This window comes from Neofelis nebulosa, chromosome 9 (genome assembly GCF_028018385.1).
Source record: "Neofelis nebulosa isolate mNeoNeb1 chromosome 9, mNeoNeb1.pri, whole genome shotgun sequence".
Lineage (NCBI taxonomy): Eukaryota > Metazoa > Chordata > Mammalia > Carnivora > Felidae > Neofelis > Neofelis nebulosa.
The window spans coordinates 54888736-55032914 of NC_080790.1; the positions used below are offsets into that span (position 1 = coordinate 54888736).

Sequence of the window (144179 nt, forward strand, 5' to 3'; positions counted from 1 at the left end):
AGTGATATTCTTTTTCTTGTTCTGGTAAATGGATACATGGCTGTGTTCAGTTGGTAAAAATTCATCCAGCTGTACACTTATGAAATATACACTTTTCTGAATGTATAGCACATTTCAATGAAAAGTTAATTAGGACACAGTGCTGTAAAAGTATATTGATTGACATGGAGAGATAGTCATGATATATTACTGAATGGAAAAACATCAAGTTACAAAACCATATTGCAATATGATTCCATTTGGAGGGGAAATATATAGAAAATATCTGGAGGATCAAAGTAAATTGCTAACATTCAAGTCAAAGTAAAAAGAAAATATAAGTTTTTTCCCTTTATTTCAATTATTTTTATTTTCTGATTTTTTAGAATGAAACTATATTATTTACATGACACTTTAAATTTTATAAGTGAGAAAAGAGTGAATTAATCAATAATAATGAATAGATTCAACTCTTAGGGGAAATGATTAATTTAGATCTTTATCTCATACTACATTCTAAAATGCAATATGGAAGAATTAAAGAGTTGAATTAAAAAAATTTTAAACTAAAAAAAATTGATAAAAATGTATCTGATTTCAGAGTAGTAAAGGCTTTATTAAGCAAAAACAAAACAAAACAAAAAACACAATAGATGATATCCCAAAGGAAAAGATGAATAGATATTTATTTCTACATTAAAACTCAAAACATTTGAAAGTCAGAAAAATCATAAACAAAGCTAAAATATAAATGTCAAACCAGGGAAAATATTTATGGTAAATATTGCAAACAAAAGGTCAACATTCTTAATATATGAAGTACTATTATGGTGTAATAAGAAAAACACTAGTACTTCAGAGGAATAATGGACAGATACACAAATAGGTAATTCAAAAAAAGAAATGTTATCTTAAAACAATGAGGTACCATTTTGCCTATCAAATAAGCCAAGATCGCAAACTGTAAAAATTGAAATGGAATCAGTAGCTGAATTTAAAAATTGAAATAAACTCTCTAACTTTGGAAGAATCTTGAGCTTTCTGAGATTCTTCAGCCTCTACTGCATTGTGTCAAGTTGCTTTGTAATGAATATGGGTTATTCAGTTGATCTCACATAACCATTTTCTCCTCTTCTGATTTTAGTTCTGCCTGACATTTACTTGAGCTGCAGCCAGGAACAGACCCAGGCACAGGGCCAAGAAGATGATGTCATTCGAAGCAAGGTCAAGTGTCAGAGTTCTGTGCCCCCTATACCTATAGAGAAACCCACAGGAGAAGGTTGAACTCAAATTACACCTAAAAATGCGTGATCAATCTTTTGCATGGTTTATTGAAAGAGTTACAACACTGTCTTATATTCAGACCATATCCAAGTTGTGTGTGTGTGTGTGTGTGTGTGTGTGTGTGTGTGTGTGTGTTAGACAGTGGGAGACAAGTGATATGCATGGCAAAGCCCCAGAAGCACTTTATCCCCAGCCAAAGGCCAGACTGTGGTGACCCAATGGACCTAATGAAACCACTTTTAATGTTGATTAACCTAAAGCACACTGGGGGAGGGGGCAATGGGAGGAGGACAAATATGGAGACAAGGGACTAGGACTTTCTGTAGAGCAGCTGAAGTAGAATGGAAGCTACCACTTAGTAAAGCAGGGTTTTAGAAGAGTTGAAGGTGCTCAGACAGAAATGCCACCTTGTATGGCAGCACCTTCTCTTTGACTCCCTGGCCTCCACATCAGCCTTTCCCCATTGATGACATCACCTCACCTATGCTCAGGCATGTGTCTTGGGCTTGTGCTCACTTGTACCTGCTCTCTGTCTCAATCTCTCTCTCCCTCCCTCAAATCAAATACTATTCTCAATAACAAGAGGAGATATATATATATATATATATATATATATATATATATATATATATAAATATAAATATATTTATATAAATTCAGCTACTGATTATATATAATATATATATTATATATATACTACTATATATAATATATAATATATAATGTTTAATTATATATTAATTATATTATTATATATTATATATAATATAATATATAATAATTATATTAATATAATTAATATATTATATTATATATAATAAATTATATAATAAAAATATTATATTAATATAATTAATTATATTAATTTAATGTATAATATATATTATATATATAATATATAATGTTTAATTAGGAATAGTACATGAAGTATATATTTTTAACATCTTTAAGTTCTGTCTGATCACAAATGTAACATGTGTTGCCATTAAAAGTTTTTTAAACTGGGGCACCTGGGTGGCTCAGTAGGTTAACCGTTTGACTTCAGCTCTGGTCATGATCTCGTGGCTTGTGGGTTGGAACCCCACGCCGGGCTCTGTGCTGACAGCTCAGAGCCTGGAGCCTGCTTCAGATTCTGTGTTTCCCTCTCTCTCTGCCCCTCCTCCGCTCACTCTCTGTCTCTATCTCAAAAATAAATAAACATTAAAGAAAATTTTTTAAGCTTTTAAGCCATATTAAGTATAGATAGCAAAACCTCTCACATTTAACTTTATCCCTAATCCCATTATTTTTTTTCAACGTTTTTTTTTTTTTTTTTTTTTTTATTTTTATTTTTGGGACAGAGAGAGACAGAGCATGAACGGGGGAGGGGCAGAGAGAGAGGGAGACACAGAATCGGAAACAGGCTTCAGGCTCCGAGCCATCAGCCCAGAGCCTGACGCGGGGCTCGAACTCACGGACCGCGAGATCGTGACCTGGCTGAAGTCGGACGCTTAACCGACTGCGCCACCCAGGCGCCCCCCTAATCCCATTATTAACAATTTGATATAGATATTTTCCTAAATATAGAGTGTTTTAAAATAACCATATACAAAATCATTAATGTGATATTACTGTATGTTAATGTATATTTTAACAAATAGGATAGACTATAAAGTCACAAATGTTCAAAGTACCTGCCTCAGTGTCATAACATTATTTTTTTTCAAGGGTTTATTTATTTTGACAGAGAGAGAGAGAGAGAGTGCACACACAAGCAGGGGAGGAGCAGAGAGAGGGAGAGAGAGAATCCCAAGGCGGCTCCACACTGCCAATGTAGAGCTGACCCAGGGCTCAAACCCACAAACCATGAGATCATGACCTGAGCCGAAATCAAGAGTCAGACACTCAACCAACTGAGCCACCCAGGCACCCCGCCAGGACATTAATTTAACATTCTAATGGTATATGTGGTTTGTTAGAATACTCTCTATGTATACATATCAAAGAAACTAGATGGAAAACTGAACAATCCGTGCTTTGGTAGAATTTCCAACTCAGATTATTTCCCTCCAGGGAGACTGTCTCTCGGAACCCAAGAGAACAAGACAATAATTCAGTTATTCTGCAATTCAGTCATACCCAGGCAGGAAATGGATGGGCATTCGGCTTGCGGGAGGGAAGGACTTCTTGGAATGGGTGGTGGGGAGGCACAGAAAGGCTGTTTGGAAGATTCAGTAGTAGTAGTGAACTGCCCTGGTTTTATTTATTTAAAATTTTTTTGAGGCTTGTAAGAGCAAACTTTTTTTCCCTCCATTTAGTTGTTGTTGTTGTTGTTTAATACAATTTATTGTCAAATTGGCTAACATAAGGTGTGTGAAGTGTGCTCTTGGTTTTGGGAGTAGATTCCCGTGGTTCATTGCTTATATACAGCACCCAGTGCTCATTCCAACAAGTGTCCGCCTCAATCAATGTCCATCACCTATTTTCCCCTCTTCCCCACCCCACCCCCATCCACCCTCAGTTTGTTCTCTGTATTTAAGAGTCTTTTATGGTTTGCCTCCCTCCCTCTCTGTTTGTAACTATTTTTTTCACCCTTCCCTTCACCCATGGTCTTCTGTTAAGTTTCTCAAGATCCACATATGAGTGAAAACATATGATATCTGTCTTTCTCTGACCGACTTATTTCACTCAGCATAATACCTTCCAGTTCCATCCATGTTGCTGCAAATGGCATGGATTTCATTCTTTCTCATTGCCAAGTAGTATTCCATTATATATATAAGCCACATCTTCTTTATCCATTCTGCCCTGGTTTTAAAGAGGCAAGATGATCGTGTGGCTAGACTCTTCCTCCACTGTCCTAACGGATGATGGGAATGCCCATGAGAAAAGCCCTGACAGTGTGCTGGAAACCCCTTCAGTCTTGATCCCAAAATGAGAAGACAGAGCAGACCTGGATCTTTCCCACATGCTGGAGCCAAGTCCAACACATCTCAGCAGCATTTAACAGAGCCACAGCCACAGACCCATGAGTGAAACATAAATGTTTGTGGTTTAAGCTGCTGAGTTTTGGAGTTATTGCACCATTATTGCAGCAAAGGCTGATTGATATAGCCTGTAACGGTTCACAAAGACCAGACTCATGGAATGCTGGAGTATCCAGAGATACTCCTAGAGATACCATTGAGCTTGGTGCTTGTGTCAGTTTGCTAGGGCTGCTGTAACAAACACCACCTGAGTACTTCAAAAAACAGAAATTTTTGTCTTACGTATATTGTCTTCTATATCTTAGAGGCTAGAAATCCAAGATCAAGGTGTAGTTAGAGCTGGTTCCTGCTGAGAGCCGTGAGGAAGAACCGGTTCCTTGTCTCTCCCCACTTCTGGTGGTTTGCTGGAAATCTTTGACATTCTTTGGCTTGTAGAAGCATCACCCCAAACTCTGCATTCATCTTCACATGGTGGTCTCCTTGTGTGCTTGTCTGTGCCCCAATTTTTTAATAAGCATGAAATCTTTTTTTTTTTTCAACGTTTTTTATTTATTTTTGGGACAGAGAGAGACAGAGCATGAGCGGGGGAGGGTCAGAGAGAGAGGGAGACACAGAATCAGAAACAGGCTCCGAGCCATCAGCCCAGAGCCCGACGCGGGGCTCGAACTCACAGACCGCAAGATCGTGACCTGGCTGAAGTCGGACGCTTAACCGACTGCGCCACCCAGGCGCCCCATAAGCATGAAATCTTTTAATAAGGATATTAGTCTTATTGGATAGGGGCCCACTCTACTCCAGCATTACTTCATCTTAACTAATTACATTTGCAATGGCCCTGTTTCCAAACAAGGGCACATTCTGAGGGACTGGGAATTAGGATTTCAACATATGAATTTGGGGGGACACAGCTCAATCCTTAACAGTGCTTTTTATACTTGTGCTCCTTGAATCAGGGGAAGAAAAGAGACCAGATAACATTATGGCTTACCTTCCCCACCTGGTGCCACACTGGCCCCTATTGTAATGATTCTCATTTTGAGAACAGTGAACTATTCATGGCACGATATGTGTTTGAGGCTTAGAAGTTCTGGAACCAGGATGATCTTGGTATCTTGATATTAGAACATTTCCCCCATTCCAACCTGCCATTTTAGTGGCCAGTGATTCAGGGTGGTAGCCAAAGCAAACAGAATAAAGCAAATAGGGGCACCTGGGTGGTTCAGTCGGTTAAGCATCCCACTTCAGCTCAGGTCATGATCTCACAGTTCATGAGTTCAAGCCCTGCATACGGCTCTGCACTGTCAGCACAGAGCCTGCTTCAGATCCTCTGTTTCCTTCTGTCTCTGCCCCTCCCTATGGCCCCCTCTCTCTCAAAGATAAATAAACATTAAAAAGAAGAAGAAGAAGAAAGTAAGTAGCCAGGTACTGGCAGGAAAACAAAAACAACAATCATACTCGGATCACCACAAACTCCATCCACTATTACTACAGCAAAGTTTCAAAGGCATGAAACCTCTGAAGGAAATAAACAGATCAGTTGTAAAGAGTAGCTTTAGCAATCAAAAAAAGGATATCAATATGGTTGCATAGGAGATTTTTATGATATGAAAGTAAATTTTTCTAATTTGAAATGTCTGATTTTATGGAAATTGTAAACATTGACTCAAGAAGAGGTGTAAATCACAGTAATTATAGATAAATGAGAAAGTAGTTAAAGGTCTCCTCTTGTAAAGGTGCCAAACCCAGATTTATGCAAAAAGTCCATTGAACTGTTGAGGAACAGAGGAGGGAATTCTCCCCAAATATTTGCCCATCACCATTATGAACAAAGATCAAAAACTTTTCATAAATATTACCAAAATAGAATGCAGCAGGAGAATCATCAGCAGGGATTTATTCCAGGAATACAAGCATAGTGCAGTATTAGAAATATATTATGCAGTTCATTACATTAATACATGAATGGCAAAGAAATATATGTTGTAGATGCTAAAAAATTTGATATATTCAAGACCATTCTTTTTTAAAAAAAATTCTTTATAAGGTATGAATAAAAGTAAACTTATTTAACTAGAAACCTATTTGCAGAAGAAAGCAGACCCAGTAATCAATAAAATATCATGTTAGATATTCTAAATGTTAACATCTCAAAGGATTACTTAATATTTTACTCCTATGGACCAACTCTGGGATCTCTTTATAGATCTTCCACGTTTGACCCCCTTAGAAAAGATGTTGTGGTGCCTCTCAAATACTTCCCTGGATAAATATCATGTATGTTATCAATGACTTTTTTTTTTTTAATGTTTATTAATTTTTGAGAGAGAGACAGAGAGTGAGCTGGGGATGGGCAAAGGGAGAGGGAGACACAGAATCCCAAGCAGGCTCCAGGCTCTGAGCTGTCAGCACAGAGCCCCATGAGGGGCTCAAACTCACAAACGATGAGATTATGACCTGAGCCAAAGTCCCACGCTTAACCAACTGAGCCACCCAAGCACCCCACCTTTGAGTGTCATGTGTCATCTCTTTCCCACTTGATGTCATAAGACCCCTCTCCTCCTTGCTTACCTTGAGGCAATTCTTTTTTTTTTAATTAAAAATGTTTAAACGAAAATTTATTGCACTCTAGAGAGCTTCTATTTATGTCATTTTATCTTTTTTTAATGAAATTTATTGTTAAATTGGTTTCCATAGAACACCCAGTGCTCATCCCAAAAAATGCCTTCTTCAATACCCATTACCCACCCTCCCCTCCCTCCCACCCCCCATCAACCCTCAGTTTGTTCTCAGTTTTTATTTATTTTTCCAATATATGAAATTTATTGTTAAATTGGTTTCCATACAACACCCAGTGCTCATCCCAAAAGGTGCCCTCCTCAATACCCATCACCCACCCTCCCCTCTCTCCCACCCCCCCCATCAACCCTCAGTTTGTTCTCAGTTTTTAACAGTCTCTTATGCTTTGGCTCTCTCCCACTCTAACCTCTTTTTTTTTTTCCTTCCCCTCCCCCATGGGTTTCTGTTACGTTTCTCAGGATCCACATAAGAGTGAAACCATATGGTATCTGTCTTTCTCTGTATGGCTTGTTTCACTTAGCGTAACACTCTCCAGTTCCATCCATGTTGCTACAAAGGGCCATATCTCATTCTTTCTCATTGCCCTGTAGTACTCCATTGTGTATATAAACCACAATTTCTTTATCCATTCATCAGTTGATGGACATTTAGGCTCTTTCCATAAGTTGGCTATTGTTAAAAGTGCTGCTATAAACATTGGAGTACAAGTGCCCCTATGCATCAGTACTCCTGTATCCCTTGGGTAAATTCCTAGCAGTGCTACTGCTGGGTCATAGGATAGATCTATTTTTAATTTTTTGAGGAACCTCCACACTGTTTTCCAGAGCAGCTGCACCAGTGTGCATTCCCACCAACAGTGCAAGAGGGTTCCTGTTTCTCCACATCCTCTCCAGCATCTATAGTCTCCTGATTTGTTCATTTTGGCCACTCTGACTGGCGTGAGGTGATATCTGAGTGTGGTTTTGATTTGTATTTCCCTGATGAGGAGCGACGTTGAGCATCTTTTCATGTGCCTGTTGGCCATCCAGATGTCTTCTTTAGAGACGTGTCTATTCATGTTTTCTGCCCATTTCTTCACTGGATTATTTGTTTTTCAGGTGTGGAGTTTGGTGAGCTCTTTATAGATTTTGGATACTAGCCCTTTGTTCGATATGTCATTTGCAAATATCTTTTCCCATTCCGTTGGTTGCCTTTTAGTTTTGTTGATTGCTTCCTTTGCTGTGCAGAAGCTTTTTATCTTCATGAGGTCCCAATAGTTCATTTTTGCTTTTAATTCCCTTGCCTTTGGGGATGTGTCAAGTAAGAAATTGCTACAGCTGAGGTCAGAGGTCTTTTCCTGCTTTCTCCTCTAGGGTTTTGATGGTTTCCTGTCCCTTGAGGCAATTCTTGATGAGCTCTTAGATTATGCTTACATTATAAAAAAAGACCCTGTGGTTTTAATGCATAAAGGACCAAGCTATTGTTTTTATTTGCTTCATTTCTTCCTCTGTACAATTCTTTAGATAAGAGACAAAAGCTCCATTTGTAAAATTCTAATGCTGTGATTTTTTTTCTATAATGGCAGCAGGTTCCATACCTCATGGTGAAACATTAGAAGCACTCCCATTAAAATCAGGAACAAGAGGGGCGCCTGGGTGGCTCAGTCAGTTGAGCATCCAACTTTGGCTCAAGTCATGACCTCACAGCTCATGAGTTCGAGCCCCACGTCAGGCTCTGTGCTGACAGCTCAGAGCCTGGAGCCTGTTTCGGATTCTGTGTCTCCCTCTCTCTCTGCCCCTAACCCACTCTCATTCTGTCTCTGTCTCTCTCAAAAATAAATAGACATAAAAAAAAATCAGGAACAAGATAAGGATTCTGGCTGTCACTCCTACTACCAGTTCTATCCTGGAAGTTCTACCTAATTCAATACAGCAAGAAAAATTAATGAAGTACAAATATATATAGCTGGCAGATTACATCATTGTTTGACTAGAAAATTTCTAGAATATGTTGAAAGAAATATTAAAACTAATAAGACAGTCCATTAGATTGGTCTGATAAAAGAGCAGCACAGGAAATGGAGTTGTTTTCATATTTATGGCGATAGCAATAACCAATGAAGAAAAGGCAAAGAAAAAAAATATTCCACTCACAGAGGCAACAATAATTATGAAGTACTTAGAAATAGGGGCACCTGAGTGGCTCAGTCGGTTAAGTGTCCCACTTTGGCTCAGGTCATGAGTTTGAGCCCTGCGTTGGGCTCTGTGCCGACAGCTCAAAGCCTGGAGCCTGCTTCAGATTCTGTCTGTCTCCCTCTCTCTCTGCCCCTCCCATGCTCATGCTCTGTCTCTCTCAAAAATAAATAAACATAGAAAGAAAGAAAGAAAGAAAGAAAGAAAGAAAGAAAGAAAGAAAGAAAGAAAAGTGACAGGAAATATGCAAGGCCTATTAAGAAAAACACTAATACTAAAGGTCATAAAAGAAGAATAAAATAGGTAGAGGGCTGTTATGTTTCTTTTTTTTTTTTTTTTTTTTTTTAATTTTTTTTTAACGTTTATTTTATTTTTGAGACAGAGAGAGACAAAGCATGAACAGGGGAGGGTCAGAGAGAGGGAGATACAGAATCCGAAACAGGCTCCAGGCTCTGAGCTGTCAGCACAGAGCCCGACGCGGGGCTTGAACTCACGGACCGCGAGATCATGACCTGAGCCGAAGTCGGCTGCCCAACCGACTGAGCCACCCAGGCGCCCCGGGGCTGTTATGTTTCTGGATGAGACTGAATTTTATAAATATGTTAGCAGTCCCCAAGTTGAATTATAATGTGGTGTACTCCAATTAACAGTCTTTCAGATTTTTACAGAATCTTTTAGATTCTGTATTGAATTTGGAAATTTGATTCTAAAGTTTATCTGCGAGAATAGCTGTGGCAATTTCAAAAAAGAAGACGGAGGGCTGTGGTAAGCAGCTTCTATGATGACCCCCAACCACTCCTGGAACTGATGTCTCTGGCCAGTCGCCGGTGGGGACCTAAGGCCTGCAACCAGTCACACGAATAAGTTTGGAAATGGATCCTCCCCATCTTAGTATCGAGACAAACCCAGCCCTATATGACAGCTTTTCTTGTGAGAGATCCTAACCTAGAGGCTCCCAGCTAAGCCACGCCCAGATTTCTGAGCCACAGAAATGTAGAGAAATAAGTGTTTGTTGTTTTGTGTAACATTTGGGCAGTAATCAATAATAATATACCTATAAATATTTGATTCCTTTCTTTAACCACCACCACTTCTATCTCATTCAGCTTCTACTGAAACTTAAAACAGAGAACAGAGGAGTCATGGGCTCTGTGGATTCAAGGTTCCCCCCAACCCCATGAAAGTTTGGCTCCTCAAGACTCCTACTTACTCCCAGGTAGCCACACTGAAGAGTTTTATGTCAAAAAGCAGGCGCATTCACTGAAGGAATGTTCTGAAGGCTGTCCCACCCTCCCAGGGCAATCATTAACTTCCCATGTTCACAACCACTCAGGGTATGGCCAGCGGCCTCATGGGCTCACCAATCTGATTTCGCAGCCAAAACGAGGGCAGGTCCGTCTCTTAAAAGTGGACTCCTATCATTTCCAGCAGGTGAGACTGAAGAATAAAGTCAACACTTTCAGTGACAAACATAAAGAAAAGAAAAGAAAAGAAAAGAAAAGAAAAGAAAAGAAAAGAAAAGAAAAGAAAAGAAAGAAAAGAAAAGAAAAGAAAAGAAAAGAAAAGAAAAGAAAAGAAAAGAAAAGAAAAGAAAAGAAAAGAAAAGAAAAGAAAAGAAAAGAAAAGAAAAGAAAAGAATTCTAACTCCCATGGGATCTCGGACAAGCAGATCCCCAGGAATCATCTCTCTTTGGGTTAGTTTCTTGGATGGCAGTGGAAGCTAAATTAAGTTTGGTTAGTTGGTTAAAGGAATCGAATTAAACATTAATTACATTAATTATCGATCGCTACATAAAAATTACCCTGATTTAGCAGCTTAAAGCAACAACACTGAGACACTGAAGTGCTCCAGAACCTAAAATGCTTACCACAGACCCTGGCGGCTCTCAACAGCGACAATCGCACTCATCCATCATCTGTGTTCCCACCAGTGCGCAGGTGCAAGAGGGGCGGTGAGGAGTCTTGGACAGAGCACAAGCCTTGGAATCAGTTCCTGTGCTGCCATTTATTAGCTGTACTTTCAACTTGCACTGCAGGCATGGGAGGGGCACTTGGCTTCTGTCAGAGGTATTTGAGAAAGTAAGAGGATGCAGAACAGAGGTATTTGAAATCCTCTACATGCAATGAGTACCGAACAAGCCCTAGAAATACAATGCACCATCCAGTAAACATAGACAACAATACCATGTTATAATCATCGAACTTGCTAAGAGACCGGAACTTAATTATTCCAACTGCTGAAAAGAAAGGATAATTACGTGATGTGTTAGAGGTGCTAATTATTGCCACAATGACAATCATATTACAATACATAAATATATCAAATTAACATGCTGTACACCTTAAATTTACACAATGTTATATGTCAAATATATTTTAAATATATGCCAAATAAAAAAAAGTAGATAAAATTTAAAAGCTAGACAAATCTAGTTACGTAATCATCTAGAGAACCCCAAGGATTATAGACAAAAATACACCTTAACAAGGCTGGAGGGCAAAACCATTTTAGAACTAGGGAATGCAAAGTCAAATGTCTGCCTGGAATGCAGTGTAAATAAGTGAAGCCTCAAAGGGCAGATAAAACCAGACCTGAAGGTCATCTAACTTCTTCAGCTTTTCTGGTGGGAGCAGAAGTCTTCAGTGCTTCTGTTCATGCTGGCTACTTGGTGAAGCAGCCAGCCAGTGGTGCCATGGCCCCAATGCCATGGCCTGTGAGATGCTCCAAGCTTCCCAGACAGCAGCTGACAGGGTTCCTGGGAAACATGGGAAATGATAGGATAGGAGCTGGGAGCAGAGGCTGAGCTGCCCTGCCAGAGTATATAGAGGAGACTGAATGCTTGTGCTACAGTGCTTTGATCATTTCCTGTGTAAATCTAGATTTGCCCATTTATTTTTAATGTTTGTGCATTATACAGAATAATTATGTTATTTAAAATGGTGTTTTGGGATAATCAGTCTGTTATGGATATGGAATGACAGAAGGACATATGAAAGTCAGAGAGATTTATTATACTCACAGGTCCTAAAAGAGAAAGGCACAGTGCTCCATGAAGGGGGCCACCGACAGGAGTGTCTAGGGAATGGGCTCAACCAAGCAAGTGGGGAGCCAAGAGAGAGTGAGGACATGTAGACAAGTGACTTTATTAGGGTCAAGGTGAAGTACACAAGCAAAAGGCATGAGGGGATTTCATCAATGCAACTGAATGCCACCAGGTCACAGGGAGGGCAAGAAGGGGAACCTGTAGCAGGGACCAGTGCTCTCATGCTGGTGCAACTGGTCACCTGGGCAGGCTGCCCTCAGCCAGTTTGTGTAATGTTAAGGCATCAGAAAAATATGAAGTTTTAAAAATTTACAATAAAGGTTAAAAAAAAACATTGTGCAATCATCCTCTTGGTAGAAATGAACTTACAGAAAGGAAAGTACTAATTCTCATTTTTTTTAAGGGAAGTTGATGATACATGTCCACTCTGGGGTTCACGGTGATATCACTGACCACATGAAAACAAGAAGATACACATCTGCCAGAAAGCGTCAGCATCTACTATGAGAATTAGAAATTATTTTAAGAAGACTGTGGAATTTTCTGTCTGAATGCAGAAGGTGCATTTAGTTACATTCTGTGAAGTAGGACTTTCCATTTAGCTCAAATGACCATTCTTTTAAGTTAATTAACTCTGCTTTAGTTCAGTTCTTTTGGTCTGTGCAAACAAATGAAGCAATAGCCATTAGTGTTCTGGCTCCATTTATAAAAGAAAAATTCTATATAAACATTTCATATTGGTGTCTTCAAATGATTCTAATTAAAAGTCAGTTGAGCTGATTCCAATAATGGTTTGATCAGTTTTTTTCAATACTTACAAACTCATAGTAAAACTTGAGGAAGTTCATTCTGGTAGACATTTGACATTATAGTAAATGCTATTATAAATCCAAGTAGTAAGTTCAACATTGATGATAAAATTATTTGGGGTGTGTGTGTATGTGTGTGTGTATTGATAATCAGAACTTCAATGCAGCACAGTATTGTGATAAAAACTATGTTCTTATTAAATAAAGAAACTTATGGAGCAGAATTCTATCTCTAGAGTTAGTTTTGTTGCATGTATAATTCATAGTTCTCAAACTTCAATATTTTATAAAACCACATAGACACTATAGTTGTCAACATTTATAAACATTATATACACAGAATAACAAAATTTTAAAATTAATTTACTGTTAAATACAAAAATAATCCCTTTAGTTTGGTAGAATTTCTCTGTTTACTTCCTGTTATCAATCAGATTTTAGAAATGTCTGTGCCTTTGAAAAACAATTTTGTCAATTGAAGTGTCTTACAATTACATAAAACCTTTTTAATAGGTCCTCTAAACTTTGGCTGCATTTTGAGCATAAACATTTCAGAGCTTCAGTTAAAGTATTCAATACTGTAACACCAAAACAACTTAACTTTTAAAGCTTTTAGAAAATTGGATTTATCGAAAACAAAGCCTATAGGCAGAAATGTTGAAATTTATCCCTATAAAAGCTAGAGGATCTAAAAAACTTATATAGGAGCTTTAATTGATATTCTCTAATTGTGCTTTGGAACATCTCCACTTGTCAGAAGAATTTCTTTTCTTAAATTGTGATAAATTACATATAATATTTACCACCTTAGCCATTTTCAAGTGTACATTTCAGTAATGTCAAATACCTTCACGTTGTTTTGCAAACAATCTTCAGAACTTTTTCATCTCGCAAAACTGAAACTCTACACCCATAAAACAACAATTGTTTATTTCCCACCTCTTCCCAGCTCCTGGCAAGCACCATTCTGCTGTCTGTCTCTATGAATTGGACTAGTCTACTCCCTCATAGAAGTGGAATCTTACAGTATTTGTCTTTTTGTGACTAGCTTATTTCACTCAGCACAATGTCTTCAAGGCTCATCCATGTGGTAGCAGGTGTCAGAATTTCCTTCTGTTTTAAGTTGAATAATATTCCGTTGTCCATAATACAACATTTTGTTTATCCATTTATCTGTCAGTGGACATTTGGGTTGCTTCCACCTTTTGCCTATTGTGCATAATAATGCTGCCATGAAAATGTCTTTGAGACCCTGCTTTCAATCCTTGGGGCAGATACCCAGAAGCGAAACTGATGGATCATATGGTAATTCTATTTTTAATTTTTTGAGGAACCACCATGATGTTTTCAACCGCAGCTGTACCATTTTACATTCCCACCAAACAGTGCATTAGGTTCCAATTTCTCTGTGTCCTGACCAACACTTATTTTCTAGGTTTTGTTGTTGTTGGTTTTTGAAAGTAGCCACCCTAATTGGTGTGAGGCAATGTTTCCTGTGGTTTTGATTTGCATTTTACTAGTGATCACAGATATTGAGCATCTTTTCATATCCTTGTTGGCCATTTGTAAATCTTCTTTGGAGAAACGTCTATCCACGTCCTTTGCACATATTTTAATCATGTTATTTGCTTTTTCTGTTAGAATTGTAGAGGTTCTTTATATATTCTGGGTATTCACTTCTTATTAGATATAGGATTAACAATTATTTTCTCTCATTTTACAGGGTGACTTTTCACTGTGTTGGCTATGTCCTTTGACATGCAGAAGCTTTACATTTTTGTGTAGCCCAATTTCTCCAGTTTTTACTTTTGTTTTCTGTGCAGCTCCCCACCTGCTTGGTTGAGCGCACCCCTTTGGCACTCCTCCCCAGGCAGCCCCCTGCATGGAATGGAGCTGCTGCACCACCCAGTCTTCCCCAGTAGAGGGGGATAGAGAGCAACAAGGAAACAAAAGGGCCAGTGAAGAAAGGCAAGAAAATCAAGGCTACAACTTGACAGACTTATTTGTTCATGTGAACCAGCATCAACAAAGACCTTAACACAATATGAAAAATCGAGGGGGTTCAAAATAAATAGGTTTTGGAGGCTCTTGAGAACAGCGATCAGCTAGAGCCTTCATTCATTCCATCAGAAACAAACATGCCCCCTTTGGGGTGACACATGCACAGAGAGACAAAGCTGGGCACTAATTACAGTGGGGCTGTAACTACCAGGCATCCTGCAAAAGTCCGCTGTGAAGTGGAATGTAGAAATAACACAGGTAATCAGATCCACGGATTGCTAGGATGATGCAAACACATTATTCTCTTCAAATTAAAGCACTTTATTCATGTCCAGAGCTTGAAAATCCATTTCTCAGTAAAGGTCAAGGAACGCAAACACAGCTTGAATTTAATTAGTAAGCCAGCTGTCAGTCACTGGCAGTGACAGAGGCCGGAAGACATTTTGAAGCAGGAAATGAGCTAACATTAACATGACAAGGTCCTTGCATCTTTAATCATGAACTCCTCTTTCAGAAATACTTTATCACGGAAAGAATGACACCATTTGGCATGTATTTTCTCTCCTGATTTATTTCCTGAGTTCTCATTCTTCTAAATAGCAAATCTAGCAAATAAGAATTTAGTTCACTGGAAGGGGGGATTCAATACAGCTGGTCCTTGTATTAATATGCTGTCATTGATTATCCATTCTAAAGTTGTGCCCTGAAGCAAGATCGAAGCAGGAGATAAAAATCAGACCACTTGGCACTTTGTTTTGTTTATAAATTTAGGTGTGAGAGAGTTGGTCCAGGCATCAGGTGAACTGGTTCTATCCTTGAACCCACCACTACTAACTAGGGGCAGCTTCAGAAGGTAGAAGGGACTCAGTAGGTTGGAAGGGAGTTCTTGAACTATTGACGTAGAGTAAATGTGGAGAAGGCCTCAGTCACCTGCCATCCCCCTTAGAACCACTGCTGCTACTAATTTTTACTCTGCAACTTTGGAGAACTCACTTAAACTCTCTAATCTTTAATTTACCAATTGCAAAGCAGGAGTAGGATATTCAAAAAGGGAATTACTAGTGATGGTCTGAAGGTGGTGACTGCTATGGGTGACTTTTCTGTTGTTCTTTCTGCTTGTCTATTTTCTGTGATTTTTTTTTTAAGTTTTATTTATTTATTTTGAAAGAGAGTGAGCAGGGGGGATGGTGGGCAGAGAGAAAGAGAGGAAGAGAGAGAATCCCAAGCAGGCTAAACTCTGTCGGCATGGTTTGTCAACTCACAAACCATGAGATCATGACCTGAGCTGAAATCAAGACTCAGATGCTTAACTGGCTAGCCACCCAGGCACCCCTGATTTTTTGGAGAAAAAAACACTAAGGGCTGTAATTCATTATGAAATATTAAATAAATACAAATCTGAGTACCTAGAGATACTACTGCTACTATTACTAAATAGGTATTTTTAAAAAGCAAAAGAAAGAAAGGAAAAGCTCATTTCCACTAACTTCTTACTCTGGAAATTTAAAGAAACACTTATTCTGCCTTTGGAGAAGAACTATATTTCATCTCCAGTAAATGAGAAAAATTTCTTCTTTATACTAGGATACCAGCTAATACATGGGAAAGGAATGAGAGAATTAGGAAATAACCATTATCTAACCCTCCAGTGTAATAATTGATTCAGGTAAGGATCATCAATAGATCCTGAAAAGCCTCCTCCCACAGATAATTTACACATGAGAAAACATAACTTTATAAAGGAGATGCCAGATGCCACCCACCAATAGTGGGATAGCCTGACATGTGCTTCAATGTTCTTGCCAAAAATGTTTTACTGAATTTAATCAAGCTTTGAATTTAACTCCCAGGATACAAAAAATAGTGGATAGAGGAACATGGTAAATAACACCACAATAAGATAACCAGATAAATTCAAAATGTGGGGCATTCTACCTTGTCTCTTCTAAAAAGACAGTATTCTAAAAAGATAGGTGGGGACCACTCTGGAACTAGCATAAAGAATCTTAACTACCACATGCAATGCATGAATCTTGATTTGATCCTTGTGAAAAAAGAAAAGAAAAGAAAAGAAAAACAGCTATAAAAGATATATTTAGGACTATTGGAGAAATTTGAATATGAACTAAATTTGAATATTAGGTGATATTAGGAAATCATTGTTAATTTTCTCAGCTATGATAACAGTATTTGGACTGTGAGGGAGAATGTTCTCAGTTGTAGGAGATATACACTGAGGTATTTATAGTGGAAGTGGCATAATAAATTTAGCTTATTTTCTAATGGCTTTGTCTATACACACATACACACACACAGAATAATGCAAATATGGTAAAAATGGTAATTTTGAATTTAGTTGGTGAGTATCCAAATACTCATCATACTATTATTTCAACTTTCTGCATTTTTGAGATTTTCCTTTAAAAATATTAGAACAATTTAGGGGCGCCTGGGTGGCGCAGTCGGTTAAGCGTCCGATTTCAGCCAGGTCACGATCTCGCGGTCCGTGAGTTCGAGCCCCACGTCAGGCTCTGGGCTGATGGCTCGGAGCCTGGAGCCTGTTTCCGATTCTGTGTCTCCCTCTCTCTCTGCCCGTCCCCCGTTCATGCTCTGTCTCTGTCCCAAAAAATAAATTAAAAAAAACATTAAAAAAAAAATTAAAAAAAAAAAATAAATAAAAATAAAAATATTAGAACAATTTAAAGGAAAAGGAACATGGGGATAATTTCTTAAAAGATTTCTTTAAAAAAAAGATTTCTTAAAAGGAAGTGTTGAATAGCTCTATCTTAGTTAATCTGAAAAGAATCCTATGTTAGCAAATATTATTTCGAGTTGACCTCATCCTTTTAAATTTTTTATTTTGTGTTTTATAGTGTATATAATATATTAATATAGTGGCACATATAAATTTGTTATATAAGGATTTACATAAATACTTCACATTTACGTAAATCTTTGATATAAAGAAATATGCATGCTCAAAATTTCTTGCTCATGTACTGTGCATCAGTAATATTTGGACACTACTGCCATGCCTATAATTTCTCATGTTTCCAGGTTAACTTTTAAACTGCTACCAAGGTAGGTAAAATAATCCCATTGCCGATTTACCGAGCAGAGAGGATGTGAGCAAAGTGATTAGGATTTGCTAGGGAGGCTTCCATCAGGATTGAGTGCATTTTGGCGGGGGGGGGGGGGGGGGGGGCACTTAAACATCAGAAGTTATCATTGTGGCTGTGCCAAGATTAAGTAAAGATGGAGAGAGCTCTCTAGACTGCATTTCTCTGCCTTCCAAGACTTTCACTTTGTCTAGGAAAAATTTGGAATCTATGAAATGTAATCAAGATATCTCCCACAACACAGTTCCCCTGGCCTCAGCCTCTGGCTGCAGTGTTCCCTGGAATGAAGACTGCACAATGATCTTCGGGTTGGGGGGAGGGGGGAGTAACAAGTTGCAGTGGCAAGCAGATACATCCTCACTCCTAACAGTGTCCTCCAACCCTCACATCCTACAATGAGGAGGACAGCTTGGTGTTGGGAGGAAGCTGGAATGGGGCAAGATTGGATGATGCTGTGCTGGAGGTTTCTGTGATCTATGTGAGACAAATTTGGGTGTCACATTGCTGGTTACCATGTGGCTCTTGGGGTAAAAAACTCCCAACTGAGGATCACCTGGGTGTCTCAGTCGGTTAAGCATCTGACTCTTGGTTTCAGCTCAAGTCATGAACTCACAGTTTGTGGGTTCAAGCTCCACATCAGGCTCCAAGCTGACAGTACAGAACCTGCTTGGGAGTCGCTCTCTCTTCCTCTCTCTCCCCCTCCCCCTGCTCTGTCTCAAAATAGATAAACACACACACACACACACACACACACACACACACACACACACACACACTCCTGAATGGCCACCAGCAGACTTTTTTCTTTCATGGGAGTCCAGGTTGCAGATGCTCAGACTGTGGAGAGTGTTTTAGCAAATTGGAGGCAGGAGAAAGAAAGGGAGCAGGGGATTGCCTGGAGGTCAGATGTCATTCTCCTCCTAAAATATCCTCAAGAGATTTCCATAGCCAACAGCAGCCTTTCCCAAATGGAATTCTGATTTTATAGGATGTTTATTAGGTGAGACTCAAAAAGGAGTAGAGTGGTGATAGAAGTTTGTGAAATGCTGGATTAAATGTGCTTCTCACAGGGAGACATGGCATAGCCTTGTATAAGCAAATTTGCACCGTGAATCTTCAAAATTGGGTTTGTAGTATTTATGGCTTCTGAAGCTTATATAAACATGATTTTTTTTTCCCTAGAGCATCCTGGAAATTCTAGAAAATTCATTCACTCTTTCATTCAACAAATATGTGTTGAGTAGCTGTACCCATGGCAGACATTGTTCTTGGCACTGAAGATGCAGAGATAAACAAGACAATGTTCTTTCCCAAATGGAACTTATATTCTAGTGGGATGACAGCAAATAAACAAACAACTGGGACAATGAAGGCAGTATAATAGGTGCTATGAAAATAAAGCAGGAAAAAGAGACAGTGGGGTGGGGGCTTGAGGTAGTGGCTATTTTAGATCGGTAGTCAGAGAAGTCTCCCTGTGGAGTGATATTTGAGTAGAGGCCAAGAGTGAATGGCAGTGGCCATGTGAAGATGTAGAGGAAGAGTATTCCCAACAGAGGTACCTGGTACAAAGGCCACAGGGCAGGAGGGAGAGCTTGGGGAATTCCAGAAACATGAGTCTTAAGGTAGAATGAGCAAGATGGGGAGGAAGGACAGGAGACCAGGAAGGGTAAGAGAACTCTCCCTTTAGTAGAGGTACGCAGGAGCCCATCATGAAGGAGCATGTCATGAGAATGTTCAGGGAAGAGGTGATCATTTAGGAGACTTTACGTATCACAGACTGTGAGTTACAGAGGGCAAGTTCCTGACATCTCTCTTCTCTAATTCCTTCAATGAATCTTATCTTTCTACTCCTTAAATAGTGAACTCAAGCTCTTGTTCCCATATCTCTTTTCCCTAATATCACCCACTCCTTTAGTGACTGTGGTGGCCAGGACTAGTCTTCACTCTATCTGGTTCTCATCTTTTCTGGGCACCCCTTTCAGTGGGCAGGGCCATGTGACTACTTCTGACCAATGGTCTACGAGCAGGAGTAATGAGTTCACTTTCAGCCTGCAGCATTTGATTAGCAGGGCACAAGCCTCAATTTCCTCTATTCCCCTTGCAGTCGTGGTTAAGACAGTTTCAGGTTCCAGATGGCACAACAAGATGATGGAGGCTCTGAAAGCCTGGGCTACCAAGTTGCCACATGGAAGTCCATGCCCCAGAGAGTCACCCAACACAGGAAATCTGGGCATAAGAAAATGCACCTTTTGTTAAAGCACAGAGATTTTAGGATTATCCCACCGTAACTGAATGGTACACTGATATAATTGAGTGGCTCTCAAAATTTTGAGCCTTAGGACTTCTTTTACTCATAAAGATTAGTAAGGACCCCAAAGAGCTTTTGTTTATGAGGGTCATACCTATAGTTATATATCATTTTGGAAATTATAATTGAGAAATTTAAAACATTTACTAATTCATTTGAAAACAACAAACCGATTTATTTTGTATTTTATGAAATGTATTTTATGAAAATGTATTTTATGAAATGTATTTTATGTATTTTATGAAAAACAATTAGGTTTATTTTTAAATTTATTAAGATGAGTGGCAATGTTTTACACTTTTGTAAATCTCTCTAATGTCTTAAGAGCATTATATGATATTACATTACTAACAATACCATGATAACAGTTTTTAAAGCTTTGGGAAGCTACCAAGCTCATAGTGACAAATATAGATTTTCCAAATTTCTAATTTTTGCTTGAAAGCTCATATTTTACAATTATAACCAATGCTGTTGGTTGTTTTCCTTGAAAAACAGGCCCACTTAGTACATTTTTGAGGAAATGTCTGTCAAATACTCAAGTTTGAATAATTGTAGTATATCTGCCTATAATTCTTTCAAGTAAAAATTGTTTTCCATGAAAAAATCTACCAACTCAGCTTGCAACTCCATCATACAAAGGCTTTTCCTCAAGATTGAGACTATATTTCAATATGCAGCAAGACAGGATGCTTAAATTGTAATCCAGCATGCCCTTCTCTGACTAGTCACATTCTGTTGTTTTTTGGGTAATTGTCTCACTGCCTCTGTAAGCTCTGTGACTGCAGATCCCATGGTCTTTTTCTCCCTTGTAACCTCCATATTATTCAGTAGTCATTACTGAATGAGTATATTCTATCTTTCCAAATAGACCAATGGTAAGCACATTGAAATAGGGATTCTATGCTATTCTTCTTTGAATCACCAACACCTAAGACAGGGTGTTGGGCCCAACAGAGCACAACTGCAGTTCTTTATGATACTAAAGTTTATTATGTACATTATATTAGGAGAGCCAGTAATAATGCCAGCAGTAATGAATCTTTATTTTCTTTCAATATCTATTGTAGAGGAGCTGAGTATGGTTGCAGATTGGCAGAAGCACACACACACACGCACACATGCACACACATGTGCGCACCCACACACCCATTAGAGATTCCTACTCAAGAAAGAGAACTTTATAGGAACAACGTGGTCCCACAGAGCAGGGTTGGATGCAGGATGTCAGTATGCATTTCCTCCCACCATGGGGTATGTTGGTGACACTGAACTCTGCACACATCAACTGGAAGAAAGTCATCACCCATTTATTCTCAGCTTTATGTCATCATTCTGGAAAATTATGCTCACAATCTATTTGCTCTCACTACATGTAATGAATGCTTACAACCACTAGGATCTTCTAGTTCTAGAAACCAATAGTATCAACAAGGCCATCCTCTACCTGGGGCAAAAACAGAATCAGTGTCCAGGGGTCACTGAAAATCTTCATGTCTCAGCTTCCCAAGGTCCCAGAAATACCCCACCCTCACCAAGAAATCAACAGAAAACATTTGCTTTTAGAATTAAGCACGTTGGTGAGAAATGTATAATGTGAGACACAGATATAGTTTAAATTCTGTGAACCCACATGATAGAGAGGGTTAGCTCCTATACACTGTTTGGGACAGCAATTATTTATTTATTTATTTATTTATTTATTTATTTATTTAAAATTTTTTTAATGTTTATTTATTTTTGCAAAAGATAGAGACAGAGCACAAACAGGAGAGGGATGGTAAGAAAGGGAGACACAGAATCCAAAGCAGGCTCCAGGCTCCAAGCTGTCAGCACAGAGCCTAACATGGGGCTCGAACTCACGAACCGCGAATCATGACCTGAGCCAAAGTCCGACGCTTAACCGACTGAGCCACCCAGGAGCCCTGGGACAGCAATTACTTTTAAAGAACCAAGTTTTTGTTAACATTGCTCTTGCTCCTGAGCCCACTGACAAGCTAATGTCATCAGTTTTCCCTCTATTTTGTAAATCACAAATTTAAATATAATCCAATTGTGAGTGTCAAATTTACACTACACTCTAGTCAACTGAGTTATAGATAGAGAGAGAGACAGAGAGAGAGATATGTTATACTCAATAGTGTCTTCAGGATGAGTAGGTAAGCCACATCAAATTATCCTTAAAAAACAGCCATGAGCTACTACACTATTGCCAAGAACACATTCTGACATTAATGCTTTCTTCTTTCTGAAAGACTAGTGTCACCTCTTACATTCTCTTTTTATAGCAGCTTTATTGAAATACATAAACCCCATACCATAAAATCCACCTTTGAAAGTGTACAATTTGGTGGGTTTTAGTATATTTATAGAATCATGCAACCATCGACACTAACTTTAGAACATTTTTAACAACCATAAAGAGACCCTGTACCCATTAGCAGTCACCCTCTATCCCCACCTCCGCCAGCCCCTGGCAACCACTCATCTACTTTCCATGGATTTGCCTGTTTGGGGCATTTCATACAAACAAGTTCATATACTATGTGGCCTTTTTTGTCTGGCTTCTTTCAATTAGCACAACATTTTCAGGTATGTTATAGCATGTATCAATCCTTCAGTTCTTTTTCATAGCCAAAAAATATTCCACTATAGAGATATGCCACATTTTGTTCATCCATTCATTAGCTGATGAGCATTTACGTGTTTCCATTTTTTGACCATTATAAATAATGCCTCTGTGGACATTGCGTACAAATTTTTATGTGAACACGTTCTCAATTCCTTTGGGATTTATCTATGAGTGGATTAAAAAACACTTTAAGGATTGAGTCAATGCAGGGATGAGAATAAGTCAAAAGGTTTTTTTTCACAGATCTGTCAAGCTCCCGAAACTAAAAGGACATTAGAAGGGAAAAATGAGTTATTAAATAACAAAGGCAAAGTCAGAATAATAGGTAATTATAGCCTAAAGAAACATTTATCTTGTCCTGGTCAGTTTAAATTAATTTTAATATTACATAATTAACTTGGAAAGACATTCAAAAACACTAAGAACAATTATAAATCTGTCTTGCTTTTTTAAGATATAAATTTCTAGGTTCTTTTAGAATAGAAAATATTAGTATTTAACAAGGATACTTTTGGTTTAGTGATTTATGATTTCAATACTAAGCCTACTGCTGTGTTCGGATACCCACCTGCTATTAAAGATTCTAAACTGTATTTCAAAAATTCTAAGTCACCTAAAATGAAGAGTACTACAGGGCTTAAAGTCGTTTGAGAACAGAGATATACTTCATAAAACTGGAGAATAAGGGGGTTATTCTTGAAATAAAAGGCCAGAATCTTGAACACTAGCAGACAACTTGCTGCTTTCATCTGAGGAAAAAGAACTAACGTCATCTGAGAAAATTATGGTTAAAAATCATTTCTATATCTTTTAATGTAATGAAAGAACATTGAGAGTTAAAATAATCAGGCAAGACTTCAGGTTTGAAAAAAACCCCAAAACTGTCAAATCCTTTGGGTTTTTCTACTTTCAAGTTCAGACATACAGTAAATTACAGATATGGGGGACAAAATAACATTCCCTGCATGGTGAACATTTCGATAGTCTAGTTGAATCTATTTTCAGTATCCATTTGGTACTAATTTCCCCAAGTTTCAAAGCATAAAAGTAGTAAATGAAATTGTAAAGCTCATATGCAGGGTACCAGAAAAAATAACAGCCATTATATGATGGCTGTCACTTTTTAAAGCCTGGTTCTGCTTGAAGAATTACTGCAATAGCAATGAAAGAGGCATGCTTTCCCACCCATGATGTAATTTGCCTAGTTATGCTTGCCTAGTATTCTATAAAGATAGAATCTTTGGAAAAAAGAAACAAGGCCAAACTTTGTGCAACCTATGGCTTTTACTTTTTATTACCAACACACAAAGTAAATGAAAAAAATATCAATTGTTTCTCTTTAACTCTCAGCTTCCTATTTCCAGATGCTTTAAATAGGATAGAAAAAGCAAGGCAACAAAACAAATTCCATCCACTACATGAAGGTTGACCTATCAATGTTTCATTTGCAAAGAGTCAATAATAAAGTCGTAACTATAAAAAGAAGGAAAACAATTATCGCTTAAGTGCCTCCTTAGTTCCTGAATTTTTTCCAGAAAGAACAATATGAGCCATATATTAGCACAGCAAAAAAGTTACTTTTTCCTTTTCATAAATTTTTTTGCTTCTTTCAAAAGCTCTTCCATATCTTCCTTCTCTTGGTCTTCCTGCCCTGGTTCCCAGTCAGAATCTTCATCTGTTGGCTCATATTCTTCTTCCTCATCATCTAGAAAACGGTCATTGAGGTCATACTCATTGGATTGCCCAACATTATCACTATCTTCATCTGATATGCTCCTCACTGGAAAAAAAAAAAATTTTTTTTTCGGTACACAACAGATCAATCACCACTCAAACCTGAGAGTAGAGATATCTAACTATAAAATGTCTTTCTCTGACAAGAAGTATTGTTACTTAAGACATTGCTAACCACCACAAATTTCTAGAAAGAGGGCTAAAATTATTCTTTGTTAGAATTCTAACTTTTTAAAAAACATTTGTTTAATTCTAACTCTTCCTACCAAGAGGATCCTGAAACTAAAATGTCCTGTGAGGGCACCTGGGTGGCTCAGTCAGTTGAGCATCTGACTTTGGCTCAGGTCATGATCTCACAGTTCGTGGGTTCAAGCTCCACCTTGGGCTCTGTGATGACAGCTCAGAGCCTGGAGGCTGCTTCAGATTCTATGTCTCCCTCTTTCTCTGCCCCTTCCCCACTTGCACTCTCTCTCTCTCAATAAACATTAAAAAATTAAAAAAAATAAATTAAAAAAATTTTAAATGTCCTGTGAGATTCCTAATAATGGTTCCTTAATAATATAATCAAGCGTGCCTGGGTGACTCAGTCGGTTACGTGTCTGACTCTTGATTTCGGCTCAGGTCATGATCTTATGGTTCGTGAGTTCGAACCTTGCACTGGGCTCCATGCTGACAGCACAAGCCTACCTGGGATTCTCTCTCCTTCTCTCTGCCTTTCCCCTACTCTCTCTCTCTCTCAAAATAAATAAGTAAATAAAATAATAATATGATAATCATATTTATGCTCTCCTACCCTCCGGGGCGGTAGAATGTATTTTTGTCCCAGTTATTTACTATCCGTCCCTGTCATATGGTTATATTTAACCACCCCACTGACATCAGACTTGGCCAAAGAAAAGTAGGTGGAAATGGTGTGTGTCACTTCCAAGGAGAAGCTTTAAGAGCCTTTCTGTAGTTTCTGCTGCAGCCATTTTCCCTCTGTCACAGTCTCCCTCATCCTAGATACAGGCTGATCCTTTAGTTCGGCTTCCAGGATGAGAACACACATGGGACACACGAAGGAGAAATACACCTATTTATTGTTGTGAGGCGCTGAAATTTGGGGACTGTTATCACAGTAAAGCTGGCACAATCTGTGATCAAATAAGAAAATATGAGTCTACACATTTTGTAAAGTTTAGTTTTATAGATCTTCCAGTTCATGTTTCAGTGACTGGGATTACTGAAAATATCAGGATGACTATGGTAACACCATTAGAATTTATAGGTTTCTAAATAATACTAGAATTGTAATAGAATTTTTCCATCTCGAAATCCATTTCTTCCCTCATCCCACTTTTTTATTTTCATTGCAAGCCAACAGGCTTATTTTAAGATAAGCTCCCTAGGATGATGTGGAGCATTTAAGAAACAAGTAGGAAGATTCTCTCTGGAAATCTATGAATGGCAGAGGACAATCCCTGCGTGAACACCAAATGTAGGAGTTAAAAATATTATTGTTTGTACTTCTGTATATGCTTTACTTCACCTCTTCCTAAAATGTTCACATGCAATAGACAGTTAAAAAACACAAAAAAACACAAAAAAGTAAGGTAATTTATCTGTCCTCTTAATTGCCATAGTCCGGACATTTACATTTTTCTTAATATCGCTATTCATTTCCAGAGAGGATTTGAGCCAGCTTATATTAATGAGGTCATAAAAAATACAAAGGAAAGTAGAAACTAAGAACATAAAAACCAGAATGTAAACATGTCAACCTTCATTTTTAACATAATTATTATAAATTGAGCATCAGGTTTCTCCCCAAGTTTCTTGTTAGCCAAGGCTAAAAAGGCTACATAATGATTTGCACAGTGCTCATTAGCATAAGAAGCACACCAGTCCCTTAAGGGAAATGTAGCACTGTATTTATTTGTATACATTTCTCATCTCCTGTAAGTATCCTGAGGGCATGTTTTACATCTAGCTAATCTCAACTCCCCATATAACTTTTATGACAGAAAACATTTAAAAAACATTTAGAGGGCAGTTTGCAGATGGCAAAAGGAGGGAGGGAGGAGGGAAGAACATCAATATTCTTCTTGGCCATTCTGCTTTGGAAGTATTTCATATACATAACTAGTGACATCTCAGCAAAGCATTTCCTTTCAGATTCAGAAATTACCCTGAAGATTTATAAGAGAAACATACATAAAGCTGAAACAACTTCAAGTTCTCCTCCTGCTTTATTGGCTGTTCCTCTTCTCTAACATACTCCAGTCTTATATCCTAAATTCCCAAATGTATATCCTAAGCCCTGACCAACACCTGAATTCCAGACTCCTTTATCTCACTGCCTATATACTCTCTCTACTTGCATAACTAACAGGCATCTGAAACATATTCCCAGAACACAACTCTTGAGGTGCTTCACCCAAAACCTTTCTCTTATCAGTCTTAGTATATGACTTCTCCAACCTTGACCTTCTCCAAGAAATCTTGGAGTCATCCTTGAACATCCCCCACTGAAAACCCGATATCCAATATGTCAAGAGATCCTATTGACTCTGCCATCAAAATCTATCTGCCACTTCTCACTACATCTACTCCATACTCTGGTCCCCATACCATCATCTTCTTTTTTCAACCAGTTCCAATGTTCACCCAACTGGTTTCTGGCTTCCACTCTTGTCTATTCTCCACAGAGGAGCCAGAAAACCTTCCAATAGCTTTCTATCTCACTCTGAATTAAAACCGAAGTCCTTACTTATAGGTCCTGGCCTCTATTGCTTCTTGGCCTTTTGACTAAGATCAAGTGTATAGGTCCTGGCCTTAAGACCCTACACAACTGGCCCACAGCTAGCTTTTCTGATCTCATCTGCCACTCTTCACTTACTCGCTTTGTTTGAGTTCTACCCTTTCTCTACTGCTCCTTGAATAGTACAAGCAGGATCATCTCCAGGGCTTTTGGAGTCACTCTTCCCCTTGACTAGCATGCTCTTCCCCGAGATAATCACCTCTCTTACTCTCTCCTCCAAGTCTCTGCTCTAATATCAAATTTTCAGAGTCTGTTTACCATCCTACCCAAAATGGCACCTGCCTCCCACCACACATACCCTTGTCATTCTGTCTGTCCTCTTACATAACTTTTCTTCTTAGCAGTTACCACTACGTGACATCATATAGTTATTTACATGTACATTGCCCACCTTTGTAAAATTCTACAAGAGCAAGACTTTGCCTCTATTGTATCCTCAGCTCTTGTAACAGTGCCTAACATATAGAAGACACTTAATATGTATATTTGTTGAATATATGAATGAACAAATCAACTGCTGAACACCTTTAGTTTTACAGAAATCCTTCATATTATAACCTACACTTTTATCACTAACCTGTCTATACAATGAATTACAATAAAGACTTTTATTTAAATCCTGCTAATTGAAGGGGCTTTAAGCTTCAATGAACCCTGGAAATCTTTAGCAACTTATTGGGCAGGCTCATTTCTTGAGCAATAGGCCATATTATTTGTTTCCTCAAAAAATTGTTTACATCTATCAAATTGTCATTTACACAAACATTACACTCATATTCTTTTAATAGGAGGTTCAGAATCTAAAAAAAAAAAAAAAATCTATAACAGAACTCCAAGTAGCTGGTAGTCAAATTTCATCCATTTTACTTCACATGAACAGGTATTTTGTGCTTTAAGTAAAAGCACCTGAAGAGTCAAACTCAGCTCTAGAATCCAGCTCTATGTCCTTTGTTAGTAGTGTCATGTCCATACTTCTTAACAGGGTTTTAAATGCTGACATGTGATTATCTTTCTGGAATCAATTATAATGGACCCTCCTTAGCCAATTAATGCATGACTTTAAATATTCCATAGTGTAGGGGCACCTGGGTGGTTCAGTTGGTTAAGTGTCTGACTCTTGATTTCAGCTCAGGTCATGATCTCATGGTTTGTGAGACAGCCCTGCATCAGGCTCCATACTGACAGCTCAGAGGCCGCTTAGGGTTCTCTATCTCTCCCCTCTCTGCCTCACCACCCCCTCCACTTGCACACATGCTCTCTCTCCCTTTCTCTCAAAATAAATAGACATCTAAAAAACAAATAAAAATAAATATTCTACAGTGTAAATGCCATCTAGATGGGCACCTACTTTTTTTTTTTTTTAATTGCTGAAGGTGTTTTTAGAAAACGTACAGTTTCTGCCTTTTGATGTAACCATGCAGATAGTGAAACTTTACTTATTTGGAAAATGCTCTGAATCAGCACACCTATTGATGTGAATTATTATATGATTTCCTGAATCATGGAAACAATCTCAACAAGCCCGGTTCTTAACTAAACATGGCTACCACCTAACCTAGGAATAAAATGCCTATCTTTACCACACAATTAGTAAGTTTTTATACAAAAGGGATATGAAGAACACTGAAATCAAGGCGGGAAAAAAATCCCATGCATGTACTCTCTAACTGGGCAAGCTGAAACACAGTATAGTATCTGGATATCTGGATTTAAAGTGATGCAAGTCGTCAGGTTCACATAAACCTTGCTAGTAGCACTGTTTCCTATACAGAAATTTCAAAGAAAGCTTCTCATACAAGGAAGCTTGTTACTAGAGAACCAGGCAACATTCGATGAGGAATCCCATCACAGAAGATCCCAAGCCAAGACTCCAGTATTGTCCAGAGAATGCCGTGGTTGGTGAAAAGCTTATTAACATGCTAAACTAAACTAAACTAACAGGAGATACAGCAGTAGCTGTTTAACTGTTTACAACAAAACATAATTTTTTGTAGTGTTATTTTTTGTAGTTAAATTTCCACAGAATTAAATAGCATAATGCCATTTTTGAAAAAATAAGTGCCTATATGTAGCATTTTCTTGTATTACAACTACCTGATTTGAAATATAATTCTTGAGTGTGTCTGAGAAATCAGAAGTGAGCTTGTTTAGGGGCTCCTGGGTGGCTCAGTCAGTTAAGCGTCCGACTTCAGCTCAGGTTATGATCTCATCTCATGGCTTGCGGGTTCGAGCTCCGCGTCGGGCTCTGTGCTGACAGCTCAGAGCCTGGAGCCTGCTTCGGATTCTGTGTCTCTGGCTCTCTCTGTCCCTCCCTACTCACGCTCTGTCTCTCTCTCTCTCCAAAACAAATAAATATTTAAAAAAAAAAAAAAAAAAAAGAAGAAGTGAGGTTGTTTCTTCCAAATCAAGGCGAACTCAGAAGTCATTTTTTCCCCTACCTTCACTTAGAAGCTTCTTGCTGCTAGTTTTCTGTTTTTATGTGATAGGCCATCCCCTTCATTCAACAAAAAGTCTCTTTAAAAAGCAGCATGGTAAGAGAAAGAGGCTAGACAGATGGGAGGGTAGAAGTCCAAAGATCTGGGTCATCAACAAGCCCATAAAAAATGAACAAGTCATTTAACTTAATGGCTTAATGGAATTTATGTTTTTATCTGTGAGTCAATGGATGTTGATTAAATTACTTCAAAAATCCTTTCTGAATTCTGATTTTAAAACTGAAGTTCTAATTTTAAGGCCAAAGTAGAAATCTTCATTTTCTCTATAGATCAGTGAGTAATATGAAATGTAGGAATGGACTGACAGCTTGACTGCACGAAGCAGTACAAGAGAAATAGGCTGCCACTTATTTTTAAAAATTGATGGGTAACATCAGACTTCCATGATGGAAAATAACCACCGTTAGGGAAGAAACAAACTCTTAACACGTTTAAAACAACATGGTATTAACTGGTTGGAATTAGGCTACAGCAATTTCTGACTTTTCTATTTATGTAGAGGAATGTGTGATATGAAAATGACAATTCCTAAATTTGTATCTAATCTTTCTTTTACAGTTTAAAATTTCATTGTCAACTCTTACCCCAAGAACATAAGTCTGAAGAGCTAATGAAGAGTACAGTGTCAAATACATGTTGGAAGAAATGCTGGTTTTACAGAAAGAAAAGATTGTTCCAAACTGCTGATTTTTGCACACAGATTTCGGGTGTTAGGATCTAAGATGCCAGATGCCTCATAGCAGATTTACAGCTTAACGTCAATAATTCTTCAGATTTTATTTTCCTTTACCATTCTGATCTACTTTATTATATATGAATTTCTTTTTTTAAATATCATTGCACTAGCCTTTTTCATATCCCCAAATCTCTCAGCTTTCCCCACACTAAGCAGCAGTTTATATAATCTCATTTAAGTTCCATTAATTTTCACAATAGCTTTTAGAGCTTTTGGGTTCTACTTCTGGGGAAAAAAGCATATATAAGCAAATGTGCGCATACAGTGGCAGAACTAAATATTAAAATAGCTATCAGTAGAAAATTCTAAATTTCCAGGCATGAATGGTACTGACAGCACGGAATAATGCATATCACATAACGATAAAACCCAGAATGACTTCAATAATCAGATGACAAAATGCTAATGATAATTTCTTTTAAATATCTCAACAGGTAAGTTAACTAAGAAAGTATAAAATAAAATTTTCCTGGCACTGATTACTCTTGCATTCAGTATCTTGTGCCAAAACCCCAGCACTTTAAAAAAGTGTGGGAAGTTAGTGAAATTTTAAGCCAATTAGATATGTAAGAAGTTTAACACATGGTAGCATCAAACCTACAGAAAACAAAATGCACTACATAAATTGTTACGTGTGTGGAAGAACTCTGCAGACAGAAATGTTCTAGGAGTGCTACAAATCAGAAGTTAAATAGTAAGAGTTCAACGCAGTTATTTTAATAGTGGTACTATATTAAATTTTATTGTCTTATTGTGTAGTTATGATACCCCCACCTCAAATTCAACATGCTTAAACTTTAAAAAAAGGAGACGGGGTGCCTGGGTGGCTCAGTGGGTTAAGTGTCCAACTCTTGATTTCAGCTCAGGTCATGACCTCACGATTGTTTGATGTTCTCTTTCTCTCTCACTCTGCCCTTCTTTTTTTCTCTCTCAAAAAAAAAAAAAAAAAAAAAAAAAACAACACCACAAACAAAAAACAAAACAAAACTACCTGGTTCTTCCTCCTGATCTCTACAATATGTAAATGTCATCCCCAGTCACCTGATAAACTGTATCATAATTCTGAGTCATCATTATTTCCTTTATGTCATCCCAGCCCCCACACCATAACCAATTAGTTGGCAGATCTGATTTTTCCTTCAAACTCTCACTTGTATCCAATTCTATTTTTCCATTCTCATGGTGGCCACTCTAGTTCTGGCCCTTTATTCAATTGCCTAATTAACACCCAGAAGACTTCTCCCACTCTAATTCAGACTGTTCATTCTCAGAAGCTTGATTTGGATAAAATACTGCCTCACCATTATTTGCCAATGCACCCACACCTTTGGTCTAACTTTCAAGAGCTTCTATAATCTGGCTTTCATATATCTTTTCATTATCATACACAGTAACTACAGAGACTCTCCACATTAGTTAAACTGATCCACTTACTAACTCCACACACAACTTACCATTTCTACCTAGATGTCCTTGATTGATCTATTATTAACTTTGACTGGGATGTCCTATACCTACCAACCACAAAGTTAAGAGATAAAGATGATTTAAATACAACCAAGACCAATTTCAAGAACAACTTAGCATAAATTCCCACATCATGGTCTGCCCTGATAAGTCCCACTAGAAAGTGCTCCTGCCCTTTCCTTGGAGATTTTAGACCATCTCATCACAAGCATATAGAGCCAGAACTGGTTCTCATGGATCTCTGTAACTCTGCTCACTTGGAAGACATAATAAATGAATAAGTAAGTGTACAACAAATTAGTATACAAACACGATTAAGAACTTGGGCGATGTTAAACTTTAAGGATTTGGGAGATGAGAAAAACAAGGATGTTAGAATTCAGTGTTAAATATCTCTAAGTTAAGAAATACAATGAGACCCCCCAACATTCAATTTAATATTTGAAATACTCCAGACAACCTAATTTGTAAGTTTTAGAACAGGAAGAATGTTCTGACTACATTGCCATGTAACAACCCTTGAAAGTAGATTAAAAATAAAACTATCTATACTTTTAAAAAAAACTGTCTTTCCAATGAAAAGTTTTTCTTATAGCTGTTGCAAAAATATGCCTTCCTTCAGAAGATTCTCTAATAATAATTCAAAGAGACTTTTCAAAGAAAATTCAGATATTTTTAACTATGCCATCTGATGCATATTGATAACTTTTAGGAAAATGGTTCCTATTTCTATAAAAATACAGATGTGTCAAATGCCTTTTCATGGGACAGTGTTAAACTTTGTCAGTGAAATATAGCTCTAATTGCTATACATTACATGACTCCTGGAAGGAAAGTTCATTTAACCACCATACATGCTATATCACTAGATATAGCCCCAGTAAAAAAAAAAGTGTAACATATAACCTCTATACCCTATTAGCTCAGATAAAATGAGTTATTTGTGTCTGGAGTACTAAAGCATGAAAGTGTGTTTCAATGAGAAATTTCAAGTGGAATTCTCTTATGGCGAAATTCATTATTTTCATCACTTGGTTACAAGGTGGTTATGTTTATGCACACACAAGTGCATGGGGTCATAGCCTGTATAGTATGCATTTTATTCTCTCACTCTGTGGGCAGAAATACTGTATGCTGAATTGGCCTCTGCACTATATAAATGATATGAAGAAGCCAGAATCTGTTAAAGGTAAAAAATATTAGGGTTTGGAAGCAGGGGAAAGAGAAGGTAAAATAGAACTGCTGTACCTAGGACTGAATGACACTTGATCATTGCTTCTCTGGTATCTGTCCTCCCTCCCTCTCCTTCTTCCAAAACTTCAGTTTCTGTTGGGGATCCCTGCAGTGACCCTATCTTGGTTCCAGGGATGGTACGAACTAATCAGTGGTCATAGTGATTGGTCCAAGAGTAAGAATGTGATCTAAACCAGTAAAAAAAGCGAATTTCCTGATTCTTCGTAGGAACAGTGAGAGCTAAAGTTATTCATCCTCTCTCTCTCCTTACATATAAACATGGGTGCTGAATAAGGATGCACATAGTTCCTTCGTTGGGACAGGAGCCAGTCTTAGGATAATAATGACGCCTCTCAAGACAGAATGATGAAAGGATATTGGGTCACTGGTGACAATAATGACATTAATAATGAGTCAAAGCAGTAAATCTTATCTAAATCCATCTCTACTTCTGGATTTTTCACTTAAAGAAGTCAGTAAGTTCTCATTACCATTTAGGCTAGTTTGAGATCATGTTTTCAGGTACTGGCAAACAAAAGAATCAAAACAGATACAAGGATACATATACATTGTTATGCAGTGACTGTAGAAAACCTCTGCTACATAAAAAATTTATCACTATTTTTCATCTAAGAAAAATCATTAAAATCAGCAAATTCATGGAGGCAGAGATAAAAAAAAATTCACATAAGTGGAAACTACATCTAGGTTCAACAAGAGAATCATTTGACAGTTTCATTTTGAGTTTACTCAAGTAAAATTACTTACCTGGATGTGTACTATGTCTATATTCTATCTTGTGCTGGGGATTCTTCCTAAAAAAAAAAAAAAAAAAAAAGGCAAATATAAGATTTTTCCAATCACTAAATATTAGTAAAGACTATTTAAATTAAACTAGAACACTCACTAACCTACAAATAAAAATTAGGTCCCAATAAGTGTCTTATTGAAAAGCATTTGCTTTTTTGTTATTGTTGTTAACTATAGTCACTATGTTGTATGAAGCATCTGCTTTTTAATTACAACATTTAATAAGTGCCTACTACATGCTGGGCATATTTCTGGGGAAATATCTTCTGGGCAGATATCCTGGTGAACCAAAATTTTTACCTCAAGACTTACTAGAGAAAAACAGTATAAGACAAATAAAATACAACATATCATATTCCCAAAATACAATACTGTATTTCTAAAATGTCAATGCCATATATCATATATAAAAATATAATGTAAAGTAGTGTATAAAACATAGAACACAAAGTATCAAATATGTGTGTCTATGTGTGTATGCATGTAATGTCTAAGAGGATACTTTTAAGGCTCTTCTTGAATCCAAAGACCAAAGCACTTAAGTCATATCTCTAAAGATTGTCAGTTGTTATGAGGATACAGAAAAGTTAATTTGCATTGAGAAATTCATATGACATATTCCAAAGTCAAACGGAAACTACTGTTTGGATATCTATTTTTTATTATACGTACTCATGATCTCTTCTATTATTTTATTAGCTAAACGCGAATAAAATAGCATTTAGCTAATAAACTGCCCAGGCAGCACAAAATCCAAAGCAGTAACTGGTCCATCATTACCAGCTTGATGAGTACCTCTCTATGGTGGGCTAATGTGGGAGAGCTGGGGGACACTGACAATAGGTATGTGCTGAGGTGCACCGCTCATACGAAGCTGTTGTGAGAATTCATGAAGAATACGGAGCAAGTCCTTAGTCTAAGGACGCAATAAGTTGTAAGTAATTAATGTTAGCCATTGACACATCCATCACTGGTTCCAGAAATAGTCATGGGGCACTAATTGCATGTCAGTCTCTGTGTCAAGTGTCAGTGACATTGCTTATTGCTAATATCTCTTCTTTTTAGGATAGCATTTAATACAGTATAAGATTGCAACCACACAGTTAATTAGAGCCATAACTCAACAGTTTTGAAAAGTGGAAAAAAGATTCTACAAAAGATTGTGTATTTGGGATAATTAACCCAAATGTGACCTTTTAATGGAAAAGAAACTTTAAAGTTGAGAGAAATAAACTGGACAACTTAAATGCGGCGAAGAGAAGTGCAAATGAACAAAGCTGCTGTGATGATTTGTGGGAAGACCTTTCCTTACTGACGTGTTTAATTCAGCCTGAATTAAAATTCAATTAATGCTGGACAAGTCAGGGGAGGAAGAACAGACACATGAGGGACATTAATACCAAAATTATTCTTCATCAATAATCTAGAAAAAGACCGTTGGTCATCTGAGATTATTTTGGGTAACCTTTTAAAAACTCTGTGTGTGTGTGTGTGTGTGTGTGTGTGTGTGTGTGTGTGTGTGTGTTAAAATTAAACACACTGGTAGCTTTTTGTTTTGAAAAAAAGTATCAAACATACTAAAAAGTAGCAAGATTAGTACCCTGAAATTCCATATACCTTCATCAAGATTCTTCAAATGTTAACCCTCTACACAGATGCTCCATTGTTGTTGTCGTTGTTGTTGTTGTTGTTGTTACTACTTATGGTCTTTTGAGATTTAAAACTTTTTATTTTTTTTAAAAATTTTTTAAAAGTTTATTTATTTATTTTGAGAGAGACAGTGCAAGTAGGGGAGGGGCAGAGAGACAGAGGAGACAGTGAATCCCAAGCAGGCTCCATGTCATCAGTGCAGAGATTGACACAGGGCTTGAACCCACAAAACTGCAAGATCATAACCCAAGCCGAAACCAAGAGTCAGACACAACCAACTGAGCCACCCAAGAACTCCTCTCCTTCTTTTTAAAATGTATTTTTTTTTAGGTCTTAAGCAGTCCTGTCTTTTCCCACTTTGCCTTTAATAATTAAGAAAAGAAATATTAAAGAGTTAAATACAGTCTTAATTGTTTGCCACCAGAGCCTCTTCCAAAACGGTATGGAGGTTCATCAAAAAATTAAAAGTAGAAATACCATATGATCCAATAATTCCACTACTGGGTATTTACCCAAAGAAAGAAAAACACTAATTCCAAAGGATATATGCACCATATGTTTACTGCAGCATTCTTTACAATAGCCAAGATATGGAAGCAACCTAAGAGTCCATCGATAGACAGATGGATAAGGAAGATGTAGTGTGTGTGTGTATATATACATATATATATGTGTGTGTGTATGTATATATATATATATATGTGTGTGTATATACATATATACATATATATGTATATACGTATACACACACACACACACACACACACACACACACACACACCAGAATATTACACAGCCATAAAAATGGATGAAATTGTGCCATTTGCAATAAATAACATGTATGGCCCTAGAGGCTATTATGCTAAGTGAAATAAGACAGAGAAAGACAAATACTATATGATTTCACTCTCACGTGGAATAAAAAAAAACAAAAACAAATGAATAAACAAACAAAATCAGAATCAGACCTATAAAGACCAGGAACAAGCTGACAGTTACCAGAGGGGAGGGAACTGGGGGATGGACAAAAATGGGTGAAGGAGAGCTTCCAGTTATAGAATGAACAAGTCATGTGAATAAATGGCACAAAATAAGGAATATAGTCAATGATACTGTAAGAGTGATGGTGACAGATGGCGACTACACTGTGGTCAGCATATATAAACTTGTTGAATCACTAGGTTGTATACCTGAAACTAATGTAACATTGTGTGTCAATTACACTCAAATAAAAAAAGTACAGAAATGAAACCAAGGACTTAACAGAGACTCAAGTACAGTTTACGCACCAAATACCAGTTAAAAGACTGCTGATAACAGTTGTCAATGCCAGATAGACTGAAAGTGAAAACAACATTTTTAAAAGGCAGATGCGGGTGGGGAGCAGGTAGTGATTCAACCTCAAGTTTGCAGAAGGTGGTTCCCCTTCTCTATTATCTTTTTTATTTAAGTTTATTTTATTTATTTTGAGAGAGAGAGAGTGAGCGCATAAGCAGGGGAGGGGCAGAGAGAGGGAGAGAGAGAGAACCCCAAGCAGGCTCTGCACCATCAGCATGGAGCCCAATGCAGGGCTCGATCCCATAAACCATGAGATCACGACCTGAGCCAAAATCAAGAGTTGGACACTCAATCCCCTGAACCACTCAGGCGCCCCCTGTCTTCTCTATTATCCTGAAACACATCCATAATTGCACTCATATACCCCATCTACATAATCTAACCTTACATACTACCTAGGCAAACCATTTCAGAATGAAAGATTTCTAAAAAAAAAAAAAAAAAAAAAAAAAAGCTTAATACTTATATATTCCAAAAAGAGCAGAAAAATGTATTATGAAACTTTGTACTCAGAAAACAAAAAAAAGATTTTCAGCTCCATGGACAGATTTTCATCTGCCTCAGAGAGAGAAATGTTTCTTTGAGGCTCTGATAATAGTTTCCACCCTCTCACACAACTTGCTATTTTAAGACAAGTGTAAGACTGCAATGGAAGCCAGAAGCAACTAGTTGATTTGATACTCTTCCACATTTAGAGGCCAAACTCTATCTTGAAAACAAAGAAAAACTATCCTCTGTGATAAGTTCAAAAGTTTCCTGTTCAGGAACTTTAGGATATATTTCCAAATATATTTTCTTCGTTGATGATAAATATAACTCTCAGAATAGACACACTTCAGGAGGAAAATGAGCCAAGAAAGAAAAGATAGTATATCACATGCAAAAGTACATACTCAAAATAAAAACAAATTTTAGACATGTTTTGCTTATGTAGCAATTTAAATGTTAAAAAAATAAGTATTCTGAATGTTAAACTCTTAAATTCTCTTCTTTTTCAAGGTGCCCCATAATCTCAGTCCCAACCTTTATCTGCAGCTCAACCCTTCCTTCATTTCTACTCTGGGGAAGTAGTTTTTGATTCTTTGCCATTGATAGATACTTGCTCCCAGCCTTTTTGCCAAGAATATTCTAAGTATACATTGCCTAAGTTAAAATCACCTCCCTCAGAAAGGCAATGCCGATAATCACTGGAACACAGCCCTAGAATATGTCATCGATATCTACTGTTTGGTACTCACTACATAATTTCTTATGTTGTCATCTAAATTTTCAACACAAATGTGTGTGTGTGCACGTGTGTGTTTTATCTCTATCATCCATCAACTCAGTCACTGGAAGCCACAGAGTTTTTCTTATACCTTTCGATACCTTTTATAGCACCTTCTACAAGGTGGCATTCAATGGTAATCTTAACAAATTTATCTACTAGAATATAATCAACTCTTTTCTTTGAAAAAAGTTTTTTAATTAAGCTTTTACATGAGTTCCCAAAATGATGGAATATTTTATATTTTTCTATTTTATAAGAAAAAAAGAAACTTGTTTTTGCTAGCTTTACTATTATTTCTTAAGAAAATAATTGTTGAGGGGAGCCAGGGTGGCTCAGTCAGTTGAGTGTCCGACTGTTGATTTTGGCTGTGATTATGATCTCACGGTTCATGGCTTGGAGCCCCATTCGGGCTCTTCACTCACTTAAGGTGCAGAGCCTACTTGGGATTCTCTCTCTCTTCCTGTCTCTCTCTGCCCCTCCCCCACTGATGCGCATGCACGCACATGCTCTCTCTCAAAATAAATAAACTTAAAAATTATTTTAAGACAATAATTGTTGAAAAGAATGTGAAAGAATCATTTGCAATACAAATCGAAGTTTAAAATTCTAATTGGTTGGAATACAAAAAGCAGTTTCTAGCAATTTCTAAACTGATAAGTTTTTTCAGTTCATGTTCATACTTAATTTTTTTTTAAATAAATCCTAATCGATGGATCCTGATGTTTTCAGACCTCAGTTTTGAAAGGCAGTTTTTCTACTGGAAAGATCCCAGAGAATGCCTATTCTATTAGGTTGGAAACAGTGTCAATGTGCTGAAACTGCTTTACATTCACACAAAGTTAACAATCCAAGTACTCACTGAACCTTTTTGTACAAACCTAAGCCTACAATGTGTTAGAATTTCCTGCCATTAACAATTCATATTACTTCCCCAGGAAACAATGAAAATCTAACAATCATATTAAGCAGACTCCACTGTAATCAGTTTCCTGAGATACCGACTGCTCAGCATAAGACACTTAGCTCTGGTCAATCAACTGTACAAGGAACACAGGAACACAGAGTCACAAATGCTTAAGAAATGGATGCCATGTGTCTTGGACCTGTTCTGACCTGGCTTGTTAAACGCTGGATCACTGGCATTGCTATGAAAGGGGTTCAGGTTTCAGGATCAAAAGAGCTGATTTTGAATTTGAACTATACCTTTTACTGGTTATGTGATTCAGGACAAGTCCTATAAACCAAGCCATCATTTACTCATCTGTAAAGCAGGGATAATACTGCTTACCTCACACGGGTTTGTTCCAAGGGTTAAATATGTATATATATGTATAAACACTTGTAGGCTATTAAGCATATTCCAGGTGTCAGCTATTTTTATAGAAATAGAAATTAATGGGGCGCCTGGGTGATTATTCGACCTTTCTGGCTCAGGTCATGATCTCACAGTTTGTGAGTTCAAGCCCCACACTGAGCCCACTGCTGTGAGTGCAAAGACTGCTTTGGATCCTCTGTCTCCCTCCCTCTGCCCCTCCCCCACTCATTCTCTCTCTCTCTCTCTCTCTCTCTCTCTCTCTCTCAAAAATAAACATTTTTTAAAAATTAAAAACAAGAAATAGAAATTACTTTTGCTTTTAGATAGCTAACAATGTTTGGAAACTCTATGTGTTAGTAAAAGTAATTGACAATTAATACTAAATACCTGATTTGGCTTTCAATAATACATATTATTATGATTGAATATTTTCCCCATACTTCTCACACTTATATAATATTTTCTAACACTTACCTATGCATATCTCATTTTCAAAAATCAGTCATTTCATAACAAAGCAGAATGTCTTTTTCATACAACCCTGGGTTGAGGCTAAGTGGCAATTCTGTGCAGCTCCATGGGGACATATTGAGCATCTGAAATAACTTTCAAGAATAATGCCAAGTTCCACTAGGACTTTTTCCTAATAATGAATGGAAATACTTAGAGTTCATTCATAAAAGATTTACATGCATCTTATTCACAAATGGCATTTTCTGTAGCTTAGCAGGCCTCAAAATCCTGAGGCTCTGAGTTGGTTTTTTTTCATTATTATTAATTATTAATGGTAATCTTTAATTTCTACACCTAAAACTATAGACCCATAACCACACTGGGTTTAAGGAGCTGTTATATTTTAAAATACACATTTTCGAAAAAAAATTTTGCTTTTTATGATATTGGTATTTGATACATATCGGAAGGAAGAACACTCTAGGAAGAGGAAATAGAAAATGCCTGTAAATTTGCTAAGGCCCTGAGGTAGGAAACAAGCTAGGATATCTGGAAAAACACACAGATTTGTGTAGCTCAAAGAGAATGGGTGAGAAAGAAAACAGCAGGAAATGAAGTCAGAGAAGGGCTTGTAAGCTATGATAAAGAGTTTTGTGGGAAAGTATTGGGAGATTTTGAGTACGAAAACATGACAGGACTTAATTTTAGAGAATTACTCTGGTTGCTTGGAAAATGAACTATTGGAGGTCAGGAGGAGAAACACGGGTATCTGTTAAGAAGCTACTGCAGTAGTTCAGGTAAGAGATGATGGTGGTTATGACTCAAATAGTAGAGGTAGGGGAAGTAAGAAATGGTCACGGTCTTAATATGTTTTCAAGGCTGAAATGGCAAAAACCACTGATGGACTGAATGAGTCATGTGAAGGAAAGAGAAGCATCAAGGCTGCTTTTAGGTTTGAGGCCTAAATACTGTGTGAATGGTGAAGTCATTTACACAGGTGAACACTTGGGGAAGAGTTGTTTACTAATGATAAAAATCAACAGTTCTGTTTCAGATGTAGTAAGTTTGAATTACCAAAGTGTGAGTCTGGTGTCATTAAATTGAATTAGATCTTCTCAGGAGTAAGAACAGAATACAGAAGGGCTGCAATCAGAGAACCGAGCCCTGTGGCCCTGTGATAATTACAGGTAGGGAAAAGAAGAGACAGCAAAGAAGGTTAAGGAAGAGCAGCCAGGAATATAACTGGTCTGGCTTTATGAATATGAATAAATTGCTCTGTGTTCTGGATAACCCCACAACTGAGTGCAGGACCCCAGAATACAAATGATCCAACCTCTGTGTTTTCCATGTTTTCATGAGGAGTTGAAGCCCAGGAAAATCAAATGACATGCAAAGTTATGCCACAGAGTTAGCATAACCATCTACAACCTAAGTCTGCCGACTTAAAAACCCATTATCTCTCCACCGTATGCAATACCTAAAGATTAACTAGGCAACAGTAACAAAAACAGAATAATACTGTTTATTTTTGTTTACTTCCAAAGATTTGGTAACTTAATACCAAAAATTTTTAATGAACCTGAAGTACTATTTTACATCAGCTTCTACAATAGTGACTAGTACATCGGATGCTCAATATTTGCTCAATAAGTGATCATACTATTATTTTTGTTTTCATTACAAAATAATTTATCTTGCATTTTTGAAAGCCACCATCTATTTTAAAACCTAAAGCAAAAACATGAATCCTATGTTACCAAATATCTAAGTCTCAAAATTTAGGGAAAAAAAAAAGAGTTACCAAATACAGTCTTCATTAAACAAAAAAAGAGAGTAACCAGCATGAGATAATAGAAAGTAGCCAATTTGTTAATTGAATATCATTACAATTTACTATCTGTGCCAAAAGAACTCTGAAATTCTTATATATGTGCAATTAACACTAAACATAACAAAGGTAATCAAACTTCTTATTATGAAAATAGATGCATATTCAAATAAAGGACCAAGAAAAACAAAGTCACAGAAGACATTCCAGTACATTTTTTCAAGGCTACATAAATATAATTGATGTGGTTACTGCTACTTCTAAATGAAGTTTAAAAAAAAGTATAGCCATGTCTTATGTAACACTGCACAGCTAAGCAGTGTATTTAGTCTAAGATACTTTCTTCTAAGATTATATTCTTACACATGATTAATGAACTGCAAGCATCACAAACAATAACAGGTTACTCCCTCTGTGTGCAGATCCTACAAAAGTGGATAAGACACTATCAACTTTGATTATTATCTAAAAATGATTGACGGGTCTCACATGATTGATTCTGGAAATCTCAACTACCTGACAACTGAGTTTTTCCTTATTAAAACCTATTCATTTTGCTTCAAATAAAATAATAACGGATTTACACTAAACACACATTCCTAATTTTTATGAAGCAACTCCCCAAAATCAGTATCTCCTAGTTTGAAGCATACGTTTGCATACATGATCAATTAAGGTAATATTGCAATAACTTGGGACACTTTTCAAAAACAGGAGATAGAATGAAATTTTAGAGCATACCTATAAATTTGGATTAGCAAATAACAAAAGATAATGAATTTACTATCAAATATACTTTTTTTTTTTTTAACGTTTATTTGGTTTTGAGGGACAGAGACAGACTGTGAGTGGGGGAGGGGCAGAGAGAGAGAGAGAGAGAGAGACACACACACAGAATCCAAAGCAGGCACCAGGCTCCAACCTGTCAGCACAGGCCCCGACGTGGGGCTTGAACTCATGAACTGTGAGATCATGACATGAGCCGAAGTTGGATGCTCAACCGACTGAACCACCCAGGCACCCCTCAAATATACTTTTTTAACAATGATTTATGCTTGTTGCAAAACACTGTGTTCTTTCAATTATAGAGATCATGTTGTAGATTCATTACAATGAGAACACTTATAGTTGATAACTAATACACTTCCTTACATCATCCCTCTTAGAAGGTATTATAATTTTAAAAATTAGAAGTAGGTCATTGGCTTCCAAAAAACAACAAGGCACCGACTGTTTCATTTGCATAATACATACCTGCCTTAAGTTTTGTAAATCTAAGTTAATGTATGTGAGTTTGACTTTACATTTTTGTACTAAACTGACTGAAGATGGACTCCATTTGTGTGTGTGTGTGTGTGTGTGTGTGTGTGTGTGTACACACACACTAAGGTTAGTGCTTAATTTAACAAACGAGAACAGGAATAATGCACTGCATTAAATCCTATTACACACCAGAGGAAATGAATGTGTCAGAGGCAGACGCAGCAATCACTAGGTTATATTAGATATTAAGTATCTAATGTTCTAATTCAGACAAGTACCTTAACCTAATCAAAAACATTAAACTGAGCAAGTCTTCTGACAGACTGTAGTAAACAGCTCAAAAGGAATAAATCAGATTAAATGGGCAAGATACTTAAAACAACATCAACTAGTTCTTTTTGTGAGGTTTAAAAAAGTAGAATGTCAAACAAAATTTTAGTAATGCCTGTTGTCTAGAAAAGAGTAAAATTTAATAATTAAGTATCTTTTTAAATTATCTATTTATTAAAGTGTATTTATTTTGAGAGAGAGAGAGAGCAAGAGAGAGCACACGAGTGGGGAAGGGGCAGAGAGAGAGGGAGAGAGAGAGAATCCCAAGCAGGCTCTGTACTATCTAAAGCTTGATGCAGGGCCTCAACTCATGAACCATGAGCTCATGACCTGAGCCCAAATCAAAAGGCAAACACTTAACTGAGCCACCCAGGGGCCCCTATATCTTTTTTTAAACATCAACCTCTTATATAGGCTTTAGGAATCTTTATTTTTACTGTAGTATGCATTTAATATGTGATTCATACTGGTTTTTCTGTTTTACTCATGGGATAGAAATGGTTGAAAATGACATATACCCATATATGTACATTTTGGTGTTTTCATATTTGCTCTATCATGACAAAAACTTTGGCTGCAGACAACAATACTTAGAAATACAATACAATACCATATAACTTTAGGTAGCTGACATAATATTATAAGACTAATATTATTTAGCCTTATACACTAAGATTATTTAGTGTATTATATGCAGTTGAATATCAGAAAGAGAAACTGACTTGCACACATTCAAGGAATTAGAAGGAAAAACTAGAAAGCAAAAAGAAAAAAAAAATCAACCTAGTATTTCACTTGAGAGACTGATTGTTTTTACTTGAGGATAATTCTTATCCTGTTTTGTGAAGGCAAATTTTCAAAGATTAAAAAGCAAACAAAGATGTTTCAGCTTGTAAATTTCATCTCCCAAATGTAGGCTTATCACAGCTCTACTTTCAGAAAACATACATATATAATTTTCTAAATGCAATAATTTCTGGCTGATTTTTGTGGGTTATTTTATGATCTGTGAGACTTCAATATTTTTCTTCTGTGGCTCTAGGAAAAAATCTAGCATGCATTTACATAAAAACTTGCTTTCAAGCAAACTAAATTAGAACATTTTATCATTCTGATACAGTAGGCTTCTATTCCAGCATTGTAAAAGTAAGGAGCCCTGAGACGGTGCTGCTCCTGCCTGAGGTATCACGTCAGCAAAACAACATTTAGATAATGCTCATGTCTCTATAAATGCTCTGCTTGACCAGAAACACAATATATCCAGTCTGCCAATCCCCAAATGCCATACCAACTCTGTCTGGGCTCTATACTTATTTCCTTGTTTCTTCTTACCTCAAATAAGGTTGACTAAGTGGCCCCAGCCAATCAGATATTTTCAATTTTTCTCTTCCTTGTTCTTTATTCTTTATCCTCTAAAAGCTTCCCACCTTCCAACCCATTTTGCAGTTCTCTGAATGGAGACCATCTGCTTCATGAAGTGTTAAATAAAATTTGTTTGTATTACCTACTTGTCTTCTTTAATCATTTTTAATAGCACTAAATGGTATACATCTTAACAATGATACACTCTTGAAAATCAAGACTGTTAAAGAGTAAATTGCAAAACTAAAGTGATGTTATATTATGATAAATGACATATTTACTACATCGTGTTTTTTGCCTAATAGTAATAATGTGACCAGAAAAAGTATATAAATATATATCATGCTTCAGTAACTAGGCGTGATCCAAAAAATTTTCGATGATCCAACAAACTTACAATTTCTTCAAAGTACCTTATCTGGAGTTTTTTTTTTTTCCAAGTCCAAAATAATACTTTGCCATTTGAATAAAACATAACCACTACTGGGGCTCCTGGGTGGCTCAATTGGTTAAGCATTCGACTCTTGGTCTCAGCTCAGGTCTTGATCTCAGGGTTGTGAGTTCAAGTCATGTGCTGGGTGTGGAGTCTACTTAAAACTTTAGAAAGCTATGCATTACAATGGTGGAGTCAGGCCATGCCAAGAGAAATGCTGGAGCAGAGGAGAGAAGAAAGAAACTTGGTTTTGATCTCACTGGCTTTGGAGTCTTAGGTAACTCACTTAACCTTTCTTAGTTCCCATTCCCATATTTGTAAAATAGTAGTCAGAGTAAGCAATCAGATCTAACATTCTCCAAGAGTCTCTCTGTACTGTAATTAAAATTAACAAGGGAAAAAAAAATCTTCAGATTTTATCTCTAAGTTAAATCAAGACACCAAGCAGCTCAACAGATGAAAAAAATACACTCTGTGAATATATAAATATATTTAGACATAGATCTGGAAGTTTCTATTAGCATATGTGGATCACTGGCATTGGAGTATTTTCTCTTGACTACTCTCTCCTCTGACCTCTCTTAAAGAGACCGATGACATGAAGGTAGCAATTTTTGACACTATTTTTGACAGTATTTGACATTTGATTATTCTTAAGAAGGTTTTGTATTTTATGTTCATTCTTCTCAAGAATAGGCACATTTGGATTTTGAGAAGGATATAGAACATCATCACAGGCCAATACTCTTAAGAAGTAGGAAAAAACTGACAAACTATAAAAATTATTTTTATGAGGGAACTGTGGGAACAATGAGAATTTTGGACTATTTAAATTCCACAGAGAAAAAACCCTTCCAAGGTTATCTGACAATCACTGGCTGTTTTATTCCCTAGAGGTCTTTACCAATTCTTAGTGTGGGCTGAATAATAAGATTTGAGTCACCTGGAGGAACTCTAGTTGAGAGAAGATAAACGAGTAGAGCTTTTCATGGCCTCACAGGGTTGTCATGACACCTTGAAAACTAAAAGAACCCCAAACACAAGGCTGATTCTTTCTTTAAAAAAAAAAAAAAAAAAAAAAAAAAAAAGAATCATTTATTCTTTAAATAATAAATAAACTTTTTTTTTTTTTTTTTTTTTTGAGAGACACAGAGAGACAGAGCACAAGCTGGGGAGGGGCAGAGAGAGAAGGAGACACAGAATCTGAAGCAGGCTCTGGGCTGTCAGCACAGAGCCTGACACGGGGCTCGAACTCACAGAGTGTGAGATCATGATCTGAGCCAAAGTCGGACGCTTAACTGACGGAGCCACCCAGGCGCCCCAAGGCTGATTCTTCCTAAGAAACATTTTCTAAGTTCCTGGGAAGTATGAGAGGTTTAAGGTCTGTGTCTGAAACTTCAAAAAGGCAGAATGAAATCTCTAATTCATGTTGTGCTTCACAGATAAAGTCCCACTAGGGAGAAGGGATTGGCAACAAACACATAACTAGTCTCCCCTCAAGAAACATGTCAGAATTTAGGATGCATGGGGTGGTGGTAGCCTAATTGGCTAAGCTCAAAATCTCCAAAGGGAAGTTTCAGAGCTGAGAAGACAGAAACCTGCTTTTCCATCAAAAGTCTAGAAAAGTTATGCCAAAGGAACAGGGACAAACCAAAGGCAGACTGAGTTTTATTAAAATATCAACCTAGGTATTACTTATCTAAATCTCTAACTGGACAGAGATGACTAGCTCCTACCCAAACAGAGGGGGGCCCTCACTGATGAAAGATAACATGCACAAAATGCAATATCTGCAATTATGAACTTTTTGGATAGGTTTATTAACAGACTAGACACAAAAGAAGAGAGAATTACTAAACTCTAAGACAATCAATAGCACATATCCAATCTGAAGCACAGAAGTGTAAAAAAAAAAAAAAAGAATGGAAATAATAAAACAATGTATAAGAGACATATGGGGCATGTTTAATTAGAGTAGAAGAATGAGACAGGACAGAGAATGGGGCAGAATAATATCTGAGAAACTAGGTAACAGCTAAGCAATCTCCTCAAACTAACGAAGACATCAACCTTCAAAAAAGTTCAGTGAACCCCAAATAGGATAAATGTAAAAAAAAATCATATCTAGAAACACATTATTAAACTGTTGAAAGTAAAAGCAATGAAGGGAACCTGGGTGGCTCAGTCAGTAGAACATGTGACTCTTGATCAACTTTTAACAGAAGCTATGGATGCAAGAGTCAATGGAACAACATCTTCAAAGTGCTGAAAGAAAACAGAACTGTCAAGTCAAATTCTACACCCAGTGAAGAGTCATCAATCAAACAATCAATCAATCAGGACATTTTCAGACCCATCAAAGCTGAAAGAATCTTCTTCCATAAGATTTTCACTAAAGAAATATGAAAAGAAGTTCCTACAACTAAGAAAATCGTCCCAGATAAAAGGATAAAACTTCAGAAATAAATGAAGGCTACCCAAAATGATAAATACGTCAATAAATGGAAGTGAACGCTAATGCTTAAAACTTAAGAAAATAATAGCAATGCCTTCCAAGTTGACACATGTAGAGGTGGAAATATATGACAGCAATATTTTTTCAAAAAGGGCAAAAGAGAAAGTAAATGAATTTAAATTGACTCGTAGGATTACTGTTCTCTTTGGGAAGTGGTAAAAGAACCAACTGTATAGTAGACTGTAATAAGTCAATGATGCTTATTAAAATGAAATGTAAGTAATGAAGAAAGAAAAAAAGAATATATAACTAAAAAGTTAATGGAGGAAAAAAGTGGAATGAAAAACACTTGATCAATCCAAAAGAGGTCAGGAAAAGAATAAAGGAACAAGGAACATGTGGGACAAGTAGAAAACAAATAGTGAAATGATAAAATTAAACTTAAAAATATCTATAATTAGGGGCACCTGGATGGCTCAGTCAGTTAAGCGTCTGAGTCTTGATTTGGGCTCAGGTCATGATCTCACTGTTGTGTGACTGAGCCATGTGTTGGGCTCTGCCCTGGGTGAGGAGCCTGCTTGAGTCTCTGTCTCCCTCCCCCTCTGCCCCTCCCCTGTTTGCGTGTTCTCTCCCTCTCAAAACACACACACACACACACACACACACACACACACACACACACAGCAACTGTATTCAATGTAATTGGACTAGCAATCCACTGAAAAAGCAGACTGTCAGACTGGATTAAAAATAAAACCAGTGAACCAATTATATGTCATTTGCAAGAGACAGGCTTTAAATATAAGGACAGAGCGGGGCACCTGGGTGGCTCAGTTGGTTAGGTGTCCGACTTTGGCTTAGGTCATGATCTCACAGTTCGTGAGTTCAAGCCCCGTGTTGGGCTCTGTGCTGACAGCTCAGAGCCTGGAGCCTGTTTCTGATTCTGTGTCTCCCTCTCTCTCTGCCCCTTCTCTGCACGTGCTCTGTCTCTCTCTGTCTCTCAAAAATAAATAAACATTAAAAATTTTTAAAAAAAATAAAATAAAAAGTAAATAAACATAAGGACACATGTTGAAAGTAGAAGGATGACAAATGACATCACACAAACACTAAGCAATGAAAGCTGGAGTGGCTATATTATATTACACAAAATAGAAGTTCTACTTCTGGTAATGACAGAGGAGATCATATCAGACTAAACCTCCCGCAGGTAACAATTATACTCTGTTAAAAATATAAAAACAATAATCTTGGGGTGCCTGGGTGGTTTGGTTAATTAAGTGTCCGACTCTTAATTCAGTTCAGGTCATGATCTCAGCGTTCATGGGTTCGAGCCCCATGTCGGGCTCTGTGCTGACAGCATGGAGTCTGCTTGGAATTCTCTTTTTCCCCCCTCTCTCTTCCTTTCCCTCACTTGCTCGTGCTCTCTCTCTTTCTGTCTCTCTCTCCAAAATTAAATAAATAACCTTAAAAAAAAAACCAAACAAACCATAATCTTAAGCCAATGGAAAGCTACCAAAAGCAGAGGGGAGTCAATACATTGAAAAAGGGAGCAGCTTGAGTAAGTTTCCCATTTTTATGGCTTTTCCACTGAGGACAGACCACAGGTGGTACATTAATTAAAACTGACAGAATTAAGAGAAGAAGTAGACAAACCCACAATACAGTGGAGATTCTCACATCCTTTTCTCAGTAACTGATAGAACAACTACAGAAAAAAATCAGCAAAGATAATAAATACATGAACAACACTATAACTACCTGTCCAAATTGACACTTGCAGAACCTTACTCCCCCAAATCACAGCATATATAAGTGCACATAATATGTTCAACAAAAACAGACCATATGCTGAGCCAAAACCAAATTTCAATAACATTATAAATTCTAAAAAATGTATGACCACAACAAAACTAAATTATAAATTAATAATAATAGTATATCAAGAGCAACCCCTAAACATCTGTAAGTATTAGACAAAGAAGACTTTATAGCAAGAAGCATTTTAGAGACTAAGAGGGACATGATATTCATAGGACCAGGCAACTTTTACAGTTTTTAGAACTGATATCTGATCAAGTCTCTAGCTCTAAATACCAATTATTAGGAAATACAGGAAAACATAATAAATGACAATTTGGTAATGCAGTCTGCAAAATCCAGACAATCAGACACTCCTAAGAAAAAATGGTTAGCTTTCTTCAACAAATACATTCAAGGAAAAAAAAGGAAGAGGAACCTATTGATTAAATAACTTAAGAAACACGGCTGCCTTTCACCATATATGGACCTTAACTAGCTCCTAAATCAAAGAAGAAAAAAAGAGAGAGAGAGAGAGAGAGAGACAGACTATAAGAGAACTGGGATACCTGATAGGATCAAAATGATATTTATTTAATAATGGTGTTGTAGTACATTTTTATAAAGTCTTTATCTTTTAGTGATATACCCTAAGATATCTATGAATAAAATGGGATGAAAAGATACAACATCAAGGATTAACTTCAAAATAATCTAGGGGTAGGGATAGCAGGTGGAGGAGAGGGAAGTATAGAGGCAACAATATTGGCGAATACTTGAAAATAAATTATGGCTTCATTGGAACTTGTTCTACATTTCCCCCACTTATGGATATGAATAAAATTCTATATTACAAAAGCTCCCTAAAATATTCCCTAAAGTTCCCTAAAAAGGAAAAGGAATATCACCATGGCACCATGAGCTGTGAAAGGTATTTTATTCTAAAGATAGACAGATAGTCAGACAGACAGACATACATTTCTTCTACAAGTCATCTCACTCAACATTGTTTCATCAGTACTTGGCATTTAATGATTCTTTGGGAAATATCTGTTGAATGAATAAAAGGGAGCAAGGAATTAGTTACTTCAAGGGTGTGTGTGTGTGCCTGTGTGTGCATGTATGCACATGTGTGTACATGCTTGTGTGAAATTTCCCTAATTAATAATGATACTGAGTACTTTTTCATAAGTTTATTCACTATTTGGATTTCCTTTTGGACAAAAAGCCTGTACGCGTCACTAAGAGAAAAACAGTAGCAATTGGTTAAGTCCTCTTTCTGTACTCTGGATATACACCAACTATCAATTATGTGGTTGCAATTTTTTTTTTCTCATTTTGTAGCTTATCTTCACTTAATAGTGTCTACTGATGTATAAAAAAAATCTTAATTTTAATGTAGTCAAATAATTAAATGTCTTCCATTTTAGTTATTGCTTTTTTATCTTGTTCTAGAAAACAATTCCTAGTCTGGGACTATGAAATAATGTTCTTACACATATCTTTACAGCTTTATTGTTTTTTTCTTTCACGTTTTAGTTCTATGATCCATCTGGAATCCAGTTTTTGACTATGGTGTGAATTAGGATTCCAATTTTCTCTCTCTAAATAGATACCCTTATCGCAATAAAATTAATTTTAAACTGTCATACTTTTATCAATGCCTGCAATGCCCCTCTTCATAAATATGTCACCTGCATATGCAGAGGTCTGCAAGATGTTCTGCTGGAATGAAACAAAGCAATTTTCAAATAATAAGGCATAAGCTTTCTGATTTTTCTTTCTAGCCTCAGAGGATTATCCTGCATTCCAACTGAAAACCACAATCATAGAAACAGTAACAACTTCAAATAGAACAGTAGGTTCTGTAAACTGTTTCAAATTTATCTAAGAAAGATAGCTGTTTGGAATTAAAGCTCTCTAAGATTGGAATCACTACTACTTTCTTTGGTAGTTTGATTTATTTCTAGTTCATTCATTCATTAAACAAAGTTGCAGACACAAGGATAAAATAGTCCTTGCTGTTGAGAAACTTATTGTCTGGAGGAGATGCCATTCCAGTAAAGAAACAAATGCAATCTCATAAGGTAAATTCTACTGTGCATGACACAGACAGGCAAAAGATGCTATGAAAGGAAAGAGGAGAAGGCACTCTTCTATGAGGATCGAGTTTCCTGTGTTGGCAAGAATGGTGGAGTGGCAGGAGTTGAGGAAGGCAGAGATAACATCCTGAATTGATTTATGTCACACTAAGGAGTCTGGATAGAGTGTACAATGCGGTAGCATCGACAGCTTTTCAATTACCTGATTTGCGTTTTGGAAAGTTAGAAATGAGGAACAAATTCAGGCACTTACTAGGTTAATAACTTCAACAATTTATGTTTATCTAAAAGAAACATTATAATCCTACTTTTGAACAAAATGAAAAGCTGCTATCTATGGACGTTTAAAGAGTAAAAGGCTTGAAGTGAGAAGTTGCCTGCAATTGCTTCTGAACATAGAACAGAGATTAAGGAGAAAAGGAATACAGCTAACATTTCAAGTGTACATACCTATAGCAAGACGCTCCATAGGGACATTCAGGCCGCTCATCAGCCTCATCTTGACACGTGACTTGTATGCCTCCATAATCACTATCTCCAGGGTGACTGAAGTGTTGAAAATGGACAGGATTCTTCCTAGGAGGGTGGCAAATATACAGAAAAAATAATTAATAGGGTATACTAGAGTTCTAGATATACTACAAAAAATAATTTGTAAGATATGGCAGGAAACCAAGCAATACACATCTAATTATTCCAGAAATTGAATCAATGAGCTACATTGTTAAAAACAAAACTCATGACATCTACTCGGTACAGAGCTCTCCTGGAGGTCCCAAAACAAAGTATCATGGTGATTCACAAACACAAGTAGAAAAATATAAAGAAAAAAGCACCAGCAGAATGCCTTAAACACAACTTACAATTCTCTTGATAGTTACATTATATACTACAACTGTTTATGAAGTCATCTTTCTAATATCTAAATAAGACATTACATAAGCAAGTGTTTAGGTCTGGGTGATTAAATTCTCAAGTCTGGACTGCCTAGTTCATGTCCTTGCATTAATCAGCATGTCTACATAGGAAACATTTAATTCCCTCACAGTATCTTGAAAGTCTCTAGCAGGATTTGCAGGAATGAATACTGAGACAGTGCAAACCAGTAGAAACATGATAAAGCTCCTAACCTTTAGGCCAATGTATTTTATTAGGCTTTTAACACACATGTACCACATAGCTACATGCTATGGAAACAACAGAATTTCGTGCTACCTGTAATTTCATTTTACCTGTAGCAGTTTGCCCCATACATACAGGATGTCCTCTTGATCTTGTTTTCTTCAGAACCTTGTGGAACTGAATCAGTTGCCTTTGCATGCAAAGTTTCAGGATTGGAGAGATCAGAACTGGACTCAGGAGGAGATCCTTGAGACTCCTCGTGGAAGGACTTGTCCTGGGCAGTCAAGTAACCCTCAGAACAGTCCATCATCTTGCCTTCTTTATCTCGTGTTCCTTTCATAATAATCTTATGTTCAGGAACCTTACCATGTTCCTCTATTGGGATTTCACTTCTCTGTGTATTAGCCTTCTTATTATTTACTTCTGCATTATTTAATATGATTGCAGAAGATGACTGCGGCATTTCCTACAAGGTAAATCAGAAAGAAGATACTAGAAATAAATGAAACGTACTTTAAAAGAAATATGTAAACTTAATAAAAGGCATGAAATTGCAAGATTCATTCAATATTATATTTTTTAAACTTCAAGATTCACATTTTAAAATTATTTAAAATGCTGTTTTCCATGTCTCTAATTTGGTAGCTTTAAAACAATCTACAGTTATTAGAAAAGGAATATACAGCTGTATCAAACCTTTACAATTATGTCAAACATTCACTGAAAAATAACCAGAAAAATACAAATGAAACATAAGAAAATACAACTTTGCTTCCAATTGAATATAATCTTTCCCCCCAAAACTACTAGTCTTTTAAATTCCCCATTCAATAATGTGTCATGCTCTTAACTTGAACTGTCTTTATAATTTCTAAGTTATTGCAATACTTTATTTCTGCCCTCTAAATATAATCATGACTTTTTTCCTTTAGCTAAAATAAAACTGCTCCTCCCTCACAGAAAAATTGGTATGAAGGTGTGTCATGAAAGACTCAGAAAATAAATATGACTCCCTTGAAGTGGTCTGAACAAAAGTTTCAGTTTAACCAAAGGGTGTTTTGAACCAAGTAAATATTCTCATTAGCACTGCAGAACCTTTTTAATCTGTACTTACCACCAGGAACATTAAACCTAGTCATATCCTATTAAAAACAACTTTTTAATTACTTATACATCCTGTGGAGTGGAAACATTGTCAGATAAACTTCGGTCTTGCTGGTAACCACTTCTAGGATGTGATGACAACATAACAGGTATATATGAAGGTTCACACCAATTTATAACTAAGGACTCAAGTATGCTGGCCTGCCATCTGGAGAAAGCTGGTTTTAATATTACTTAATAGCCAATGGCTCAAATTTCCTGAGAAGATACTAATTAGCATGACTTTTTGGGGACTAATTACTTAAATGTTTTGATAGTCTTTTCTTTTTTAAGAAACATAGTATGTAACTTTAAAATGCAATCCAAACTGACTAAAGACCTTGCAAAAGGAACCTAGTTCTTATGTTTCTTGTATAATAATAAACAACCCATGGGAAAGGCAATTGTTTGGGTACCTCTTGGAGCTGACCCTCAGCTGGTGGCATTCATGCCACACCTGTCTATAACACACACTCTTTTCTCCCAAGCTGCTCAGTTACAACCCAATCTCCTCTCCCTCCAGTACAGGACCAACTGACAAATGCCAGGGACTAGAACTCTGGGGTGGGAATGGGGCAATCCTGCCCCACCTCCCCACTTGGCAGTTCCCCACTGGGTCAACTCACCAATTTTCTTTCTCCCCGTTTAAGTAGAAGTAGGGCAGGTTAGCAGATGTTCAATAAAATGCCAGTCTCTTATTCCCTGTTGGCATCTCTAAATTCCACAATGAATTCTCTTGCACTTTGGGTTTTCAAAAGAGAGAACATAACGTCTCCCTACAAACACAGCACTCCCTAAATCTTAAAATTTTCTGGCCTCTCAGTTCTGTTTGTATAAAGCCTGGGGGTTGGGTAGTGAACACTTCTCAAATCTTTCAATAAGCTTCACAAGGAAAGGCCTGGCTACCACTGCTGGGGGCTCCTTTCAAACATGAGATAACCTACACTTAGTACTTTTGTCCCCAGCTCTGGGCCTCAGCAGCAGTTCTCAGATGATAGAGGGGAAAAAATCCCACTCAACATCCTGTCAGTCATGATAGGGAAAAAAAAGGACACAACTGGAGCAGTAGTTAAATAAATTAGAATCCATTTTTACCATGAAACACCGTGCAGAGGTGGAAAATGAATAGATCTCTCTATATATGTATCTAAGGATTTTTAAATTAAAAATTAAATATATGTACACACACACACACACACACACACACATATATATGTTATGATTCCATTTAGCTTTAAAAAAAAAACCCTATATACCTATGTGTATACTTACTTGTACAAATCCAAATAAAAGGTTTAGAAGGATACAAACCAAAATATTAGTAAGGCCAATGGGACTGAAGGATAAGGCAAATCAAGATTTTCACTTTATACTCCACATGCTCTGACATTCTATTTTTTGACAATAGCATGTATTTTTTGCCATTTAAAAAATAAAAAAATAAAAAACCAAAGAAAATGAAATATAAGATATGAAATGTTTAACATTATTTCAACTGTCCCTACTGTTTCTTAAATCTTCACAAAGAATAAGTTTAACATGATAATTTATTCTAAAAGAAAAAGGAGTGATAAAGACACAGATATCAATACTATGGATCAGGTGTTCTCAAATATATTTGAAGAGCCACAAAAGCTGGAATTCATAATGTTCTTTACGGAACTTCATGAAATATTGATACTCAGTAGACTTTTGGCATTCAAGAATTTAACATTCATGATTTCAATTATTTATAAATGATCCCCAAAATCCATTACATGCAGTAATTTGTAAGTTTGCTGAGACACAAATTCAACCTGTGCCAGTTACAGAGCTCAGGAGCCAGAGTCACTGAACTGGCGGGGGAGGGGATACGAAAGATGGAAGGTACTCTGTACTTGGAAGAAGCAGAAGAAAGGCAGAGAGGTCCATGTGTTATAAGAACCCACACTGCTTATTTCTTAGATTTGATGAAAATATGAAGAATGAAATGTGGGAGGCTGAAGATTCATGATAGAGAACCCAGGTTCCCTTTGCTATAAAAATATACGCTAGAGGCCTCAGGGATCAAGGAGCATGGAGTTAGTGTAAGGTGATCTTGGACTGGGAGGTGGTTGGAATGTACTATTAAGGCTATTAAAATAGTCTTGTTAATCCAGCATGCCCTCCCTTGCCCCTAAACCATCTGAAGTTTTAATGTACCAGAAGAGACAGGATAAAGAACTTCTTACCAATTCAAGTTCATTGAGGTAATTTGCTACCCTTGGAAAGAATGTCTGTATTAAGCTGCCTTAAAAGTCCTGCATTAGTCTTATTAGCACCCACATACTAAGGATTCAAAAATCCCAGCCTCTGAGGCACCTGGGTGGCTCAATCGGTTAAGCATCTAACTCTTTATTTCAGCTCAGGTTATGATCTCACAGTTCATGAGTTTGAGTGCTACATTGGGCTCTGTGCTGACAGTGCAGAGCCTGCTTGGGATTCTCTCTCTTTCTCTTTCTCTCTCTCTCTCTCTCTCCGCCCTCCCCCCCCCCCCCGCCCCGCTCCTCCCCTGCTCATTCTCTCTGTGTCTCAAAAAAAAAAAAAAAAAAAAGTCCCAATCTCCAGTCCCAAATTCATTCTTGAACTTCAAACTTATACTCAACCACTAGCTAGACATTGCTTCCTTAATATCTTTCCTACATACTTTGAACTCAAAATGTCAAAACTGAAATCCTTCCCTGAATTCTGTACCCAAGATTCTGCCAACAAGACTTCTCCATCTATTCAAGCCAGAAACTTGGAAGTCTGTCTTTCACTCCTTTCCCTCACTCTGCCCAGATCCAAGCAACAAGTCCTGCAGTTTTGTTTCTTAAAGATTTCTCTAACCCAACGACTTTGTGTCATCCTTAATGCTACTAACCTCGGTCACATTCTCTTAATTTCTTGACTGAGATGTCCTGATCTCCTCCCTCATCCCCCTGTCTCTTATTTTGTTCTCTTTCCATCTCTCCTCTAAAGAGCTGCCAGGATTATCTTCGTGGCCAAAAACATTTCAAGGTCTTCCCTCTGCAACTGGTCCCCACTGCCAGCTCCAACCTCATCTCACATTGTTGCCCAGCTTTACACTGAGAATTCTAAGAACAACAGTTCCCAGCATACTATTTGTACCCTCTTTGCTCCTGTACCTGCTACCCATCTACTTGGATGGAGTCCTACCTCTACCTCTTCTGCACCTGGTTCATGCCTACTCCTCTTCTGTTAAGATTCAACTCAGATCACTTATGCGAGGATCCCTTCCCTAGAAGTTGGCTTAGGCAGTCCACAAGGCCCCCAGAAAAATCAATGTGGTGTCACGTTATTTCATGATTTTGAAGTATGTCCCCCACAAGACTATGAACTACTTATCAGCTATCTTACTCACTTTTTATCCTACATTCCTTGCATATAACAGAAAGACTGCTGGTGTAATGATTATTAGAAAGGTCTTTGAAGTAAAAAATCATATTTTGATTATCAGTTTAGCCATTTCTTAACTTTTGAATATGAACAAGTTTATTTAAATTCTCAGAGTCTTGGAGCACGTGAGTGGCTCAGTCAGTTGAGTGTCCAACTTCAGCTCAGGTCATGATCTCGCGGTTCAGGAGTTCGAGCCCCATGTTGGGCTCCGCGCTGACAGCTCAGAACCTGGAGCCTGCTTTGGATTCTGTGTCTCCGTCTCTCTCTGCCCCTCCCCTGCTCACACTCAGTCTCTCTCAAAAATAAATTAAAACATTAAAAAAATACAGTAAAATAAACTCTCAGAGTTTCAGGTCTCTTGATCTGTATACTGGGGATATTATCAATCAACTTTCCAGGATTTTCTAAAAATTAAATGAAATAAGTATATCTTAATGGTGGGTCTAGCCCATAATTAGGGCCCAATAAATGCTTGTGTGTATGTGTGTGTGTAAGTTGTTTTTATCAATGCCATTATCAATGCCATTATATTACCACTATTTGTTTAATGAATGCTTACTGAATAAATGAATAAAAAGATGTTTCTGTGGGGCTCATCAGAGCCATGCCATAAATGGCATTATATGGCTAGTCAGAAGCAAAGGATGTAGGATTCTTTGATGTACTAAACCGGTATCAAGGAGCTCTGGGGCATATAGCCTTACTTAAGAGATGGCTGCACAATAAGAGTTACATTCTTCATCTCCCCTGCTATTTTCGTAAAGAAATAGGAGTAAGACTCCACAGCAGGCATCTGTATACAGAGAAATGAAATACCTAACAGCCAGCATACTCACGTCAGCAATTATTAGCACAGGGGAAGCTGCATATACATACAGAACAGGCAGTGAAACCAGAAATGGCTCTCACTGCCAAAGCCTCCACCTCCATATATTCCTATACTCTAAATGCTCTGTTTCCAAGTCTGCTTCCAAATAACACAGATATAACAGAACTCTCTCCTTAGTGCTGATTTTTACCTCCTCCGTGAGACAGACTTTCATTTCAGTCTATTAGACAGCTTTCAGAGATATGCTACCACTGCCTCACTGCAAGCAGCTACTCCCTTCCCTCCCCCAACTGTCAAACCTACTCCTCTGTTGTGTTGAGAACATTTTCAATACCTTCTCCTCAATATGCCGTTAAGTCATCTGGTTCTGTTGGTTCTCTCTCCAAAATGTGTCTCCTATCCCTCACTCCTTTCTGGTCCCAATGCCACCATTCTAGCTCAGGCCTTCATTCCCTATGGCCTCCCATGGCAGATTCTTAGGAGGTTCCCAACTCCATCTTACATACCGTTGCTATAGCCATCTTCCTGACCATCTTACTCTCCTTCTCAAAGTCTCTGAGGCCATACGATACAGTCCTGATTTCTATTCATTCTGGTGTCAAGCGCCATCCTGATTTGTTCCCCAGTCTACTGCAGTGGCTTCCTCCCCTTATCCCGCCCACCCACATCCGCACACACGTCCATGCAAGCATGCAGGTGACACTCCAGTGTACATGTACACTAACGGGCCGCACACACTTCCTTCCCTCCGTGCCTCTGCTCACACTGTGCCGTTCACTGACACTTCTTGCTGTCATGCCCACTTGCTAGCATGCCAGCCATCTTTCAACACCTAATACAAAATCTCCTTCAAAGAGATTAAATAAGCATCTTTCTCCTCCCCCCAAACATACACCTCCCCCCAAACAAACTATAATATAAGCAGCCAAGCCAACGTATCTAATGTGCTCAAGACAAATGAAGATAGTTTCAAAATACCACCCCACCCCCCACCCCCAACCAGCTTTCAAGAATAAACAACCTATTTTTGGTAATGCCTTAAAGACTTTATTGAATACTTGGACCTTTCAATATTCTGGATGACTTTTTAAAAAATTCTTTCTGAATAACCCTGACTGCAGTCTTCAAGTTGGCAGGAAAAATGATACATCCAAACTACCAATAGGCCTACATTACACTCTATGATCAGTTGTTCAGATTCACACTTTCTGAGATAAACACTTGTCAAATTGTTGGTTTTGCCAAATAAATCACTAAAGCATCCTGATAGGGCAGAATAGCCTTTATCTTCAGGATGCTCTAAATTGGGTATTTTTGTTCTCTTTATATCTCTTTAATATCTTACCGCCTGAATGGACTTCTGGGATGCTCAGGGTTAACTGGCGAAGACTCCCACTATGACTTAGGAACTTGTGACCCCTGTAGCTAGACTGAGAGGTCAATATCATTCCACCTGCTGTATCACCTATTACTATCAGTCCCAAGGCTCAATAAGGGCATATTACTAGAAGTACTCAAAGATTTAAATGTGAAAGTTAGATTTGGGTCAGACAAATATGGTTGGGGGGGGTGGAAATGGAGGTAAGATTACATTATTGTAAATTGTTAGCTTAATATGCCACATTCTACGATGTCTAGTCAAGCCTATCAAACAGAAAAGGAGATGGGATTCAATGTGGGAGCCCTAACTCAGATTAAAAGGAATAGACAGCAGTTGGGTGGAGTACACTCAGACCTCTTGGTCTTTCTGGAACTCATGTGAAACAGCAGTCAGTAGAGCAAGGTGCAGACTGAGGAGTCTGGCTCTAGGCCAAAACTCTATATTGATCTTTCAAGTGCAAGTTTAGACAATCACAAGGCTTTGACTGGCAGGCCTCATGGGGGAAGCTGCCCTCCCCACATCAGACATGGTACACAGCCAGTATGCTACAGTTTCCTGGAAGGAGCTGTAAGCAGGGACTCAAGCCGTGCTGGACCAGCCATACTTATGGGACATTCCTTGCCCAGGTGCCTCCATCCAGAGGTCTCTTTGGAGAGGTGTGTGGGGGAAGGGGGTGATTGGCTAAGGCCCTTCTCTGGGATCTCCACTGAGATCTCCCTATGGGGGGCCTTGGCTGAGGCACAGGCACTTTTCTCTACTTTGACTCTGTACCTTTCCACTCCTAGCTCTTCCTCTTCTTCCTGCTGGTCTAGAAAGAGGCAGAAGCCTCTGGTTCAGGGCTCCTCAGCAGTTAGAAGATTCTCCATACCTTCTTCTACCTGACCCTTGCCAAGTGCCATTCCTTGGGACAAAATGGAACACTGGGAAGCTGACAACTCATTTCCCCCTTTGCTTGCATCGTCGCACTAAGTGAAGAAAGGCTTGAGTCACTTTCAGTTCAGCTCTTTGTCCTAATTGACCACCTTGACACCTGACTGCTCAATAGAGGCCAAGTCAAAACAAGAGAATCCCCTCTAGATACACTGAAATTCTGAAAGCCCTTTCTTCCTCACATCTGCTCTTTCACCTTATGGTATAACCCAAGTGTTCCCAACTGTTCCAAATCTCATTTGTTTGGCTGATCTCGACCAACTTAAAAACTACCAGTTTTCCTCCTCTGAATTTATCCAGGTCTAACTATAGTATCCCCCCCGCAAAAAAAATACAATGCCTAGTATTTATTTCTTTATCAACCCCCTTTCCTCCATCTGTCTGATAATGAGTGCATATATGACTCAGAAAGGGGTAATTAAACTACTTCATCTCCCCAACCACTATGAAGGACCTAAGTGGAGATTTCATGATCCAAGTCCCTAGAACTTAACACAGAAGAAACCACAGAGAAACTCTCATTTTTCCTCTTCAGCTGAACAACTAGACGACATGAGCCTGGAGCTACCAGCGACCATGTCGTACTCCAGGTGAAACAAGCCTGCTGACAACAGTGAAGAACGATTCAAGAGGTAAAGATGGGAAAACCACAGACCAACATGATTGTGATCAAGCCCCTTGTCCCAGCTGGTCTTTATGATCCATAGTTCTTGGTATTTTCCTTTCCATTCTGGAAACTGAGTTATTCCTCATCTTTGTGTGACAGTCATCAAAGATGACTGCCAACAATTCCTTCCATCCTTTTATCCATTAAGCAGAGGAGTCCTTATCCCCTCCCCTTGAATCTAGGCTGGTGGTAACTTGCTCTGACCAAAATAATGCAGCAGAAATGACACTGCACCAGTTCCAAATGTAGGCCTTAAGAGAAGGATGCTTCTACTTTCACTCCCTTGGAAACCAGCCGTCAGGTAAAGATGCTCAGCCTAGATTACTTAATCATTAAGTGGAGAAAGGGAGGCCCAGCCAGCAGCCAGTCATTCAGTCAACCATTGTGGAAGCACTATTCATGCAAGTAGAGCCATTTTGGATGTTCCAGCCGCTGCTAAGTTCCCAGCTGAAAGCAGCCCAGCTCAACACCAAAAAGGTGTCACAAAAGAATTGCCTAGTTGAGCCCAGCCAACCCACAGAATTATCAGAAATAATAAAACACTGTTAAGTCACTAAATATTAGGGTAGCTCGCTTACCAGGAACAGACAATTAACACGCTTTATAATACTATTTGCTTAAGTTGTTTCAGTTAGGCTTCCTTCTGTTTCTTGTAACACAGCCCTAATTAGATTATGTAAATCATGTAGATTATTTCTTTAACGTTAGTAGATTCAAGCACCCTCATGTTCACTCCCAAATTGGACAATTACATAACCCGTCAGGAGCTGCAGAAAGATGTAAGAGAATTAATGAGAAATATGGACAATTTCAGAGCAATTATCTTCATGACCAGACATTGAGTCACAAAGCCTGTAGACAGTCTAATTTGTGTGGTAGAGAAATCCATTATACCCCAAATGGAAAGACTTACATTTGAGTCCCGAGATCTCTAGCAATATGACCTTGGTCCACAGTTTCCTCTAAGGTGTTGAATGATGGTACATCAGTAGCTCTCACCTTTCAGTGCCATTAAAATTGTGGGAGTTTATTTACAATAATACTGTTGCACAGGCCCTGCAGATCAACTGAATCAGAATCTCAGGAATAGGGCCCAAGAGGGTGAAGGTGATTTCTGTCCCTTCTTTCCACTTCCTTTCTCACCAATTCTCCCCAAGAGAATGTGATCCTTTCTAAGTAAATTGACCTACGTCTACTCTATAGTCCTGGCCAAACCATTCTTAGTCTCTTGTAACTGGTAATCTCCTGCCATTAGACTAACTAGGTGGGCCCAGCCTCTTGTTTTCTCTCACTTTTAACTTTTTCCCTCCCCTGCTCCACGCTATAGAAACCCCTCAGGAGCAGCTGCCAACCAGTGTTAAAACTGAAACTGGACAGGGACAGAGCATGGAGTTTGGAAAGGCTCTGCTTGGCTTTTTAGTCTAAGTCACTTTTTCTGGCCCCACTTTACCAGAGAGCCCTGCGTAAAGTGTTATGAAAAGGTTATGGAAAATTGAGGCTTATTTCTCCTGTACTAGGGGAGATGAAGCTCCCTCAGAAACCCTAAGGAAGGAGAAGTAACGCTCCGGCATTCCTGGAACCTGGCTCCCCAGCAACAGTTAACACGCCTTATAATACCACCTGCTTAAGTTGTTTCAGGTAGGCTTCCTTCTGTTTATAACAGAGCCCTAATTAGATTATGTGAATTAGGTAGATTATTTCTTTAAAGTTAGATTCAAGCACCCTCATGTTCACTCCCAAAATGGACAATTATATAACCCGTAAGGAGCTGCAGGAAGATGTAAGAACTAATGAGAAATATGGACAATTTCAGAGCAATTATCTTCATGACCAGACATTATTAGAGTCACAAAACTCGCAGACAGTCTAATTTGTGTGTCTTCAAAATCTCACAAATACCTCAAATATCTCGGATCTGTTTACTGCTCGCTACTCTCTGCAATCTATCAATTAAGAAAGTGTTCTTAAGTTTTACTTGTAATTACCAAGCTTGGGTAATGGGTTGGGATAAACATAGCAAAATATGTATACTACAAATTTTCTTCTGAAAAAAGTAATTTTTCTTCTTGGAAACAAAAGGCAGTCACATTAATTATGTTCAGAGAATAGAGCATATTAGGGCTCAAAGTAAACAAGTTTTATCTTAATAGCTTTTTATGGTCAATACATGTGAGTTAGAAAACATTTTGTTTTCATTTATTAAACCTCACTCCATAAGTAAGCAAAGGAGTTGAGCCCATGGGGATTAGACCTCACTTCCCTAGCTGGAAGAAAGGATCCAGTGAGAAGCCAGATCTTTTCTAATGGGAGAGGAGGCAGGAGTGAGGGGAGTACTATAAAAGGCCTGACCCTCTGGAAGACCTGATTGCATTTCAATCATCCCAGCATACACTATTCTAAAACCAATCCTACTCCTTTGGCTCCTGCTAAGACTAAAAAGATGGACACCCACAAAGCTTAGCCACAGAACTACAGATCACGAGAACTGTTACCTAAAGCCACCCTTTTCTGAAGAGGAAAAATACCTGAACTTTCTGCCTTGCTCGCTCATTCATGCTTTCTCTCTTTCTCTAATTCTCTCATTTTAAATGCATCCAATAATAGGTCCCATTTTCATTAAGTACCCAGTGTTAAAGAATGCTTAAGTCAGCCAAACCATTATAATGAGTTAGCAAAAACTGAAAGAGGAAAGAGAAGGTTTCTAAATATTGTAAATTAGCCCAGAAATAATCCTGCAACAGACTATTAAGAACTAGCCTATCAGTTGTTCTTCACAGGTATCAAGAAAAAAGTAGCTACATATGCAGTCTGAGGATAACCAATGAAATAGAAGAAACTGGGTTTTCAGAATGGAGGTGCCAATTACAACCAGAGTCTAGTGGTCTCCACTTTCTTTCCAGTCTGAAAATTTCTAAATTAAATAGATATGTTTTCTACAAAGCAAGTACGAATTTAGTTTTTGTAAGCCAAAAAAAATCCAGGCTAGTTTTTATCTTCATAAACTCAGTAATAAATAGCAGTTTGGGTTTTTCCTTGCTGCATACAACATATAATTAATTCTTACCTAGAACACTTGATAAAGAAAACAAATGATCAAATAATAAATTCTTTTAAAGATTTTATTTTTAAGTAATTTCTACACCCATATTGGGGCTCAAACCTACAACGCCATGATCAAGAGTCACACACTCTAGGGGCACCTGGGTGGCTCAGTCAGTTAAGCATCCGACTTCGGCTCAGGTCATGATCTCGGTTCATGACTTCAAGCCCTACGTCACGATCTGTGCTGACAGCTCAGAGCCTGGAGCCTGCTTTGGACTATGACTCCCTATCTCTCTGCCCCTCCCCCGTTCACCCTCTGTCTCTGTCTCTCAAAAAATAAACAAATGTTTTAAAAAATTTTTTAAAAAAGAGTCACACATTCTACCAAATGAGACAGCAAGGCGCCCCCAAATAATAAATTTTTTAAAAAATCACCTTGGATGAAATGATAGACTCTTCCTGATGAGCATTTTTGCACTTTTTCCCTGTGTCTTGCTCTGCTGATGTACTTTTTGAACTTCCTGATGAATTTAATCGCTTTCTGCAGATTCCTTCTTTTCCACTTCCCTGGATTATATTACCTTAAACATATACAGAAGGAAAAAGAAAAAATTATCTTTTATCTTCAAATGTCAATCAGAAAGAAAGAAAGAAAGAAAGAAAGAAAGAAAGAAAGAAAGAAAGAAGAAAGAAAGAAAGGATAAAAGGGCAATTAAAAGTAAAAGTCCATTTATATTAATGCCAACTTGAAAACACTTATTTGCAAACCTCAAAAAAGTATTAAGCAGCACTTTGGCCAGGAGCTCCAGCCCTGGAGACAGTCAGGCCAAGATGCTAATATGAACAGGTGCTATCCTTGAACTGGTTCACCTTGCCTCTCTGAACGCTGGTTTTATAACCCCAAAAAAGGGAATTATAATAATAACTCATAGAGTTACTACGAGTAAATGAGGTTTGATATATAAACTATGTATCACAGTACTTGAGATGTGTTAAATATTTATTTTTTATTTTAGCATTGAATTTCCTAACAGATAATTTAACATATAGTCAGCCAATGAATTTTACATATAATTATTGAGCCCCTAACATCCACAGTGAGAAATTAAACTTAATAACAGATTAAGAACCCAAAATTACCCAAAAGGGAGAGTGACCTCTACAAACTTCACCAATATAGAAAATAAGTCTCAATAACAATGGACACTGTATCCCATATAATACTTAGCCAAGGTGCAACATATTTGGCAAACCTAAGTCGGTATCATATTTTGTTAATAAATCCATGAGCCCTCTAATCAGAAAAAATAAAAAATCTGCTCTGTTTAAGAGGACAATCTCCATGCTTAATTATCTGTCTCCCCTACACTCAAATGGCAACTTCATGAGGGCAGGAACTTTATGTGCTTTGTTCACTGTTCCCTCCTTTTGTCTCCAGCACCTAGAAATGTGCCTAGCATAAAATTGGTGCTTGGTAAATGTTTGACTAAATGAATTGTGAACATAAACAGAATTGGCAACAATCACCAAACTAAAAGGCAACCGACAAAATGGGAGAAGGTATTTGCAAACGACATATCAGATAAAGGGTTAGTATCTAAAATCTATAAAGAACTTATCAAACTCAGCACCCAAAAAACAATCCAGTGAAGAAATGGGCAAAAGACATGAATAGACACTTCTCCAAAGAAGACATCCAGATGGCCAACCGACACATGAAAACATGCTCAACATCACTCATGATCAGGAAAATACAAATCAAAACCACAATGAGATACCATCTTACACCTGTCAGAATGGCTAACATTAACAACTCAAGCAATAACAGATGTTGGCGAGGATGCGGAGAAAGAGGATCCCTTTTGCACTGCTGGTGGGAATGCAAGCTGGTGCAGCCACTCTGGAAAACAGTATGGAGGTTCCTCAAAAAATTAAAAATAGAACTACCATACAACCCAGAAATTGCACTACTAGGTATTTATCCAGGGGATACAGGGATGCTGTTTTGAAGGGGCACATGCACCCCAATGTTTACAGCAGCACTATCAACAATAGCCAAAGTATGGAAAGACCCCAAATGCCCATTGATGGATGAATGGATAAAGAAGATGTGGTATATATATATATACAACAGAGTATTACTTGGCAATCAAAAAGAATGAAATCTTGCCATTTGCAACTAAGTGGATGGAACTAGAGGGTATTATGCTAAGGGAAATTAGTCAGAGAAAGACCAGTATCATATGACTTCACTCATATGAGGACTTTAAGAGACAAAACAGATGAACATAAGGAAAGGGAAGCAAAAATAATATAAAAACAGGGAGGGGGACAAAACATAAGAGACTCTTAAATATGGAGAACAAACAGAGGGTTACTGGAGGGGGTGTGGGAGGGGGGATGGGCTAAATGGGTAAGGGGCATTAAGGAATCTATTCCTGAAATCATTGTTGCACTATAAGCTAACTAAGTTGGATGTAAATTAAAAAAAGAAATATAAAAAAAAATAATGATATGGGAACATAACTGCAAATGTAGTGAACATAGACTATGAGGTAATGATTTTTCAGTCAGTGTGGCATAACGATTTTATGTTCATGATGACATTAGTTAGGAATCCATTGTTCCCACTGGAAGACATGTGAAGCAAAAATGTCACCTTTCTTCAGCAGTCCCCTCTAAGTGTATTCGTCAATGTTCCATTCATGCAGTTATTCTCAGCTTCAAATCACTCTTTCTAGAAATAGGCAGGTTTAGGCACACTCTTCAAGGTGATAACACGTTTTTTTTTGTTGTTGTTGTTTTTTTAACGCACACGTATCTTTAAGCATTCCAGTCTCTGGGATTTAAAAAATAAAGTATTTTGCTCTCCATTTCCACAACTAAAGTATCTTCACTTCAACACCTGTTCAGTTTTCTTTGTAACAAATCTGTGAATGTGTGTCTATGCTACTACAAAATTGTACTCACCATGTGATTGATACATTTTAATAAATTATTTTCTGAGAATTAAAAGAAAAAAAAAAGACAGAATTGACCCAAAGGTTCCCTTGAGAGCCTGAAGAGAGGTTTTGTAACGCAATCCACAGTGACTATTCTAATGTTCTAAAGCACGGTTTAGCAAATTTTTCTACAAAAAGCCAGACATAAATATTTTAAGTTCCATTGACCATATAGTGTCTGTCACAACTACCAGCCTTTGTCTTTAGAATGCAAATCAGCCACAGACAAAACACACATGGATGAGCATGGCTGTATTCCAGTAAAACTTTATTGACAAAAACAGGCAGCATGCCAGATTTGGCTCGTGGGTTGTAGTTTGCTCAGATCTGAACTAAAGGATATTCAAGTGGTCTGAAATAACACTCCTTCATTAAGTAAGGAAAGAAACACTGTCCATATTATTTAACAGGAAAATCAATTGAACCAATAGAAATATAATGTATTTATATAAGAAATTTATGAATAAACTTTTCAATAACTGAACTGCCTAAATTACTTAAATATTTGCTTTGAATCTAAATTAGGAAGATTTCATATCATTTTAGAAACTGTGAGGAATAAGACTAAATAAGACTACACAGCTTCATGCAGCAAATGTCTAAATGCTACAAGAGATAAGAATTAGTCAAATCAAGAGAAATAATCAACTAATGGTACTGCTTACTATGCTAAGAACCAAAAATGTAAATTAAACAAGACACAACATCTGCCCAAATGGCAGTTTACCACATTCCAAGTGTCACACATGTACATAAAATCCTAAACTTAAAAAATATATATTTAAAATATTCTTCAAAATTCCAAATTTTCTACTACAAATATTCTTCTAAGGACCAGAGCTAATTTCTTTTTGCATAGGAAGAAGCCACTTTGATACTGCTGTAAAAATGCTCTTTACAAAGAGTATATAAAATAAACAGCTTAATTAGCTCATAATAATCATAATATCTGGCATAGCAAATACTTTTCTACATCCCAAATGGGTACAGTTAAATGATCACAATCTAAAAGAAAATAACTTAAAACAAATTATTCTTAATATTACTAGTTTCATTTACTTGTATGAGCTGTTATACTAACAGCTATATGCAGATGTCATTAAAATTACAACCATCCAACTTTATCCTCCAAAAGAACCACCGTAACAGTTACATTAACAATTTGAAGTGTATCCTTCCCAACTTCCTAAGGTTAACCAAATATACAAATACATATGTGCAAACACACACATGACTAAAATAATAAATGCAATCATTTTTGTGGGATAAAGACACAGAATTGGAATTTCCGGATCCAAGAGTGTTGTATACTTAAATATGTAAGAGATACTGCCAAAGTAGTCATATATTTGTTGCCTAACGATTCTTCTGTAGTATGCCCCAAATTTCTGAGTTTTACCTTCTTTTTTGTTACTAAATAATTATTTAAAACCTTCTACCTTTTATAAGTGTGACAGATAATATCTGCCAGTAGGTTTGCCACTTTGCTATTTCCCTTTAACTTTGTTTATAAGTGTCTTATGCACACGAATTTTTTTTTTTTTTCATTTTTAATCTAAATGTACCTGTCAATTTTTCCCTGATGGTTCTGGGCTCCCTACCATCTTAAGAAAGCTCCCCAGAAGTAATAAAAATATTGTCCCCATATATTCTTCAAATGCCTTAATAGTTAATTTTTACATTAAGATTATTAACTCAATAAAAATTTATTTAAGCACATGGTATGAGGTAGTGCTCTAATATTGTTGTCTTCCAAATAGAAAGCTAATTTTCCCAACATTATTTATAATAACAATGCATCATTTCCCGAGCAATTTGATCTAATAATTTTGAATATATTAACTGTATGTTATTTTGGTCTGTTTCTCAGTGTTCTGTTCATTTTTTACTGGTCTAACTTATCTATTCCTACTCTGGAATTATCAGCTACTTAAAATAGAAACCAGACCCAGATTGTGATGTAAAAAGGTTCTCTAAAGGAAGAGGTATTTCTGTTATTCAAACTGTCCTTGAGCATACATGGAAAAATCTCCTAATTCATTTTGTACAACACTGACATAGCTCAACGCTAAAATCTGACATAGATGGCACACAAGGAGAAAAATACTAATCACACTTAGGAATACAGATACAAATGTCCTCAACTAAGCAACTCTAACCTAACACAACTTAAAAATAATAAGCCATCATGATAAATTAAACTTATTCTAGGAAACCAAGCATGGCACATTAGGAAATCTACCAACATCACTAACTACACTGACACAAGAAAATGCAGGACTATTTCTTTTTGTTTTTTCTTTTTTGTTAATAGCCCTGCCCTGACCCCACTGCTCACCTATGCCCTCCCCTTTCTCTGTCCCCACCCACCCCTTGACAGGACTATTTCTATACCAAAAAAATTGTCAAAGAATTCAACAGTTATTCCTGAAAGAAAAATAAAGAAATAAAACATCCTAAAAATGACAGAGTGTCAGAACTGAATTCCAATCATTTTAAAGCTGATACTTTAAAATAGAATTCCTATTAAAATCGGGAATAAGATAGAGATGCCAATTTTATCCGCTTCATTCAAAATTTATAGGGTCTAGTTCATTAACTAAAAATGTTTTAAAGGCAGTAGAGCAGAAGAGCCAGAACTGTCATAATTTTGTAGATATGACTATACAGCTAGATAATCTGAGAGACTTACAAAACTACTAGAGTTAATTAGATAATTTAGCAGGGCTGTTGGAAATAAAGTAAACAGAATAACTAGCACTTTAAGTAAATTTTAAACTATAGTCGAATTAATAGAATGTCAGTCCAGCATTTACAGTCTGCATTGAGCAGTCATGTGGAAAATATTCAGAGTACAAAATTAAATGCAAACCAGATGATTTGGGGACTACTTCAATCTTTTTCAGCATGTGCCACCTTTCATGACTCCATGTTGGAGGGTTAGAAGACGGGAGAAGAAGGGTACTGCAGAGTAGCAGACACCAGTGAAACTATAAAAGCTCCTTTTTCAATCTAGCAAGAATACCCTAGCCCAGGAATTGTGACTACTCCTAGAGCCTAGAAGGCTGAGGGAACAGAGATAACTGGCAGTCAGGAGAGGGCAGGCTCTGACAGCCATGCCCAAATCTATTCACTTGCCAATCACCAAGGGACAGAGAGAAAATTTTAGCCCAGGCATGAGAAACTCATGATAATTTCCAAGGGCTAATATCTGGGGACCCAGAAAATAATCTAGAACTATTCTGGCCAAAAAACAAAAGGACAGCCTGAACACAGCAAACATTCAGGTACATTTAAGGATTAAACCAAGAGTTAACCTGAGAAAAGCTCTAGGAGAGGATGCAAGAGCACATTAAAAAAGAAAAGAATAAAAACACCAGAACACAGGGAGGGTAAATTTGTGGGGCAGTATAGTGACACTGCTCAGAGCATGGGCTTTAAAGCTCTCAGCCAGAGCTAGGTCTCAATTACGGCTCTGGGATTCATTACGTGATCTTGGAGAAGTCATTTAACATCAGTTTACATCATCTGTTCTGTACCTAATGACACAAAAGGCTCTAAAACATCACGTTAATCAGACCATCTAAAGAGATATGAATGAACAAAGTACAGTACTGAACCTGCAAAAGACTTAAGAAAGTAACCGACATCTACATGAGTCCAAAATGCATCCTAGAAATTGATTTTTTTAAATCTCTAGCATTGATACATTGACCTGGATGATTTATTACTTAAACAAATAAAACAACAACAATAATGATAATTATAAACTACACAGCAGAGAAAGTCAAATTATTTTGATTTTTAATTAGCTGGATTCAAGTACTAAACTGTCCTACAGGTACTTCTAAATCTTCGTGTCTCTGAAGGAAACAAGTAACCTAACTTTGTTCTTACAACTACCCCCAAAGTCTGTTTACAAGAAAGAATTCATGTCAGAATCCAAACACTTTTCTATCTTATTTTGAAGCTTTAGCATTTTAAGAACACTGTGTATTATATAATACTCCTATCCAAATCAATGTCAAATTGTTTTCCTTTGCATGTTTAAGGTGAAGTACTCAGAAAGGTGCTTCAGATTTTACATGGTACATCTAGCTAGTGAAAGTTAATAGCTATTTTTAATTTGCAGCCAACTATATTTTGGACTATTAAAGGCAATATAATAGTGGCAGCACAAAAGCAGGCACCATGCAAAACAACTCTGAAAGAAAAGGACTTGCTTGCAGGGAGGCAGTTCACATCGGTCCAAATTTTGGTCAAGTAAAGTTATTCTTTCTATTATTAGAGAAATTGTTCTACTGAGAGAAAGTACCTGCCCCCTCTCCAGTACCACTCCCCACTCCCCATTTCCTTCCTGCCAACTGAGGAATGACCATGCCTAATGAGAAATGTTACTGATAAAAACATATTACATATGTAATGATGGGTCTTGGAGATTGAAAACCACTATAAAACTCTTACCAGGAAATCTTAGGTTTAGATATGAAAATTCTCCAGATCACATCTCCCGCAATACATAATATATAACCTACTTTTCCCATGAAGTCACTCTAATCCTACTAGATCTAGTTTTAATCATCTTGATTCAATGGAAATGCCCAGCAGGTGACATAAATCATTGTGGTATCTGCCATGACAGTGAACTGTGCCAGGGCAGAGGTGCCCTCTTCTTTGAATTTTCCTGCTCATAATATTGTGTGCTCGGCAGTTTTTTATTTAATTAAATTAATTTAGAAAGCTCTTACTGTACTGGCCTTTTATGTCCTGTCATGGTTGACACAACAAAAACAGGTATGTTTGAAAATCTATATTAACATAAGTCTAGCACATAAGATAAATAGCACTTGTTAAATCAAATGGTAATTAGCAGGATGGTATATGATAGATATGATAAATGGCATAAAATAATAATTTATGTTTTAAATTAGACTTCACGTACGCGTCTAAAAACGTTAGGCTAAGTTATATACTAACATAACCAGTAGTCTATCTCCATGAGTTCAGAAAAGTTCCAAATTCTGCTTACTGTTTTCTAAACAAAACCTACCCCCACTGCTGGCTGTTGCTGAAAGATCTTGGTCACTTCGATTGTCTGTTAACATCCATGCTGGCAGGATTCTTCTCCTCTGGGCAGGGTTTGACTGTTGCTTACTGATGTCTCTACCTTCACCTAGGAAACACTAAAAAGGCATCTATATATTAGTTACTAAAAATAATCATTCAGCCTTAGTGAAACTGTAAGATTATTTACTTTGCAGAAAACTACCATTAAAAAAAACCCATCTGCAACCGTGGACTGAATTAGTCAAATTTCACAAAGAAAGAAATTCATTATCTCTATTAGTTGATGTGTTAGACTAAGCTCTATTCTGAGCTATTCTATTTAGCTTAACCTAAAAATGGCAATGCCAGTAATATTGTCATGACATGGCTAATTTCAGGTGTCTTTTCTCTTCTTGAAGTAAGGAATATGTTACAAATGGATGGGGTCTTAAATTTCTCACCTCACTATTTGCAGTGGCAGTTTGGGTCTTAGCTATTTTTGTGCTTCTTTCCAGCTGTGGGTTACCAGTTCTCTCATCAGGCGAATTAACTGAGGATGATTTTGGTGTTTCATTTAGAATATTATCTTCATCAAGCATCTGACTATTTCTATAAAAATAAAATAAAAATCATTTAAAACACTTCTATTATACCACATCATTATAAATGTGATTCTCCCAAGGACATCTAACTAATGAATTGTGTTCCTTTTTTTTTTGGCCTTAGCAAGAGAAAAAAGCAGACCATAGTATACTAGAATAAAATATATAGATGAAAATATGTTCTTCATCTTCTGCCCACTGTATCAGCATAAAATGCATTTATCTTTCTGAATCATGGGCCTAGTAGCACAGCTATTTATGAAGATGGGTAGTGACCATCTCTCTTAAAGCTTAAGAGCTATTTACTTAGTATTTGTCAGATAGCCCATAAAAGTTAAGATCAGCACCCAGCATCCAAAGACAAAATGCAAACTGCAAAAATATCAGCTAAGCTAGTTTGGCTTTGGAGAAAAAAATAAATAAAATCCTAATGTCATGTTCACACATGGCTACTACTGGAGTTCTGGACAGGACAGCCACTTGTAAAATCTCCCCAAACCTGTAGTCCAACTGGAAGCTAAATGTTCTGACACAGGAGCATCTACAGTCATATGTGGAACATACTTAGCAGAACCAACTACCTCGCGCTTGCTGCAAAGTGCACGAAGATCATCCAAAGCTGATGGGTCATTATTCATTAAATATGCTTAGAGACAATCCAACAAACGTATTTTTTGAAAATTTGAAAGTATAGATGGAAATACTACTCAGAAATAAAAAGGAAAACTGATATATAACAACATGGATGAATCTCAAAGGCATTTTGCTAAGTCAAAGAAGCTGACACAAAAGGCTACATATCATATAACTCCATTCATATGACATTCTGAAGAGGTAAAGCTACAGGGACAGAAGTCAGATCTGGATGCCCAGGCCCAGCATGGGGTGAGGGGAATGACTACAGAGTGGCATGAGGGCGCTTTCGGGGGAAATGGAAATGTTCTCTATCTCACTCACTGTGGTAGAACTTCCATAACCACATAACATTTATCAGAGTACACTGAATTATACATTTAAAAGGGATGGATTTCACTGCGTATAAAAACAGAAGATAGAAGATTTCAGAAATGTGTCTAGCTGAGAAGATAACAGTTAATGGCTTGTTTTGTTCGAGTATTTCTTATACGGGAATAATCTCTTTCAAATTATTGAATTTCAATGGCAGAAATCAGCCAAAAGAAAAAAACTTAGACTAAATCACTGTGCAACATGACAGTGTTTGTTCATTCAATAAATATTGTTTAAATTCTTTTGACTATAGTTGACACACAATGTTACATTAGTTTCAGATGTACAACATAGTGATTCAACTTTTCCAAATTGCTATGCTCATCCCAAGTGTAGCTACCATCTGTCTGTCACCATACAATGCTATTATAATATCATTGACTGTATTCCCTATGCTGTGCCTTTTCATTCAATATTTTTAAAACACCTATGGTGTGTCAGGTACTGTGCCAGATGCTGGAGATAAAGACTGAAAATGTATGACTATCCCATCTATGATACCTCACTCCCCTTCTAATATCCAGATCCATTTTACTCAGAGGACACAGGTGTGCTTCCAAACGATTTTTCCCCAAATTTTCTTCATATTTAATCTGAAAAATACTAAGAAAAATTCACTAGCGCAATAGCTTTTCACAATTTATAGTTGTGACACTCTGTGTCAGATGATTGAAGTTGTCTGATGCAATTGGAGCTGGCTATAGCAAGAAAGTCTAACCTAAAAATGACGACTACACATCAGAAATCCAATGTATTATGGAAGTACCTGAAAACTCTAAATCATAAACTGGAAAAAGCTAAAAGTGAAAACACCCTGAAAGAAATTTTGCACTAGTAAGCTAAAAGCAGAACATTTAATTTTCAAATATAAAATAACACAATTAATTTGGTTACCCTAACCTAGGCACACGATTACCAAAGCATACACAAAATACTTATTACCTCTTTCAACACAGAGCTTGATACCAACAGTACACCAGATACTACTACTCATAATAAATAGCCTACAAAAAGTACTGTGCTGCTAAAGTGGGTTGTATTCTTAACTTTTATCAATACTACAAACATTCAAAGTTTTTTTTATTTGTTTTTAATGCTTGTCTATTTTTGAGAGAAAGAGAGAGAGAGCGCGAGTGAGCACGAGTGCAGGAAGGGCAGAGAGAGAGGGAGACACAGAATCTGAAGCAGGCTTCGCGCTCCGAGCCGTCAGCACAGAGCCCAGATGTGGGGTTCAAACCTTCGAACTGTGAGATCATGACCCAAGCCGAAGTCGAACGCTTAACCAACTGAGCCACCCAGGCGCCCCGCAACAAACATTCAAAATTCACTCTTCCCACAATCTGATTTATCTGAGTTACAGCACTGGTCTTTCACGTTAAGGGGACAAGTCTGTTTGAATGGATATATATATAAAATTAAAGTTGACATATAATACTTTAAGTATGAGGCAATGACTGTATTTTGTTTTACACAGATGTGCAATATTTTCCAGATTTTTAAAAAAGTATATAGGGGCATTTGAGTGGCTCAGTCGGCTGAGTGTCTGACTCTTGATTTTGGCTCAGGTCATGATCCCAGGGTAGTGAAATGGAACCCCACATCAAGCTCTGTGCTGAGCATGGAGTCTGCTTAAGATTCTCTCTCTCTCTTTCTCTCTCTCTCTCTCTTTCTCTGCCCCTCTCCCTCCTTGCACTCTCTCTAAAATAAAAATAAATAAAATAAATTATTTTAAAAAGCATATAATTCTACTGTGGAAATTTACTGTAACAAAAAAATTAGTTCTTTATATTTCTCTGGTCAACAGCTGCTTAAAAATAATGTTCTTTCTACATGTGTGATAAGAGAAAAAGAATAGGAAGATATGTAAAGTGGCAAGCAAAGGTTACTGAATTTAACAAATCAAAAAACATTTCCTCACATAATTTCTTTTCATTCACTAGTTTAAGAATTGTAGATGTAATTTATATTTACTGAAATGCACAGATCTGAAGTGCACAATTTGGTCATTTTTGACAAATGCATACATCCACGTAACCTAAACTCTTATTGAGACACAGAATATGTTCATCACCAAAAAGTTTGCCTGTGCCTCTGGAAATAACCACTACCATCATAGTTTAGTTTATTATAGAACGTAATATAAATAAATGTAATCATACAGCAGGTACTGTTTCGCTTCTTAGAGTAGATACCTCAGCATTTTCTAAATCCACAATCATGTCATCTGTAAATAAAGACAATTTTTTTTATACAAAGAAGTTTCCTTCTTTTTCTGGTTTTTTTTTTTTTTTTAATCACGAACAGGTGCTGAATTTTGTCAAAGCTATTTTTAAGCATCAATTGAAATGACAATTCTTCAATCTGCCACAGTGAAATGCATTGATTTTTATGTGATAAATCCACCTTGTGGTCTTCAAATTCCACTTGGTTATGGTATATTACCATTTCTACAAATTGCTGGATTTGACTTCTCTATATTTTTATGACGAATATTGGTCTAGTTTTCTTGTAATGTGATTGTCTGATTTTGGTATCAGGATTATGGAAGCTTCCTAAAATGAGTGAGAATGTATACCCTCTTCTATTTGGAGGAGAAGAGTATAGTATTGGTATTACTTTCTTGAAAGTTCATAGAACTCACTAGTGAAGGTCCTTGTGGCAAATTCTTAAATTGTAAATTCAATTTCTTTAATAAATATAAAATTCATTAGATTTTCTATATCTTCCTGTATTAATTTTGGTAAATTATGTTTTCCCAGGAATGCATTCATTCATTTAGGCTGTCAAATTCACTGGCATAAAGTTTTAAATAATATTTCTTCATTATTTTTTTAAGGCCTGTAAAATCACTAGTGATACATTTATTCTATTTCTGATATTAATAATTTGTATTTTTTCATTTTGTTCATTTTTTTCTTGGGAAGCCTAAGTTTACCAATTTTATTAATCTTTTCAAAGAACCAACTTTTGGTTTTGTTGATTTTCTTTGTTATTTGTCTATTTTTATTTCACTGACTCCTAGTCTTACTCTTATTTCCTTTTTTCTATTTGCTTTGGCATTAATTTGCTCCTGTCTGCCTATCTTCTTAAAGGAGAAGCACACATCATTGGTTTTATAACTTTCTTCTCTTCTAATACAGGCATTTAATATAAATTTCCCTCTACTTCACCTCACAAATTTTTATGCTGTTTTCAGTATTTGTTCAAAATCTTTTCTTTTTTTATTTTTTAAGTTTATTTATTTTTGAGAAAGAGTGTGTGTGTGCATATGCAGGGGAGGGGCAGGAAGAGAGGGAGACAGAGAATCCCAAACAGGGTCCATCTGCACTGTCAGCTAGGAGCCCAACACGGGGCTCAAACTCACGAACCATGAGATCATGAGCTGAGCCAAAACCAAGAGTTGACTGAGCCACCCAGGTGCCCCAAAATGTTTTCTAATTTTCCTTGTGATTTCTCTTACACACGTAAGTTATTCAGAAGTATGCTCTTTAATTTTAAGTTTGGGGAGATTTTTCTATTTTATTGTTATTGATTTTTTTTAATTTTTAAGTTTATTTACTTATTTTAAGAGAGAGACAGTGGGGGAGGGACAGAGAGAGACAGAGAGAGAGAATCCCAAGCAGGCTCCACACTGTTAGCATGAAGCCTGACTCAGGGCTTGAACTCACAAACAGTGAGATCATGCCCGACCTGAGCTGAAATCAAGAGTCAGACGCTTTAACCAACTGAGCCATGCAGACGCCCCTGTATTGTTATTGACTTTTAATTTAATACTACTATGATCACAACACACACTCTATACTTCTGTCCATTTACTTCTATAAGTCCAGTTTATGTACTCTATAAAAGCTGAAACAGCAGTAAATAATCTGCTAATGACTGCCTGAACAAAAGTAGTGCATTAATTTTAACTTTACATCAGATGTTTATTGTAATACCTCATTTCCTCAGTTTCTCCATTCTATATTTTCTGGGGTTTTTTTTCTTTTTTTAGAGAGAGAGTGAGAGAAAGAGCTGGGAGAGGGGCAGAGGGACAGAGAGAGAGAATCTTTTTTCTTTTAAAATTTATTTACTTATTTTGAGAGAGAGAAAGAGAGAGAGAGAGAGAGAGCGCACAAGCTGGGGAGAAGCAGAAAAAAAGGGAGAGAAACAATCCCAAGCAGACCCTGCACTCTCAGCTGTCAGCATGGTGCCCTACTTCGGGCTTGAACTCACAAACCTTGAGATCATGATCTGAACCAAAATCAAGAATCAGATGCTTAACCGACTGAGCCACCCAGACCCCTTGAGAGGGAGAGAGAATCTTAAGCAGGCTCCATGCACAGCATGGAACCCAGTGCGGGGCTTGATTCCACAACCCTGGGATCATGACCTGAGACCAAATCAAGAGTCAGATGCTCAAACAACTGAGCACCCAGGCACCCCATTTTTCTGTTATTTTTATAAGAAAGAGGAGTTATATGAGTGTAGTCTAAGCCAGAGGTTAATTCGTTAATAAAATTTCAAAAGCTAAAAGAAAAGATTAAGAAAATGTAGTTGGTTTCAAATTAACTATCCTAGTTACTATTAAATGGAAAATACATTCTGAACACATTGGCAAAAGACACACTGCATGTGAGCAATCACTATTGAGACCTAAGTTTCCAGTGTCAAATGTTTTCTAGAGAAATACACACACACACACAAACACACACACACCATGTAACTCCTATATTGCCAATATAGTTTAACCCTAATATGGTTTCTACTGAAGCATTTGTGGATGGCTGAGGAATTAGATTACAAATACCATTACTTAATTTCATCAGGCATTCTTACCTTAAAGTACATTCCATTTCTGTTTCAGAGTGTGTAGAGAAAACACAAAAAATGTATTTGTCGACCAGCAAAGAAAAACTGTCTCCAGGATTCAACCAGCGCCATAGATTTCTCTTCAATGGTAAGAGCTGGCTCTTCTCAGAAGACTGATAAAAACATGGATTTGTGTGTATCTAACAAATAAAAAAGAATATAGTGAAATAACTCTAAATTATGAGAAAAATACAGCTAAAAATACAAACTGGTCCAAAATTTCAGTATCAAAACAATTTCGGTACAAACTTAGACTTAAAAGTCTAATAAATTTGGCACTTGTAAGTACCATAATCATTATCTATACATAAAAAAGGGAAGAGAACTAAAATATACCTCCCATTTCCCTAGGAATCAAAGAAAGAAGCAAAGTTATCAATTACCTGGTGAAAAACTACTTCTGCTTTGCTTAAGAGGCGCACTCAGACATTGGAAAGAGAAACATGAAAAATAATTCTCAGTATGGAAACTGAGTCCCCTAACTTTCATATCTGTAATTCACTAATCTCTTGGAAATGGCTAGCTTCTTTTATACTTATTTTCTCCTAGTAATTTCTTACTATGATTAAAAAGTGAGCTACTATGAAAAGAGAGACTTTGATCAAGTCTCTCAAGCAAACAACATAGCTTGTTTTGATTGGTTTTGCTCCTCACTGAGGAGTTTTCTAACATAGATTAATACAGAAAAAGAAGCATTAAGACAAAAGGTCCAAAAACAAATAACTAAATAAATAAGCATTGTTGCCTACATGCCCAAATTAAAACAAACACACAACAACAAAAAAAACTTTGAAAGCTAGAATGAATATAATTTATCTAGTTCTGGCAATTTAATTTCATGAGGATCTGGCCATAAGTCCTTCCTATATGTATCTGCAATTGAAAAGATTTCTATTTCTTTTAAATCTGTTAAAAGAATGCCGTGAAATAAAATGTGGAGATAAAGATTAGAGGTAGAAATTAAACACAGAGACTATACAAATTTGGTAGGCAATTATTTTATAGGTCAGAGTTATTTTACAAACTATATACAAGACTTCATAAGAATGGACATGCAATGTAACACCTATTTATGCAACACCATATCGCTAAAAAGAGTTGTGAAAGCTTCATTTTTAAAAATCAAGTTAGGAGCGCCTCAGTGGCGCAGTCGGTTAAGCGTCCGACTTCAGCCAGGTCACGATCTCGCGGTCCGTGAGTTCGAGCCCCGTGTCAGGCTCTGGGCTGATGGCTCGGAGCCTGGAGCCTGTTTCCGATTCTGTGTCTCCCTCTCTCTCTGCCCCTCCCCCATTCATGCTCTGTCTCTCTCTGTCCCAAAAATAAATAAAAAACGTTGAAAAAAAAATTAAAAAAAAAAATAAAAATAAAAATCAAGTTATAATTTAAACTATGTTTAGAAATCTTTCATTACAGTACCAACCACCCCTAACTTATCTCTCAAAGTGGCTCTGGCTCATGGCTAGGGTTTTTGAGCGAGGACAAGCCACCAGATTCTGAGCTTGTACACACTGCTGGGCTTGGAAATTCTTCCCTGTTACTCCTCAGACTTTTAAATGAATCTTCCCCTTCCTTGAGTATACCATGATCACCAGAGTTAGGGATATTAAGTAGCAAGGACAAGAATCAGGATAGAAATATCAATAGCTTCTGCCTGAACCCCAAATATTCTATAAACGAGGTTTGCTTCTAATAGGCTAAGACCATGCTCTTATTCATTAGTATCTTAAACATTCAAGTGAATCTCTAAACATTAAATAACATAGTTCTAAATAAATAACGTAGTTTAAATAACATAGTTCTAAATTTTCAAAGGCTAAGATGTTAAATACAAAGGCATAATATTCTAAAAGTAGAAAAGGTAAAATACTTTTGGAAAAAGAAACTAATTACATTCCTTTAAAAGACATCACAAGCCCAAAGTCAAAACAAACATTCATTTTTCAGTATTTTTTACTCAGTTGAATGCAGTTAACATTTTTTAAAATTTTATTTAAAGTTTGTTTTTAATTTAAATATGAGATAGTTAACATATAGTGTAATAATGGTTTCAGGAGTAGAATTTAGTGATTCATCACTTACATATAACACCCAGTGCTCATCCCAGCAAGTGCCCTCCTTATTCCCCCAACCAACACCCCACCAACAACCCTCAGTTTGTTCTCTGTATTTAAGGGTTACTTATGGTTTGCCTCCCTCTCTGTTTTTATCTTATTATTCCTTCCCTTCCCCTATATTCATCTGTTTTGTTTCTTAAATTCTACATGAGTGAAATCCTATATTTATCTTTCTCTGACTTACTTTACTTAGCATAACACATTCTAGTTCTATCCACATTGTTATAAATAGCAAGACTCCATTCTTTTTGATCTTCAAGTAATATTCCAATGCATATATGTATCATATCTTCTTTATCCATTCATCAGTTGATGGACATTTGAGCTCTTTCCATAATTTGGCTATTGTTGATATGCACTTAACATTTAAATTTCAAATGGCTAAATATCAGGTATTTAGCAAATCCAGTCATAGAGAAAGTGGATCAATGTATGTAGTCTATGATCATCTTTTCCTTTTCCTAAAATTGTTCATACAGGGGATTCCAGAACCAAGAGCAAAAACGACATTCCAAGAAATCTAATATTTGGTCCTACAAATTAAACCGAAATATTACTTATTGAATAAATTTTTAAACGCCTTTGAGAGAGAGAGAGAGAGAGAGGGAGTGTGCCAATGAGCCAGGCAGAGGGAGAGAGAATCTTAAGCAGGCTCTATGCTCAGCATGGAGCCCAATGCAGGGCTCGATCCCACAACCCTGGGATCATGACCTGAGCCAAAATCAAGAATCAGACCCTCAGCTGCCTCGGTGGCTCAGTTGGTTAAGCAGTCGACTTCGGCTCAGGTCATGATCTCACAGTTCGAAGGCTCATGAGTTCAAGCCCTGCATAGGGCTCTGTGCTGACAGCTCAGAGCCTGGAGCCTGCTTTGGATTCTGTGTCTCCCCCTCTTTCTGCTCCTCTCCTGCTCACACTTGCTCTCTCTCTCTCTCTCAAAAATAAGTAAACATTTAAAAAAATTTTTTTAAAAGAATCAGACACTCAACTGACTAAACCACCCAGGTGCCCCAGGTTTTTTAAAATCTATGTCAAATTACATATGCTTCAACTAAAAAGCTACACAGACATGAAGTCCAAAACAAACAGTAGTTTTTTGAAAGTTATAAAGTAGACAAAAATCTTGCAGTATTAAGAAACAAAAAGGGAGAAGATACACATATACACACACACCACACACACATACATTTTGGAATGAAAAGAATGACATTAAATACACACAAAACTTAGTAGAATACTGCAAATACTTCATGCCAATACATTCGTAAAGAAGGCCAAAACTGACAATCATCTTAGAGTATACACCAATTGACTAAAAAAAAAAAACAAAAACAAAAAAAACAAGCACGCACGTGTGTGCGTGTGTGTGTGTGTGTGTGTGTGTGTGTGTGTGTGTGTGTTTCTTTTGGATTAGACCTATAATGTTTTAACAATATAATCAGTAATTAAAAATCTTTCTAATCTCTCCCTAAACAAGATCCAAATGGATTTAAAAATTTTCTGAATATTCAAAGTCTTCCTGAGACCGGAAAAAGATGGAAAGCTCTCCAATTCCTTTAATAAGATTAAGTTTACTTTGATTCTAAAAGTGGATAAGGGCAGGCAAAATGCCGGCAAACCCAAACTCACAGTAAATAAAAGATATGAGCTACCTATATGAGAAGCATATTTTTGGTAAGTGCCTTTTAACATATCCATGGGAGTATAAGTGCAAACTTAAATATATTATGCTATAATTTTAGAAGTGGTGCAAAGGATGCATTATCCCTGAAGAAATGGAACTAAATAAAATACAAAGCAGTTTTCTATAGCTTTCTCTTGAAATTACCATAAACATTAAAGAAAGATTAATGTGTACACCCAAAAAAAAAGTTTCTCTCATTTTCAATTTTTTTTTTAAATTTGGGAAGCCTTGTTTTTCTTTTCTTTCCTTCTTTTTTTTTTTTGTTTACAAAATGAGCTGTGGAAAAGCTATTGTAGTATTTTATAGCTTTTTTCCAACTACGCTCATAATTTCATAGGAGGAAAAACAATCACAGCTCAGGAATTTTATTGCACAAAAGAAAAAACACAGTCACCTAAAGATGGATATTTTAAGGATTAATACCAAATGGCAAAAAAATATATTCTTCTGCAATTTATATGTACTTTTAGAACTACTCCCTCAGTCATCCAAGAACCAAAAAGAGTACGATTTTATTAAAATGAAATAAAAGCATTGACAGCTATGAATTTACCCAGAGGACATATCTAACTACTGGTGATATAGTCATTTACAGAGAACACTGTCGTTTTGCCTTTATAATACATTTTCTCCCCGCTGATACCAGACTGGAGATTAAATTTAAATGACTCACAAATAAGCTAACATCATCTCCTATGAGCTAACATTATCTCCTCATGCACTATTTCCAAGAACTGCTGAGAGCTAGAGTCTTTTTTAAAAGGAAATATTAGGGGGGGGGGGGAAGACAAATTCACCCAATTTAAAAGTACAAATTAGTAATTGCACTAATTGCATTCATTCATCATTGTCAAAGTTATGTTTCTATTTGATTGGATTTCTAATTTGAAGGAAAGTAGAAAAAAATTTAATCACTTAAACATAATTTGGAGTATAGAGCATACAGAAAGGATCATAATAAAACATTTGTTACAATTCATTTACACAATTTTACAAAAAACTTTTAAACCATGGCTTCTCTTTCAAAATTTTATTTCAGTTGTACATATAACCTGCTTTAATAGATCAATTTGTGATTGACTACAGAACAGAAGGTAAATGATATTTAGCACATGTTAAGATTAAATGAATGAATTAGAAGTTACTTGTCTATCTCTTTATTTTCAAGACCTTAACATTTCTATTAACAACTATGGTCAGTTTAGAATTTCTCTAAATTTCCCTAAATCACACCTTGATGGTGCAGCTACATTAAGCAGGTGAATAAACAAATACACCTATTTCAAGGAGATAGGCATTTTGTTGCAACTACATTAACATAAACAAGAAATCAAGCATTATATAAAGCAAAGGACCTATATGTATATCACCAAGTCTAAGAAGCAACTTTCCTTCGAATGGTATGGTGTAAATAATTCTCAGAATAAAATTCAAAACCCAATTAAATACTATTCTAAAAAATCAAATTCGAGTACTAGAGTTGTACATTTCCTTAAAAATAAATACATTTTTTTCATGTCCTTTCATGTTTAGTAGTTTGGCATTACAAAAGTAGCTGCATCTCATTGTACTATTATTCACTACACCTTTTTCTTTTTTTTTTTTTTTTTTTTTTTTTAAATTTTTTTTTTCAACGTTTTTTATTTATTTTTGGGACAGAGAGAGACAGAGCATGAACGGGGCAGGGGCAGAGAGAGAGGGAGACACAGAATCGGAAACAGGCTCCAGGCTCCGAGCCATCAGCCCAGAGCCTGACGCGGGGCTCGAACTCATGGACCACGAGATCGTGACCTGGCTGAAGTCGGACGCTTAACCGACTGCGCCACCCAGGCGCCCCTATTCACTACACCTTTTTCATGTCATAAGTGTTCCATAATAATTTTTAAAGACATAATACATGTTAGATATTATGTGTGGATCCACCACCCAGTTTCAGAAAAAGAATATTAACTTTTTAAAAAAAATTTTTTTAATGTTTATTTATTTTTGAGAGAGACAGAGACAGAATGCGAGTGGGTAAGGGGCAGAGAGAGAGGGAAACACAGAAGCAGAAGCAGACTCCAGGCTCTGAGCTGTCAGCACAGAGCCCAATGCAGGGCTCGAACTCATGAGCTGTGAGGTCATGACCTGAGCTGAAGGTGGATGCTCAACCGACTGAGCCACCCAGGCGCTCCAAGAATATTAACTTTTGATGTCCCTTTTGAGTCATCCCCTATCCCATTCTCTTCTTAGTTCACTCAAAGGTAATTATTATACTGACTGTTGTATCTATCACTTCCCTAATGTTCTTTATTATTTTGGCACTCAAGTTGATGATCATGAATATACTGTTTATTTTTGTAGAATTTTTAATCTTATATAAATGAAACTATACTGTATATATTCTTTCAATGTTGCTTTTATCAATGTCATGCTCCTGATTCTAATCTATATTTTTCATGCTTTCACTGTAATTTATCTTCACTGTTGTAGTGTATTTCATTAAATGAATACATCACAATATATCTATCAATTCCATTGTTGATAGAAATTTATGTTGTGTCTAGTTTCTTGCTATTACATAAATAACTTTGCTTTTCAGGTTCTTGTACACATCTATGCATGTATGAGATCTGGCTTGTAGGAAATGCACACCTTCATCTTTAGGAAATTAACGTCAAGCTATTTTTCAAAGTGGCTACAACATTTAAGCTCCCACCGAAAGTTTATAACTGTTCTACTTGTTTACATCCTCATCAATACTTGAAATTGTTAGACTTTTCATTTTTGTCAATCTGTTGGGTGTGCAATGGTATCTCACTGCAGTTTCCTTACATTTTTCTGCTTAATAAGAAGGCTGAGTACCTTTCTCATGTTTACTAAACAGTCAGGTTTCCAATTCTATAATGTGCCACTCAAGTAAGTCGTTAGCCCATACTTTGATTGGATTGTTTATCTTTTCTCATTGATTGAAGGCATTTGCTATATATTTTGGATATCATTCCTTTGTCAACTACTTGTGTTTTAAATAACTTTTCCCTGCTATGTTTTTCATTTTCATTATAGTGTTTTGATAAGCAAAGTTTCTTAATTTTAATGTAATCGGATTTTTTTAATCTTTCTTTTTATAGCTATTTTAAAACTTCCCTACTCTAATGTCACAAAGGTTTTTTCTTACATAATCTAACAGTTCTACCGTCTGACTTTCACATTTAAGCCACCAAAAACTGATTTGTGTGTATGGTTTGAGGCAGGGGGTCTAATTTTTTTCCCCTAAACAAATAACAAACTATCCCAGTACCATTTATTGATGAAAACTCCCCCTCTCCACTGATAGCAGTGCCAGCTCTGGCCCAAATCAAATTCCCACATACATAAGACTGGATCTAAGGGGGCTTTCAGTTGTAAACTTCTATTCAACTGAAGGAACCAAATCATCTTGTGAAGAAAACTCACCAGTTAGTCTTACCTTCAAGAAATTTTTTAAAGAAGAGAATATCAAATGGCAAAGGAATCCTGACTTGGGAAATATAATGAAAAAATAATAATAATAATGCATAGGGTTCAAAGAACCTGAGTTCTAATTCCCACTTAACAACTTGCCAACTTTGTACAATTAGGTATTCTCCAGAGGGCCCTGATATTCTAAATTGTCAAAAACAATGATGCCAAGGAAAAGGTAAAAAAATATTTATCTTTCTCCCATGTATATAAGATCATATTTACTAGAAAGTTCATAAATTATACTAATAATATTTAAAAGATAAATATGAACAAAAGTATAATTTTAAAAAACCTTATTACACCAAATTTTAGTTTTATACCTATAATCTAATCAGGAATTTTTTTCTCTAGTTTCTAATTTTGTATCTATCACAGTTTGGTACTCAAAAGACACTTGTTGACTTCAAACAATTGTTTTACAGGAGTATAATCTAATTAAAGACCAAGTAAAGATGAAGAATGCTTTCTAAAAGATATCTTCTTTTAATGTAAAATTGCTCAACTCCCATGCAGAAATCTGACCCACTTCACAAAAGATAAAGTTTAACTTGGGGCACCTGGGTGGCTCAATCAGTTAAGCATCTGACTTCAGCTTAGATCTTATCTCTCAGTTCTTGAGTTCAAGCCCTGCATCAGGCTGTCTGCTTTCAACACAGAGCCTGCTTCAGATCCTTTATCCCCCACTCTCTGTCTGCGCCTCCCTTGCGCTCTCTCTCTCTCTCTCTCTCTCTCTCTCAAACACAAAACAAATATTAAAAAAAGGGGCGGAAGGCACCTCAATGGCTCAGTCAGTTAAGCATCTGACTTTGGATCAGGTCATGATCACATGGTTTGTGAGAACAGCTGACAGCTTGTAGCCTGCTCAGGATTCTCTCTCTCCCTCTCTCCCAGCTCCTCCCTCACTCATACTCTCTCTTTCTCAAAATAAATAAACATTAAAAAAAAGAAATTCATGGGCATTTGTCAATCTCAATAGCTCAACATAGGATAATAAAAGTACTTTATGTGTAAAAGAAAGCACTGATGATACAAAAGGCAGTTGTACATATAAGATGAAAATACATATAAATTTTAAATGTTATAAATTTATTTTATATTGTTATATATTTTATTATATAATTTATTATATAATATATATTTATTTTTATATATAATATATGACATATAATTTCATGCCATATTAATTTTACTGCCACAGCATGCAGTCCAAAATAGATGGACTCTCATACACATTTTTTATTCTCCTACACAACTAATTTTTCAAATGAAATATCAGAAACTGATATCCCTACAATATATCAGTACTTAACTATAAAGCAAGCTGTTAAAATTTTAGCCCTCAATAAGAACTTTCAAATTAAAATACAACCCTAAAGAACAAGGTCTAAATTTTAGAAATATTCCACTCTACACACAGATATATAAAAATCTATTAAAATACAATGCTGTAACATTTATTTAAAGGTTATTTACTTATATTGAGAGAAAGAGAGAGAGAGAACAAGCAGGGGAGGGATAAAGAGAGAGGGAGAGGGCTTCAAGCTGCATTACAAAGCTGTAATCATCAAGACAGTATGGTACTGGCACAAGAACAGACACTCAGATCAATGGAACAGACTAGAGAACCCAGAAATGGACCCACAAACGTATGGCCAACTAATCTTTGACAAAGCAGGAAAGAAGATCCAATGGAATAAAGACAGTCTCTTCAGCAAGTGGTGCTGGGAAAAGTGGACAGCGACATGCAGAAAAATGAACCTAGACCCCTTTCTTGCACCATACACAAAAATAAACTCAAAATGGATGAAAGACCTCAATGTAAGACAGGAAGCCATCAAAGTCCTTGAAGAGAAAGCAGGCAAAAACCTCTTTGACCTTGGCCACAGCAACTTCTTACTCAACATGTCTCTGGAGGCAAGGGAAACAAAAGCAAAAATGAACTACTTGGACCTCATCAAAATGAAAAGCTTCTGTACAGTGAAGGAAACAGTCAGCAAAACTAAAAGGCAACTGATGGAATGGGAGAAGATATTTGCAAATGACATATCAGATAAAGGGTTAGTATCCGAAATCTATAAAGAACTTATCAAACTCAACACCCAAAAAACAAATAATCCAGTGAAGAAATGGGCAAAAGACATGAAGAGACAGTTCTCCAAAGAAGACATCCAGATGACCAAGCGACACATGAAAAAATGCTCAACATCCGTCACCATCAGGAAATACAAATCAAAACCGCAATGAAATACCACCTGACACCTGTCAGAATGGCTAACATTACAACTCAGGCAACAACAGATGTTGGTGAAGATGTGGAGAAAGAGGATCCCTTTTGCACTGCTGGTGGCAATGCAAGCTGGTGCAGCCACTCTGGAAAACAGAATGGAGGTTCCTCAAAAAATTAAAAATAGAACTACCCTACAACCCAGAAATTGCACTACTAGGTATTTATCCAAGGGATACAGGGATGCTCTTTCAAAGGGACACATGCACCCCAATGTTTATAGCAGCACTATCAACAATAGCCAAAGTATGGAAAGAGCCCAAATGTCCATCGATGGATGAATGGATAAAGAAAATGTGGCATATACATATATATATATGCCACATATGGCATATGTATATGTATGTATACATACATACACATACAATGGAATATTACTTGGCAATCAAAAAGAATGAAATCTTGCCATTTGCAACTACACAGATGGAACTAGAGAGTATTATGCTAAGTGAAATTAGAGAAAGACCAATAACATGATTCACTCATATGAGGACTTTAAGATACAAAACAGATGAACATAAGGGAAGGGAAGCAAAAATAATAAAAAAACAGGGAGGGGGGGACAAAAACATAAGAGACTCAAATATGGAGAACAGAGGGTTACTGGAGGGGTTGTGGGAGGGGGATGGGCTAAACAGGAAGGGGCATTAAGGAATCTACTCCTGAAACCACTGTTGCACTACAGGCTAACTTGGATGTAAATTTAAAAAAATAAATAAAAATTTAAAAAAAAAAAGAGAGAGAGAGAGAGAGAGGGGAGAGAGAGAATCCCAAGCAGTACAAACTGTCAGCCAGTCTCACAAACCGTGTGATCATGACCTGAGTCAAAATCAAGAGTCAGATGCTTAACCAACTGAGTCATCCTGGCACCCCCAATCCGGTAACATTTAAGTAACTCTGGTCACTACCCCACTCCCCAAAAATAAACCATTACATAGTTACAGGCTTCCTTATAGGATCTTATTTGTAATATCCAGTTATGAACAAAATCCTAATTTATACATGAACTGGTGGTCATCTTTCGCTAAAATTCTAACTATGTAAATGTAGCACTGTCTTATGGGAAAAAAAATACTTTAAATAGTTTAGATTTTATCTCCCAATTATCCTCTGGAAATAAGAAGGATATATTCTGAAATTGATTCTCTATTTGCATAACCTTAGAAAATAAGCCCTCTAACCAGGAGCTGGAAAAAGGTGAGAGACAAAGAGTTAAAATGAGTCATGAATAGGGGCGCCTGGGTGGCTCAGTAGGTTGAGCATCTAGCTTCGGCTCAGGTCATGATCTCCTGAGGTCCATGGGTTCAAGCCCTGCATTGGGCTCTGTGTTGACAGCTCGGAGCCTGGAGCCTGGAGCCTGCTTCAGATTCTGTGTCTCCCTCTCTCTCTGCCCCCACCCTCACTCACACTCTGTCTCTCAAAAATGGATAAATGGTAAAAAAAAATTTTTTTTTTTAAATGAGTCATGAATAACATATTTACCGGTTTGATTCGAAGCTGGCCACCGACCACCTCAAGAATTGCATGTCTTCTGGACACTCTCTTGTCTGTTATCTACAGGGGGAAAAAAATAAACATTTCTAATGCAGCTACCTCCATTAAAAAAAAAAAAAAAACAGTAACAACAACAACAAAAATCCACAGCAATGTTTCTGATATTAGTAGGCTACATATCAAATACTCATTCAGCAACTGTATATTAAAATGATTGTCCTCATTGAACAGATAACAAAACAACTCAAGAGATTAAGGGACCTGCCCAAGATAACAGGAAGAATAAATAGCAGAGCAGAGACTCAAGCTTGAGATCTAACACATCCCAAAATTTTCATGATGGCTTCCATTCAAGATAGACATTTAGTGGAGATTCTCATCAATAAAACTCATAAAATGAGAAAAAAATGTATACAATGTGTACTTATTAGGAAACTTCTCAAGTACAAGAAATATGTAGCATGTTATAATGACAAAGGTTTTAAAGAGCAGCAGTCTGGTTAAATATAAAGGTGTGACAACCAGGTTTGGGGTCAGGCCCACCTGCACTGGAGCTCTGGGGCCATCAGCAGTAGTTAAGAGAACAGGAAGGTGGGAGGGGGAGTGGTGTAAACCAAATATTTACAGTGAATAAGAGATTATCATTTATGTGTATGTGTGTGTGTGTATAATACAATACATACACATGTTAATTTTAAAAGGTAAAATACATATATTTGCTTCCCCTTTTGAGTCAACATGCTTTAGTTACACACAAGCACTTCTGCATACCAAAGTTTAGAAATGGCTTGTACTTTAAATCTTGAAATTGCCAACTGAGTCTTCCCTGCAGAACTATAAACATGATGGTTAAGACTGCCTTTGTTATTTGTGGTTGATACATAATGAAAATGTTTCAAGCACCAACTTTACTTAACATCATAATTATGTGGCCCATCTTTTGATTACCTTAGTATCTGTATCACTTCAACTCTGATATTAATCATATCAGTACCAAAATTATCAGTAAAAACAGACTACAGCAATGCCCAGTTCAATTAAACTCTTTAGTTGAGCAAAAACTTGCAAAAATGTCAAAGTGCCAGGAATCAGTAGTCATCTTTTTTAACCAGAGAGCAGTTTCACATATAAGACTATGACTATATAAAAGTAGTAACATCAAGCATCACAGTAGAATGAATTCCACATATGTGAATTTTTGATCACTACAGTTGATTTTTAGAACATTTTCTAAAATGAAGTATCTTAAAGGTAGCCCATTTAAAATATATACACTATTAAACTAATAATCTACCAGAGAGGGGAGAAGAAACTCAGAGGTTCCTGTATTCTTTCCCATAAGGTGCCTTGTGGACATTATCAGGTGATAACGCACTTTACCATTTATAAAAATGATTTATCATTTGCATAGAACTTTCCCTTAAATCTTAAGATTCACCACAATACTGTCATAGCTATTATTCACATGTTATGAACTTGGGAATTGAAAGTCTAGAGAATTTAAGTAACTTGTGTAGGCCACTCCTCGAGTAGGTGGCCTACAAATCCATATTCATTAATAAAAATAAATATGTGAGAAAGAGAGTCGTATATGACTCTACATCTGCATATAATCAGTCAGAAATAGTTTCAAGAAATGAAAATTACTCTGCATCAGGGAGTAAGAAATTTCTAATTCTAACTTGGGTAGTAAGATCTCATTGTGAACTGCAATAATACAAATCGATTTTCTAAACGACTGAGTAACAGACTGCCAAATATAAAATCATGGCAAGCAATGATGGTTCCTGTAATAGTCTAGCTTGGGTTTCTTTATTTTTCAAACCATATTTTTGCAGGAAGCAATAATGGACTTTTCCTATCCCAGTCTTTCTTTGAAGGAGGCTTTCCAGACCCCAGCATGAAAAAAATGTATAAAAGCATAACATGACCTCTAGTGGACACATGATTCCACAACAGTGTAATTACATGGCAAGCTGTGCATTTCTATAGTATACCCAAAAAAGTGGGGTTTTTTTTGTTTTTAAATGTTTATTTATTTATTTTGAGAGATGGGGGGTGGGAGAAGAAAGGGAGGAAGACAGAATCCCAGGCAGGCTCCGCGGTGTCAGTGCATAGCATGACACGTGGCTTGAACCTATCTATGAACCATGAGATCATGACCTGAGCCAAAATCAAGAGTCAGACCCTTAACCAGCTAAGCCACCCAGGCACTCCATGTATTATCTTAAGTCTTCACAAAACCTGAGGAGAAGACATTATTACCTTCATTTTGTAAGTGAGAAATATAAGTGCAGAGAGGCTAAGCAACTACTTATAGTTACACAGCCAATAAGCAGCAGGACCAGGACTTGAACCCAAGGAATCTGATTCTAGGGACAGGACACTCTTGCTTTTAATACTGTATTGCCTCCCTCATTATCATTACATAAAATATAATTTTTTAGATTATTTACCATCAGCTTAACTATCTAAACTAGAACATACCAAAGAACTGGAAATAAGGTAGAATGACTATTTAACAAGCAAGTAGACATTCTGAGAAAATCAAGCCCTAAATGAAATTCCAGAAGGTCTTGGGACACCTGGGTGGCTCAGTCGATTAAGCGTCTGACTTCGGCTCAGGTCACGATCTCACAGTTTGTGAGTTCAAGCCCTACATCAGGCTCTGTGCTGACAGATCACAGTCTGGAGCCTGCTTTGGATTCTGTGTCTCCCTCTCTCTGCCTCTCCCATGGTGACGTCCTGTCTCTCTTTCTCTCAAAAATAAATAAACAGTAAAAAATTAATAAAAAAAAAAAAAGAAATTCCAGAAGGTCTTCAGGTTTCCATTTATTCATTTATTCTAATGTCATACCCAAATCTAACAAGCTGTGTTATATGAATTTGCAATTCTCTATTCACAGCAAACAATAAAGTGGATAGGGTTTAACAGGCAGTGCATTAACACTGGGGGAAAATGATTGCTATTGGTCTGTAAGTAGAAAGAGAAAGGCTATGGAAAAGCAAAGAAACCCAAAGACTCAGAAAGAACGTACTGGCTAGAAGCTACAGAGAATAGGGACAAATGGCATAGCATACTTCAAAAAGTACTACTTACACTTACCAGGGTCTACTTATTGATTACCCTATTTAAATGAAAATTTCATTTGACAGTCAGACATTTCACATCTTAAGAAAGCCATAAAAATAGTTAAAATAGAGGAATTCCCATTTCCTAGCAAATAACTGCAGTCACCTAAATACTAATCATACCATACAAAAAAATCAGAGATCAACAAATAAACACATAAAACCACCTACATTCCATATGTAAAGCACAACTAGGAGACAGAGATTACCACAAACTTTACATATAGGAGGGGAAAGAAACACCAAGTGCAGATCAAGCTTCAAGGCAAGTGATAACTGGGAGGAAGAGAAGAGAGGGAATGAGAACCTAGGGGTGGTGGGGCACAGATAGTATCACTCTCAGAAATAGTCACACCTTGAGTAGGAAATAAAACACATCTCACATCCAGCAGTTCAGTGGTCCAGCAAAACTGGAAACAATTTGGGCATCAATAGGAATAATGGTAACAATGGAATACAAACACTGAATACAAAAATAATCCATGAGTTCACAATGAACTCAAAAAAAGGGCCTGGGGCTAGGGCTGGGAGGAAAAGCCCTTCTTCATAAAACAATCCCAGCTAATGAAGAAGAAATGATCGAACCAGAAAAATCACTATTTTGCAACTACAAATATAATAATTGACTCAGTAACGGACCAGTGGATGTTAACTTTCAGGTGAAAGCTTGATGAGAAAAAGAATATTCCTGAAGTCTCAAAGCATCATTGCACAGATTACTCACAAAGGGAACTGTGTCTTTTTTGGGGAAGTCTGATAGACACCACCTTTCCCAAGTGACCACCCAACATCGCCAACAACAGCACAAACTCCTAGCTGGGCCTTGTGATAAGCTGCTTCAATTTCACATCGAATATGTAATATTCTTGCCCAAAATGTTTAACCTGAATCCTGTTATATAGAAACAATCAGACAATCAAAATTGTGGGCCTTCTTTAAAACAACTGGCTTGGACTCCTAAAAACATGAATGCCATGAAAGACAGAATAGTTCTAGATTAAAGAAGATAACGTTTGATTGGATCCTAATTTTTTTAAATGCTAAAAATGGACATTATTGGAAAAGTTGTGTAAAATTAAATATAGGACCATTAAAATACTGTCCAATTATAAATTTCTCAAGTGTGGTAAGTTTATATGTATGTACATAACAGTTTATATATACTTATGTATGTATATATACATTTTATATAAAAATGTTCTTGCTCTTAGGTGATACATGTTGACATATTTAAGGATGAAGAGCCAAAATCCATACAATGTACCTTCAGAAGGGTTCAGAAAACAATACATATATGAGAAAAAAACAAATTATATATATACATATATATGTATATATATATGTATATATATATATGAGTGTGTATATATGACAGATAAAGAACATATGGCAAAATGTTACCATCAATCTGCTAAAGACATATTAAGTGTTCATTGTACTATTCTTTCAACTTTTTCTGCAGGTCTGAAATCTTTCAAAATGAAAAGTTGAGGGAAAAATAGTTAAATTTTCAAATATGTTGGTGCCTAAAAGGTTTATTATCAAATTACTAGAAAATGTAGTATATGATTGCTAAATGACATAAATACACCATCTCAGTAAAATTTATTTACAGTCATCTCAGTAAAATTAATAAGACTCTTTATACAGTAAATTTTTCTAACTTCTTCGCTTGAGACTGGGTACCACAAACTGGTAGCCGATTGGCTACAAATCATTCAGGCTGGTTTTTTTCTCTCAAGTTTTGAAAAGTGTATGCACCCTCCATCTCACCACAGCGCTCAGCACCCGTACAATCTCCCACCGAACACCTTTCACTCTTTAGTGTATGCCTGGCCTCTGCAGGAATTTGAATTTGCAACTTATGATTTGAGGCACACCTTTTTTAAGATTTTAATTTTTTTTTTTAGATATTATTTTAAGTCATCTCTATACCCAACATGGGGCTCGAAATCATAACCCTGAGATCCAAGAGACACACGTTCCCCCAGCTAACCAGCTTGGCAGCCCCAAACTACACCTATGCTTTCAGATGCCAGTTCTTCACATGTGACATTGTATACCAGATGCTACTAGTCGCTTGATCAATAGCTATTCATTTCTTCGTCCATACTAATATCTACTCTCCTTTTGTTTAGGCCAACAAGGTACCCATTTAAAAATATCCAAATGCCCAGAACTCCTCGTAGCTATGGATAGCCAAACGACAAGTTCTAGGAAAGGATATGAGAGGGAGTGTGTATTAACGACGTTTTCTAGTTTCCGTATCTGATGTTTTAATATCTGGCACCTTGAACTAAGGAAGGACTACCCCAAGGGTTATCAGGTTCTTAGAGACAGTAAATGACTCACCTGCAAGTATACCTTTCATATGCAAAATAACCAGTCTAAAGTCTGTACCCCCAATTATGGCTTTACCTCGCTCTTATGCTGTGCTAATCACCCCAGGACTAGGCATCAGACAACTAGGGACAGCCCATACAGCTCAGAGCTCATAAAATTATTCAAAACTAGACCACCCGACACCTGTTTATCTTGCCTTGCCCATTCATTCCTAAGAAAGTTGTGAGAAAGGCTTTCCTGCAGTTCCCCTAGCTCTCTCTGCCTTCTGCCTCCCACCAATCTCACGTGGCCCTGCATGGCATGGTGTGCCTTTCTTTCTCTTGGGAACTGTGAGTAATAAATTATCTTTTCAGTGGCAATCATCTCATGATCTGTTGGCTTCACCATTCCTGAACAAAACAACAAAATCTCCATTTTAAAACAGTGGAGCTTCTGGAAAGATTATTGTCTTCAAGATAACAAGGAACAGGCTCGAAAGGAGTGGACCTTTTTTTGCCCTGTGCCTTTCTCTTTTCTTCCTGCTTAAATGGGACGCTTCAAAGTACAGCAGCCATCTCGACTGCAGGCATGAATCACGTGCAAAGGATGACCAAGGAGGAACACAGAAGAGCCGGTTCCTTGAGTATCTGCAACAGCCCCGGGCTGACTGACCCTGAGATTCTCTTACAAAAGAAAAATCAGTTTGGTTTGTCACATCTCGGTTACCTGCAGCCAAAAGCAATTATGATTAATATCCTTTACTTCAACAATACTGGACATCTAATAACAAATTTATTTATGTTCAGCCAGTCAGAGAAGGAATAGTAGAAAACAGAGAAGCTAACCAAATCTGTGCATTCAAGCACAAGAATTTTTTTTAGTATTAAAAAAACTGCACAGCATACAGCAGGAGCTGAAGCATACGCAGGCTACAGGGTAATGCTGAAATCACTCCTATCCTTTGTTAACAACAGCTGAAATGACAGAAATTCTCCTTCAGACACTACAGAACAAATGTTTTTTACTTGAATTCTTCATACTGTTTCTTGAATGGGGACAGGACTCTGTCTTTTGTATTGATACAATGTGGATCCCTTCTCTTTGATTTTCTGGTTCTGAACTGAATGTTTCCTGATAAGGACAAGTCCTTTCGCCTTGTCTTCATGTCTCATTTTTAAGACATGAAGTTTGTGCTAGAAGAAAAGATAAAGACATGAAAACATAAAAGAATTGTTTGTGAGTTGTTTGACAAATATTTATTTTTGACATCTACTGAAGTCAAACAGAATGAAGATTTTCTTACGCTACTAGCAGAAATGCTTGGATGTTTTGACTCAAGGTCTCTGACCTATTTGTTTATTATTTCCAAAATTCTAAAAATAAAAAACAAACCTGAATAAAATAAAAGCAGAAAAGTTACTGGACCCTGAAATAGAATAAACTGGTACCTTTCATTTCATTTTTGCCTATATATATTTACTAAAAAACCAGCAACAGTCCATTTTTCTTAAAATGTTTTCCTACAGAAATTTCTGAATATCACAGGCAAGTATAATGTATCTCGTAAATACAATATCCCCATGTAGCCTGGCTCCTATAAACACAAGAACAGAGAAGAGGCAAGATTTGCTTTTTCCAATATGAATTACAGAAGACACCAAAGGGTAAGGTAATAAAATTTTTCTTGTACAATACTTAATAACTTACAGTGCTTTCACACAAGATTGTCTAGTTTGCTCTATTAACAACAGACAAATAAAAAATAGGCAAATTCAAACTTCCACTGTAGAGAAAAATTAAAAAAAAAAAAAAACCATCTGGTAGGAGATTTGAATCCGTATCATGAGAAAATGCATAAACCTAAAGAAGCATAGGCTCTACTTTAGGCATAGTTTGCATAAAATATCTTCCTCAAACTTTTGTGTGTATATGTGGCAAGTACATAAAACCTAAAATTAAGACCCAAATTAAACAGACTCATTGTTGACAAACCTGTTGATGAAGCATAAAAGTTTCGTATCTAGAGTGCTTCCCAGTTACCAGATCCAAGATGCACTTCCCAGAGCTCAATCTACCATGAGACTCTGTCAAAACATTAGATAAGTCAATCTTATTCCTCAAAATTGCAAAAGTTAGTTGACACAAGGTGTTTAATGTTACCATACTTGGAATGTACCAAAGTTCATTTTTCTGATATTAACAAAGGGCAAGTTTGAGGAGACAAACATAGGCTCTCTAGAGAGATTCCAGTAAGCTCTCTTTAAAAGGTTATTAAAACACTGGATGTGAAATGGTCTTTGAACTTGTGAAATACTTTCCAATAAGACCAATGGTATAATAGTAGTTAGGCTATCAGGTTACCTCACAACTATCTATTTAATCCACAATACTGATGAAATATGGATCACTTAGATTTTAAAAAGTAAAATGCAATACCTGCTGAGCTCCTAATTCAAGGTTGCTGAATAGCCAGCCAATATGATAAAACTGGGCTGACTTAATGCCACTGAGGTTTCAACTCACCCAACCTGCTTGGCTTGCAATGCTACTTGTGAAGTGAATGCTATACAAACATAAGAACATTATCCTCACCAATGATATGATAGATGGCATCATAATAGAGACAATACAATGAGTAAAAACATAAGCAGAGCTTAGGAAGACAAAACTGGGTTGAAATCTCCACTTGGGACTTCGATAAATTAAAGTTTCTCAATAAAATTCAGTTCAGCAAAAATGTCTTAAAAGACTTATTCTGTGCCAAGCATTCTTAGTGTGTCCAGAAGTGGTTTTCAACTCTGATTTCACAACAGAATCATCTTCAGAGCTTTTAAAAATACAGATACCCAGGGACGCCTGGGTGGCTCAGTCGGTTAAGCATCTGACTTTGGCTCAGGTCATGATCTCACGGTTCGTGAGTTCAAGCCCCGCCGTGGGAGCCTGCTTCAGATTCTGCCTCCCTCTCTCTGCCCCTTCCTAGTTCACACTCTGTCTCTCTCTCTCAAAAATAAAAAACATTAAAAAAATAATAATAAGTAAATAAAAATACAGATACCCAAATGCTACCTACAAGAATCAAAATACCAGTGGAAGGAACATAGAGAGAGGTACAAAAGCATGTGAGAAGATGGTATATTCAGGCTGAGTAGTACGTGGGAGATAATTTGGAGACTGATTTAGAAATAAATATATGTAAAATATACAGGAATATACATACATATGAAAAGTAATTCACTATGCGCCTATTATAATGTGCAAAACCCAAAACACTGAGAACACCAAATGCTGGTGAAGTTGCGGAACAACAGGAAATCATTCATGGATGGTGGGGATGCAAAATGGTACAGCCACATTGAAAGACAGTTGGCAGCTTTTTACAAAACTAAACACACTCCTAACATATGGTCCAGCAATTGAGCTCCATGGTATTTACCCAAATGAAATGAAAACTTATGTCTACACAAAAACTTGCACATGGATGGTTGTAACAGCTTTATTCATAACCGCCACAACTTGGAAGTAACCAAGATATCCTTCAGCAGGTAAATGGATAAACTGTGGAACATTCAGATATTGCAATATTACCCATCATTAAAAAGCCATGAGAAGACATGGAGGAACCTTAAATACCATTACTAAGTGAAAGAAGTCAGCCTAAAAAAGTCTATATTTACATACTGTATAATTCCAACTATATGATATGCTGGAAAAGGTAAATTATGGAGACAGTAAAAAGTTCAGTAGGTTGGGAAAGGAAGAAAGAACAGAAAGAGCATAGAGGATTTTTAAGGCAGTGAAACTATTGTGTAATACTACAATACCTGATATGTGTCATTACACATTTGTCAAAACCCACACAATGTGCACCAGGAGTGAAGCTTAGTGCTAAACCATGGACTTTGAATGATAATGACAAGTCAATATAGGTTCATTGGATATACCAGTGTGGTGCAAGATATCGAAAGCGAAGAAAGGTGGGGTGAGGAACAGAGATGAAAACTCTCTGTATTTTGTACTCAATTCTGCCATGAACCTAAGACTGCTGAAAAAAATAAAGCCTATTTTAAAGAAGAAAAAGAAATACTGTAAAAGCAAAGTCCATAAAAGTTAAAAGGGGATCAGTGATGTAATGTGATTATCCCACAAGCCTGGTCAGCACTTACCCAATCATCCAATCGGTCATACACTTTCTGTCTCGGACCCGGGAAATCATACATCCACTGAGCCTGAAGGGCCTTTCCCTCTCTACCACCCACTCTCCACCTACCAAACAGCTAACTGTTCTGACACTCCAAAGTCAACTCAATGTCACTGAGTCAGGAAGCCTTCCCTAACCCCTCATCTTAACTGTGGGTTCCTTCCTATACCTCTCTGTATCATGTAACATCCTTTTCTGTTTGGCTCATAGTACTGAAACAAAATTTTTAATTAAATGTGACCTTTCAGAAGTTGGAGGTTATATCTAAAAATCCAGATTTCTTACTACTCTCCTTTTTTTTTTTTTCATGTTTCTTACTAATCTTGAAAATAACCATAGGACTTTGTTACCAGGTGGGCATGGGGGTGAGTGGCAGGGACCACATTACAGGTCATTTTCCTTGTGGCCTTCCCAACACTAAGGCAGCTGTCATCTATGACACTGCTGTGATTTATTTACCATCATCCCTGCGCTGTTTTTCCCACACAGTCCCATTTCATTCACTCAGGTGCCTGCCTGGTTCCAGTTCCCATTTGAGGTTGCAAATGCTATTTAGTTACTTGTTTCTCTGACTCTCATACCTAGGAAACTAAGTTTCTTGAGAGTAATGACTTGTTTCTCTTTCATCCTTCCATTCTGACTACAGTATATATTGAACTATTTTCTGAATTCACTAAATGAAAATGAAATAGGAAATGAAATAGAAAAAAATGCTAACATTCAATCCATCATGAATGTTGCTCTGAAAGCTTTAGCAGTTGGTAGCACTGCTTCTTTGTTATGCTTAAATTCACTTCAAAATTCTATATCCTTTTCAAACCTAAGTTACAAGTAGGCTCTTTTTGAGGGTTGGAAGAATGAGAAGCAGAGACACAGAAAAGGAAGAGATCATGTCCTTTGAAGGCCTACTATGTGCCAGACTGTACTAGACTAAAAAGGTGCAGGAGATGGAGGGGATACCCAGCAGCTAGGAGTGCTTGGCACATCCCTAGGGACCAGATAGGACTAGGTTCCAGAAAGGCCAGTGAGATTCTGCAAAAGGCACAAACAATACAGAGTTGCCAGGCCAGGGAGTGGTTACTGGCTACTTTTGTATAAACTTTGTAGGACACTTATAGCATTCTTAGAAATGGTGAACTGATACCAGGGAAGGTCTATATTAGAGTCCATGACTATCCCCACCCACAACCAAGGGCCTCTTCTCTTTTCAATTAAAGCAGTAGATTCTATTACACCTGCCGTTAAGACTCACTAGATAGCTGGCATTGTCCTTTTTCCTTGGAGGAAACAGATTAGAAACGAATGTGTCATATAATCCCCATCAAAACAGAAAAAGGGAAATTTGAAATTAGAAACAGTGGTTTTCATTTAAGAGTATAATCAGCTTTTTAAAAAGCGTATATAATCAGCTTTAGAGAAAAACTATAAAGCAAATAATTTGGCCTAAAGGTACTCTTGAGATGCTATACTGTAAAACCTTAACTAAAGTTAAATTTTTTACTTAAGATAAATTATAGTTTCACATATAGTTGGAAGATATAATACACAAAGATCTCTTGTACCATATCTCCAGTTTGCCCAGCAGTAACATCTTGTAACACTATAGTCCAGTATCACAACAGGATACTAATATTGATACAGTCAAGATACAGAATATTTCCACCACCACACAAATCCTCATGTTGCTGTGTTATAGCCATACCAGTCTCCTTCTGCTCCCCTCTCCACTTCTTTTAACTCCTGGCAACCACTAATCTGTTCTCCATGTTTACAATTTTGCAATTGCAATAATGTTATGTAAGTGAATTCATATAATATGTAACCTTTGGGATTGGCTGACTTCAGCCAGTATAATTCCATGGAGATTCATCTTGGTGTAAAACCTTTAACTGGTATGGATCATAAAACACAATTACAACCTGGTAAAGTAACCAAGACCTCAGGTTCCCTGATGACTCCCACTAAAGTAAATGTCACAAGAACATTAAATTTCACTGTACTCTGTTATCTATAAGTGGTCTTTATATGTGCTCTCCTGCCACTGTAAAGACAAAGACATTCTCATCAATTTGTTTCACCACCAAGCCCATTTTACACATTGGAATTAAAAACCTTTATGTTTGTGTGGCCATGAACGCTTGTGAAACTTGTCTCCAAAAAAACATAACCTGTTAAATGAGTTCAAAAATCATTATTAATCATTAAATATTAATGATTAATAATCACATTATGAGTAATTTACAATGAACATCCTGAGTTTTCCCACTTGAAGTAAGTCTTTGCTCTCTCACACTACAAAAAATAGCATCCCTGGAATAATTGCTGTTTGAAATAGCACCTTCATGTTGAGTTTTAACCACTGCAAAGAAAGAATATCTTTTTTAAAAAACCACAAGCTGATTTGTTCTTCAAATTTTTCCTTTAACACACTTAGGACACTGTTCATAACCACTTCTAATATCTGCCAAACTTGGCAAGAGAATGTCATCACAGAATGATTATTCGAAAAGGAGAAGCAAAATTCTGACCAGACAGACTAACTTTCTACTCCTTACTATTTGAAGACAGGAACCAAGTAGGCTCATCTCACATCAGCAAGCCTATAATACAAAGATCAAGCTACAAGTAATGAAAGAGTCTGCAACCTGTTGCCATGTTTATAAAACACAGGCCTAAAATTCATCGACCCTTAACCATAAACACAGTACTCTGTATTGGTGATACAATTTGTTAAGCAAATCAAAATTCACTTGTGAACAGACATAAGGTTTCTAGATGAAGCACATACTCTGTTAAATTTCATATGTATATATATGTATACACACACACATATATTTAAATATATATGGAGAAAGGAGGAAGGGAGGGAAGAAGGAAACAAATCTCTCAGGTAGTTCTCTCAAATTCAAATGTTTGTGTAAACTAACAAACTATGGGGGAAAGTAGCAATGTTATTTAAACATTTAAGTAATTATTTGTCCAGTAAAAAAAAATAAATACCAGGTGAACTTCAACTGTCTCAATAACCTTACTATCCACATATGTACACACACACATACACATCGATTAGGACTGACCTCTGCATCAGAACCCCCAAGTACCACTCCTTTTCCTGCGCCAAGAAGGAGCCTAAGGCTAATAATATCAATGGTTCCATGTAGACACTGGAGGCTAGCCAGGATAACAGTCCACACTCCTCACTTGCTGGCACTAGCTCACTGACACAGGTTTGTCTCCAGAGGCCAAGAGAAAACTCCTAGAGGGCAGAGACCTAAATCTCATTCATCTTTGTAACCCCACAGTGCTACCGTCTGCAAAGGTGCTGCGCAAAGTGGGCACTAAACAAAATATGCTGAATGTTACAAAAAATAATATATCTGTTTTAGGTAGAGATCTATAAAATTTAAGAATGCAACAGGAAAATTTCCTAACTCCTCAACATCCCAAAGAGGGTGGAGAATATATAGCTTAGTGGCACTACATGTCCAAAAGCTTATTTGCACCCTTTAAATAACCGCTCTATGGCTCAATTTTCTCTTCTGAACAATGAAGATAATAAGAGCACCTAATTCCTAGGATTTTGAAGTGATTAAAAAGTTGGGACACGTAAAGTCCTTAGATCAATGTCCGGAACACTACACTCTACTTTAAGGGTTAGCTGCTGATATTACTGAAAAAGACTATTCCATAAAAGTAAGGCCCATACAGTCCCACAAGAGGCCAAAAGCTTAAAAGAAATCATTCTAGGAAAGAGAAGATCAGGGGTTGGCAAACTTTTCCTGTAAAGGGCCAAATTCTACTGTAAATACTGTGGCTTGTCAGGCCAAGAGGCAATATCCTCAACTCTTGGGCCAATTGTTCTTCCTAAAAGGCTAATAGGTTTTTTGTTTGTTTGTTTACATTTCACATTTTAAAACTTAAGAACCATCCTTAGTACATGGCTCCATACAAAAACAGCCTGGATTTAGACCCAGGGCCATAGTTTGCTGACCCCTGGATAAGATTATAATGATCATACAAATCGGTGCTTATTAAGGGCACCACTATAAAACGTTTGTGAGCTGTTTAAAGTTGACTGAAAACCGTGCTGCTCCCTAGCTTCTAAAATCCAGACAGGCAGGGCCGGGTGGTAGGGAAGCCAGAAACGGGGCTTCAGGAGACAGCCAGGACCTCGCACGGCTCTCCGGGTCCGGCCGAGCCCCCTGCCACACTTACTCGCAGCAGCGGCCCGCGGCCGATCACCGTCTCCCCGGGCGCCAGGGCCACCCGGGGGCCGCCGTCCTGCGGTTGCAGCTCGAAGCCCCCGGACATGGCGGCGAAGACTACACCCCTTGGCAAGGAGACGGTCCCCGCAGCCGTTTCCGCCTTCCATGGACACGCACTGGGCCTAGGCAGGCCCTCGGAAAAATGCAGGGGGAGGGGGAGCACAAGCTCCGCTCGGAGGTGTCCAGGCCTGGCACGGCAGGAGCTCTGGCGCCGCAGCAGGAGCCCCGCCTCTCCTCTCCGGCCAGTGACGCGCTCCGGGATTCCTCCAACACTCCGCCTCAAAATTATTTTTTAAAAGCCCCGGCTAACCACCCCACCACCCCGCTTTCTCACCGCCCACCCGTCACAGGGGACGTCGGGCCTTGTAGTCCGTGGCGCCCTCCTTCTCCTCTCTTGCTGAGTTGAGACGCCCAGATAAAACTACCACTCCCAAAAGGCAACGCGCGCTCCTCTCTACGCCTGTGCGAAATCCGAGTCAGCAAGGCGGGACTACAGTGGGCGGAACTGGAGGGACTATGGCGAAGGATTCGAATTCCGGAGGATTTAATTTGCCGGAGAAGCTACCGCGGCCCTGGAGGTAGGGAGTTCCCGCTGACGTCTGGACTACGCAGCCTCAGCTCAGTCCTCTGGAGCTGCGGTGACAGTCAGTGCTGACGGTTGTTATTGTCGCTTTTTTGTCATTGCTCCGTGTTCTTTGGACTCGGGCAGCTGCAGACTGCGCGAGATCCTCAAGGAGGGCACTCAGATGGGATGTGGAGTTACCTGCGGGGTGTGTCTGCGCCGCCTCTCGATCCCTCCCTTCCTGTGACACCTGAAAGGGGGGGCGAGCTCTTCCCTAACTCGAGAGATAATTCAGCAAAGTTTGGTTCATAAAGAAGGGGCAGAAGAGGGATAGTTTTCCAGGTATCCAGGCAAAACTGGCCTTAGAAGAAGATCCCTAGCGGGAACCTCACCGAGGCACCCCCCAACTGTTAAACTCAAAAATTCGTTTGCCTCCTGGGAAAGAACTGTAACGAGAGGACGCGTTTTATTCCCCAATGAGATTCTGGGAGAAGTAACAAATGTTTAAATGCAACAGTAACGTTCTCCACATTAATGTGAGATTTTTTTTCCCCCAGAAATACAGTAGTTCGGCTTTGGTTTGTATTGATATTGAGAGAGACGAGCTCCTGATAAAAATTTGCTCTTGATTCATGAACTTGTTTCTATCAGTTTGCTTTCATACTTCCCCAAAACTTCGAGAGGAAGTCCTAATGTCTGTTGAACACAGACATTAAAATTCTTACTATAGCTAATTTGGATCATAAACAATCAAACGAATGGGAGCAATTGTGGCCTTGAGAAGTGCAGAAACATAGGTAAGTAGCATGTTTAGAAAGGGGAATCATTAGCTGAGTTAAAAAGAAGTATTTAGCAAACCCTTCTTCCTGCACTGTAACCCACCCCCCATTATAAAAGGAAGTGCAACATGGAGTAAACTGATTTTGAGTAATCTGAGCTGTCTTTATATGCAAAAATAGCTCATGCTTTCAACTGATTTTGGAGCCTAGACCATGCACTTTAGGTAAATTAGCCGAAACTGGACTTTCAGTCTGTAATTATATGCTATACCTAACTGAATTATAAACATTGTTTATAATTGCTGGTTACTGTTGCTTTATGGCCTCAATACCTAGTGTTCTTCATTCATAATTATGCATGTAGGATACCTTCAAGAGGCCATTTCTAAAACACTGATCTAATAACTGAATTGAAAATGTGAGGCTTTGTGTTGTTATAACCTGGACTTCAACCTCTTTTCCATTGTGTCAACTGTGAGCACCTACCCAGTAGGTACAAGTAGATAACTATTATCATATAAACTACAAAAGTCCATCAGGGTTGTGGTTAAGTCACAAACTGTAGATGAAGAACTTAATGACAAGGCATCAATTCCCACAGACAAGTATTTAGGAGTTCAAGAGATTGAACCATACACATTTTCAAAAGTATTTTCAGCAAATGCGTGGAATCAAACGTGTTCCCACAATAGTTATTTCTACTACTAAACTCAGAGTATAGTTTGTGAGGTATCATTTCACTTTTTTAGATAATGTTCTTTGGGAGCAGAAACATAAATGTTTAGAAACAAACCCATTTACCAAAAACATTTAAAAAGAAGAGAAGTAGGGAGCGCCTGCATGGCTCAGTCGGTTAAGCGTACAACTTCGGCTCAGGTCACGATCTCCTGGTTTGTGGGTTCGAGCCCCGCATCGGGCTATATGCTGGCAGCTCAGAGCCTGGAGCCTGCTTCTGATTCTGTGTCTCCCTCTCTCTCTGCCCCTCCCCTGCTCACACTCTGTTTTCTCTCTCTCTCTCTCTCTCAAAAATTAAAAAAAAAATTTTCTTTAAAAGGGAAGTAACATGTGTTGAGTGTCTCCTATGTGCAATTTAGATGAAGCTAGATGGTTTACACATTATCCCTGTTAATCCTTGTAAGAACACACAGGAAAGGAGCATCATTGGCCCCATTTTACAGATTGAAAACCTCAAGTCATGAAAGTTAAGGTTCTTGTAATCATACCCAGAAAATATCTGGCTCAGAGTAGGTTCGATAGTCTGATCTGAAGAGACTGAGTGTGTTTAAACTTTGCCTTTTAGGTTACATATGTGGATAATTTGCTAAAACATCAAGCTATGCAGAAAAGCCTCAAGAGGAACAATAATTCAAGAGTTTCTGGCATAAAATTGAATTCTGTGGATGCTGAGAAGGAAAAGAAAGAGAGTCAAAAGACCTTTGTTGAACTGTTGCCTCCAGAAGTCACTTTTAAAATTTTCAGTCAGCTGGACATTCGGAGTTTGTGCAGGGCTTCCATAACTTGCAGGAGCTGGAATTACACAGTAAGAAACAGTGACTCCTTATGGAAACCTCATTGCTTGACCTTAAGAGCTGTGTGCCAAAGAGAAGTAGACGATGATCTAGAAAGTGGATATTCCTGGAGAGTAAGTTTAGTCTTTGAAGTCTGTGGTGTTCTTGACAATATGGTGATAGGTTTGAGACAACTCTGCCTTCTGCACAGAGGAGGTAGGATTTCATATACAGAGTGACATACAGAGTGTGTTGGCTTTTGGCCTTGAAGTTGAATTAGTATTTTCCTGCAAACCACATCATCCCATCCATCCTTTTACATTTTTTAAATACTAAATTCAGGCATATTCCTCTGTTAGCTACTTCATTCCACCTTTTCCACAACTCACAGCAAACTCTGTGGCTCACTCTGGGTGTATACACATATATGTACACCCACACCCACACCCACCCACCCACACACATATGCTTACCACAAATGTAATAGTAGATGTGTATATCAAAGTAAATATTTAAACTTCTTTTCAGCCCTGTCATTCAGCTTCTCTAGTTTTAAACAAACTCACTGACCAACCACCTACTCCATTTTTTAACAATGATGATTTACCTCTTTCAGGTAATACTACTGAGGAATTACCAGAAGAGTAAAGTGAAACACGAATGGCTAAGTGGCAGATACAGCAACATATGTTCTCCTCTTAGCCTACCAGAAAAAATCATGTACCCAATGGATGTAGATACATGGGGGGAAATTCTAGAAGCAGAACTGGAAAGATAAGCTGAAAAATTACAAACACATCTTGTAACTTTGAGAGTTTAAAACTAAAATGACTCTTAGGTTTGTTTTTTTGTTCGCCTTTTTAATGTTTAACGTTCAAAAGAAAATATTGTAAAAGTCCAGCTTTGTTTTTATTCTGCACTTTCATAAAAATTCTGGCTTTACTGTAATGCAGAAAAATCATGATATGTTATTTATGTAAGAAATACTATACTGCTAGAGTGTTTTAAATGTATTGCTTCATGTATTTATATTAGTATATTGCAGTACTGTAATGACAAAGAAGTTTGATTGGTATTTCCTGCTTAATGGTAATTCAAAAATTCAGGAAACCATATGAAGAAACTGATTAGTGATTCATTAAATAGTAGACATAACTAGGCTTATAACTAGAAGTAGACATAATTAGGAAGACTACCTAAAATGAAATTAATAGTAACATGTTGAAATGTAGAATATAATAAATTTATATTTTGATAACTTTGAAATGTCCATTTCAGTGGCATCAGATTGAATTGTCAAACACTGAGCCCATTTTAAAATGTGCTAAACTTGTGGTTTAGTCTAAAATTAATCTGACTGGAAGGCTGAAACTCGTGAGATCATGATACCCATTACTTGCCTACAGACCTGGAACTGCTCTCAGGGACAGCCATCAGCACCACCACACTGTTTTCTTGGCAAACGCTTTCCAACAGCCTTACAGCACCATCTAGTGTACTACTTGTAGACAACCAAGGCAAGGGACTTCGATCCTTTTTGTTTTCCCACATTTAAAAGAAAAGAAAACGTGAAAAAAAAAAAAAAAGGAGGACGAGGCGAACTGTATTATTTTACAGTACGCTATATACCTGACTTGTTTAAATTTATAGCTTTCCATGAATCTTTAACTTTTGTTTTTCTTTTTCTTAAAAGTAGATGGTATAGTACTCACTATACCAGATTGTTCATTCTGAATCTGTGGTCAACACCATAGTAAAAAGTGTCTGTGAAACATTTTAGTCAGTGTGGCATTTTCTTCTTAAATTGTGCTCTGTGGCACAAAAAATAAGAATCTGGGAAACCAGTATTTAACAAATAGGCACAATATTGGAAAGATGCCTTACTCTATGCAGATTCCTTGTGTTGGATCAAGCAGGTGAGGATCTGTTGGAAGGAACCTTAAAGACCAGGCATCATTCTCTAGGACTAGTTGACAATCCCTTTTAGAGGAATACCTTTCAGTCACCATTAACTCTCTTCTTGGCAAACTCTTTTGTAAAACTTATTCTCTGGACCTGGAAACCATCCCTAGATTACACCATTCTGGATTAAGTGGCCCTCGTTAAGTAAGGGTCCCATAGTTCTTTGTACATACCATTCTCAAAGCTGTCTACTACATTAAATTGTCAGTCTTATTTGTCTGTCCCCCTTGCCCCCACTGCCGCTTTGGACTATGAGATTCTTTTTTTTTTTTTTTTTCCTAGTTTATTTATTTTGAGAGAAAGAGGTAGAGACACAATCCCAAGCAGGCTCCATGCCGTCAGCTCAAAGCCAAATGCGGGCCCTATCTCGTGAACCGTGAGATCATGACCTGAGCCAAAATCAAGAGTCAGATCCTCAACTGACTGAGCCACCCAGTCACCCCAGGACTGTGAGCTTCTTAAAGGCAGGGACCATTTGTTTATTTATGTGTTCTCAAAACCTGGAATATAGTAGTTTTTCCCTAATTTGTTAAATTATTCCTATGTTATTTATTTTAATCCTACCCAGAATGTATAATAAAAATAATTTACATTACCGTTAGTGGACAAAACTGTATTGAAATGCAATATAAACCTGTAAGATAGATGGGATGCTTACTATTAATGCTAATATATGAATGATTGTTTTAGTCTTCTCAAAAGCTATAAGGGAAAAATAAGGAAATAGAAATGTTTTGTTTTATGTTTTTGAATAAACACTTGAAAATAAACTTAACCCAAAAATATCACTTAATTGTAATTATTGGGTCACTCCAATGAGTTTTCAGTAATACTTTGTAAGCTATATGAACAATCTAGTTGTTTTTAGTACTGTAACATTAAAATAATTTTTTATATAATAAGCTATAAGCTATGATCACAGTCTACACAGAAAGGAAAGTTTGGAAACTTAATGATAACTTTTATGGTATGGTCTTAGAATGAACTGTACATTTATCAGACCGAGCCATTAGCATCTGAGAACATGAGTGGGTGGAGTAGAATGGAGAGAAGACGTACTCTTACTCATAGATAAAATAACATGTTACATATACACAGTTTGTAAAAAAGGCAAGATTACTGGAATAGAATATTGAGTTTCTAGTGTTATTATTTAATCAGTTCAAGATCTAATATATATTTTTTTAATTTAGAAATTTTTCTTTAGTTGCTTCTAGTTTATAACACAATCTTACTTAAGCCAGGACATAATCATCAGCAAAAATCTATATGAATATAAACTTCAGATCTTAGAATACTCAAGTATATAAAAGCCTAATTTGAAAAATATACCCTAACCACTTTAATTTCATCTTTGCTTTGACTTCATATAATATCTTCTTTCCAAAACTTCAAATACCCTAATAATATTAACAATGAGCAGTAACATCAGGAAGTGGATTGGGAAGAATAGATGGAAGAGCAGAATTAAAAGACCAAAATCATCAAATAGATTAAATTAGATCAACAATGGACAAAGTTGGTGAATTATAATAGCTAACATTTGTTGAGTGCCTACTCTGAACCAAGCACAGTGCTAATGCGGGGGATACTGTTACTCTATATCCATTTTATGGATAAGGAAACTGAAAATTGGAGAATGATCTTACCTATCGGTTCATCACCACTCCCCAGCACCTCTATGAGTATGTAACATGTAGTAAGTGCTCAATACATTTTTAATGAATGAATTAAAAGCTTATCTGAGAATGAGTAACTCGAACAAAAAAGCCAAGAATGTTCCTCCAACTTTTATTTTTTATTTTTCACTTAAAAAAATTTTTTTAAGTTAATTTATTTTGAGAGAGACAGAGGCAAGCGGGGTAGGGGAGACACAGAATCCGAAGCAGGCTCTCGGCTCTGAGCTATCAGCACAGAGCCCGAAGTGGGGCTCAAACTCAATGAGCCATGAGATCATGACCCAAGCCAAAGTCAGACGCTTAACCAACTGAGCCTCCAACTTTTTATTTTGAAAAGATTTAAACACACAGAAAAGTAAAAATACATGACAAAAAACTCTTATGTATATACTTCACTTAGACCAGTTGTTAACATTTCCACATTTGTTTTATTTATTACTTATTTTAACTGAAGCATTTGAAACTAAGTTGCAGACATGATAATACTTTACCCCTCAATATTTCAACATGTATCTCTTAAGTACATTCTCCTTTGTGCAATACCATTATCACATATAAAATTTTTATATTGATTCAATAATATAATTTGTAATCCCTATTTAAATTTCCTTAATGGCCTCAAAAATATGTGGATTTTTTTTTTCCAATTCAGGATCCAAACAGGGTTTCGAATGCATGTCATTTTTTTATGTCCCCTTAATCTCTCTGAACCAAAAGTATCCCTCTGCCCTTGGTTTTCTTTTTCAGGATATTGACTTGTTGGTTTTTTGTTTTTTTTTTTTAAGTTTATTTATTTATTTGAGAGAGAGACAGCGCAAGTGGATGGGGGGGGGGGGGGCAGGGAGAGAGGGAGAGAGAGAGAATCCCAAGCAGGCTCCATGCTTCCAGCTGCAGAGCCCGACACAGGGCTCAGTCAGACCCACAAATTGTGAGATCATGACCTGAGCCAAAACCAAGAATCAGGAGCTTAACCAACTGAGCCACCCAGGTAACCTGATTTGTTGGATTTTTTAAGAATTCTGGTTGGTTTTCTTACAGAACATTCTGTAAATGATTTGTCTGATTATCTCTTCATGATTTGATTCAGGTAAAACATATTTAGCAATTATACTACATAGATAAATGTAATATGCTTTTTAATGCACCACATTAAGAGGCACATGTCTGTGTGACCAGGTAAGTCTGATTATTTGATTGAGGTGGTAATCCTCAAATCTCTCCATTCAAAGAATATTTTCTTATAGAGTCAAGATTTCTTTTTTCAAGAACCCATTTCTAGGGTATTTCCTGTTGACTAAACCCTATGCTAAATGCTTTATAACATTTTCATATTCCATCTTCATAATTAGACTTTCAAAGAACACAGGAAATCATGTCCAAGTTATTTTCCATATCAACATAAGGAGATGCAAAATCACTATTTAAACCCAATTCTCTTTGATTTCAGAGACCAAGTTTTTAACCACTAGAGTAGAGCACGTTTTATAATTTTGACAGTCCTTACATTAAGGCAACATAAAGGACTAAGACTAACAAGGAACACCTCCCAATACAAATATCTAGAAAATCAATATCTAGAGGAAATCAGTATTAGATGTATAGAACTTGACATTTATGCTAATAGCAGATCAGGCAATTCTGACAAGCCTTCCTACTTAGGACAACTTGAAAACTTGGGGCAACAAAAATTAATTCCCTGTAGATAGAGCTCACAAATAGTAAAGAAATATTTCACCTTTTGGGATGAGCACTGGGTGGTGTATGTAAACCAATTTGACAATAAACTTCATATATTGAGAAAAAAAAAATATTGGACCAGTGTCTGGGGAAAGAAAGAGAACCAGAGAGGTAAGTCCATGATTGAGGTTAATCTTGCCATGGAGCATTTGCCAATTTCTGCAAGACCAACTGAGAGATGAATACATTTTTGCCTTGTTCCTTACCTTCATGGGATACTTTCAGTGTTTCTTTATTTCAACATTCTCCTCCAGTGAAAGCATCCCCATAAAGGTAAGGAACAAGGCACAAATGTCCACAATCTCCATCTCCATTACTATTTCACACCATACTGGATGCATTAGTCGCTGTATTCATTCAAGGGGGAAAAAAAATAGAGGCATAAGAATTGGAAAAGAAGTAAAATTCTACTTGCAGGTGGTATGATAATATATCTGCAAAACCCAATAGAATCAATGATAACACTAATATGAACAAAATAATTCAGTAGTCAGCAGGCTACAAAATATATATAACTATGTATATAGTTATAGGACAATATATAATAATTATGCAATTTAGATTAATCACATCAAAGGAATATCCATTAACTTCAATTTTTATCTAATACTTTTATTAACAATGGATATTGAACTTTATAAAAGGAGTGTTTGGCACCTGCGACTTAAGTTATACACCTAAGAATTTTTAAGAACTTTACAAATATTTTGTTATTATTCTACATGCTGTGACAATAGCTTCTTAGGTTGCTATAACATGTGCATTTTTTCTCACATCCAGAAAACCAACAATATTGAAAATCATATTTTACAACATTGAAAAATTTGATGAACAGGCTAGCTTTCTCCCTTCAAATTGTCTTATAATAATAATAATAATATCTTCCAATGATTGAGTACATTTTACATGTACTTGAATCATATAATCTTGAAAGTTAGTTTTTTATCACTAATTTTTTGAAATGCAAAAATTGAGATTCATGGAAGCAAAGTAAGTTGAGTAAGGTCAAGCAGCTTGTACCTGGAGGAAAGGACCCTGACCTCAGGACTGGTTCAGGAAGCTGTTTCTGCTACACCATCCTTGAGACCTAGTAAATGCCAATAAACTGCCAGCAGAGGGAGCAATACTTCTATTGAAACTGACAAGAGCTTGAGTGTGGGAGTTCCACATTTCAGCCATGTTAGCTGATTGGAAAATCTCAGACTGAGTCAGAATTTGTACAAACCCTTTTGTTGTAAATGACAGAACTGAAACTAGTCCTGCCCATCTTCTGGGCCTTTCCAAGAAGAGAAGACTGGATATAACTTAAAAATCACAATCAGCCTTTCTAGCTAGAATGTTAAGATGTCAGGAAATATAACCCTCCAATGAAGAGAATTCTTATCCCACTCTGTCTTTCATTCTTGTCTCCACCACCCAATAGAGTTCTATCTATGTTTCCAAAGGCACAATAAAGAACATATGAATTCAGTTTTGCAGTTTTTTTCCCCAAAAAATATGTCCACATCATTATTCTGTGCAGATGTTTTTACGTGAGGGTATTATTTCATTGTCCACAGGTTTGCTCTCCAAATTTTCAGCTCAGTGTCCATGGATGCTATAGTTCTATGAGGTTGAGCTGTTAGTGTGAGTATATTCTTCTGAAGTAACGGATGTGAGCTCTGAAGTTGACTTCAACAGCTTAGAATTAGACATTTATGGTTAAACAATCTTTAGGTGTCAAGAAATTTCTCACCCTTTTACCAACCTTGTGGGTAAATTCTATGCCCTTATATGAAGAGACTATAAAAAGAATTCACCCAGAGGTGAAGACTTTTCTAGAATTATGTTTTTATTCTTTCCATTTGAAACTCATTTGGGCAGAAAGAGTGGGTCAGGGGCCTTGAGGAGTTGAGCAAGGTAATCAAAATTCATGTGCAAGATCCCATTTCACTTAAAAATAAAACTGTCACATGTACATTTTGAAATACATCTCCTGGATTACACGTCTTATTATATATACAATATCTACATCTCAACATGGAAAGGAAAATGTGCTCAAGTACAATGTATAATTTCATATCACTTGTTTTGGATTCTATTTTACTGACCCTGCCTAAAGTATGGTATATTTATGATATTAGAGTCACCACTCAAGATTAATGCCTATGGATAATAATTGCTACCCTAAGGTAAGTGCTTACCATGTACAAGATACCTTTCCAACAACCATTAGGGACAGTCCATTCCTGCATCTTCCCCTTATTAACTGTGTGGGCAAGTTATCAATGCCTTAGTTTTTATCTGTAATATGTTTACAAAAGGATTCATCTCATAGAACTGTTACAAAGATCAGCAGTCATGTTCCATCTCCTCATATCCTTTTCTCTGCCTCAGCTACTACTTATCAACTTTGTCTCTATAAATTTGCCTATTCTTTTCACTTAAGTTAATTTTTACAAATTTTTGAGGTAGGGCTTCATTCTTCTGCATGTGGCTCTCTACTTGTCCCAGAACTATTTGTTGAAAAAAACTGTTCCTTCCTCATTGAATGGTTTTGGCACCCTTGTTGAAAGTCACTTGACCATAGATGCATGGATTCATTCTGGACTCTGAATTCTATTCCATTGATCTATCTACTCTTAATTCCAGTACCCCTTTGTCTTGATTACTGTAGCTTTGCATTAAGTGCAATTGGGAAGTCTAAGTCCTCTAACTTTGTTCTTTTTTCAAGATTGTTTTGCCTATTCTGAGTCTCAGGAGAATTGTTTTTTGTTTTTTGTTTTTTGTTTTTTGTTTTTTTAACCTTACCTTAACTGGGGGAGTGTTCCATAAGGAGGAGAGCGAAAACTGTCCCAGAAAAAAAAAATACTTCTGGGTGATTGGGCTGTCTTTTCTGCCAATTTCAGCATGGAGTATATCTCTTTTGTAGTTAAAGTAGCAGAAGGCATTTAATAATACATTAATAGTCAAAATATATTGTTCCTCTGGTATTTTCTGTATTATACAGTACAGTATAATAAATAGTATCTAATAAATAATAAATTTGTACAGTGACAAATAGGAACAGAGATAAGGCAATAGAAATATTAATATTGGTTAGTGGTGATGCTCCAGGCTGATTACTTCCTGTTGATGAACAGGCCTGCTGTTGGCATTAAAGAGACACTTGAGAGACTGCAGACCCTGGAAATTCGGGCCATCTCTGCCCGTAAGAAGTTCTGCTGAGGACCCCAACCCCTAGGAGTTACTTTAGCCCAGAGGTCACTCTGAGTTACTCATGTGACTTGTCAGCTTTGTTTCTTTTTAAGTAATGGGAGCTTATTTTTCCAGAACTTCATTCCACAAATACCCTGGGATTTGGAGTTAAATTTAGTAAGGTTTAACATTTTGATTTTGTGCACTTCCCCCTTTAGTCCTTTGTCACCTCTCTATTTTTATTCTCTGTATTTATCCTTCAGCTTATTTATTTTAGCTTCATTTTTACTTTTCACCCTATCTATTCTTGACTTCACAGTGTATATTTTACCCTTTTTCTATCCTTTTTTTATTTAGCTCTAATATTTATCTGTAATCCTTGTTTCTTTAATTTTTTAGTTATAGCCCTTTTACTCTTTTCTTTTTCTTTTTTTAAACCAAATCTCTTACTTTACTTTTCTGAATTATTCTTGGCTCCATCCTGGTTTAAAAAAAAAAAAAGTCTTACTTTTTAAGGATCCATATAGTGTTTAACCTTCCCCTAAACCCCAAATGGAATAAGGCAAACTCATTCTTCAAAAACCTACTTCTGTGTATTTTTAATTGGATTTGTGTTCATTTTTCATGGAATTACTAAAAGCTCCTTTCAATGTGTGAGTTTAGTGTGTGAATTTTCTTTTCTCTCCTCCCTTTGTGTTCCTTTTAGGGCCAAGGAGTTCCTGAAGAGTCATTTGATTTCTTTAAATACAAAAATACCTAAACTGCAAATGCCTTCAAGGCCCAAGCTGGCAATAAACAGGAATGTAGCAAGCTGAATATAAGAAAAGTCAAGTGAAGAAAGATAACCAAACATGCCTTATTTTTTAAAAATGTTCATTTATTTACATTGAGAGAGAGAGAGAGCACGTGCTGGGGAGGGGCAGAGAGGGAGACAGAGGATCTGAAGCAGGCTCCTCACTGTCAGCGCAGAGCCTGAAGCTCGTCTCAAATGCACAAACCATGAGATCATGACCTGAGCTGAGGTCAGGCGGTTCACCAACTGAGCCACCCAGACGCCCCCTAACTTGCCTTATTTTTACAGAACTGTGGCTTAAGCACACAATCTCAAACACATTCATATAATACCGGAGGTTTTATTTTGAAAATGAAATGGAATACAAATTGAAAAATATAAATACTGAATTATCCTGAATATTGTCATAGCTATTCTGATACAACTTGCATACACATAGAAAAGTGTTTTTCCTTTATTTAACCCGTGTACCTGACCAGGTGTCCCTTACAACCTTCCTCCTGCAGCAGAGGAAAGAAGGTTTACCGTTCAATCCATTTCAAGCCTTAGACCAACCCAGTAACATAAAGAATTATTAAATATCAAACTTTTGAGAAAAATGCTCATTATCTTGTGTTTCCATTGCTCTCTGCCCTGTTCTCCTTCAAAATGGTGAAGACACTGGGGGCGGAGGATTCATGTGGTTTTGCACCAGAAGTCATATGACATTTATTCTTCTACCATCATGTGATCTTGTGGCTGCTGAAGCATAGTTGGCTGGTACTGTCCTAGGCTTTCTACTGGCCTCTACTGCTGACTTACATCTATGCACACATGGGCTTTTCTCCACTGTGTCATGCTAACCAGGCCTGCCTTTGGATATTGCCTGGCTGTAGACCTGACCCCCCCAGGTGTCCCATGCAGTCTCACAGCCAAGTAGCTCCCCCTTCAATATCTGCTGTGGGGCAACCTGCTCCTACCAATGGCAGGCCTGATGAGAAGCCCCCTGGCTCTCAGTATGGAACCAAGAGAGGCTTGGTGTCTAAGTGAGAGCTGCTCTCTTCCTGGCCACACCCAGCAGCTCTCTAGGCTGTGTTGGTTCACCCATATTGGCACGGAGCCTCTACACAGGAGTCTCCTCCAGAATCTTGACCTGAACACAGGGAAAGCCACTCTCCCTTCAGTTTATCTGACTTCCCGTTCTCTACACCAAGGGCCAAAGATGGACAACCACAACATACTTCTACTTCTCCTGATTCTCTCTCTCTGCCTTCTCCCACAACCCCAGAAGTAGAATGGGCAGGTTTTGACCACCACCATCCCTTTCTGTGCTCTAGCCTCCCCAGCTGGCTGTCCCAGCAGAGTCTCTCCTTTACATAAACACTATGATCTCAGTTTTCAAAACTTAGAAAAACCTAAGCCCTCTCAGTCTCCCATTAACTGAATTTTAAGCATATTGTCTTTCTGTAAATCCCAAAGAATGCCGAGAAAGGAGTATTACCTTATTCTTGCTCTCACATTGCTTCCGTAACAGATCCAAATCTCCTCCAAGGCTAACCGGGAAAATGGTCATGTACTTGGAAAGGCACAACAATAACTTTTCTTTAAATATCACCACTGTTAAATTACATTTTCCTTTTTTAATTGGTTACTTCTTTTTTTAATTTTTTTAATGCTTATATTGATTTTTGAGACAGAGAAAGACAGAGCATGAGCGGGGGAGGGGCAGAGAGCAAGGGAGACACAGAATCCGAAGCAGGATCCAGGCTCCGAACTATCAGCACGGAGCCGGACTCAAGGCCCAAACTCATCAACCATGAGATCATGACCTGAGCCGAGGTCAGATGTTCAACTGACTGAGCCACCCAGGTGCCCCTTAATTGGTTACTTCTTCAATTTGGAACTAAAATATCATGGATTTTCTTCCTCACTAAGCTGTCCTTGTCAGGTTTGCATTTCTTGTTATAGTTTGCAATGCAGAATTTAGCCTTAAATCATTTAGGTAAGAAAGAGATTTATTTTTATTCATAGTGAAATCAACTGATCACAAATATAGGTACTTGCAAATATGGATACAGTCTTTGCACCATGGTTTTTATACCTAGACTTACCATTCTTAAGATACTTGTAAAATTCTGCTCTTGTGAAATCATTTTATTTCTTTTTTTTTTTTAATACTCTTAATGAACTGAATTTGGTAACTTCCCTTTGTAGCAATTTTCCACAGTATCAGTACTCAGTTAGATGGTAAAAATAATAATCTTAGCTCGTTTTCATAAATTTGAAACCAGAGAACTTTTTGAAATGTAGTTCTTAGCTTCACAATTACACCTTATTCTATGATTTCTATTTTTGGAAACTGACTTCAATGTAGCAAAGTGGGTCAGATTATTTTCCACCAGTTGAATTTCCTCAAGACACTATTTCATGAAGAATGAGTAGATTACATGATATGTTTATGTCACCACCTATGAATGCCCATTCAAGGTTATATTCAGTGTGATGAGTGGAAATGTCAACCAAATGACCAAGTCTTTGATCTGAGCTTGCTGGTTATCTAAGGCAGGGATTTTTTTTATGGCATAAAACAAGTTGGTTGTTTTGTTTCATTTTCACATTTCAAACAATCTCTTCAACATTTTGCAGAACTAACCCATTCAATTGCTGCTACCACATCATGCGGCCAATTTATTAAGCAGAGCATGGGACTGTCTGGGTGTTAAACAATGGGGCCATATTTAGTTCACAGCAATACATCCATAGTCTTTTCCATATTTGATTGTAAGGACAGAGTATTCTTGATGACTCTTTAATGAATATCTGCATGCATTGTATCCTTGCAAAGTATTTTTCCTTTTAATTTAAGTTTCATAACAAGTTCAGCATTAACACCAACCATACAGGAGCATAATCATTTTGATCATCTTACATTAAAAAATTCAAGACTTCTCACAGCACAGGGTTAACTAGATAAGGAAGAGATCCACGAATTAAGCCCTGAGACACTCCATCATTCAGAGGCTGAAGAGGATGAAAAGGAGCCAGAATCTGAGAAGTGAAGTAGAGGGAAAACTAGGGAGTAAAGTGAAATGCTTTAAGGAGGTTGGGGGATCGATGACATCAGATGCCACTGATAGGTGAAATAATAGGGTGATTGTGACCATTGGTTTGAACTATGTGGAGGTCATCTAAGCATCCAATAGGCTGACAGATGCAATTCATTGCATATATAAATCTAACTGGAGATACTGTTGCTCAGGCATTTAAAAAATGCCAGAGAACTTATAGAACACATTGCATAGAAATTTTTACTCATATGTGGTATTCTCTTAAATGGTCCTATATGACCTGGACTCCGCTGATGCTTTTATCTTACCTTCAGTACCTTTTTCTACCTCCCACTCATACTCTGCTTTTGCCATTCTGGCATCCTTGATGTTCCTCAAGCATACTGCCACCTCAGGACCTTTGCACTTGCTGTTCTATCTGGAATGCTTTCCCTCCAGATATCAATATGGCTCGCCCTCTTCCTTTAGGTCTCCGCTCCAGTGTCATCTTATTGGAGAAGGCTTCCCTAACTACCTTCACTAAAAGAGTACTACTAGCCACTGACCCTCAACTCTTTATTCTTATTAGCTGAACCTTTATGCAATAACTATTACCACATTATAATTTATCTATTTTGCAAGAATATAAACTCAATGAGATCAGCAGCTAAAACAGTGCCTGGAACATAGTGGTTAATTAATAAATATTTCTATTGGATGTTAATTAAATAAGTGAAATGAGGGGTGCATGGGTAGCTCAGTCAGTTGAACATCCAATTCTTTATTTCAATTCAGGTCGTGATCTCACCGTAGTGATATCAACCCTGTGACGGTCTCCATGTGGAACGGGCTTGGGATTCCCTCTCTCCCTCTCTCTCTGCCCCTCCCCCACTCTCTCTCTCTCTTTCAAAATAAATAAACATTTTTAAAAAAATAATAAAAACAGGGGCAACTTGTTTACTCAGCTTAGTCAGTTAAGCTTCTGACTTTGGCTCAGGTCATGATCTCGTGGTTTGTGAGTTCAAGCCCCACATCAGGCTCTGTGCTGACAGCTCAGAGCCTGAAGCCTACTTAGGATTCTGTGTCTCCCTCTCTCTCTTCCCCTGCCCCACTCACACTCTGTCTCTCTCTCTGTGTCTCACCCTCTCAAAAATAAATAGTTTTTTAAAACTTTTAAATAATAATAATAAAATAAATAAATGAAATGAAATGAATGAAAAACAATTGGTCAGAATATTTTCACAGTAACTAGTTGCAGCATAATTATTTACTTCCCAAGAAGGGTGAGAACTTTTGTTAAGGGACATATTTTTATAATCTACAAGGCAAATGTCTTACAAATACTCTCACACATATACTTTTATCTAATAAGATATAAATGGCTACATAAGAGCATTCTCTTTAAAGCAGTAGTGTATTCTTTCCTATTCTCTGAGTACCCTTCAGTAACAACTGCTTCTGAAGTTTTTGACTTCACTTTGAATAAGAAAAATATATACTATAGAAGCTTTTGTTAATAGAAAATCACACAATAATGCCTATATATTACTTTAAATTTACTTCCAGTTTGAATCATTTGCCTAAGTTAACTCTTTAATAAACTGTAATTACTACATTTTCTTTCGAGGCTTCACTTTTTAACTAACCCTTTTATTGATTTTAGAAATTTCAGTTTTGAGGCACCTGGGCAGCTCAGTCGGTTGAACATCTGACTCTTGATTTCAGTTCAGGTCATGATCTCAGGGTTGTGGCATTGCTGAACATAGAGCCTGTTTAAGATTCTCTCTCTCTCTCTCTCTCTCTCTCTCTCTCTCTCTCTCTCTCCCCCTGAACCCTCTTCCTTGCTCATGCTCTCTTTCTTTCTTTCTCAAATAAAAATAATTTAAATAATTTCAAAAAATAAAAAGAAATTTCAGTTTTTTAAAAAAACTTCAGGCTTTGTAAGACAAAGTACACAAGCCATTCAACCAATTAGTATTTGTAACTGACATCCAGGTGTCCAGATGGAGTAGAGGAGATAAATGGATGCCTTCACTTGTGTGCGCTTTGCCATATGCACAGACACCACGGACTTTGGAACAGCATTCCTGGCACCTTTGAAACACAAGAAACAAATCAAGTAAGGGGACATTTGCATCTTTGTTGACTCACCTGACAACAACAAGAAACCAGTCCCCAAAGGCAAATGCACATGAAGAGTGACTATCTAGAGAAGGTGGGAGGGAATCAACTGGAAAGGTATTTTTCCAAATTTTTATAAGACTGGGGGCCCTGAAGTAGCATCCACATAGAGAGAGAACATTCAGTACTGATGCATGAACGCATAACGATAGCCACACAAATGTGTGCAAAATGTACAGGTAACAGGATAGCATTCCACATATTAATACACGGTTCCTATGTCAAGTTATAGAACATTCCAGCATCCTACAAGATTCTCTCCTGCAGGGGCGCCTGGGTGGTTCAGTCGGTTAAGCGTCCGACTTTGGCTCAGGTCATGATCTTGCGGTCCGTGGGTTGGAGCCCCGCGTCAGGCTCTGTGCTGACAGATCAGAGCCTGGAGCCTGTTTCAGATTTTGTGTCCCCCTCTTTCTCTGACCCTCCCCTGTTCATGCTCTCTCTCTCTCTGTCTCAAAAAAATAAATAAACGTTAAAAATATTTTTTTAAAAGATTCTCTCCTGCAATTTTACAGATTTTATACTATGCCCCCAAAAGTGAACAATATATTCTCCCTTTTATAAACATGAATTTTGCCAGGTCTTAAACTCCACATAAATGGAATTATGCAGTATGTAGTCTTTGGGGGCTGGTTTCTTTCATGTGGCATCCATGAGATGAATCTATGCAGGGTAATAATTTGAAATATTATCAGAAGCACTTTTTATTCTTGGTAATTTGTATTGCCCCCTTAGCCTCTTCAGAGGGGTGAACAAAACCCAGCCACCAAAAAAGGAAATAGTGTTCAGATTTTAGTTCCAAACTAAGCTTTGATACTTATTTTAGAGATAATAGTTATGACAATCGATGTTTTAATTAGCAAGTGCTAGGTTTTACTGAGAGAAGAAAGGAATTTTATGTTCACTTGAGCCAAAGCTATAGGACCAGATAGAGTTCATTTGAAAGTTAACTAGACACTAAGGAAATATATGGGTAAGATATATATAAGAACACTTCCTGAAATACAGGAAAGGCTGTTTTCAAAAAATACATACTAATTCTGCTTGAAGTTAGTGACTCCACTTCTTGCCTGTTGGTCCCAAGACACAAGGAATTCAAATGCCCAGGTGGCAGCAACAACTTGCAGTTTAGTGGGAACTTTGCTGCTCCTTCTAGCAAGAATGTATTCCCTGGGGATGAGAACCTCTAACCTGCAGAGTCCAGAGTTGCAAGGACCAGTAGCCCAAAGTCATCTGGTGGGTTATTGGGCATGACGGTAAGTAAAGCTACTCCTGCATCTACCCATTGGTTCTCAGGCACAGTATCACATAGAGGTCTCTGATTCAGTTGATAACACCACGTCCTTGGTGGTAGTCTCCATCTTTGTGGAGTGTTGCTCTGAACTGTTACTTCAGCTGTGCTTTCAGTAGGCCATTCCAATGTTCTACCATTCTAGAAGTTTCTAGATGGTACCATATGTCATAGGACTAATGGACCCCAGTGTAACAGGTTCATTTCCTCACCTCCCTCATTGTGAAATGAGTCGGCTATTTGGATGCTATGCTGTATAGGGTCCCATGCCTTAGATCGGGCACTCTATAAACCCTTGGATAGTGATTCTGGCTGAGGACTCTGGACAGTAAAGGAAAATTCACACTCAAAACTGACATCTATTCCTATGAGAATAAATCATTGGCCCTTCCAGGATAGAAGGTGTTCAATGTAGTCAACTTGCCAAATGACTTGTTAGCTTCCTTGAAGAACAGTGCCATACAGAGAGCTCAGAGCATCATGCTCTGTTACTGACAGGTTTCGCATTCCCAGGAGGAAGTAGCTAGAGTGGAAGTCTATACTGTTGGCACTAGGCATAGCCTCCATCTCTGCCACTGTGACCACTCTATTCATGTCCCTGTTCTGCCAGTTCTAGAGTAGACCAGGAACTGGCTAACATCAAATAGCCAACTAATTTTGGGGTGAATGCTTTTTGCGGGGTATTAACAAATGATACAAACACCTTCAGACTTCAGGCCCACTCCCATTATGTCCATATGCCACTACCCCAGACTTTCTTGTCTATGATCTTTTTCTTTTTTTTGTTTTCATTTGAATGAGATTGTATTGATTTTCATATTAGTTTCTGAGCATACAAATGTTCCAAAGATATCCTGCAAATATCACAGTAATATGCGTAATACATTTTAACATGATAGGAGAATATTAAAAAAAGGTGGGTTGAATAATACGATAATTAAAAGGCACACACATATACATACACACATAAACACAAACACCTATGTATGTGTTTTACCAGATAACAATTAATCATATAATGTAGATTTTTAAAAATAAGTCAGGTATATCTAAAAACAATATAGAGCCATGTTCATATGAAGTATAATTCTGTAATAAAATGTAGATAATTGTTCAAATGTTTCTAACTAGTAAGAATTGAGAAAGAAGCAAATCCAAATTTGGGGAAAAAATCACTTTTAATAGCCTTTCAATGTGATATCTAGATTTTAAAGGGCACAGTAGAAATTACCTCACGTAGATAACATTTTTATTGAATTTTTCAACATCTGTGGAATTTCCTCATTTTGAAAAGGTCGTGAAATTATAAGATCAAATTAACATTTATATAATTTCACCAAACTAGAGGTCTATGTTCACTAGCTGGAATTATAGAAGACTACTCTGTGTGTGTGTGTGTGTGTGTGTGTGTGTGTGTGTGTGGTGTAAGGGGTGTTTGTGTGTGTTTGTGTATACACGTATGCATGTAAATTGTGTCTAAAAAGGCTTTATATCAATGTAAAAAATATACAATGAGACTTATATGCTACTCTTTAGTAATGCAGTGATCATTGTTGGATTTAATTTAATAAGGTTAAATTATTTATTATTATTGTATTTTTGCTCTGGTATATGTGTCTATACACATACAGAAAGCTCTTAACTTTTTTTCATGCCATGAACCCCTTCAGCAGTCTGGGGAAAGGCGGTGAACCAGCCTTTTTTCACAATATTGGTTTAAAGTGTCAAAAATAAAATACATAAGATTACAAAGGATATCAATTATATTGAAATGCAATCATCAAAATATATTAAAAACCGGGGCGCCTGGGTGGCTCAGTCGGTTAAGCGTCCGACTTTGGCTCAGGTCACGATCTCGCGGTCCGTGAGTTCGAGCCCCGCGTTGGGCTCTGGGCTGATGGCTCAGAGCCTGGAGCCTGCTTCCGATTCTGTGTCTCCCACTCTCTCTGACCCTCCCCCGTTCATGCTCTGTCTCTCTCTGTCTCAAAAATAAATAAACTTAAAAAAAAATTTTTTTTTAAAAACAAAATATATTAAAAACCTAATTTATATGCTTCTTTATTAAAGCATGACATGACGACAGCTAGTGGTGTGCCTAAAAGTTTATGGCAGTGGGAAACATAAATGGTACTTTGAGATACTGGTGACTATTGTGATGCAATATCAAAATATCTGTGACATCTATTGTTCACAATGTCACAGGTAATGCTAATACTGCTGTGAAGTGCTCACTACTTTCAAAGTGAAAAGAAACACTTCATTTCATTTAGCATTCCCTTTAAAAAGGGATTTGTCGATCGTGGAGTCAGTGTAAGGTTAGGTTGTGTATCTGAGACCTTTCTTCCTTCTTTAGGAAGGCCTGGATTGCTATATACTCCCCTCTTATGACCGCCTTTGCTGTGTCCCAGAGGTTTTGAGCTGTAGTGTTATCATTTTCATTGGCTTCCATGTACTTTTTAATTTCCTCTTTAACTTCTTGGTTAGCCCATTCATTCTTTAGTAGGGTGTTCTTTAGTCTCCAAGTGTTTGTTATCTTTCCAAATTTTTTCTTGTGGTTGATTTCGAGTTTCATAGCGTTGTGATCTGAAAATATGCATGGTATGATCTTGATCTTTTTGTACTTGTTGAGGGCTGATTTGTGTCCCAGTATGTGATCTGTTCTGGAGAATGTTCCACGTGCACTAAAGAATGTATATTCTGCTGCTTTAGGATGAAATGTTCTGAATATATCTGTTAAGTCCATCTGGTTCAGTGTCATTCAAAGCCACAGTTTTCTTGTTTATTTTCTGTTTAGATGATCTGTCCATTGCTGTAAGTGGGGTGTTAAAGTTCCCTACTATGATGGCATTATTATCAATGAGTTTCTTTGTTTGTGATTAATTGATTTATGTATTTGGGTACTTCACATTTGGAGCATAAATGTTTATAATTGTTAGGTCTTCTTGGTGGATTGACCCCTTAATTATGATATAATGCCCTTCTTCATCTCTTGTTATAGTCTTTATTTAAAGTCTAGATTGTCTGATATAAGTATGGCTACTCCAACTTTCTTTTGTTGACCATTCTCATGATAGATGGTTCTCCATCCCCTTACTTTCAATCTGAAGTTGTCTTTAGGTCTAAAGTGGGTCTCTTGTAAACAGCATAGAGATGGATCTTGTTTTCTTATCCATTCTATTACCTTGTGTCTTTTGATTGGAGCATTGAGTCCATTGACGTTTAGAGTGATTACTGAAAGATATGAATTTATTGCCATTATGTTTCTTGTAGAGTTGGAGTGTCTGCTGGTGTTCTCTGATCCTTTCTAGTCTTTGTTGCTTTTGGTCTTTTTTTTTTTTCTTCATCTTTTCTCCCCTCAGAGAGTTCCCCTTAAAATTTCTTGCAGGGCTGGTTTAGTGGTCACAGACTCCTTTAATTTTTGTTTCTCTGGAAAACTTTTACTCTCCCCTTCTATTTTCAATGACAGCTTTGCTGGATAAAGAATTCTTGGCTGCATATGTTTCCAATTCAGCACATTGAATATATCCTGCCACTACTTTCTGGACTGCCAAGTGTCTGTGGATAGGTCTGCTGCAAAGCTCATCTGTCTTCCTTTGTAGGTTAAGGACTTTTTTTTTCCCTTGCTGCTTTCATGTTTCTTTCCTTGCCACAAATTTTTTGTGAATTTGACTATGCCTTGTTGATGGTCAGTTTTTGTTGAATCTAATGGGAGTCCTCTGTGCTTCCTGGATTTTGATGTCTTTGTCTTTCCCCAGGTTAGGAAAGTTTTCCACTATGATTTGCTCACATAACCCTTCTACCCCTATTTCTCTCTCTTCATCTTCTGGGACCCTATGATTCTAATGTTGTTCCTTTCTAATGAGTCACTGATTTCTCTAATTCTTAAATAGTGCTCTTTTGCCTTAGTCTCCCTCTTTTTTTCTGCTTCATTATTCCCCATAAGTTTGTCCTCTGTGTTGCTGATTGGCTGCTCTGCCTCATCCATCCTTCCCGCCGTAGCACCATTAAAGGTTGCAGCTCAGTTATAGCATTTTTAATTTCATCCTGACTAGCTTTTATTTCTTTTATCTCTGCAGAAAGGGATTCTAATCTATTTTTCACCCCAGCTAGTATTCTTAATTCTAAATTCTGGTTCAGACATCTTGATTGTATCTGTGTTGGTTAAGTCCCTGCCTGTTGTTTGTTCCTGTTCTTTCTTTCAGGGTGAATTCCTTTATTTTGTCATTTCGAAGAAAGAAAAGGAATTAATGAGGCAAACAATTTTTTAATTAAAAAAATTAAAACTAAAAAATTAAAATTAAAAAATTAAAAACAACACACACAAAAAAAATCAAATAAATGATGCTAGTTCCTAGGTGTGTTTTCATCTGGGTGTTGAAAGAGGCTTGATAGATTAGAGAAAAAAAGGGAAAAAGAAAAAAAAGCGTTCGAAAATTTGAAAAAATGAATACAATGAAATAGAATAAAATGAAATGATGGAAATAAAATAGAATTTGAAGAATTTACAAAAAAGTAAAAAATGTAGAAAAAAATTAAAGAAAAATATTTTTAATAAAAATTGAAAATAAAAATAAAATTTTTCCCTTTCTGTATTCAAGAAAAAGAAAAGAAAAAAAAAAGAAAATTGAATAGATGGACCAGCAAACAGACTTGAAATACAATTGAAATTACATTGTTTTCTTCTAGAAGTCAAACTATGAAGCACTTTATAGTCCATAAACCAAGCAGGAGGAGAGATTTGCGGTGTTCCTGAAGAGCCAGGTTGGACCAGTTGGTTGGGCTTAGTGTAATGGTTCCATTCTCCACTAGATGGCGCTGCTTAGCTTACTAGGGTGGATTGTTGTGGCGCTTGTAGGTGTGTGTGCGTGCATGCGCGGGAGCGGTGAAAAATGGCGTCACCCAGCTCCCAGTCTCTAGTATTGGAACTCTGTTCTCTGCGATCAGCAATTGTGCACCTGTCCTCCGTCTCCGGCTTCCATCCACTTCCCGCTTTTACGCTGTCCGTGACCAAGCCGTCAGGTTGCTAGGCAGCACCTCCCTCCTGAGTTTTATCTCAGATGCGGCTGTTTTCCCCACCGGGACTTCTGAGGGACTGCGGCTATGACCCGTTCTGCCCCTCTAAGGGAGGGTCTCATCGAGCAATGGGCAGGTGCCAGCCACACCCAGGAACGTTTGAGACTGCGCTGCTGCCAATACCCAGAAACTGGCTGGCTGCGAGCCCACCCCAGAAAAAGTTCACACGATTGTCTGGCAGCAGTCTTTCAGGGATTATGGAAAATCACACACATCTGGCACCAGGATTCACTCATAAAAACCTTGTTCCACCACCAACGACTGTGGTTGTTCTCCAGGATCTGCTGGGACCTTTGCCTGTGAGGAGTACTCCCAGAAGAGGAACCGCTTCTCCCCATGTGGCCCAAAGACCCTGGACTTCACTCTGCTCCTGGGGATTCGCCCTTCTCACCAGAGCACCTCCAGGTATTGAGCTGCAGAGTTTCAGACTCTGTGCTCCCCTGTTTATTTCCCGTATTCTCCCCCACCCTCTGCCCCCCTCCTCTCTCTGGATGTAAAAACAGCTCCTTGCCCTCAGAAGCTTCTGTCTCCCCCAGTTCACCTCTCTGCACCACATACCTGCTAAGTTCTGTGGTTCAGGTTGTGCAGATTGTGGTGTTAATCCTCAAACCAGTTTTCTAGGTGTGCAAGGTGGTTTAGTGTTGATCTGGCTGTATTTCATGGATGTGAGACACAAAACTTCCATGCTGTCCCGCCATCTGGCTCCTCCCCTGATCTTTTTCTTTATAGGACCCTGACCACGCCATCTGCCACTTCATGAGTCCATGTATATTATCATCTTGGGCCACTTCTTCTTCCACACAAAGCTCAAAACACTCTCCATTAGGAGGATTACCCTTTGAGACTGATAGTCAAGACCACCCCTGTCAGATCTATATCGCAGTCTGAAGGCTTTCTCTGCCCAACTCTGATTCTTTTTTCTTTCATCTTGTATGGGATTACCACCTCCCCTTCTCAGCAAACCTCTTCCACTCCTAATTCTGTCTCAATTTCTGCTTCACAGAAAACCCAACTGATATATTCTCCCTTTGGATGAGCAGTGTTCAGGGTAATGGAGAAGGAAAAGCTGTGTGCATGTGCAGGATGTGAGGCTATACGTTGACTGTGAACAGTAAGTGCTTAATGTCAGGGGCAGGTAATGAGAACAAGATAGAAGGAAGAGTTCAGAACGAGAAGGGGTGAAAGAATGTAAGTCTTCTCTACCCTTCAGAAGTTTTGGAAACATTGGTGAGGTGGTTAGATTTCTCAGGTATACAGGAACAGAGTCGTTTTATTTGGATGCTAAAAGAAAAGGTAACCTTAGAAGGCTGGAGACTTCCTGCTACAGTAGATGTTAAAGGTAGCAAGAGATTTGAATGCCATCCAGAGGAAGGCTGTGAGGAATAAGAGAAAATGTAACATTGATTACAAGTGCAAAATCTGGGTTTGAATCCCATCCCTGCTGTTCTAACTAGTCACGTAAATTTGTCCAATTTACTTCACCCTTCTGAGCCTCGGTGCCCTTATCTGGGAATAACAGAAGGAACTGCCTCAGAGGGTTAGTGTGAAGTTGGAATAAAACAGTGCTTGCTAAGTACCTAGCACGGTGCTGGGCCCAGGCTACCTATTCTGTAAGTGGTTGTTTTTGTATTAAATCCAAGGAAGCTCCAAAATCACATGTGTCACTCCTCAAGGAATTAATGATAGTGTGCATCTTTCTCCAGAAGAATTGCAAAAATGAGGTTAAAACTGTGCTGCCCAAAGTGTACCAACTTTGCCTTTGCAAACAAATCTACCGTGCATAAAATAATTTCAATCCCCCATTTGTTCCCCAGGAAAGACAAAGGATGCAAAGGATGTTAAAGAAGCAAGACCAGGGTTTTTCATTATTCTCTCATACAAAAATATGTTAGTGCTGTAGCTCAAGCACAACCCGTAGTTAGAGGGACTTTCAAAAAGAGGGACACACTTACTCAGTGCATCAGAAGGTATGTACTCCTTCAACCTTACAGGTGCCACATGGCAAATTAAATACCTCATATACCCTTGTATGGCATTATGCTGAACATGTATCATAGCGTTTCATCAGTGCTTTTGAAAAATTTTTTTAATGTTTATTTATTTTTGAGAGACAGAGAGAGACAGAGCACGAGTGGGGAGTAGCAGAGAGAGAGGGAGACACAGAATCTGAAGCAGGCTCCAGGCTCTGAGCTGTCAGCACAGAGCCTCATGAGGGGCTTGAACTCACTGACTGTGAGATCACGACCTGAGCCGAAGTCAGTCATCCAACAGACTGAGCCACCCAGGTGCCCCCATCAGTGCTTATTTAAATATGTAGGCAAGCTACCATGAGAAAGTGGGAGATCTCCAAATTGTTTAACACCCCCCACCCCCAGCCTTGTCAGGGGCATACATTTATGTATGGGCATACGTTTATTTCCTGGTTTTTATAGTTTTGATTTGCAGCTATTAACTGCAAAAGCAATTCACATTGCCTCTGGGGACTAATGGGAAACGGAAACGGAAAGCCCCAAAGTGGAGGAAGCCCCAGGAGAAACCTGTGTTCCATCCCAGGACCTGAAATTTTGCTCTGTTGCTTCTAATTTCCCACACCGAAGTCTTCATGCCTTGTTCCCCTTTGCACAGACCTTGGCTTCCATTCCCTGACCATGTGCCTCACATTAGGCATGTATACTGTCTCGTCAGTCCTCCAGGGTTCTTCTCCTGAACTGTCATGCTGATAAGGATCTTCAAATTAGTTGTTTGTACGGGAAGTGGCCCAAAGCACTTGGCGAACTTTTATATTACATGCATTAAAAGTTTGTTTTGCCTGGTGATTTCTCACCCTAGTACATGTAATAATAACTTTTGGGGCTTTTATTAAAGTATTTGCATAAATTTTTAATGTAATATTTACATTAACCCTATGTAGTATTACTTACATACCTATTTTGCTGATAAAGAAATAGGGGCCAAGTTAAGTAACTGGCTGAAGGTCATCTTATGAAGAAACAAATGCTCTGCTGCTAAACTGCCTCCTGGTGATAACTCCCCGGGAGAGACTAAACTTGCAGGGAGCCTCACAGTCATTACTCAGTTCCTTCTATTATTGAAACAGGCCCTAAGAATGTGGCTGGACATTAGTGCCTTCGTACCTGCCCATAGTTCCACTTCTGAAACAGGTGTACATTCTTTTTTAAAATCAGGAAAACATAAAGATCTATAAAAAGGAAAATGTATTAAATTAATCAATAAGAAAGATCCTCTGACCTTCTGCAGGAACACACCATTCTTATTTTTTAAAATGTTTAACCCTTGAAATCCTCATTCCCTACTGCAGCTCATTACAAATTTTAATACACATAGGACATCACCCAGGGAGCTAATTAAATTGCATGGCCTGACTCAGAGATCTGGGTTGGAGCCCTGGCTTTCTGGAACAGACTGCCAAGGGATGCTGAAACTGTGGTCTGTGGACCCAGCTTTTAGCTGCACTTCCACATTTTTATGCTGCTGCAAACACCCAGCCTTTTGCCTACACCAGGAACCTAACGCCCCAGCCCCGCTCAGTGCTCTAGGGTCTTTCTGTATCCCACACATGCCCTCACTGGGTTATTCCATTCAGGTTCCTTGTTCTTGCCTTAGGGTCATTAAGGACTCTGAGGTCAAGGGCTTTTCTCACTCCATGCTCTCTACTCTCAAATGATTCTCCAAAATGTTATTCCAAACCTTCTCTGTCCTCAGGCTCCAACAGTTCCTCTCACTCAAATCCCCCTGACCAGGGGACTTCATGTCTCACTTCAGAGAGACATCAGAGGGCATTCAGCCTAAGCCTTGTCTCCTTTCTTCCTTCCACCTCTAAAGGACTCTATTGTTACATGTGCCTTTATTTCCTTTTCTGTATCAGTGGTGTCCCTCCTGCTTTCCATGGAAACCCTCTCTGGGCCAGTGATCGAATCCTTCTCCACCCCCTCCCAAACCCACCTTCCTCATTTTCCTCCTCTCTTCTTCTTTCCAGCATATTCCTGCCCTCAATCTATGCCTTACAAATATACAGCCCTTCACTAGGACAGCACTTGACTCCAACCACTCCTGTGAACTCCACGTCACTTGGATGGCTCAAAATGAGTCCCGTATAAGCACAATGAAACCCCTGATCCCTACCACCATACCACACCCCATATCTGCACCTCCTCCAGTCTTCCCATATCAGGAAATGTTTTTACTGTTTATGTAGTCACTCAGGCCAAAAACCTAAGAGTCACCCTATCATCATTTAGCATACCCTATTGGAGATTGTACCACCAAAACATATCCCAAATCTGACCCCTTCTCCCCATTTTCTGGGCTACCTGGCTGGTCTAAGCCATGCTTACCCCTTTGCTGAATTATTCAGCACCTTCTCATTAATGTGTCCAAGCTTGAACTCATGCTTTCTTCTACAATCCATTCTTCACAGAGCAGCCAAAGAGAATTTGATAGTTGTAGATCTGATCATGTCACTCCCCTATTTAAAATCCACCAATGGTGTCTGTTCTCATAAACATGGAATAAAATTCAAAGTCCTTCCCTGTGTCTCTCTGATGTCTCCTATCACTCTCCCCCTAGTGTATCAAGCACTAGACACACGGTCCTTTGTGTTCCTTGAACATATGGTGCTCATTTCTCTTTCCATAAACAGCTATGTGCTTATTTCATGCCTCATTTTATTTTCATCAATACCACTTACAATGTCTGAAGTTGTCTTCATTGTTTACAGACTGTCCCTCCACACTAGAATGCAAGTTCCGTAATACTGGGGATCAGGCCCACCTTATTCACCTAGCAGTGAACAAGCACATAGTAGGCTCTAATAAATATGGCCCTAGTAAACAAATAAATGAATGAGTTACCTATTATTCCTGGAAACTACAAACCAGTTCTCTACTCTATAATTCACTGTAACAAACTTCTAGAATGAATAGTCTGCAACCAGTCCTTCCCCTTTTCACTAGCCCCACCCCATTTTCTCTTTGTGACTTTTCCCTTGGCCTCCTTCTGAAACTGCCCCTTGAAGGTCACCATAGTGCATTAATCACCAAGCCCAACTGTCTTTTTGAGGCCTCAGCCTCCTTAGGCTCTATGCATTTGATACTTTTGACCGCTTCCTTTTTCTTGTAGAATTACCCTTCTCCCTAGGCTTCTAACAGTCTTCTATAAACCACACCTTTACCAATCCCTTTACTGGCTCGCCTTCCTGCTTCCCATCTCCACCATGGTTCTTCCCAGTTGTTTGACATAAAGCTGTGTCAATTTCCTTTTTTTTTTTTTTTATTTACATCCAACTTAGTTAGCATATATTGCAATAGTGATTTCAGAGGTAGATTCCAGTGAATTATCCCCTATGTATAACACCCAGTTCTCATCCCAACAAGTGTCTTCCTTAATGCCCCTTACCCATTTAGCTCATCCCCCCCACAGCCCCTCTGGCAACCCTCAGTTTGTTCTCTGTATTTAAGAGTCTCTTATGTTTGGTCCCCTCCCTGTTTTTATATTATCTTTGCTTCCCTTCCCTTATGTTCATCTGTTTTGTATCTTAAATTCCACATGAGTGAAGTCATGATATTTGTCTTTCTCTGACTGACTTATTTCGCTTAGCATAATACCCTGTAGCTCCATCCACATTGTTGTAAATGGCGATATTTCATTCGTTTTGATTGCCGAGTAATACGTCATTGTATATACATACCACATCTTCTTCTTTTTTTTTTTTTTTTTAATTTACGTCCAAATTAGTTAGCATATAGTGCAACAATGATTTCAGGAGTAGATTCCTTAGTGCCCCTTACCCATTTAGCCCATTCCCCTCCCTGTAATCCTCAGTTTATTCTCCATATTTATGAGTCTCTTCCTTTTTGTCCCCCTCCCTGTTTTTATATTATTTTTGTTTCCCTTCCCTTATGTTCATCTGTTTTGTCTCTTAAAGTCCTCATACGAGTGAAGTCATGATTTTCATCTTTCTCTAATTTCACTTAGCATAATACCTTCCAGTTCCATCAATGTAGTTGCAAATGGCAAGATTTCATTCTTTTTGATTGCCGAGTAATACTCCATTGTATATACATACCATTTTTCTTTATCCATTCATCCATTGATGGACATTTGGGCTCTTTCCATACTTTGGCTATTGTTGATAGTGCTGCTATAAACATGGGGTGCATGTGTCCCTTCGAAACAGCACACCTGTATCCCGTGGATAAGTGCCTAGTAGTGCAGTTGCTGGGTCGTAGGGTAGTTCTATTTTTAGTTTTTTGAGGAAGCTCCATACTGTTTTCCAGAGTGGCTGCACCAGCTTGCATGCCCACAAACAATGCAAAAGAGATCCTCTTTCTCCGCATCCTCGCCAACATCTGTTGTTGCTTGAGTTGTTAATGTTAGCCATTCTGACAGGTGTCAGGTGGTATTTCATTGTGGTTTTGATTTGTATTTCCCTGATGATGAGGGATGTTGAGCATTTTTTCATGTGTCAGTTGGTCATCTGGATGTCTTCTTTGGAGAACTGTCTCTTCATGTCTTTTGCCCATTTCTTCACTGGATTATTTGTTTTTTGGGTGTTGAGTTTGATAAGTTCTGTATAGATTTTGGATACTAACCCTTTATCTGATATGTCATTTGCAAATATCTTCTCCCATTTTGTCAGTTGTCTTTTAGTTTTGCTGATTGTTTCCTTCACTGTACAGAAGCTTTTCATTTTGATGAGGTCCAAGTAGTTCATTTTTGCTTTTGTTTCCCTTGCCTCTGGAGACGTGTCAAGTAAGAAGTTGCTGCGGCCAAGGTCAAAGAGGTTTTTGCCTGCTTTCTCCTTGAGGATTTTGATGGCTTCCTGTCTTACATTGAGGTCTTTCATCCATTTTGAGTTTATTTTTGTGTATGGTGTAAGAAAGTGGTCCAGATTCATTCTTCTGCATGTTGCTGCCCAGTTTTCCAACACCACTTGCTGAAGAGACTGTCTTTATTCCATTGGATGTTCTTTCCTGCTTTGTCAAAGGTTAGTTAGCCATACGTTTGTGGGTCCATTTCTGGGTTCTCTATTCTGTTCCATTGATCTGAGTGTCTGTTCTTGTGCCAGTACCACACTGTCTTGATGATGACAGCTTTGTAGTATAGCTTGAAGTCTGGGATTGTGATGCCTCCTGCTCTGGTTTTCTTTTTCAAGATCGCTTTGGCTATTCAGGGTCTTTTCTGGTTCCATACAAGTTCTAGGATTATTTGTTCTAGCTCAGTAAAGAATGCTGGTGTTACTTTGATAGGGATTGCATTGAATATGTAGATTGCTTTGGGTAGTATCGATATTTTAGCAATATTTGTTCTTCCTATCCAGGAACATGGAATCTTTTTCCATTTTTTTGCATCTTCTTCAATTTCTTTCATAAGCTTCCTATAATTTTCAGTGTATAGATTTTTCACCTCTTTGGTTAGATTTATTCCTAGGTATTTTATGGTTTTTTGTGCAACTATAAAGGGGAGCGATTCCTTGATTTCTCTTTCTGTCGCTTAATTGTTGGTGTATAGGAATGCAACCGATTTCTATGCATTGATTTTATATCCTGCAACTTTGCTGAATTCATGAATCAATTCTAGCAGTTTTTTGGTGGAATCTTTTGGGTTTTCCATGTAGTGTATCATGTCATCTGCGAAGAGTGAAAGTTTGACCTCCTCCTGGCCGATTTAGATGCCTTTTATTTCTTTGTGTTGCCTGATTGCAGAGGCTAAGACTTCCAATACTATGTTGAATAACAGTGGCGAGAGTGGACATCCCTGTCTTGTTCCTGACCTTAGGGGAAAGCTGTCAGTTTTTCCCCATTGAGGAAGATATTAGTGTTGGGTCATTCATACATGGCTTTTATGATCTCGAGATATGATCCTTCTATACTTACTTTCTTGAGGGTTTTTATCAAGAAAGGATGCTGTATTTTGTCAAATGCTTTCTCTGCATCTATTGAGAGGATAATATGGTTCTTGTCCTTTCTTTTATTGATGTGATGAATCACATTAGTTGTTTTGCGGATATTGAACCAGCCCTGCATCCCAGGTATAAATCCCACTTAGTCGTGGTGAATAATTTTTTTATTTTTTATTTTTAATTTTTATTTTTATTTATTTATTTTCTTCAATATATGAAATTTATTGTCAAATTGGTTTCCATACAACACCCAGTGCTCATCCCAAAAGGTGCCCTCCTCAATACCCATCAGTGAATAAGTTTTTTAATGTATTGTTGGATCCAGTTGGCTAATATCTTGTTGAGGATTTTTGCATCCATGTTCATCAGGGAAATTGGTCTGTAGTTCTCCTTTTTAGTGGGGTCATGGTCTGATTTTGGAATCAAGGTAATTTTGGCTTCATAGAAAGGGTTTGGAAGTTTTCCTTCCATTTCTATTTTTTGGAACACCTTCAAGAGAATAGGTGTTAACTCTTCCTTAAATGTTTGGTAGAATTCCCCTGGAAAGCCATCTGGCCCTGGACTCTTGTTTTTTGCCAGATTTTTGATTACTAATTCAATTTCCTTACTGGTTATGGGTCTGTTCAAATATTCTATTTCTTCCTGTTTCAGTTTTGGTAGTGTATATGTTTCTAGGAATTTGTCCATTTCTTTCAGATTACCCATTTTATTGGCATATAATTGCTCATAATATTCTCTTATTATTGTTTTTATTTCTGCTGTGTTGGTTGTGATCTCTCCTCTTTCATTCTTGATTTTATTTATTTGGGTCCTTTCCTTTTTCTTTTTGATCCAACTGGCTAGTGGTTTATCAATTTTGTTAATTCTTTCAAAGAACCAGTTTCTGGTTTCATTGATCTGTTCTACTGGGTTTTGGGTTTCAACAGCATTAATTTCTGCTCTAATCTTTATTATTTCCTGTCTTCTGCTGGTTTTGGGTTTTATTTGCTGTTCTTTTTCCAGCTCCTTAAGGCGTAAGGTTAGGTTGTGTATCTGAGATCTTTCTTCCTTCTTTAGGAAGGCCTGGATTGCTATATACTTTCCTCTTATGACCGCCTTTGCTGTGTCCCAGAGGTTTGGGGTTGTGGTGCTATCATTTTCATTGACTTCCATATACTTTTTAATTTCTTCTTTAACTGCTTGGTTAGCCCATTCATTTTAGTAGGATGTTCTTCAGTCTCCAAGTATTTGTTACCTTTCTAAATTTTTTCTTGTGGTTGATTTCAAGTTTCATAGCATTGTGGTCTGAAAATATGCATGGTATGATCTCGATCTTTTTGTACTTACTTAGGGCTGATTTGTGTCCCAGTATATGGTCTATTCTGGGGAACGTTCCATGTGCACTGGAGAAGATTGTATATTCCACTGCCTTAGGATGGAATGTTCTGAATATATCTGTTAAGTCCATCTGGTCCAGTGTGTCATTCAAAGCCATTGTTTCTTTGTTGATTTTTTGATTAGATGATCTTTCCATTGCTGTGAGTGGGGTGTTGAAGTCTCCTACTATTATGGTATTACTATCAATGAGTTTCTTTATGTTTGTAATTAATTGATTTATATATTTGGGTACTTCCACATTTGGCACATAAATGTTTACAATTGTTAGGTCTTCTTGGTGGATAGACCCGTTGATTATGATATAATGTCCTTTTGTATCTCTTGATACAGTCTTTATTTTAAAGTCTAGATTGTCTGATATAAGTATGGCTACTCCGGCTTTCTTTTGTCGACCATTAGCATGATAGATGGTTCTCCATCCCCTTACTTTCAATCTGAAGGTGTCTTTAGGTCTAAAGTGGGTCTCTTGTAAACAGCATATAGATGGATCTTGTTTTATTATCCATTCTATTACCCTGTGTCTTTTGATTGGAGCATTGAGTCCATTGACGTTTAGAGTGATTACTGAAAGATATGAATTTATTGCCATTATGATGCTTGTAGAGTTGGAGTGTCTGCTGGTGTTCTCTGGTCCTTTCTAATCTTTGTTGCTTTTGATATATATATATTTTTTTTTTTTCATCTTTTCTCCCCTAAGAGAGTCCCCCTTAAAATTTCTTGCAGGGCTGGTTTAGTGGTCACAAACTCCTTTAATTTTTGTTTGCCTGGGAAACTTTTACTCTCCCCTTCTATTTTGAATGACAGCCTTGCTGGATAAAGAATTCTTGGCTGCATATTTTTCTGATTCAGCACACTGAATATATCCTGCCACTCTTTTCTGGCCTGCCAAGTTTCTGTGGATAGGTCTGCTGCAAAGCTGATCTGTCTTTCTTTGTAGGTTAGGCTTTTTTTCCCTTACTGCTTTCATGATTCTCTCCTTGCCTGAGTATTTTGTAAATTTGACTATGATATGCCTTGTTGATGGTCGGTTTTTGTTGAATCTAATGGGAGTCCTCTGTGCTTCCTGGATTTTGATGTCTGTGTCTTTCCCCGGGTTAGAAAAGTTTTCCACTATGATTTGCTCACATAACCCTTCTACCCCTATTTCTCTCTCTTCCTCTTCTGGGACCCCTATGATTCTGATGTTGTTCCTTTTTAATGAGTCACTGATTTCTCTAATTCTTAAATCATGCTCTTTTGCCTTAGTCTCCCTCTTTTTTTCTGCTTCATTATTCTCTATAAGTTTGTCCTCTATATCGCTGATTCTCTGTTCTGCCTCATCCATCCTTGCCACCGCTGCATCCATCCGTGATTGCAGCTCAGTTATAACATTTTTAATTTCATTCTGGCTATTTTTTATTTCTTTTATCTCTGCAGAAAGGGATTCTAATCTATTTTCGACTCCAGCTAGTATGCTTATTATCATGATTCTAAATTCTGGTTCAGACATCTTGCTTGTTGTTGTCCGTGTTGGTTAAGTCCCTGGCTGTCGTTTGTTCCTGTTCTTTCTTTTGGGGTGAATTCCTTCATGTCATCATTTTGAAGGGAGAAAAGGAATTAATGAGGTAGAAAAATTAAAATAAAATAAAACAATTAAAATTAATAGATCAAATATACACACACAAAAGCGAATAAATGATGCCAGATCCTAGGTGTGTTTTGGTCTGGGTGTTGAAAGAGGCTTGATACATTAGAGAAAAAAAGGAAAAGAAGAAAAAAAAAAGGAAATCATTTGAAAATTTGAAAAAATGAATATACTGAAGTAGACTAAAATGAAATGATGTAAGTAAATTAGAATTTTTTAAATTTACACAAAAGTAAAAAATATAGTAGAAAAAATTAAAGAAAAATATTTTTAATAAAAATTGAAAATAAAAATGAATTTTTTCTCCTTCTGTAGTCAAGAAAAAGAAAAGAAGTGTAAAAGAGAAAAAGAAAAAAAGAAAGAAAGAAAATTGAATAGATGAACCTACTAACAGATTGAAGTAGGACTGAAATTACTTTGTTTTCCTCTAGAAGTCAGTGTATGTAGTGCTTTATAGTCCATAAACTAAGCCGGTGGTGAGACTTGTGTTCTTGCAGAGCGATGTTGGCCCATTTGGGCAGGGCTCAATGTAACAGCTCCGCTCTCCACTAGATGGCGCTGCTAGCCTACTGGAGTGGATTGTTGCGGTGCTCGTAGGTGCACCTACGTATGCGTGTGCGCAGGAGCGGTGAAAATGGCACCACCCAGCTACCCAGTCTGTTCTCCCAGGTCAGCAATCGTGCACCTGTCCTCTGTCTTCAGCTTTCGTCCACTCCCCGCTTTTTCACTCTCCGTGACCAGGCCCCAGGCAGTACCTCTCTCCCGAGTTTTGTGTCAGAGGCGGCTGTTTTCCCCAGCCCCCCAGCCCCTTACTTCTGAAGGACTGCAGCTTTGACCCGTTCCACCCCTCTGTGGGAGGGTCTCACCGAGCAATGGCCAAATGTCGGCTGCACCCAGGAACGCTTGTTGGACCCTGCTGCTCCCGGTGCCCCGAGACTGTGGCCAGGTGCCAGCCCACCCCAGAAAAAGTTATTGAGATAGTGTAGTAGCAGTGCTTCAGGGATTATGGCAAATCACATCACACATCTGGCAACAGGCTTCACCCTTAACAACCTTGTTCCAGCACCAGCAAATGTGGCCATTTTCTGGGCTCTGCTGGGACCAGGTGGCTTTAACAGTCTCTACCAAATGTCCTTCCAGCAGTGGAACCGCTTTTCCCTGTGTGGCCCGAGAACCTCCCGGACCCCACTCTGTTCCTGAGGATTCGCCCTTCCCACCAGAGCACCGCCAGGTATCAAGCTGCGGAATTGCAGACTCTGTGCTCCCCTTATTTACAGGCTTAATGGAATTTAAACCCTCTCCATTCTCCTATCTCCCTTTTTAGTTTAGTCCCTGCGGCTGTTTCCAATTTTCCACTTTCTCTCCAGCTGCTTTTGGGGAAGGGTGCTTTTCCTGTATTCTCCCCCCTTCCCCAGTCTCCGTCCTCTCTCCACCCACAAAAGCGGTTCCCTACCCTCCGCGGCTTCTCACTCCCCAAAACTCACCCCTCTGCGCCACGTACCTGCTGAATTCTCTGGTTCAGGTTGTGCAGATTGTTGTGTTAATCCTCCAATCAGTTTTCTAGGTGTGTAGAATGGTTTAGTGTTGGTCTGGCTGTATTTCATGGAAGCGAGACACAAAAAAAACTTCCATGCTGTTCTGCCATCTTGGCTCCTCCTATATATACCACATCTTCTTTATCCATTCATCCATCAATGGACATTGGGCTCTTTCCATACTTTGGCTATTGTTGATAGCACTGCTATAAAAACTGGGCTGTATGTGCCCCTTCAAAACAACAAAACTGTGTCGATTTCTCAATTCTACATATTCTCCTTGGAGAAGGTCCAGGAATATCTCCTTAGCTCTTACTTCTTTGCTCATGAGTCTAAGCAGATCTTTGCCTCTCCCCTCTCTTCTTATCTTCAAACTCATATCCCAAACCCACCTCACTCTATGACTTTCTTTTTTCTGTTAAGGAACTACTCTCCTCAGAGGATCAAGACACTAAAGTCCTTCCTGAGTACCTCTTATGCTCACCATCTTATTCAGTTGGTACGATCTGTGGATTCTTCCTTTGAAATAGTTGTGTTCATCCTTGTCTCTACTACCTACCTACTATTACCTCCCATAAAGGCAAACTACAATAGTCCCCAACTGATTCCCCTGTCCTTTGAGTCACTGTCCTACAAGATCCCTCTGTGCAGGCCCCCTTTAATAAATGGATCCCGTTGCCTACAAGGAAAAAGAGAAAGCTCAAATTCTTTAGTTGTTCATTTGACACAAACAGAGCCTTAATTCAATTTTCTAGACTTTCCTCAATGTTTCCCCTTTCTTATTTTTTAAGAGATTTTCTACAAATGGAAGTACAATCTCATCACAGTGATCATCTATGCAGTCCACAGGCATTAATCTTTATAAACAGTAAGTCCCAGAGGGCATGATCAGGTCTTGACTTTTCTGTGCCTGCATAACACCTCAGGAGATAGTCGATTAAAATTTGTTTAATCAATTTCTTTTGAAGCATGAGTCTTCTAGATTCATTATTTGCAGTGCAGAACAATCAGATAATGAGAGAAGTGAACAGTTACATTAATAAGTATGATTAAACCTCTGCAAACTTTAATAATATTAATAGATATGTATACAATAAACTTTTAGCTCATTAACAAAAAGCTTTTTTCCAAATGTAGGTAAAATTCAACTACATTTTCAATTCCAGAAAGTCTTTCTCATCCTTTAAAAGTGTTCTCTTGGTTTCCTATCCTATCTAGTTATCAGCTATTGATCACTTTCCCTGAACAATAAAAAGTTTCTTGAAAGAAGAGTCTACACTCCTACATTTTTTAAAAGTACATATCTATCTAAGTTGATCTCACATTTCTTCACTTACCACATAGTGGACTCTCAGTAAATACTGAATGTATGAGTTAATGAATACATAGACTCTTGTTCTCCCTGGGCATTTTCACCCATTATTAGAATTTCAAATACCCACAGACAAGCTCTTGACTCTGAAATCTAAAAGTTTTGACCTTTCTTCTTTGCTCCAGTACTATAGATCTCTAACCACTAATGGGCAGTCATTCCTAGATTCCTAACTAGAACTCTAAACTCATTATTTTTTTAAATCTAAATGTGTCCTTTTTTCCCATTACTAGGCTGTTCTTTTATTCCTTACACTCATCAATGAAGTGACCATCTTCCAGGTGCTAAGTCATAAATGGGAAATCGTCTGAGATTCTTTCTTCTTCTTGATTCTTCCCCCTAAGTATCTTTCAAATCTTTCTCCTACCCTTTTTCCCTGGCAAATCCTATTCATCCTTCAAGACTTCATTCAGTTATCACCATATCTAGGAAGGCTTCACAAAATAGCCCATTTCCCTTTCTTTATCTGCACATCATAGCATTCAGCACTCACTGGATGTTGAAATCATCATCTTAAGAGCTCTTTGAGGACAGAGAGTAAAACTTAGCTACCTCTTATCCAGGCACAGTTTCTGATATATGATGCACCTTCCGTAAATATTTGTTCGACTGATGATTGAAATGAACTCTTACCAGCCTCACTCTCACTGGTGTGATTCTGTCATCTCTCCCCTGGATTATGACAGCAGGTTTGACTGCCACTGTTCTCCTAGCGATGTCCAATTCTATATGCCTTTCACACTGTCATCAGAATATGTTTGTAAAACCCTAATGTGAATACTTCATAGAGAGGCCCAGGGAGCAAGAGAAACAGGAAGGGAGGCTTAACTGAAAGAGTGGGCTGTTTATCCAAGGATCACTGTGATAGGAAGGAAATGACCAAACTGGGGCATGAGTCTTCTGGCCTTATGTTGACCTCATTTACAAAGGCAAGACAATCAGAAAGCTATCTTCCTTGTGTGTCAAGACACGAAAAAAAAAAAAAAAATCCAGGGCACCTGAATGGCTCAGGCGATTAAGTGTCTGACTCTTGATTTTGGCTCGGGTCATGATCTCACAGTTCATGAGTTTGAGCTCCCCATCGGGCTCTGTGCTGACAGTGTGGATCCTCCTTAAAATCCCCTCTCCCCCACTCTCTCTGGCCCTGCCCCACTCTTGCATACTCTTTCTCTCTCAGAATAAATAATTTTTTTAAAAAAATACTCTAAAAAAAAAAGAAAGAAAAGAAAAAAATCTACACAGTGATATCGGATTTGCCTTTCTCCTTCTGAATTACTCCTAGACCAGAGTCCATCTAAAAGGATAAGGAAAATTTTAAAAGATTCTGATATTTCTGGTTGTCGGTTGTGGAGATGAGGAGTCTAAAGAAGGAAAATAGATATTCGTGGAGGTTTCAGAGAATAGAATATTCAGGAGGTTCACTTCTGCTGCCTTTCCTTTTCCATGTTGACCCAATCAGAATAGTGAGGACATTAATACTACAAACAATCCCAAACCCCAGTGGCTTAAAACAGCAAACATTTATTTCTTGCTCACATTATAGATCCATTATGAATTGACTGTAGGATCTGCTCCGTGTTTTTGACATCTTCACTTTAGGAAGCATCCAGACTGATAGAAGAACTACTATCTGGAACCACATTATCCATAAATACATAATGCAAGCCACAAACGTGTGCCATGTGTACAATTTTAAATTTTCTAATAGCCATATTTTAAACAGTAAAAAGAAACACCATGAGTGCTTGATCATGGGTCAGTGAGAACTTGAGCTCCTGTGCCAGAGACTAGGGAGCTGGGTGAAGTCATTTCCACCTCTCCCCGCCCACATGCACCACACTGATCCACGCCAGTAGCTAAGCAGTGCCACCTAGTGGTCAGTGGAACTGCACCAAGCCCCACCCAGCTGCACCCTCCAAGCACATCCCCTAAAAAATCAGCACAAGTCTTTGCCCCTGCTGAGTGGATGGACTATAGAAGACTTCATAGTTTGAGTTCTAGGGGAAACTAGATGTAACTCCATTCAGGTTTCATTCTGTTTGCTGGTTCATTCATTATTTCAGTTTTTTTGCTTCTGTTTTTGTTTCAATTGTTTTTGTTGTTTTTTTCTTTCTTTTTCTTGGATACAGAAAGAGAAAAATAAATTTTTATTTTCATTTAATTAAAATTTTTAAGGGGCGCCTGGGTGGCTTGGTTGGTTAAGCATCCGCCTTCGGCTCAGGTCATGGTCTCGCAGTCTGTGAGTTCGAGCCCCGCATCGGGCTCTGTGCTGACAGCTCAGAGCCTGGAGCCTGTTTTGGATTCTGTGTCTCCCTCTCTCTCTGCCCCTCCCCTGTTCATGCTCTGTCTCTCTCTGTCTCAAAAATAAATAGACGGTAAAAAAAAAAAAATTAAAAAAAATTATTTTTACTTTATTTTTTAATTTTTTTAAATTTTCTATTCTATTTTATTACATAAATTTTTCTAATTTTTAAATTTTTTCTTACCTTGTTCCTTTCTTTTCTTTCCCTTTCTTCTCTATCAAGCTTCTTTCAGCAAGCAGATGAAAACACATCTAGGATCTAGCTTCCTTTATTTGATTTTTGTCTTGTTTTTAATTATTTAATTTTAATTTTTTATTTTATTAATTTTTTCTTCCTCCAAAATGACAAAATGAAGGAATTCACTCCAAAAGAAAGAACAGGAAGAAATGACAGTCAGGATCTTAATCAACACAGATATAAGCAAGATCTCTGAACTAGAATTTAGAACCATGATAATAAGAATAGTAGCTGGGTTGAAAAAAAGCATAGAATCACTTTTTGTGGA

General features: G+C 37.5%; 2 protein-coding genes across 3 annotated transcripts; one reads left to right on the top strand and one right to left on the bottom strand.

Moving 5' to 3' along the window:
• Positions 1–24155: 24155 nt before the first annotated feature.
• APLF (aprataxin and PNKP like factor) lies at positions 24156–104063 on the bottom strand. 2 transcript variants are annotated; one of them, XM_058683862.1, is made up of 10 exons: positions 103728–104063; positions 89849–89920; positions 78772–78944; positions 72805–72952; positions 72348–72480; positions 64731–64876; positions 52997–53352; positions 52215–52340; positions 34124–34170; positions 24156–24670 (listed from the first exon to the last, which is right to left on the bottom strand). In XM_058683862.1, exons 1-10 carry the CDS (start codon positions 103821–103823, stop codon positions 24465–24467), a joined length of 1503 nt encoding a protein of 500 aa, XP_058539845.1. In that variant the 5' UTR covers positions 103824–104063; the 3' UTR covers positions 24156–24464. The 2 variants fall into 2 exon arrangements, with proteins under 2 accessions (XP_058539845.1, XP_058539846.1); XM_058683863.1 differs by lacking the exon at positions 89849–89920.
• Positions 104064–104898: 835 nt separating this feature from the next.
• FBXO48 (F-box protein 48) lies at positions 104899–109373 on the top strand. Its single transcript, XM_058683864.1, has 3 exons — positions 104899–105136; positions 106419–106760; positions 107243–109373. The coding sequence occupies exons 2-3, from the start codon at positions 106455–106457 to the stop codon at positions 107402–107404; spliced, it is 468 nt and encodes a 155-aa protein (XP_058539847.1). The 5' UTR covers positions 104899–105136; positions 106419–106454; the 3' UTR covers positions 107405–109373.
• The last annotated feature ends 34806 nt before the right edge of the window (positions 109374–144179 follow it).

What these genes read in the sequence shown, in the direction of transcription:
- APLF (XM_058683862.1), bottom strand. Translation starts at nt 103,823, where the DNA reads ATGTCCGGGGGCTTCGAGCTGCAACCGCAGGACGGCGGCCCCCGGGTG. An exon ending in GCCAGCTTCGAATCAAACCG is followed by an intron (nt 78,945 to 89,848) that starts GTAAATATGTTA and finishes TTTATTTGTTAG; the next exon opens with ATACACACAAATCCATGTTT. An exon ending in TATGGGGCAAACTGCTACAG is followed by an intron (nt 52,341 to 52,996) that starts GTAAAATGAAAT and finishes CCACCCTCCTAG; the next exon opens with GAAGAATCCTGTCCATTTTC.
- FBXO48 (XM_058683864.1), top strand. Translation starts at nt 106,455, where the DNA reads ATGCAGAAAAGCCTCAAGAGGAACAATAATTCAAGAGTTTCTGGCATA. An exon ending in AAAGTGGATATTCCTGGAGA is followed by an intron (nt 106,761 to 107,242) that starts GTAAGTTTAGTC and finishes TACCTCTTTCAG; the next exon opens with GTAATACTACTGAGGAATTA.